Here is a 121,896-nt window from a genome sequence, read left to right on the forward strand (position 1 = left end):
GATCCCCAACTGCTAGGTCACCAGGGAACTCCAAGATGAACTTTTTTATGTCTTTGTTTAGAAGACTGAAAATCTTCACCCTTAACTTGATCAGAATGGCCTATAAACCTAGGCCGGAATCCTCCTTTTGCATACTCTGTCTTCAAAAATTATTGTTTTGGGACTGTCAAACCTGTTTGTCAAACACAAATGCTAGTGCTAATACTACATGTAATATAATTAAAGAGATATATTAGATACCTAGAACATCGAAAAAATAATGAATACATAACAAGGCACATCACTTTTAACATGCACAATACATATTTTGCAATATTTATAACAACTGCAAAATGACAGGGGTGGACAGCTAAGTTGCAGCACTAAAAATGTCTTCTTTAGAATGAAAATTTGGAATTCCCATAATGGCTCAGTGGTAACGAACCTGACTGGTATCCATGAGGACTTGTGTTCCATCCCTAGCCTCGCTCAGTGGGTTAAGGATCCGGCATTGCCCTGAGCTGTGGTGTAGGTCACAGATGCAGCTCAGAGCCAGTGTTGCTGTGGCTGTGGTGTAGGTTGGCAGCTCTCATTCAACCCTAGCCTGGGAACTTCCAAATGCCTGTGGTGTGGCCCTAAAACAAAAAAACAAGCAAACAAAAAACCTCCAGAAAGGTAGTTCCCTGGTGGCTCAGTGGGTTAAGGATCTGGCATTGTCACTGCTGTGGTTTGGGTCATTGCTGTGGTGTGCATTAGATCCCTAGCCTGAGAACTTTCAAATGCTGAGGGAATGGCCAAAAAAACCCCTCCAAACTCTAGAAAGAACAAAGTTGAGGTATGGATGGATGAAGTAAGACGAGTAGAATATTGAGAATAGTGGAACCTGAGGGATGGACACATGAAGATTCATTCTCTTTACTTTTTAAATTTATTTTATCTACTTTTGGAATTATTTTTGAAGATTAATTCTCTTTATTTCTGGTATATTTGAAATTTTCCCTAAGAAGGATTTCTTTTATATACATTTAAAAGAAGGGAGTTCCCATCATGGCACAGTGGAAACGAATCTGACTAGGAACCATGAGGTTGCAGGTTCGATCCCTGGCCTCACTCCCTGGGTTAAGGATCTAGCGTGGCCATGAGCTGTGGTGTAGGTCGCAGATGAGGCTTGGATCTGGTGTTGCTGTGGCTGTGGCATAGGCTGGCAGCTGTAGCTCCTATTGGACCTCTAGCCTGGGAACCTCCATATGCTGCCAGTGTGGCCCTAAAAAGCAAAAAAAAAAAAAAAGGATTTCTTTTATATATATATATATATGATATAGGACATATATGATCATATGTATGATTTCTTATATATATTACTATATATTTAGTATAAAAATGTAGAAAATACAGAAGTATCAAAAATATATAATTATTGGTTAATTCCACTACTCAGAGATACAATTGGTAACACTGAACCATTCTTCTAGGCTGTTGCTATTCATATTTGCAAACCCTGGCCCATCCAGCATTGCTCAAGGGTTCATTAACCATCATTACATGAACACAGCCTTCTTCTACTCTCCAGGGAACCGCACCTTAGAGTTACCTGTGGGAGAAGCAACTTGCTTGCAAATTGGCACCTGCAACTCGGAGGCTCTGGCCTTGGTACTGTGGCTTTGGGGCACATGTCTGAAACCAGTTTTTTGCCCTGACTCAGGGTTTTACTTGGGCAGGTCCCTTCTGGCCCTCACACAATACTCTCCTTGAACTTGTCTAGCTGCCTATCTCTGCACAGTCTGTCAGCCCTCACGCCCACGATGGGAACTGTGAATATGCCATAATCGATGCCACCTAAATATACAGTCCTCGGGCCATTTCGGGCAAATCCCAGGCGTCGATCCCGTACCAAGCCACAACAATCGAGCCGCCTAACCACCTCAGCGGATCGTAACCACCGCCCGCCTCATTTTTATTTTTATTTTATTTATTTAAAAAAAATTTTTTTAGGGTCACACTCACGGCATATGGAAGTTCCTGGGCTAGGGGATCCAATCAGAGCTGTAGCTGCTGGCCTTCACCACAGTCACAGCAACATGGGATCCAAGCCCTTCTGTAACCTACGCTACAGCTCATGGCAACTCCAGATCCTTAACCCACTGAGTGAAGCCAGGGAGTGAACCTGGTGCTCAGGGATGGTAGTCAGATTCATTTCCGCTGAGCCATGACGGGAACTCCCCCTCTTTTTATTTTTTGGGGTAATAAGAAGACTGAACTTTTGTTTAATTCATATAGATTCATTATGCAAACTTAAATTGGGATCATATCCTACTGTTTTTGCTTTATGTACGCTGGAAATATTTTCATGTGCATTAAATACACTTTATAATGTAATTTGTTTTTTTGGCTATGCCCATGGCATGTGGAAGTTCCTGGGCCAGGGATGGAATCAGCACCACAGCAGTGACAATACCAGACCCTCAAGGGCTAGGCTACCAGGGAACTCCCAGATTTGCTTTTCTTTGATTACTAGTAAACTAAATAGGCATTTCAATGATTGGGGGGAAATGGCAGGAGATATTAAGAGAAAAAAGAACAGAGAACTTTCTTTTTTGGAGGTTACCTTTAATGTACATTGCATCGGCTTTAGTGGTTGGGAGGAGTGAATGGCAGCGTGTTGGAGCCAGACAGATCTGGGTACCCTGGGTAGGTGTCTTACCCATTTCTTTACCTCTAAGAATAGTTATCGATGTACTTACCCCTTGTGTAATTGATGATCTTCTGAGGTAATTCACGCAAGGCTCAGCTTTTGTCTGTTGTGGAGTAAACATTTAACACATCACCGTCAGGGTTATGATGCAAACGGATATTTGGAAATATTTCAGAATGTTAACTGAGATTCTTTTTTTTTTTTTTTTTTTTGCAAGGGGTCAAATTGGAGCTGCAGCCACCAGCCTGTGCCATAGCCACAGCGATGTCAGATCCAAGCCACGTTTGTGACCTACACCACAGCTCACAGCAACACTGGATCCTTAATCCACTAGCAAGGCCAGGGATCAAACCCGTGTCCTCATGGATACCAGTCAGGTTCATTACCCCTAAACCACAGTGGGAACTCCTCAACCGAGATTCTTGTTGGATGGTAGTATTAGGTGTGATTTTTGGTTGTTCCTTTTTTTTTTCTTTCTTTCTTTCTTATCCTGTTATGTATTTTTGAAGTTTTTAAAATAATGATCATGTGTTATTGTAATGAATTCAAAACTTTTAAAATTGTTCTGCAAAAAGGCAGCACCCCCCCACCTGCCCCCCCCACTGCTGGAAGCTCTCACTCCCTGAGGTCTGCAAACACTTCAGCACTAATCTGGTCCCCTGGACAGTTGCACCCCCACCCGCGCCCCCACATCTCACTACCCCACATCTCAGGAGCTGCATGGAACAGTGTCTTGGGGCCCCCTGCTAGGTGCACAGCTGTGACCCACTGCAGCCTGAGCTGCTCTTTACGCAGTAAATTGAGGGCTTAGCTGATCAGGGAGAGGGTCCTGCTGGAGCTGAGCAGAGACGGGGAAGCTGAGAACTGATGCGGTAGCCCCAGCCCACCTGGTGCCACCATCTGTGGCTCTGGCCTGGCCATCCTCAGCACGGCCCCAATTATTTTGAGAATTGAGAGAGGACTTCTGGATTACCTAGCCTGTGGTTCAGTCTTGACAGCACCTGGGAATCAGGCAGAAAGCAACTTTCTTTTTTCCTTCCTTCCTTCCTTTCTTTCTTTCCTTTTTTCTTTCTTTCTCTTTCTTTCTTTCTTTCTTTCTTTCTTTCTTTCTTTCTTTCTTTCTTTCTTTCTTTCTTTCTTTCTTTCTTTCTTTCTTTCTTTCTTTCTTTCTTTCTTTCTTCTTCCTTCCTTCCTTCCTTCCTTCCTTCCACAACATGGTGGTACATGGAGTTTTGGGGCCGGGGGTCAGATCTGAGCCTCAGTTGCAACCTAAGCCACAGCTGCCACAATGCTGGATCCTTAACCCACTGTGCCAAGGCAGGATCGAACCTTTGACCCAGTGCTCCCAAGGCACCACCGATCCAATTGGGCCACAGTGGGAACTCCAGGAAGCATCTTAAAACAAACAGATGATGGGGTCCCACTCCCAGGCTATTAGACCAGGCTCTCTGGAGGTGGCCCCTGTCATCAGCAGGTGAGTCTGAGGGTGGTCAGACAAGGTTGAGAACCACTAGTCCAAACTACCTTTCCTCATCGGAGACGCTGAGTCACGTGGTGTCACAAGGCCCAGGGTGGAGTGGAACACACACCACAGCTGGTCATGCAGTGCGAATGGTCACTGTCCTCCCGTACACCTTCCGAGGGCTGGGTGGCTTACTGAGATTTTCCCAGCCTTCACCTCTATCAGTCCACATAACAGGGGATGAGGAAGGCAGGCAGACATTGCCTGCGCTTTGGGGCCCAGGCAATTGAGGCCCACAAGGGTGAAATGAATTTTGCAGGTCTGATCTGGAGCCAGAACTGTAATTAGACTTCATTCCCAAGACACCCAGAGGCTGGACCCCTTCCAAGGGGAGTCACTCAGGTGCGAATTCCTTAAGGGCTTGCATTCCTGAGCCCTGCTCCAGACCCACTGTATCAGCGTATCTGGGTATGGGAGAAAGTAGGTGCAATTGTTAGAAATTCCTTGGGGGATTGTGATGGACACTAAAGTTTGAGGATCATTTCAAGTGCTTCCCCTGGGGTGACCTGAGGCTAAATAACAACATATATGCCAATTTACAATTTACTTTTAGCTGTGGGACAGGAGACAGTTCTAAGTTCGGGATGGCAGAGCAGACGAGCGTCTCAAAGAAATTGTGGTGAAGCTCCTTGGAGAGATAAGATATTACAAGCATTAAAATGGAGTAGGATGGTCTTTCTTTTTAAAAGAAATGACCACAGTGAGAGACAAAAGGTGATGGAGCTACACTTAAAAAATCCTGAGTGACAAAGCTTTTTAACCCAAGAGCTCGTTCTATGCCTAGACAAACTATCAATGAAGTGTCCAGGGAACAAAGATATTTTTCAGATCTTCTAAGTAAAAAATGGAGCAACCAGCAGATAATCACACAAAACAATGCGTCCTTTCTCAGAAGGCAACTGTGTATCACACCTAGAAACCAACCAGTTCAGACTGGAGGGCAGAGGACAGAGGTCTCTGGGATGGAAGTCTCCAGAAAACAATGGATAGAGTCGACCCTATGAAAAATCATAGTGAGAGACATTGTATGGAGCTGTGGGAATGCCGGGGAAGATGTGGCCAGAGTGTTGGAGAAAGCTAAACAAAAAAGAACGAATGAGGTAAACATAGAAGGTTATATTACACGCGAAACGTAATCTTTTTTTTTGTTGTTGTTGTTGCTATTTCTTGGGCCGCTTCCGCGGCATGTGGAGGTTCCCAGGCTAGGGGTCCAATCGGAGCTGTAGCCACCGGCCTATGCCAGAGCCACAGCAACGCGGGATCCGAGCCGCGTCTGTAACCTACACCACAGCTCACGGCAACCACAGCTCACGGCAACGCCGGATCGTTAACCCACTGAGCAAGGGCAGGGATTGAACCCGCAACCTCATGGTTCCTAGTCGGATTCGTTAACCACTGCGCCATGACGGGAACTCCGCGAAACGTAATCTTAATACTCCACTTGGCTTAGTTGTGAACAGTATTTCATAAGCATAATAATGGAAACCCGATTATCGATTGCGCCAAAAACAGTGAGAAAGCTAAAGTCCCTTTCTGCCACAATGGGATGCCAGTGAATAATGAATGAATAACAAATAAGACTGATTATTAAGAGATGACAGAGCATGTATATTATTTTAAAATAGAGAGGTACATGCTAACAAAAAATGAAACTCACTGAAAGTAATTGCTTCTAGGGAATTGGGAGGTGACAAAAGGGGAGAGATGTGGGGAACCAGCAGACTTGTTATTTTATTTTATTTTAGTCTTTTTGCCTTTTCTAGGCCCACTCCTATGGCATATGGAGGTTCCCAGCCTAGGGGTCTAATCGGAACTGTAGCCACCAGCCTACACCACAGCCACAGCAACAAGGGATCTGAGCTGAGTCTGTGACCTACACCACAGCTCACAGCAATGCCAGATCCTAACCCACTGAGCGAGGCCAAGGATTGAACCCAAAACCTCTTTGTTCCTAGTTGATTCGTTAACCACTGAGCCACGACCCAAACTCCAATTTTATTTTATTTTATTTTATTTTTGGCTGTTTTTTAGGGCTGCACCGGTGGTATAAGGAGATTCCCAGGCTAGGGGTCAAATCAGAGCTGTAGCCACTGGCCTACACCAGAGCCACAGCAACTTGGGATCCAAGCTGTGTTTGCAACCTACATCACAGCTCACCGCAATGCTGGATCCTTAACCCACTGAGCAAGGCCAGAGATTGAACCTGCATTCTCATGGATGCTAGTCAGATTCTTTAACCGCTGGGCCACTATGGGAACTCACAGACTAGTTATTTTATTATAGACTTTTCACCATGGGTTGACTTTCAAAATTATGTGTGTGTATTACTTTGATTTAAAAAAAAAAAATTCTATAGCCTTCAAATGTAATTCCAAAAATATTTGACCCAATAGCATTATTGCTTGGTAGAATTTCAGAAAGGAAGACAATATTCATGGTACATATACCCATTAAAAAATCTATAGGTGAATAGATGAAGAACTTCTACAGATAAATAATATGGCAGGTGCAACCTGAATCCAAAAGAAAAATGGGCAAAACAAAACAAAACAAAAGCAGGAATTCATGAATAGCTCACAAATATATGAAACATTTCTCATTAAAGTACTGGGAGATCCAAATTAAAAGCCCAATGAGTTCCCGTCACGGCTCAGCAGAAACAAATCTGACTAGTATCCATGAGGAGGCAGGTTTGATCCCTGGCCTCGATCAGTGGGTTAAGGATCCAGCAGTGCTGTGAGCTGTGGTGTAGGCCGCAAATGCAACTCAGATCTGGCGTTGCTGTGGCTGTGGTGTAGGCTGGCAGCTGTAGCTCTGATTAGACCCCTGGACTGGGAACCTCCATATGCCCCCAGTGCAGCTCTAAAAAGCAAAAAAAAAAAAAAAAAAAAAAGCCTAAATATACCCAGGGAACTATATTTAATATCTTGTAATAAACCTATGATGGAAAATAATCTAAAGCAATACATATATATTTAACTGAATATATGTACACATAACTGAATCTCTTTGCTGTACAAACTTGATATTAACACAACATTATAAATTAATTATACTTCAATTTAAAAAAAGGACTTGATGGTTTTGAAAGTTCTCAATCTCTCTAGATGGAAAACAATGCTAAAGTTAAGAAAGGACTTTTGAGCATTCCCAGAAAAACATGATGTGGCAATGAAGGCAAGAATACGACAGTATGACCTTTTGTTAAGACTTCAGAAAAATTCTAAAAATAAGTAAAATTATTTATTTTGGGCTGTGTTCATGGCATGTGGAATTTCCTGGGCCAGGAATTGAACCCAAGTCATAGCAACAACCCAAGACCCTGGAGTGACAACACTGGATCCTTAACCCACTGTGCCACAAGAGAACTCCAAGAAGAGCTAATCTTAGAGACTCATGGGAATGATTTTGGTTGAATGGGAGTGGACTCCAATGAGATGCATAGAAGACCCAAAAAGTTCCATGTGGGTGTTCCCATAGAAGACCCACAAAGACCCACAAAGAGAACTATATAAGCAGAAATACTACTGACTTAGACTGAAAGAGACAAAGATGTACAAAGTGAACAAAGGCTGCTGGACCTCCAAAATTTTGCAGATAGGAAGCAGGCTGAGTAAGTTATTCATGTGCAAACATGCACTACCTGTCGTGATAAAGAAAGTTGGTCTCAGAGGCAAAAAGTCATGGAGCGCTATTTGCAGGCCATAAAAACGAATCAAGGAATTTGCAAGGTCTAGCCACTTGGATTTCAGAATTCCTATGGACCAACCCTTTCCTTTTCCCTTCCTTGTCTAGGAGTTTTGACTGAGAATGTCTAGAGCAGTTATCTTATATCTGTCCCACTGCTGCAGGGGACAGCAGTGTGTGAGCAAATCTCTTCAGTTTCACAAATCCACAGAGAGAGGAACCATATTCAAGAGCTGGAACTATACCCAAGGTGCTGCATCCACAGCTGGACCTGATGTAGATAATGAAATTCTGGACTTTGAACTGATGCTGTGGTGGGAGGACAGTCTGGGAGACCTTGGGAAGGAGAGAATATGTTTTGCATGTGATAGGAACCTGACTTTCTGCAGGCCGGGAGGTGAACTGTGGTTGGCAGCTTCTAAGAGGGACCTCAATATTCCCTGCCTCTGAGCATTCATGTCTCCTATAACCTACTTCCTTTTGTTTGTTTGTTTGTTGTTTTTTGACTGTGCCCATGGCATGTGGAAGTTCCCAGGCCAGGGACTGAACCCATGCTGCAGTTGCAAACTATGCCATCATCTTGTCTATGTCCATAAAAAATTCTTCTGGGATTTTTGTTGAAATTGAGTTTAATGAATTTAGGGAGAATTATTATGTTTATTATGTTAAATCTGCCTATTCATGAAGATGGTATGCTTCTCTATTTAGGTTTTCTTTGATGAATTTTTTCAGTGTGTTGTAGTTTTCAGCTTATGAACCCTGTATGTATATTGGAGTTATACCTAAGTATTTTATATTTTTAGTATTATAAATGGTATTGATTTTTATATTTGGGTTTCCACTTGTACATTGCCGGCATATAGAAATATGGGTTCTTTTTGTGTGTTCGCCTAGTATCCTGTGACTTTGCTAAATTCACTTATTAGTTCAAGGAGTTTCTTTTGTAGAGACTTTGGGGTTTTCTTTTCTTTTCTTTCTTTCTTTTCTTTTCTTTTTTTTTTTTGGTCTGTTTTCAGGGCCATACCTTCGGCATATGGAGGTTCCCAGGCTAGGGGTCTAATGGAGCTATAGCTGCTGGCCTACACCAGAGCCACAGCAGCGCCAGATCTGAGCCTCATCTGTGACCTACACCATAGCTCAGGGCCATGCTGGATCCTTAACCCACTGAGCAAGGCCAGGGATAGAATCCGCAACCTCATGGTTCCTAGTCAGATTCATTTCTGCTGCGCCATGATGAGAACTCCAACTTTGGGATTTTCTATGTAGACAATCATGTCATCTGGCAATACAGACAGTTTTATTTCTTCCTTTCCAATCTCTATGCCTTTTATTTCCTTTATGAGCTGTTTTCACTCACAACACTTCTGACACCAAGTGTGTGGGTTTTTCCATATCAGCAACCAGCTCTGACACCAACTGGGTGTCCCACATTTCAATCCAATACTGACACTAACTACCCAAAGTTAGCACAGACCCCACAGTTTAAGTGATCAGCCCCACAAGACTGTCCTCCTCCCCCTACCCCAGCCACAGATGCTAGTCGCAAGTCCCAGCTTGCCACCTGTCCTTCTGACAAACCAGCTATAAATCTGGGGTTTCCTGACCCCATTATTTATGAAAATTTTGATAGAATGGCTCACAGGACTCAGGAAAACACTTCACTTATTATTATCAATTTATTATAAAGGCTATAACTCAGGAAGAGCCAAATGGAAGAGATGCTTAGGTTGAGGAATGGCGGAAGGGTCTCAGAGATCCTTAACTGCCAGGCCACCAGGGAACTCCAACAGGTGAGAATTCTAAAGCACAGAGAGATCAAGTCTTCTTGATTAAAAAAAAAAAATTGTGTATTAAAAGGACACTATGGGAGTTCCCGTCCTGGCGCAGTGGTTAACGAATCTGACTAGGAACCATGAGGTTGCAGGTTCAGTCCCTGCCCTTGCTCAGTGGGTTAACAATCAGCGTTGCCGTGAGCTGTGGTGTAGGTTGCAGAGTGCCTAGGATCCCGCGTTGCTGTGGCTCTGGCATACGCCGGTGGCTACAGCTCCGAATGGACCCCTAGCCTGGGAATCTCCATATGCCGCGGGAGCGGCCCAAGAAATAGCAAAAAGACTAATAATAATAATAATAAAAGGACACTCTGAGGAGAGTGAAAAGACAAGCCACAGGAGAGAAAATATTTGTAATCATATAGATGATAGGGGATTAATATCCAAAAGTTAAAAAAGAACTCCTGCAGTTCAACAATAAAAAAAAAATCAACCCAGTTTAAAAATGGGCAAAGAGCTTAGCTAGACATCTCTCTAAATGTATATACAGATGGCCAATAAGCACATGAAAAGATATTCAATATTATTAATTAGGGAAATGTAAACTAAACCCACAGTGAGATATCACTTAATATTAATTAGGATGGCTGTTTTTTTTAACGGAAAATAACGAATATTGGTGAGAATGTGGAAAAACTAGAACACTGATGCCTTGTTGCTGCAAATGTAAAATGGTGCTGCTGCTGTAGAAAGCAATTAAAATGCTTATTTTATGGTATGTGTATTTAAAAATGAATAAAAATGGAACTTCATCAAAATTAAAAACCTTTGCTCTGCAAAAGACACTATTAAGAAAACAAAAAAGGGGGAGTTCCCGTCACGGCTCAGCAGTAAGGAACCTGACTAGTATCCATGAGGACCTAGGCTCTATCCCTGGCCCCACTCAGTGGGTTAAGGCTCTGGCATTGCCGTGACCTGTGGTGTAGGTCACAGACGCAGCTCGAATCCCACATTGCTGTGGCTGTGGTGTAGGGTGGCAGTTGCAGCTCCAATTCAACTCCCAGCCATGGGTGCAGCCCTAAAAAGACACACACAAAGAAGGAAGGAAGGAAGGAAGGAAGGAAGAAGAGAGAGAGAAGAGAGAGAAGAGAGAAAAGAGAGAGAGAGAGAAGAGAGAGAGAAGAGAGAGAGAGAGAAGAGAGAGAGAGAGAGAGAGAGAGAGAGAGAGAAAGAAAGATGGAGTTCCCGTTGTGGCGCAGTGGTTAACGGATCCGACTAGGAACCATGAGGTTGCGGGTTTGGTCCCTGGCCTTGCTCAGTGGGTTAAGGCTCTGGTTGCCATTGAGCTGTGGTAAGTCGCAGACGTGGCTTAGACCCGTTTCTGTGGCTGTGGTTAGGCGGCAGCTGTAGCTCCGATTAGACCCTAGCTGGAACCCATATGCACGGAGAGCCTAGAAAAAGCAAAAAAAAAAAAAAAAAGAAAGAAAGATATTGAAGTTCTCTTGTGGCGCAGCAGGTTAAGGATCCAGTGTTATCATTGCAGCAACTTGGCTCATTGCAGTGCTGCAGGTTTAGTTTCCACATGCCCCAGGTGTGGCAAAAACAAAACAAAACAAAACAAAACAAACAAAAAAATCCCAAAAAGATAAATCACAGACTGAGAGAAATTATTTGCACACCACATATGTGGTAAGGACTCATTTCCAGGATAATGAACTGAACTCAGTAAGAAGACAAACAAGCCAATTAAAAATGGGCAAAATAGACATTTTAGCAAAGGTGATATGTGAATGTCTAATAAGCATATGAAAATGCTGAATATCATTAGTCAATTTGGAAGAGTAAAATTAAAACCACATTGAGGAGTTCCCATCGTGGCTCAGCGAACAAACCCAACTAGTATCCATGAGGATGTGGGTTGCATCCCTGGCCTCATTCAGTGGGTTAAGGATCTGGCATTGCCATGAGCTGTGGTGTAGGTCACAGACCTGGCTCAGATCTGGCATTGCTGTGGCTGTGGTGTAGGCCGGCTGCTGCAGCTCCAATTTGACCCGTAGCCCGGAACCTCCACATGCTGCAGGTGCAGCCCTAGAAAGCAAGCAAACAAACAAAAAACCCCACATTGAAATACTATTATATACCCACTCAAATCACTATAATTAAAAGAACTCTATGGACTAAGCCAACTCTCAAGTATGTCTATCCCTAATGCACGTGACAGGGATTAGGGAAATGACCACGGGGTAGTACAAACCCCAGGGGACCTACTCTGAATGCCATTTACCATTTACGCCCAGCTCTACTTGCTCCTGTCCGAACAAGGGCCATGATTACTCTCTGGGTCTCAGGTTATCAGAGTCTGCTAGGAGTCTGTAGGCAAACAGCCTCCAAATGTTTAGGTATTTTCCTTTTCCCGATGCCCAGTCACCCAAGTAAATGCCATAGGTCCCATTTGGGGGAAGGCCAGAAGGAATCATTACCATGTTCAGTTGCTGTGTGTCACCGGGTCCTTCCTCCTGGAGTTCCAGCTTCTTCTTTAGTAAATAGGTTCCGGGTTCAAAAACAGCATAGAGGAGTTCCCATCGTGGTGCAGCGGAAACGAATCTGACTAGTATCCATAAGGAGGCAGGTTCAATCCCTGGCCTTGCTCAGTAGGTTAAGGATCTGGTGTTGCCGTGAGCTGTGTTGTAGGTCACAGATGTGGCTCGGATCTGGCCTGGATGTGGCTGTGGCATAGGCCAGGCCTACGGCTCTGATTTGACCCCTAGCCTGGGAATCTCAATACATCACAGGTGCAACCCCAAATAGACTAAAAAAAAAAAAAAAATGTAGAAATTAGGCAAGGGGGCATGGCCTCTTCTTCATCCTCCTTGATTTCTTTTGACAGTTCAGTTTGAGTGGTTCTCTTGCTGGCTCACCAACTGTTTTGCCTGTGGTTATGCCAAGATATTTCTATTACCATACTTGTAACCCCTTCTGCTCTGACCCATTGCTGGCTGCCACTTCAACCCCGCTGCTTGCTGTGACAATTGCAAACACCTGGCTTCAAGCAGGTAAGCGCTGCCACCTGTCCTCTATTGCGCTGGTGTCCAACCCAGCCCACTGCCGAGTGAGCCCTTGCAGAGGAGTGAAGGACTTCTAGGTAAAGGACTTCCCTGAGATCACACAGACACTAAACGATGGAGGCAGCTTCCATCCCGGGAAGTCGGGCCCCAACACCACATTTTTATGCAATTCCCACAACTGCCCAGGAGACGTGTAAAATAGAGGTTCAAATGGACCCCTTGGAGGCCTCCAAGAGGGCTCGGCAAGCAGTTGCCTTTCCTTTTTGGTGTTGATCCACTGCCCCCAGGTGGCCACATCCTGAACTTCACCTTTGTTTGTTCTGGAATGCCGGCAGGCTCTTCAGGTCCTGGCCCTACCATGAAGACCCTCCAAACTTACCCCGCTGGGAGACACCGCTCCCCTCCCCCCAGACTCAGACAACACTGTGTGACCTGGAACAGGTTACTTAACCCTTCTGGGCCTTGATTTTGTCCTTTCTAAAATTTGGTAATGATAACAAATTAAATGAAATGATGAAATAATACAACTAAATTTCTGGCTCACGCTAAAGGCCCAGTGAACATTAGCTATGGTGCCCACAAGTTCTGTTTCCTTCTTTCTAAAAAGGGAGGGAACACTCAGCCTCACCTTTGCTACAATGCATGAGCTGCCAAGTTCAACTGCAAATGTTTAGAATTCATATTCAACAGGAGGCTCTTGCAAGGCTCCTTAAAAAGTGCTCTGCTAGGTTAGCTGTGTTCTTGCTGGCTTGACTCCAACCACAGTTGAGTAAAAGGTTAGAAGATGATGGGAGACCTATGTTATTGTGTGTGCATGTATATATGTATGTGTGTGCACACACGTATTTGTGTGCATATGTGTACGCATATGTGTACATGTGCACATGTGCTGTGTATATGTGTGTGTATACTGTGTGTGTTTATGTGTGTGCACGTGCATATGTGTATGTATATGGGTGTATGTGTGTATATGTATGTGTGTATGACTATGCGTCTGTGTGTTTATGTGTGCATGTGTGAGCATGCATGTGCCTGTGTGTGTGTGTGTGTGTGTCTATGGGAGGAGTCAAAAGTGATCCATGTTTTGGCGAACAATAAAGTGGGGAAGGGGACTGGGGAATTCTGGGTGGGTGGGATCAATGTTTAACTGAACGGTCAGGGTGGGCTTCACTGACAAAGAGGAGGAGGAGGCAAAGGAACGTGACCCTTGCAAGAATAGGGACTGCCAAAGGGTCACAGACCCCAGCGGAGACCTGCTGGAGCACAGCAAAGTGGCCGGTGAGGCTTGGTGGAGCGTGCAGAGAGTAGCAGGGGACAAGGACTGAAAAGTAACAAGTATTGCACCCTGCAAGGCCCAGGGGCACAGTGAGAACTCTGGCCTTCACTCTGAGAGTGGATTTCAGGGACTAATGGGCTATGACAGCATCTTTCTTGGTTCTGACAAGATGGCCCAGCCTAAGGACCAATCCCAAGGAGACAGGGGTGGGGTTGGGAGACCATGTCTATGGTCCTGGCAGAAGACGGTGGCAGCCTGGGACCAGGCAGTGGGCGACACGGTAAGGGAGGATCAGTTCCTGGACACGTCATGGAATGAGAGCCAACAGAATTCACTGATTAAATGGATGTGAAATGTGAGGAGAGGAACAGGAAGTGATCGCAGCAGATTTTGCCCTGAGCAACTGAAAGGAGACTGGGCTAGTTACTGTGGGGGTTGGGGGTGTGTGACTCTGCTTTGTTCCCTGTGGACCCCAAGTGCCTGGAAGATGGAAAGGTGGCAGGGTCCTCAGCAGGCCCTCTGTCAGGCTTGCTTCTCTCTCTTTTATGTCTTTTTAGGGCCGAACCTGCGGCACATGGAAGACCAGGGATTGTTACAGCTAAGCCACAATGGGAACTCCAAGCACACTGTTTCATTAAGGTCAATTAACTCAATCAAGATTGCATTGCTAGCACACGGTAGATCCAGGGCTGAAACTCGCATCTGTGCTTGTAAACACTGCACTTTATCTCCTCCCTGTTCTGGCTGGAGGTTTGCTTTTCAGGAGTGTTTCTGTGGGAATCCTGAATGGAGAGGGCAATTGGACCTTTCCAACTCTGAATTTAATCCCAGAAGTCCGTTCTCTGGATTTGTCTTAAACTTCACCTTTAACTCGATTTCAAGCCCCAGCCACCACTCTTGATTCAAAAGTGTGCACCTTTTCATTCTTGCCATGAATTTCAAATTCTAACCTTTGATCATGAAGGAACATCAACTTTCCTCTTCCTCCTTTGGGGCGAGCAACATCAGTAATCCAGCGAATTCTACAAATTTCAGACTCTTAACCAATTATACCCCAGGACTTGTCATCTAGACCAGGCATGGTCTGGGTACTTTTGAGGTGATCAAATCTTCAGGTGATGAGCTGAAACCTAATTTCTAACACTGAACATTAATATCCATTCTTTTTTTTTGGCTTTGACTGTAGCATGTGAAATTTCTGAGCCAGGGACTGAACCTGCGCCATAGTAGCAACCCGAACCACAGCAGTGACACTGGATCCTTGACATGATAAGCCATCAGGGAGCTCCCATTCATATTCATTCTTATCATTCATCGTAATGTTTCCTGTGCTTCTCCTTTCCACCAATCTTAGTCCATCCTTTCTCCTATCACCATCTGTCATGGCCACTTACAGAATTTACGAACATCAAGAAGTTGAGCATTTTCCAAATACTTAATCAAATACTGCCCTAAATTCTAGTTGAAATGTCCCATAACAATGTCTATCTCATAAATATATAATAAGTTGCAAAAAGGAATGTTTGCTTCATCCTTTAAGAAATCTTAGCCAATTTTTGTCTTCCCAGAAGGCAGTTTGAAATGAGGCAGTGTGAGAAGAATGTCTGGTATCAGGACACTTGTCACTGGGCAAGCTTCTGAAAGTCTACAGGGTGGATTCTGGTTTAATCAGATGGACCTGCTGGTGATCTTGTAACCACAGAAGGGTGAACACATGGGAAAAAAACACTACAAGGAATTAAGTGATAATGAAATATACTAACGGTGTTTTCATTTTATTTTTTCTTTTTAGGGCCACACCTGTGGCATATGGAAGTTCGCAGGCTAGAGGTCAAATCGAAGCTTCAGCTGCCAGCCTATGACAGAGCAACAGCAACGCCAGATCCGAGCTGCATCCCTGACCTATACCTGGCAGCAACACCGGATCCTTAACCCAAGGAGCAAGGGCAGGGTTCAAATCCTTATCCTCATGGGTACTAGTGGTGTTCTAAACCCACAGAGCCACAACAGAACTCCACTAACACATGGCATGTGTTTTAATATGCATTCCATCTTCCTTCCTGGAGATTCCCCCCCGCCCTGCCCCATAGACTCAACTCCTAGAGCCCTAGGCTAAGGTGAAACGCTCCTGTTCAGGGTGAGGCCAAACTTTCATGGTTTTCACCAAGCATTTTTTTTTTTTTTTTTTTTTGGGGTCTTTTGTCTTTTTAGGGCTGCGCTTGTGGCACATGGAGGTTCCCAGGCTAGGGGCTGAAACGGAGCTATAGCTGCCGGCCTACGCCACAGCCACAGCAACGCCAGATTTGAGCCGCGTCTGCGACCTACACCGCAGCTCATGGCCAACGCCAGATCCTTAACCCACTGAGCGAGGCCAGGGATCGAACCTGCAACCTCATGGTTCCTAGTTGGATTCGTTTCCGCTGAGTCACGTTGGGAATTCCTCACCAAGCACTTTTAACCCACTTCTATTCATTGCAGGCATTTGGCTGTTCAAAAAGGGAAAACCTACCAACAACCCAAAAGTCATCAGGGAATCTGAAGAGGAAGAAAAAAATGGTGTTGAGCAGACCATGTGCATTCTCAGGTCCTGGGTGGGTGGGACTCGTGGTGTGCAGGTGGCGTTCTGGGGGCTCCTCCCCACTCCCTCTCTGTAGTCTCCCTGGTCCTGTGAAGCTGTAAGGAGGGTGAGTATTCCGAAATCCTGGTCTGGACAGAGCAGAGGCCTCACTGTCACGCCTCAGGCTCGGCGTGGTCTCTGTGGTTCTCCCTAGCGAAATCAGCAATGGGTCTCAGAGTAACTTGGGTGGGGTGGGTCCTGAAAATTCTGTAGGCAGATGGAGTTAAAACTTCAGGTGCTGGAGTTCCCATTATGACTCAGTGGATTAAGAACCCAACATAAGTGTCTGTGAGGATTTGGGTTTGATCCCTGGCCTCTCTGTGGGTGAAGAATCTGGTGTTGCCACAAGCTGCAGTGTGGGTCACAGATGCTGCTCAGATCCCAAGTTGCTGTGGCTGTGATTGGTGTAGGCTGGCAGCTGCAGCTCTGATCTGACCCCTAGCCTGGGAATTCCATATGCCACTGGTGCAGCCATAAAAAGAAAAAAAATAAACAAAAAATCTCAGATGTCACTGGAAGCACTAATGAAACACACACAGATGGAAGAGAATAGGAGAGGAAGCAGAGAGAGACAGAAATACAGTCACGGGGCATTGAAAGCTACAGAAAATTTCTTGTGGAACAGCTAAGATACTGGTACCACAATGTCTGTTGTTGAGCATTGCTTCTAAGATGATGCAATACAGCCACTGAAGCACCACATGAGTGAAATTGAAAGTGATATGTATAACAGTTTGCTATATGTGTACCCAATAATACATTCAAATCAGAAAACACAGGAGTTCCTGCTGGGGTGCAGTGGAAATGAATCCGACTAGGAACTGTGAGGTTGCGGGTTCGATCCCTGGCCCCAATCAGTGGGTTAAGGATCTGGCGTTGCCGTGAGCTGTGGTGTAGGTCGCAGACGCAGCTTGGATCTGGAGTTGCTGTGGCTCTGGCATAGGCCAATGGCTTCAGCTCCTTTTAGACTCCTAGCCTGGGAACCTCCATATGCTGGGGGTGCGGACCTAAAAAGACCAAAAAAAAAAAAAAAAAAAAAAAAATCAGAAAACACAGATAAACTGGGTGTCCAAGTGAAAACGTTATAAAAGATATTCCATGTGAGGATTCTAAGTCTGGGAGCCTGTTGCAATGTCTAATTCATTTAAAAAAGCTGCTGTGTAGTCAGTGGGATATTTTTCAAGGTGAGCTTTAATTCAGCGGTCAGTGAACAATGCGGCTGCCATCCAACTGGGTCACACTCCAGTGACGAGCTCTTTTGCAGCTCAACAGACTTTAACTAGCATACTCTGTATCCAGAAGAGGGTTTTTGTAGGTGAAACTAGTGTGTCATGAGAGGCTCTCATAGACAAAACTATAGGCATTCGAGACTGGTCAGAATAGCTTATGTGACTAGGGTGAAGATCCATGAAAACTTCAGCCTGTAGGGACCATGGCTGAGGCCTGCTTCCTAGTTGGTGTCATGCACTGTGTGACTTCGGGCTATTACAAAATCTTACCTTGAGAATATTGTCACTTCTACCTCAAGGGTTTAAACCTTTTATACAGGGTGTGGTCAGAACATCTAAAGGGAGAGTGGGACCTCATCCAGCTTCCAGACTAGGATGTCCTAACTGTGTTTGTGCCAGCTTTGCTATCAGATGCAGACTGACGTTTTGTGGGTAAGGCAGGATTCTAAACAGCTCAACTGAAATCTGAAAGCAAGATTTAAAAGGAACAGCTCTCACCAGATGGGACTGGAAAGGCTCTTCTTGGAATTATTTTGGAAGAATTCTCTTATGGGGAGAATGTCTGTAAGCCCTGCACGTTGTAAAGATGCTTAAACCAAAGCTCTGTACCTACTGAGAGTTTGAAAAGTCAGGATGAATGAGAGAACAGGGGTGATGGTGGTTGATGGAGACAAAGAAGCCAACAAACCACAGACTAGAAAACTCTTAGGTCCAGGCCTGAGAACAGCCCCTGAGGGTGTGTGGCCCACAGGGGTTGTGGATCACGCACACATTCATCAACATCTGTGCACAATCTCTACACCAAGCAAAGCTACCAGAGACACAAAATCGTACTGATTTTTTTTTCGGGCTGGGGTCAAATTGGAGCTGCAGCTGCTGGCCTACACCACAGCCACAGCCACATGGGATCTAAGCCACATCTGTAATGTATGCCACAGCTTGCAGCAATGCCAGATCCTTAAGCCACTGACTGAGGCCAGGGATCGAACCTGCATTCTCATGGATACTGGTCAGGTTCTTAACCGGTTGAGCCACAATGGGAACTCCTACTGTTAAATCTTTTTTCCTAGTTGCTGTAAAGTTCAACTGACTTTACAAAGCCCAGAACATGAGGGTGAGGGGAGAATCATACTTTGTAATTTGAGGAGGCTAAGGAACAACTCACTTGATAGCAACTGTCATGTGGATTTTAAGGTTCTGGACCAGCCTAGCCTCTCTCAGAGATGAAGTCTTTCCGATTTGAAACCAAGTTAGCAAGGTTTGCTGCAGGCTTCCTTAAATAAGGAACTTCCCAATATATTTAATAATATATATTTGACAGCGATGGGCTGAAAAGTAGAAGCAGCAGGAGTATTAATCAGAAACAAAGACATTGAATAAGCATGGGTTGAAGTTGATGGGCACAAAGAATTAGGTTTTCACTCTCTTCTGAAAAACAAATTCACCTGAATTTGGCTTTGGAATACTGTGATGGAATTATTCAGATTAAGGCCAAGTTTAAAGCCATACAATTTCACAACACTGTTCTAAGTGACCAGAAGGTCTGCAAACTGCTGCTCCATTTACTTTCCAACTTTAACTTCTCTCTACCTCAACCTGGATGCAGGGCTTCAGTAGCAGGGAATTATTTTGGGTTTTTAAATTATATTGGGTCCAATGGAACTTTAAAAAGCACATAGCAAAGCACGACCTTTGTGCCAGCACTAACACCAATTATAGCATATAATTCTGGGAAAACCTTTTACCTAGTGTTTTACTTATTACTGCACATGAAATCAATTTTGCATGGGCCTCCGAAACTGTGCAGACAAGTGAGAAAACACAGATCTCCCAAGGGCTTCTAGCACCCTCTCTTCTGTTGTATTTGGATGGTTTTTTTACACACTCCTGCTTCACAGGGCTGTGCTAACCACATTAGCACAGTTACAGTTAACTTACCTATTTTTTCCTGGACACGGTTAGTGGCAGGGCTCTCATTCAGAAGACCCCTTTTCTTCCACCACCTCCTTCCACTAGCTCTCCTCTTGACTACCTTTCCTGACATGGCCTTAAATATTAAACAGAGCTAAGTCTCCGTGGCTCCCAGGAGGTGAGAAGTAAAACACAGAGGGGGAGCCATCAAGAGAACTCTTTAGAACTGTTTTTTGTTTGTTGTGAACTGTGGCCCACACCAGAAAAAATACAATAGGTTTAGTGACCATTAAAACCTCTTTGCATGGAATTAAAAATTCAAATATTGAGAGGGAAAAAACTGGGAGCGGGGATGGATTTTTGTGAGCCTTTTGTGATTCTAATAATGTAACCTGCCACCCTAAACTTTGTAGGTCATAGGGAGGGGGATTTCTCTTGCATTGCCTGAGTCTAATTAGAAATGAAATAAGAATCCACTACGTAACACAAGCCTAGGCTCTAATTCTGTGCTTAAGACAAAGAAACAAAACAATCTAAATCCAAATCCAAGTATTTCACTGTAGCCAAACATAGAAATTGTATCTCAGAACCATGGCCATAAAAGCACAGGCATTTCTATTTGTTCAAAAGAGTTGAGATGTTTTAGAAAACTAAATGAGTGAAAAACAATCTAAGGAAGTCATGAGGTAGAGTCCACTATTTCAGTCAAATTTCAAAATTCCATTGTTCTCTGTGCTTAAACATCCAGGAGCGGGAAGCCCATGAATACACTACAGTTACAGTTTAGCAGGAATTACTTTGGGATTCTGAAAACACACAGCACATTCTAGTCCATCAGTTACACAGAAATAGAAACAGATACAGTTTCAAACATCCCTTGTAGCTCTTCCTCTTCACTAAGACATTTTTTTGGGGGTGGGGGGTGGTTCTCTATGAGTCATGACATTACACCACTTCCAGAACACCTTGAAGAGAAAGATTCAAATTATTTTTCAACAGAAAGTAAAGACAAGCACTGCAGAACACTTGTAAACTTACATACTCTAGACATTCAAAACTCAACAAACAAAAACCTCTCAAAACTCAGGACCTGGTCCTTGGAAATTTGAAGCTGTAGCCAGAACAATCAATGGTATATTGATTTTTCTCTCCTCTACATCACAGTCTTTGCAATTATTTTTATTCGGCAATTCCAATAATAGGATGTTACTTCAGAAACTAAAGAAAAAGGACACAAAAATTTGAAGGACTTAAATATATTTTTATATTGATAATCTGTGTCTTTCTACTCTAATACATTATTATTGATTACATACAGGATGAGGTGAGGTATTTGTAAAATATCTGATAAAAATAATTAATATACAGTATTCTACATGAGATGGAATCTTATGAAACTTTAGGTCTTCTGAAGTGTCAAGCTGATCATTTTAAACTGCCCTGACTGGACTTACAATTGTTCCCTCAAACCATGTTTAAAAAGGAAGGATCTTACATTTTCCCAGAATTTGTGCAGAAAGGGGAAAGCACATAATTGGCAATTTCTGTTTCTCACATCCAAAGTAAAGCATTCACACAAAATCAGGACCTCCAATTCTAGCATGTAAAGGAAAACAATACTCTATGAAATAGAGATCTACATTCTCTGAGTAATGGTTAGGCTAATTCACCAACAGCAAAGAAATCCAAGTGGTCAACAGTCTTGAAAATGCTTTATTGAAATGTGTGACTTATGTGCAGAAGATGTGTGTGAAAAGACCACAGCTTGAAAACTGGTTTCTGAAACGTCTCAACAACCAATTGAAAAAAGAAAAAAAAAAAAAAAAAATCCTACTGGACTGGACTTCTAGCATAACCAGAAGCCTGGTGTAAAATTTCCCTTTAAAACATTTTCCATCACAGAAACTAAAGAAAACGAAGCTAGGATATTTGGAAATTGTTGGAGACTGAAGTTTCTGAGGAGGAGAAGCAACAGTTTTTTTAGACGTGTGGGGTGACGTCGTTTTTGGTTACGTCTGGATGAGCATGGACTTCACAGTTCTTGGGGAAACACCGGAGGGTGCTTGAGTCTGTAAGCTTGTCGTGTTGAAGAAACAGAGAAACACAGACTGGGAAGGAAAGGACTGTGAGGGAAAGAGGGAGACGAGGAAAGGGCTCAGAGAAGAGAGCACTGGAACAAGACATGATTAGGTTAAGTCTAGTTATAAATTTATCAGAAGCTGTGCGCACCTTTTTTAAAAGTCCTACATTTACATTCCAAAAACTGCCCCCCAACCCCCAAACCTGCTGTCCCTGCCTTGGAGCTGTTGTGAAAGTCTATGCACAAAAACTGAAACAGAAAATAAAAAAATATCCCAGCCCCTCCAAAGCCCCAAACAAACCCCAAAAATCTGTACATTTTTTTTTTTACACATAGGATTAATAATATAGGCATATAGGTGGCATGATTCAATTAAAAGGCTTTACTTTTTATGCTGGAAAAAAACCCAATAAATAAAAGGTGCTAAATCAGCATTAAGAATTTGGTTGTAATATATTGACAAAGTCTGGGAAGGCAAATCCTCAAAGCTCCCCTGATACTGATCTGTCTCAGCAAACTATGAAGCAAATACATAAATAACGCAAAATATGATTGAGAATGTGAGATTTTCAAAAACAAAGACAACATAATTCAGGTTAACTTTGTTGAACAGTGAATAAATGAAATTCATCTACACCTGAATAAAACATATTTAACAATTGAAAAAAATTTAAACAACCACAAAAAGTAAAAACTTGAAACAAAGAGAACAGGATTTGTTTTTAGGGCACACAGACGCCTGCAGCAGATTCCCACAGTAGCTGAACTGGTGTATCTTCTATGGATGCGTTAGACAGGCTGAGCTCCACACGGTAAGATGACTAACAGGGCGACAGGACAGTCACACAGGGCGGAGCACGACACCGGCTGCGACCCCAGGTTCCACTGCAGAGCTGGCTTGTGCGTAGGAGGCACACAAAGAAAGGTGATTCAGGCAGACATTATTCAAAAGCTACTTCGTCAAGTAACTCTTTTGCTGCGTAACCATTGAATAATGTTTGGGAAAGCTTTGGGCTTTTATTTTTGTTTAAGTTTTACTCCTTGTATTTAATTTTTTAAATAACAAGGTCACTAAAACTCATGCACGCTGCAAAAAACCTCATGCAGTAGTTAAGGTAAACCATCCAAGCAGTTTTTATTCATTAATATTCATAAATACACACAGCAGCTTCATTAGAGATTTCAATTTTCCTCTTCAGTTTGAACGTGGAGTATTAGGAGAGCCTTTTGCATGTCAAGGTACAGGAAGCAGAGCTCACCCCTGCACTGCTACCTACATTTACCTGCTAGAAGTAAAAATTAGTTAAGTGGAAATGATTATCATATATATTTTCTCTCTTCCTTTTGAATGTACACAATGTAACAAGAGTGACAGACCTGAAATTACAATCACCAAACAAACCCAAGATAGTTGTTGTCCACTTTCATTGGCAAATACAGCACAGAGGACATTGTCTGCGAAGTGGGATGTCATCAAAGAGGAGGTGGTGGAGGCTCATTTCCTTTATTACTCTCTTTTAAATTTAGGTTTTCTAAAGCAACATCTAAAGGCATAATATCTACACAGCCCATAGCACCAAAATCTGCCATCTCCCCCCGTTCATCCTCGTCTGAGGACGAGCTCTCTTCTCGAACTAAAGTGGACAGAAGGAGCTCTTGGACAAACAGGCTGCGATCTGCACGCTCACTTTCCATGGACTGGCGCTCTGTTTCAGACATTTTAGGATCATTCAACCTGTGTAAATGAAAAAGAAAAGATCCTATGGGTAAAAAGTCAAGGAACAACGGCCCAGCCCATTTCCATAATGTCCTATGCTGTGCAAGCTTTATAGGCGGCAAAACTCAGAATCTGAGTCACACCACTGCCACGCCTTGCTCTCAGGTATCCCCTTAATTGTGCTGCGATGAATTCCCCACATTGGTAGCAGTAGTACTGTTATCCTGAGGTGCAGGGCTGTGCTTTAATTAGATTCAAAGAGAAAAAATACATTTAGACTTCTCATAGTTCATTTAGAGAAAACTGTGGTGAAATTTTTCTAAGGAAAACACAATTTCTAATAGATTAGATGCTTGGGGAGAGGATTCCCTAACCAGAATGTCACTAGTGGGTCGTGAAAACAGGAAAAGTAGCAACCGTGGTCACAAAAACAAAATCTAGTGACTAGAGGAGTCAACAGGAAAAAATCCTAAAAGTTCCCTTGACTTTCCTCTATTATCTCCATCTATTTCTTCCTGAAATGAAGACATGCCCAGAAGCCTGAGAGGGCGCACGTGCCCACATTCCTCCTACCAGGACCGCGTAGGCTGGGCTGACCTGGGGTTTAACGCTGGCAGCTCATGTGCCCAGGCATCTATGAGACCTGTGTCATGCTGGGAAACTTGGTTCACCTTCACGGAGACCGGAGAGATGTTAAGAACTGAATTTAACATTACTGACCTGTGAAATGATTCATGCAAAACTCTGCTTAGTTTCAGTGCTAACTGTATTTCTCTATATTTTTAATGGCAGAGAGAGAAAGGGAAACTGGCTGCAGCACTGGGTCAGGAAAAGTAACAAATGGGGAAAAGATGGTGACAGTGAAAGGAGGCCCAGCAGGCCGGTGGACAGGTGCCTCTCCCAGAGGAGCCAGGGGTGCTGGAGCCCAGCTGGTCTGCAACCGGGCCCTGTTCTCCGCTGCCCCCTCTATCCTGGAAGGCACAGGGCGTCCCAAGGTAGCAATGGAGGACTGGTACTTGGCACTCATGTGGGTCAAGCTCTGTATTAAGTGTTTTCTGCATGTATCATTTCGTTTAACTCCTATGAGTTAGGGTTCATTACTACTAGCGATTTACAGGAGGAAGAAACTGAAAAGGTAAAGTGACTTGCTCAGAATCATACAGCCACAAGTTCAAAACCACTCAATGATTAGATCTAAGGCTCAGAAAACAAATTACAAGATCTAAATTTCAGAACAGAAAGAACACAAAGGGATCTGGGAGTTAACTACATAAAAGCCATTAAATCCACATTGAAAGGAAGTGACTGACAACATAACTAAAACCAAATTAAGAATATATAAGAGAGTATTTAATGAAAGAGGAAACTGAGCAATAGGCTACATAGTCTCAGTCAAAAAATTTAAAAGCATTCAGAAATGAGGAGTTCCCGTCGTGGTGCAGTGGTTAACGAATCCGACTAGGAACCATGAGGTTGCGGGTTCGGTCCCTGCCCTTGCTCAGTGGGTTAACGATCCGGCGTTGCCGTGAGCTGTGGTGTAGGTTGCAGACGCGGCTCGGATCCTGCGTTGCTGAGGCTCTGGCGTAGGCCAGCAGCTACAGCTCCGATTCACCCCTAGCCTGGGAACCTCCATATGCCGCGGGAGCGGCCCAAGAAATAGCAAAAAAAAAAAAAAAAAAAAAAAAAAAAGAAATACATTCTAAGTCCTAAGATTTGGAGAAATCCTTAAAAAGAAAAAGTCAAACCTATTATGAACAGACAAGATGCAAAGATTATCTATACAATAAGAGAGAAAACTAGAAACCTATAGGCTGAGGCACCCAAACCTTTGGCAAGGGTGTAGTTCTAATATTACCGTGTTAACTTTTAGGAAATAACTGAGAAAAATGTTTCTTTCCTGAGGGATAAATAAAATTGGATTAGGGCTAAATTTCCTGATGGGCCAAATTTCACTAGAAGATCTAGAAGTAACTTCAGGAGTTCTCATCATGGCTCAGCAGTAATGAACCCGACCAGCATCCATGAGGACGCAGGTTCAATCCCTGGTCTTGCTCAGTGGGTTAAGGATCCAGGGTTGCTGTGAGCTATGGTGTAGGTGGCAGACTCAGCTAGGATTTGGCATTGCTGAGGCTGTGGAATAGGCTGGCAACTACAGCTCTGATTCAACACTCAGTCTGGGAACCTCCCTATGCCGCAGGTGCAGCCCTTAAAAAAAAAAGAGAGAGAAGTAACTGCAAAGCTTGAGAGGATTTTTTTTTTTTTTTCCCCTTTTTAGGGCTGCACTAGCAATGGAAGTTCCCAGGTTAGGGGTCGAATCAGAACTATAGCTGTCAGCCTATGTCACAGCAACTTGGGATCTGAGCTGCATCTGCGACCTACACCACAGCTCTTGGCAACACCAGATCCTTAATCCACTGAGCAAGGCCAAGGATCAAACCTGCATCCTCCTGGATACTGTTACTGCTGAGCCACAATGGGAACTCCCTTGAAAGGATCTTTAAATTGGGGCTAGCAAAACCAGTTGGCTCCATTACCAAAAGGCTAAATCTGACTGACACAATTGTTTTCTAAAAGGTTATCATTTTTGGATCCCAAAGAAACTGTGTCCCATCATCAGTTCCAGGACAAGAGGAATGGGAACTCACTCCCTAACACCAAACACAAGAATAAACTCCAAATGGATTAAGACCTAGATATAAGACCAGACACTATCAAACTCTTAGAGGAAAACATAGGCCAAACACTCTCTGACATAAACCACAGCAACTTCTCAGATCCACCTCTTAAGAGTATTGACAATAAAAACAAAAATAAACAAATGGGACCTAATCAAACTTCAAAGTTTCTGTACAGCAAAGGAAACTCTAAACAAAATGAGAAGACAACCCACAGAATGGGAGAAAATCTTTTCAAGTGAATCAACAGACAAGGGATTGATCTCTAAAATTTATAAACAACTTCTGCAGCTCCATACCAAAAAAAACAAACAACCCCATCAAAAAATGGGCAGAAGGTCTAAACAAACAGTTCTCCAAAGAAGACATACAGATGGCCGAGAAACACATGAAAAGATATTCAACATCACTCATTATTAGAGAAATGCAAATCAAAACCACTCTGAGGTATCACCTTACACCAGCCAGAATGGCCATCATCCAAAAGTCTACAAACAGTAAGTGCTAGAGAGGGTGTGGAGAAAAAGGAACCCTAGTACACTGTTGTGGGATTGTAAATTGGTGCAACCACTGTGGAAAGCAGTATGGAGATGCCTCAGAAAACTAAACATAGAACTACCATTTGATCTAATCATCCCACTCCTGGGCATCTACCCAGAGAAAACCAAGACTCACAAAGACACATGTACTCCGATGTTCATTGCAGCACTATTTACAATAGCCAAAACATGGAAACAACTTAAATGTCCATCGACAGAGGAGTGGATCCAGAAGATGTGGTACATATACACAATGGAATATTATTCAGCCATTAAAAAGAATGAAATACCGGCATTCTCAGCAACATGGATGGACCTAGAACCTATCATGCGAAGTGAAGTCAGCCATACAATGAGACACCAACATCAAATGTTTTCACTGACATGTGGAATCTGAAAAAAGGACAAACTGAACTTCTTTGCAGAACAGATGCTGACTCACAGACACTGAAAAACTTATGGTCTCCGGAGGAGACAGTTTGGGGGGTGGGGGATGTGCTTGGGGTATGGGATGGAAATCCTGTGAAATCAGATTGTTATGATCATTATACAACTACAGATGTGATAAATTCATTTGAGTAATTAAAAAAAAAAAAAAAAAAAAAAAAAGGAATGGGAACTGCCCTGGTCAAAGAGACCAAAGATAAAGCTTTGACATCACATGGCAGCTGTATGGCCAGGGACAAGGGTCTGCCTTTGGAAGCACTACCCTCTCTTGTGCCCTGAAGGCACAGTGTGCATTTTAACGTATCTGGACTTCTGAGAAGCCCAACAGTAAATAATAAACGATTTTTGTTACTTAGTTTTCCAAGTTTATTTGTTCAGGAAAAAACTGAACATAAGTAACTGTTTATATTCCTTAGAATATATAAAATTCCAGGGAAAATTTTAGGGGAAAACTGCCTTAGATAAACCCTATGAGTCAGGATCAAATGACACAATGAAAGATATGGGAAGTGGTCTATAAAATGCAAGGTATTACTTGACGTATGGTATGAGATGACAGAAGGGGGCCTTCAAGAAGCCCCCCCAGAACCAGAATCTAAGGAAGGCAGTCAGAGGCTACCCACACTGTGCCCTGGGTGTCTGGTGGAGAATAATTACACCAAGAAAAGTCCCACTTAAAAGCTCACTGAGTCTGGAATTCACGAAACAAAAATTAAACCAGAGTGGGGCAAAGGTGGGAGGATGTCTTTCCAAAAGGCAGTGGGGTAAGACATTCATTCGGTCCCCAGCCCAGCGAGCTCGCAGCAGAGACGCACACTGGCAGGGCTCCTTTCTGAGGCAGGTACCCAGATCTGGCAAATTACAGGCCTGCTGTTGGTCAGTCCCTACAGGTAAGGGTACAGGGCAGAAGGACAGATCCATTTGCGGTTCTGTGATTTCTTTATGTTGAAGCAGTATTTTCTGGTAATAATGAGGCACAGTTACTCCCTTTGCAGAGATAATCCAAAGATAAATCCCCCACTTGAAACTCCTCCTTAGATGCATAATAAATGATAATAAGAACCATTAATTGAGCCTTTATTATGTGCCAGATACGACTCCATTTCATCCTCAAAACAATTCTCACTCTCATGGGGCAAAATTCATGGGATATTATGATAAAACCGAGATTTGGAGAAGTGAGTAACTGGCCTAAGGTGCAAACTAGTAAGTGGCAAAGCTGGGGCTCTTGACAGGGGTCCTGTTTGCAGGGCTCTGAAAACATTTTTAAAATTCTGTGTCTGCAATATGTTATTTACAACTATACACACGTGCCACTGTACTAACAGAGATGTTTAACAGTACAAGATAAAATATACACAGAAATAATGTTTTCTTCTAACATCTAATTGTCACATACACATTTTGGAGATAACTGATATATGACACTAATTCTTTTCTCCATTTTACAATTTTTACTTTATATTCCTCTATACTTCATTAAAAGCCCAAATGAGTCCAGATTCATATCTGCTGAGCCTCAGTCTACTCATCACTGCTCTTTCTAAAATCCTTTTATTTTTAAAAGTCACAGAAAATGCCTATGAGGAGAGCTGCTAATGGGAGTTTTCAGAAGCAAATAAGAACTCTGCTCCATCCAGCAGAGTCATTTACCTTGTGTACTACATGTTTTTTACACTGCAGTAAACCATTTTTTAACACAATTACTTTTGTTGTGTGTTAAGTATTCTTTCTTTTCTTTTTTTTGGCCATACCCGCAGTGTGTGGAAGTTCCCAGGCCAGGGATCAAACCCGAGCCACAGTTGTGACCTAGGCCACAACTGCGGCAACACCAGATCCTTAATGCACTGTGCCACATAGGAATTTACTATGCTAAATATTCTTTTTTTTCTTGTCTTTTTTTTTGCCATTTCTTGGGCTACTCTTGCGGCATATGGAGGTTCCCAGGCTAGGGGTCAAATCAGAGCCATAGCCGGCAGCCTATGCCAGAGCCACAGCAACGTGGGATCTGAGCCGCGTCTGTGACCTACGCCACAGCTCACAGCAACACCGGATCCTTAACCCACAGAGCAAGGCCAGGGATTGAACCTGCAACCTCACGGTTCCTAGTTGGATTCGTTAACCACTGAGCCACGACAGGAACTCCCTATGCTAAATATTCTTATTTTCTCTCTTTTTAAATGGCCGTACCTGCGGCATAAGGAAATTCCTGGGCCGGGAGTCCAATTGGAGCTGCATCTGTGACCTAAGCTTATGGCAACACCAGATCCTTAACCCACTGAGCCAGGCAAGGGATGAACCTGTGTTCTCACAGAGACAACATCAGGTCCTTAACCCAATGAGCCACAACGGGAACTCCTAAGTAATTTTATTCTTTAATTAGAATTTAAATCCCACTTCTTTAGAAATTCTCAGGAGAGGAGCTCCAGTCATGGTGCAGTGGTTAACGAACCATGAGGTTGCAGGTTTGATCCCTGGCCTCGTTCAGTGGTTTAAGGATCCGGTGTTGCCGTGAGCTGTGGTGTAGGTCGGCGGCTACAGCTCTGATTAGACTCCTAGCCTGGGAATCTCCATATGCCGTGGGTGCGGCCCTAGAAAAAAAGACCAAAAAAAAAAAAAAAAAAAAAAAAAAAAATCTCAGGAGAAAACCATCACTATTTTATAGAATCTTCTCTTGTACCTTTGAATATTTTATGCGATTGAAATTGGCAATAAAAAGACAGTAATGTTAATTATGATACTAAATGTATCCTATGTCCATATATATAATGATACGGCAGTTATGCTTTATGGGCAATATGGGAAAAGAAATTCATATCTGATGATGATACACTTGTTAGAACAAGACCTTGAACTTTCCTACTTTACATAAAATAAATTATTGTTTTTCATATTTTTAAGGAAATACTGAATATGCATTTTTTTTTTCTTTTAGCTTTTTAGGGCCATATCTGTGGCATATGGAGGTTCCCTGGCCGAGGGTCCAACTGGAGCTGCAGCTGTCAGCCTAAGCCAGAGCCACAGCAATGCTGGTTCTGAGCCCCATCGGTGACCTACGCCACAGCTCACAGCAATGCCCTATACTTAACCCACTGAGCAAGGTCAGGGATCAAACCTGCATCCTTGTGGATGCTAGTCGGGTTCGTTAACCACTGAGCCACGACGGGAACTCCCTGGATATGCAGTTTTGATTAGAGGTCTGTGAGTTTTAAGAATCTGCTCAAAAGCAGAGGCTTTAAGACGATACATAAGCACAAAAGAGAAAGATCATCTCAGACTACGTAGTGCTAATAAAACATACTTCTCAAAGTTACATTAACAAACCAACTACCTTGTTAAAAGAAACTGGGAATTCTGGACAGTTTGCTGACTGCTTTCTGTGTTAGCTGTGTTGGTTGTTGCTGTGGATTGTGTGATTGTAGTGGTGACACTGCTTGTGTTAGTACGCCGGGTTGCGTTGCGTGCAGTCTCCAGTTGTTGCCGTGCTGCCTGGGCATGCTGCCGTTCTAGCTGCAGCTGCATCTGCAGTTGCTGTAACTGAGAAGCGGAAGGGCCAGAGGAATTAAGCTGTCCTCCTGCAGAACGTCTCACTCCTGATAACTGAGATAAAAGCTCTGCCAATGGAAATGAAGACAGTTAACGTCCACTTAAATATGAGGAAAACAAATGCTACAGATCATTCTTTTACAAGAGGAACACTAACAATGACCATCAACAGGAAAGCAACCTGTGGCAACACAGTTTCAGCTGGGAGCTCAATACCTTTTAGGATGCCTCCAGGAGGCAGGAGTTGCTGTGAATGGGGAATGCAAATACATATGAATATCAACTCACATACAATTATTTTTAAGCAAAATGCAGCAAATTGTTTTTTAAGTTGTTTGCTTACTAGGCTAATTTAGTTATGCCTTCTCGTAGCAGTTTAGCACATTAAAGTGGTTCATCTCCCGGTCCAATCATAATATAAACCCTTTCGATGTGAGCTCCATGAAAACCAGGGATTAAGTCTACTGTTTCTGATACTCCCAGATCTTAGAACAGTGCCTGACACACAGCAGGCACTCAAATATTTATTTAATGATTGAATGACTATCAGAATTACATCCAAGAGACCTGCATCATTTCTAACCATGACCTCCGCACACTTGCCTTTGGGCTTCTTTCTCTGGAACCTTCTGGTACTGTTGTTTGAGAGCCCTGGATACCACTGCAGTGAGGGCCACTGGTGACACCCAGTGAAGAAGGGTAGCTTCTGACCATACAGCCTATTTAGGGGCATGTTTTGATCCAGACTCTTGTTTGAACAATGCTCAGCTCACGTGTCCCGGCCTTCTCCTCTAAGAGAGGTGCAGTAATTGTCTTCTCCTAAGTGGAGGGTCTGCTTCGCTCACACGAATTGCCTTTTCCACATTCCCAGGCTGGCAAATGCTCTTTATCATTAAAACTCATTAACAGAGCACATTTCTGTTTTATTGCTCATTGTTGTTTTATCCCAGGGATTCTTTTTTTTTTTTAAGGGATCCCAGGGATTCTTAACACCATTTTCATATAATCCATCACTAACATAAACTACTTTTCATTGACAGGAAAAAAACTGGAGAAAATGTCTCAATTTTGAATTCTGTTCCCAGAATATAACTTTTAGAGCCTTTGGATGAAGAAGTATTTTTAAAAATCCCCCAAACTCAGTTTTTTTGGGCTTACTACATATCCAAATGCCCAAAGTACATTTGGAATTAAAATTTTACACTGTATATCTCACATTTTAAGATTTTCTGAGTTAAAACTGTTCCCACTTTCATCACAGATTTACACATATTAGCATTATAGGGACATGTTCTACCGTGGGTACAGGCTTCCACCTGTGCTTGGGGGTCTTTCAGGATCTCGGGCTACAGTGATTTCTGAAATTTTGACTCTCAAGTCTGTGCTGGCTTCCAGGTTGGCCATGCACTAGACCAGTGCCTTGGCTATGGACCACATGTTCAAATATTGGTGGTTTTTTTTTTTTTTTTTTTGGCTGCACTCACAGCATGTGGAAGTTCCCGGGCCAGGGACAGAACCCACACTGCAGTTGCGGCCTGCACCACAGCTGCAGCAATGCCAGATTCTTAACCCACTGAGGCACATGGGAACTGCCCAAATATTGTTTTTTTAAAGTCAGATTTTCTCAAGCTACTAAAACATGCGTTTTCCATAACAAAATAGTTCTCAAATCAAGGCAAGGACAAGAAAGTCCTACCTGACTTCTAGGAGAAGAGCTTAAGTCTTTAGTCTTATCAATTAGTTCTCTTAACTGTGTACCTGTGGAGGTCAAACCCTGGAACTTTGGAGGTCTTTCGACTCTGAAATCATCTAGGATTTTCTTGGGTTTCATTGGAGGCCATAAATTCCTTGTTATCTTACACCTCTAAGTACTTAAAGAAACACTGGAATAATAAGAACTACTTTATGTGGTCTACTGTAAACATACTTTATATTTTAAAAAATTTAGGGGAATTTTGTCAAGGAACCTAGGAACGTGCTGAGAGGCTAAGAATACAAATCCTACCAAGAAATTTTAAAGGTAGACCCCGATCCCCAGACATTTCCTTTATTAATGTGAAACTAACTTACCAGCTATAGGATCCATGGCTTCCCTATTGCTTGGAGAATATGAACTCTGAGAAGAAGAAAGTCCACCAGTAGAACTGCTAGTAAAGTGCATGTTTGATCTACGAGCACGAGGACCTCCTAATCCTCGGCCGGGGTGAAACATTCTACGTACATGTCGAACACCACTCGATTCATCATAACTCCAAAGTTAAGAAAAGGACCCAAGTATTTCACAGAAAGAAAAAAAAAATATCACTTGAGCCCTTGTAAAATAGACATGCAGATTTCCTAAATTATAAGCATTTAAAAATAGCACATTTCTTGCTACACAGGAGAAAGTGACAGGGCATTGTAAATCAACTATAACAGAAAAAAAATAAAAATCTTAAGGCACATCTGCTGATAAAAAAAAAAAAATGGCACATTTTATTTAGCATACAAATGTCACAACTCTATCTATGAGAGGACTATTTTTTTTTCTCTCTTTTATGGCTGCCTGGTGGCATATGGAGTTCCCAGGCCAGGGATCAGATCTGAGACAGTTGCAGCCTACAACATAGCTGTGGCAATGCCAGATCCTTTAACCCATTGTGCCTGGCCAGGGATTGAAACTTTGACCCAGTGCTCCAGAGATGCCGCTGATCTCACTGTGCCACAGCAGGAACTCCTATGAAGACCATTAATTCTAAAACTGACGTTCAAATACAAAGCAACGTGTGACTGTGTGTATACTGTGTATGTGTATTCGATGAGGAAAAAAAGTATCTCCATGTGGGAAGAAGTTTTCTTCCTAGACGACAGCTACAAGGACCAGAGTAACAGTGCCTAACACGGTGAAAGGTGAGACAGTCCCTTACCCTGACCTCAGTATTGAACTCCATATAAGTTCATACCAAAGTAACCACAAAAAATTACCATCAAGTTTTATATCTGATATATAGACTAATCAAACCTCAATGACCATCTGTAATGAGAAAGGAACAGTAAAAATAACAAATTCAGGAATGAAAGACTCCTTTTGGCTATTAGCTTTAATCTGTCCTCAAGTTTTGTTTTTTCTTCAGTGCTGCTGCTAAACAGAAAACCAGTTGAATTTCTTGTCAAGTGGACACACAGACAGTAGCAGCACATTTATCAAGAAGTCAAATTTCTAGCAGCCTCGACCACCTTATATATACCTGCGTGTGAGTTAAACTGAAGAAGGTCCTGAGGAGCAAACAGCTGCCAAAACTCATGAAGACAACACGGTGTTTCCACACAGGCAAGTGTGAGCGTGCAAGGAGGAGGGAGGGGGAGCCAGACACTGTAGCAGAAGAAACTTTCTTTAAAAGCAGCCAACAGAACAGCTATAAAATGTTAAGTTTGGTGCTGGCCTCCTAGCTCTTCAGCAGATGGGGACAGGGTGAGCAGCTCCAGGAAGCCCTCAGGCACCACCATAATGCACACTGTTTCTTGGCTGTATTCTTGACGGTGGCTTGGCTTCTACAGAAAGTGATGTTATGATCAACACATTTTGTTTTGTTTTATTTTTGTTGTTGTTTTTCTCAATTTTTGTTTTTGTTTTTAGATTAAGTGCTTTAAAATTTTTAATTTTATATTGGAATATAGTTGATCTACAACAGTTAGTTTCAGATATACAGCAAAGTGATTTTAGTTATACATATAACATATACATATTCAGATTCTTTTCCCATATAGGTTATTACAGAATATTGAGTAGAGTCTGCTATGCTATACAGTTAAGTCCTTGTTAATTAACTATTTTATATATAGTAGTGTGTATATGTTAATCCCAAACTCCTAAACATTTTGTTTTTAAAAAGTGCACTTTAGGAAGAGTTCTATCATAGTAGTTAAAAGTTTGGTTGCTTAGAAGCTAGACACTCACGTCAAACAAAATTACCACATAGCAGCAATTGAAGTACCTGAAAAATAAGTTATATGTCCAGCATAACTGCTATGCCAACATTCTACTTTCTAGAACTTCGTGGACATACTTGTTAGGAATCTAAAATGCAATATATACCCTCTCTTATTCCTATATTTTACATAATTTAATCTTCCACCAAATAACAAAAGACTCATAAAAATTTACAAAACTGGATATAGACAATATGGGATATTTGACTGAATGGATACTAATTTCACTAGAGGCCCTTGAACTTGCTGAAAAAGTGCAGGATAACAGCATGGTTTTAAATTTTTTGACTCGCTTCTCCATGAAGATGGAGTAAAGAATGGATCAAGTGTAACTCTTCAGGGTACTGTTATTGGATTCTTTCATACAACGCACAAGGACTCAAAGGCTAAAGTATTCATGGCCCGTTTGGGTTTTCATATTCTCTTGGAAAAAACAACAACAACAAAGAAAGCAAGCACCGCTTCTGTCATTTTGCTTTCAGTGTCCCCTGCATTGCGGAGAGCGTGGGTTCATTCAGTACTCACCCTAGACTGGCTCAGGCCAGGATGATATTCTAATTTCTCAGGAAGGTTCCATATCTTTATCTTTCCATTAGTTTCCACTTATCTTCCCCTGACTATAGGGCCATATTTCTCATTAGAAAATTAGGAACTGTGAGGAGGGGATGGGGGCTGTAGGACAAAAACCCCACCAGACATTTCTTCCTCAAATAAGTCTAAGTTGAATTATGATTGCCAGGAGGCAAAGAATCAGAATGAAGTCTGGCAGGGAGAAAAGTTGTGATCACTGAAACCTCTACAGGAGAACAGAACCCTCAGTTAATAGGTGACAGTTTTAGAAAAACAGTTCATAATAGTTCATAACTTGAAACCAGAAGCACTAAGTCTACAAAATTAATTACCCTGGTGGAACAGTCATCTGGTGGAGATTCTAGGGAATACTGCCAGGAACTGTCATGAGATTAGCTTGGGTGGGGAAGCAGAAGTGAAAGTGGGAAGGAATCTAGAGCTGGACCCTGCTCAGAGACTGGGCAGGAGATGGCTCTCCGTGGAGAAGTAGACTCCAGAAGGGAAGGAAGCCCCACGAGGCACACCTGCCTCCATCCTGCCCATTTAGGGAAGGGCAGCAGACACTGGGGCAGCAAGCAAACACATCCTCCGTACAGTTAATGATTGCGATCCTAATGTGGATGAGCATTTTCATTTTCCTCTCTTGTTTGAAAACACCCTCCTGAAGACTCATAACCTGGTCAAACTGTCTTTAAAAAATCTGACGGTAATGAACTAAAGATGATGAGCAAGTGAGCTTTCACTTACTGAGCACAGTTCATGTAACAGTCACAGCACAGAAAAAGAACGATAAGAAACTGCATCTCAACACTGAGTTACTTTTGGGAAACGGTCAAATCAACTAGGACAACATGGAGGTTAGTTTTTCTCTTTGGGGATACTGTCCTTAAAAATAATCAAAGTAACAAATGTTACAAACAACTTTTTCCCTTGTTGCCTCTCAAAAGGATATTAAATCTCTAGGGGCTCTGTGTTCAAGTGTAAGATGAGCTGCAAAGTCATCCGTGACATGATTAGGATCGCCTCCAGGTAATGCTGCACATATTGGACAAATCTGAAATGAAAGTAAAGAAAGCAGATTTACTTACAGATGAACATTGATCAGACATCTTTCTGGATGAATATTTTACTGTAAATGTTACCTTGACCAGGTTGTAACCAGGCAAAACCATAGCAGATCCTGAGCTAGTGAACAGCAGTGGAAGCTGAACAAGACCCGCAGGCACCGATGCTGTGACTCTCCACTAAGCAAACCATCTGGCAGTGTCATACAGACAACTAAACACACAGGTCAAACCTGAGCTCTGGCAAAGACTTCTAACATTCTGGCTGATTCATCTGCATGGTCTAGTAAATCAGTTTCCATAAAAAGAAGTTTTTAATGTGCTATTTACTGCACATTCATGTCTGACTAAGTTCAGTCTTGAATGGTAAAGGCTAAGACATAAGCTTCCCCAAAGGAAGCTAGACTTAAGGACCAATAGCCAAACAAGACAGCAAAACTCCCATTAAAAATTCAATTGCATAAGTTTAAAATATTCTCAATGTGGTACAGTAAGAAAGTCAATGATTATTAATAATAGGCAAATATGTTCTATCAATTCATGAATGGAACTTCCAAGGGGGAACCAGGGGCGGGGCGGGGCAGGGGGGGGAGGGAGACCATTTTTAAAACTTTATTTCTCAGAGGGATGGGAAGTAGGACAAAAGCATGTGATCAGAGCAAGGTCAAGGAGTAGAAGGTAACCTCCCTGTGGGCCAGGGAGAGAAGGAGGATGCAGAACTACAACGTGTCCATGGGCAGAAGAGACTTGGTAGGTTGGGAATGTGGTTTTGGAAACAGCAGTTTCACCAGAAGTGGTGAAACAGAAGGCAGGAGAGAGGGTAAAAAAGCACAGGAATTTTCAGAGGAAAGGTCTTCTAGAAATCCAGCTGGGCAGATGATGGACTAAGAGTGGTAGCCAAGCCTTGAAGTATGAAGCACTTCAACCTTAAGGAACAGAGCCAAGAAGCGAGGTCTGATGCAAAGGAGCACAACGATGGAGCCCCAGGACATGGAGTTAAAGGTTTCAGCTGTGTCCCTCCAGGGGTGGGAGAGCCGAGGTAGGATACGAGAGTTATCTGGCCAATACATGTGCCACTGCCTGGGTTCTTTCACTGGGAGTAAAGCTGGGCCTTTGGGTGACCTTACTGCCAGTTCACAGCAGAGCAGAAGAGAGTGGCAGAACGGAAGGACAACCCTGGGATATGGAGGGAGAACAAACTACTCTGATGCCTCGAGCCAAAGCGAACACAAATCCCCATTTTCTAATGACAAGAAAGCAGAAGCGATGTGATTCCAGTTCCTCTGTGTGCAGTCAGTCAGCTGTGCTGATCATCTGCCCCAGGACTCGGGGAAACAGCCTTAAGAAAACCTAAAAATTCTCATGAAAAATAACATTTAAGCAAGACAATGTGCAAAGAAAGTAAGGAGGCCAGGATGGGACAAACCTATGAGAGAAAGAAGTAGATAGACAGGCTTGTGCCTTTTTGAGAAGATGCCAGAAAGGTGGTCAGATACTTTTTTCTCTGTCAGAGAGAAAAGTAATTTGATCTGTTCACAAGTTTACAGATTATCAACTCTCTCTTTACAAGGAACTTAGAGTTTGGTACCATTTCTGTGCTGTGACACTGTGGGGCAGAGTCTGATACACTTATTTTACTTTTCACATGTGTCAGTCTTGTAAACTCTTTTTGAGAAATGCAGGACATGTGATTTCTTTCTTGTTTGGGATTTGTGACCAGATTTGCTTAAAGCAAAAAGACCAGTAAGGTTTAAAGAAGCAGAAACAACTTCCAGATCATGCATAAGATTTTTATCCAAAGAGAAAACAACCACCAAAAGGAAAAGTCATCTTCCTTCTAGGATATTTCCTTTCAGACTGGCCTTTGGATAAACTCTATGCATAACCTGAAGTGCATAAAAATGCTGCAGCGGTTGCAGTTCTCTGAAGATGTGTGTAAATGAACAAAGTCTCACTGAGAACATGCATTCCCAGAAGGACAGAACAGAGAAATATGGATACCAGACAGACAAAGAATGTCCCTATCTTTGAGAAAGAGAGGTAAAATAGGGAAAAAAAAAAAAATCAAGATCCTTCAATACTCTATGTTAATTTCAGTTCTGTAACTCAAAATCTTTTAGATTTCATTCTAGAGGTAAACAGCTGATGGCAGGATGAAGGTATTCAGACTGCCTCATTCAAGAGAAGTAACACCAAAACAAACACTTCCCTAATGACTAGGGACAAAACTACCAAGGATGAGGAATTACAGGGTGGGAGGGTCCTCTATTTTGGCAACTGGTGCAGAAAAATTAAGAGACAAGATTAGAACCAAGTGGAAGACGCTGCACCCTTGGGCCACCTGGAGCTAATCCAGATGAGGACCAGGAAGGGAAAACCAAGTGCTGATGGCACCAGAGGCCTGGTCACCTTGCAAGTTTTTACATGTTACACTTAGCGAGCTAACTCATGTTTTAGGATAAAAACTTTGGTAACTCAAGGCTGTACTTTCTGAGGGATAATGGAGGGAACAAGGGGAAGAGAGAAAAACAAGAGCAAAGTGGGCCAGGAGCAAAAGGGAAGAGGGGGGAGTGAGAGAGGGCGAGACACCACTCTGGCCCTCTGGGGTACAAATTCGGCCATGCTCTGAAGGCATCTACCTCCACAGGATGGTACTTGATACCTTTTACAGGACAGGGAAGTTCCACACAGAGGATAAACTATTAACCCTAAAATTATGAGTTTGTCAATTTTAATAGTTATCATACCTCCACTGCCACAATGGTACAGAAATACCTATCACTCAAACAGGAAAATTCCATTGATTTTAGCTAACACATTAGCTTAACTTAAACAATTTGTCAACATTAAGGCTCACTGAATTAGCTTAAGTCAAATGTTCCCTCAACTTGGCTAAGGATATAATTTATCTCGAGTATTTGTTAAAAATATAGTTTCCTAATCCCTGCCTGGAAAGCGACTCTGAAAGGTTTGTGGAATGTGGAGTTTGACAAGGGTCTCAGGTGTTTTATAATTAGAAAGTCTGATAAATCTAGCTTAAACAGACCATGGTATTGAAAAACACTTACCCCATTGTACGAAACACCAGATGGCATTATGTACTACCCCCCACAGCCTATTCACAAGTGTCCTTGCCATTCTCAGCCTTAGCCATCTTTGCCCTTGCTTCAGAGCTCCCTCCCCCCCCACCCCCGAGCTTCATCTGCCACAGGGGAGCACATCAGAGCACATCAGTCCTGCTTTCTACCTGCAGCCCTTTGGGAAGCCTAAACCAACGTGGTGAGGTGAGCCCCACGCCAAAACAACGGGGCTTCCGATTCCCCACATGGTCCCAGTGTATGATGGCCAGCGGGCAACCAGTCAGGGCAGAGTCTTAACGTAAGTGGTCACCAGCGTCTAGAACACACCTTCTCAAGTCATCGTTTCACATGTAAATACCAAGGCACTACTGAAATTGCAAAACCGTTTTTCCTGTGACAGGTTATGTCCATACAAAAATAATTTAAAATCAGCATGCTAGGCTTTTGTTTTTAAGCAAGAACGCCATACAACTATCAAGTAGTCTAAAGCAAGTTCAGATTTCCCCCAGCCTCTTTCTTGAACACCCACTACAGATCGCATCCTCTGTCTGGCTACTGCACGGTGCTTTATTTTATTAATTTTTGGGAGCTGGGTCTGCGCCATAAAGAAGTTCCAGGCCAGGGATCGAACCCATGCCACAGCAGCAACCCGAGCGGCTATAGCGACAATACTAGATCCTTAATCTAACCCACTCTGCCATGAGAGAACTCCTAGAGTGCTTTAAAAACAAGGGAGAGTTAAGTTCCCATGACATGATGAGTTCTTTTCTCCTCACTCTCCTCCCACCCCCTTTTAGGGATAGGCTTCATAATGCCTTTCTTGCCCATTTTGTTCACTGGTATTTTAAAATATGCATTTTAAAAAACTGTCTATCTGATCCAGCATAGAACCTGGTTTTAACTGAAATAGGACTGCAGCATTATTATAGAGGCTAGCCTTTCACCAAATCATCAGGCAGATGCTGCTGAGCTAGGCTGGTTCCTCACCATGAGGATTTACTTCGTTGCATCATCTTCTCAGACGACTTGAAACTGCCCTTGAACTCAGACTCTGGGACACCATGCTTCTTCTTTTTCTTATCTTTTTTTTTTTTTTTTTTTTGGCTTTTTAGGGCCCCACTCACAGCATATGGAAGTTCCCAGGCTAGGGGTCGAATCGGAGCTACAGCCACCGGCCTACACCACAGCCACAGCAATGCTGGATCTGAGCTGTGTCTGCGACCTACACCACAGCTCATGGTGTGAGCGAGGTCAGGGGTTGAACCCACATCCTCATGGATCCTAGTCAGGTTCGTTAACTGCTGAACCACAAAGGGAACTCCCACCATGCTTGTTCTTAACAGTCAACACCTTAAGTGAAATAACTGCCTTGGCAACTGGCATTTCTTGACCATGCTTCTGGATCACAAACTTGATAAATTCATTTACTTCTTTGATCTAATTTTAGATCCATGAGAAACTTTTTTTCCCCCTGCACCTAAGGCATGCAGAAGTTCCCAGGCCAAGGATTGAACCTTTACCATGGCAGCGACCCAAGCCACAGCAGTGACAATGTCAGATCCTTAACTCATTGAGCCACCAGGGAACTACAAGAAACTTTTTTTTTACATGAATATCTGTACAAAAGCTGTAGATTTCCCTATACCATTTTGATTGTTACTTTCTGTGACACTAAATGTCTGAGGCATCATTTCTCTGACAATTGTAATCTTATTACAGGCAGCAAAAGCTTCTTTGTAATTTCTATCCTTTTTTGATCCATGCTCATCCACATAGTCATTATGATAAGGTTCATCCCGTTTCAAAAGACCCACAATCACTCAAACCCTACCATCCTTCCCTTCCCAAGTGAAAGCCTCGGTGGCAAAATGATGGAGAAAATGTCAGTCCCCTGTATAGGGGTTAACTTCTCGACTGACCACCAAGCCAAGTCTAGTTTAAAGGTTCTCTATTATCTGACCTCACTTGGCTCATTCAATTTTATTTCCTACTACTTCCATAACAAATCAATCCCGTACCATCCTCTCCACCTACTATATATGTTCTTTCTCAACAATGAATTTGGGTTCATGTCTCTTCTCATTCGGTCCACTTTTCAAAATAACACCCCCTTTTCAAGGCCTACCTCAAGTCACAAAGCCCTGACTCCTTCTTACATTTTTATCCAGCTGTGTCAGAAGAGCTAGTTTGGTTTTTAGTGCGGTAGAGGCCATGTTTTAAATCTGTCATGCTCATGGCCACCATGTCTGACTCCAAGGATTTGATGACTTCAGAAAGCACTACCCCACACTTCACGTAATAAGTGTAATATTCTTAGTTAATACTCCGAGAGACATAGTGAGAAGCCATGAATGTATGAAGTCTTGAGAAAGACCAGGAAATATTTCTCTGTTCAAGCTCTTCTTAATAACTGACCCCTTAGTGGAGTTCCCTCGTGGCCTAGAGGGTTGAGGATCGAGCACTGTCACTGCTGTGGCTTAGGTCACTGCTATGATGTGGGTTTGATTCCTGGCCCAGGAACTTCCACATGCTGTGGGTGTGGAAGTTTTAATCCTTATACTAAAGTTTTAATCCTTATACTAAAAAAGAGCCGACATGCTACTGAACTAACAACTGCCAAGGCTAATTGATAAGTCCAGGTTTTTGGATCCCTTGCCAATTAACAGTAATTTATTTAATAAAATCTGCAGACATAATGAAAATAAGATAAAAGTAAAGTTTTGCCTTGAGAACAAAAAGCACAGGCCACATGGTCAATAAACTCCTTTTGGGCCTTCTTTAGAACAATCTAAGTTGGAGCTACATGTAACCTGGCCATTTTGCCAATACAGATACAGGTTCTTTTAAGATTTAAGTGAGCACATTGACAGAGCATAAAGAATGTTAGGGAGTTTTTGTTAAATACAAAAATTGCAGTTTTCCTTACATTTTTATACAAGATTTAAAAGTACTAAATAATTACAAGTTTTGGTAGTTTTTTTTTGGTTTGTTTTTTTGGTCTTTTTTTGCCTTTTTTTTTAGGGTTGCACTGGAGGCATATGGAGGTTCCCAGGCTAGGGGTCTCACTGGAGCTACAGCTGCTGGCCTATGCCACAGCCACAGCAATGCCAGATCCTTAACCCAATGAGCAAGGCCAGGGATCGAACACGCAATCTCATGGTTCCTAGTCAGATTCATTTCCACTGCGCCACAACAGGAACTCCAAGTTTTGGTTTTAAACATGCTTCCTGGACAGAAATTTAAATTACATGTGTATACTGATGTCCTGAGAATTCATAAAACTTGAAAACCATAACTTAGCTACAATGAAAAACATCTGCAAAGGGGTCAGAGCTGCCCTATTTCTTTTTTTCTTTGTCTTTTTTCCACTTCTTGGGCTGCTCCCGTGGCATATGGAGGTTCCCAGGCTAGGGGTCCAATCAGAGCTGTAGCCACCAGCCTACACCAGAGCCACAGCAACTAGGGATCAGAGCTGCGTCTGCGACCTACACCACAGCTCACGGCAACGCCGAATCATTAACTCGCTGAGCAAGGGCAGGGATCGAACCTGCAACCTCATGGTTCCTAGTCAGATTCGTTAACCACTGCGCCACGACGGGAACTCCAGAGCTGCCCCATTTCTTTATCCTGTCCACAATTCACTCTGGATATGAGCATTCATATCCATTCTTACCAAAAGAAAAACCCTGATGGAAGCTTTACTTTTTGCACCTCTCCTGGGGTGAGCTTATCTCACTTTCAAACAGAGCAAGGAAAGGAAACAGGAACCCTTTACTCTGAATGCTGTCAGTAAGCTCTGTGAGCCGCAGGGGAAGAGGTGTGGGGAGGAACGGCAAGCCAGCAAGCACCTCAGTGAAAAATGAGAAATGACTCTACCTACTTTAGTGGTTTTATGTTGTTTATAATGAGCTTAGAGTCTGGCAATGACAGAAGCTTTGGATCCTCTTCTTCTAAGAGCATAACCAGTTTGTCAAGTGAGGCTGAGTTTGGTAGAACTTCCTAGAAAAAATAACCTCAGCTACAAATACTGAGATTAGCACCTTCAAATAATTTTCTTAACCAGTTTTTCTAACCTAAGGGACACAATGGGAAAAGACGTGGTAGGAGAGGAAGAGACAAGGCTGAAAAGTATGTGAAGAACTTCTGAGCTACCTTGTAATTTGCCAAGAGCTACCAGAGAGCTCCTATCTTTATAGCACTCTTTCTACAAATCTTTCTGCTGGCCCTGCAAAACATTTCTATGCACTGACTTAAAATTAGCTGTGTGGACACTGAACTGGACAAATCGGTATTTCAAAGGACAAAGAAGAAACCACACCAGTAGCCAAAGGAAAAAAGAATTCAAAATGAATGTCTCTAACACCTGCTGCTCTCTTACCCCTCACATTAGTTCTTCCCATTCTGAAAACGGCCCATTCACCTTCCCCCACAGAAGTTTAATTCAACAGCAAAGTACAGAGCAATGAAAACTCCACCCAGAGATAACAATATACTCTGAATTACCAGGCATGAGACCTTTCCAGAAAAGTTTTATCATCTCATTTTCATTATATTTCAAGCGAGCCTCCTCCTGGTCTTCATATCACCTTAAGGAACTGATTTCTTAGAGAAATGTCTTCTAAAATATCAGGACAATCACATACATTATAGATTATCCTAGAACAATCTGGAATCTCCAAAGTATCTCCTATCATTCTTTTCCCTGCTATCAACTCAAAAATCTGCTGGGTGGAAACAAATCTGACTAGGAACCATGAGGTTGCAGGCTTGATCCCTGGCCATGCTCAGTGGGTTAAGGATCCGGCGTTGCCGTGTGCTGTGGTATAGGTCACAGACGTGGCTCAGATCTGGCGTTGCTGTGGCTGTGGCATAGGCCCGTGGCTACAGCTCTCATTAGACCCCTAGCCTGGGAACCTCCATATGCCATGGGTGCACCCCTAAAAAGACAAAAAAAAAATATCTTCTGGGATACCAAAAGCTCTAGATCACTCTTAAAATCAAAAGTATAACTATCTGATTTTAAACAAGCAAATATGTTCAAAATAATTATTATTAAAGATGTGCAAAGATAGCCAAATACCAAAGATAGAAAAAGAGATTTAAAAAATAGAAAGTGTTCTGAGTCAAAAGTAATGAAAAGCACAAATGGTGCAAGTACCAAATCCTGAACTTCTATAACCTCTCTAGCTAAATGCAGTTGAGTAGCAGCAATGTGGTTGCCTGTAGTACCTGTATTTTTCAAATCCTATGTTTTCCTCCGCTATTATTAAATACCATTGGTTAGTTCACAAAAAGGTAGATAGATCCAACTGCACTCTTTTTTTTTTTTTTTTTTCTTTTGTTTAAATGGCCACATCTGTGGAATACGGAATTTCCAGGCTAGGGGTTGAATTGGAGCTGGGGCTGCTGGCCTACGCCACAGCCTCAGAAACGTGGGATACGAACTGAGTCTGTGATCTACACCACAGCTCACAGAAACGCCGGATCCCTTACCCACTGAGTGAGGCCAGGGATCGAACCGGCATTCTCATGGATACTAGCTGGGTTTGTTTCTGCTGTGCCATAATGGGAACTTCCGGCATGGATCCGTTAACCCACCATAGTGGGAATATCCCAGCTGCATTCTTTACTGAAGAAGGATACAGACATTAAGTCAATTAAAGCCTAATTTAAAAAAATGTGTATTTGGCTTTTAAAGGCTTACCTTTTTGGATTACCTGGTTATAAGGATAAACAGATCATTATATTTAAGAAAATGTACAAAATTCAATAGAAAATTTGCAAAAAATTATAGTTCACTCCACTATTACTGCTCCTAGTAAGGAAATAAATGTGTTGGGAAGTTAGCTCTACATATCTATGAATTAAAATAGGCTTTTCAGTTCCCTGGTGGCTCCTCAGATTAAGGATCTGGCATTGGTTATTGCCATGGCTCAGATTTGACCCTTGACCCAGGAACCTCTGTATGCCACAGGCATGACCATCACCCCCCACCCCACAACAAAGTCTTTTTAAAATGAAATTCAGGAGTTTCCATCGTGGCTCAGAGGAAACGAGCCGGACTAGTATCCATGAGGACTCGGGTTTGATCCCCGGCCTCGTTCAGTGGGTTAAGGATCTGGCGTTGCCATGAGCTGTGGTGTAGGTCACAGGCACGGCTCAGATCTGGTGTTGCTGTGGCTGTGGTGTAGGCCAGCAGCTACAGCTCCGATTTGACGCCTAGCCTGGGAACCTCCATATGCTGTGGGTGCGGGTCCTAAAAAGTCTAAATAAATAAATAATAAAATAAAAAAGTAAAAACAACAAAATCCCTGAAGGCTTTCTAATTTGCTGCAGGGCAAGTCAGCTCAAATAAAATTTAAGAAAAATTTCAGGAGTTTTGCTTAATGTTTTTATGTTAGAAGAAAAGCTCTTCCCAATGATTCTCCACATTCCTAACATTTCCTTAATGTTAGGATCCTTCATGTCTGCAATCCCATCAGAGCTCTAGTGTTCACTAGTACTACCTGGTAGATGGATCTGGATAAGTATATACTGTGCTACCTCCCCACTTAATTCTTCTCACAACCAAAATCTAGTTAGTTGTCCCAAAAGACCAGATTTTATAACCATGAGGGTTTGTAAGAACTTGTACTTAACTTCAAAAATCACACTCTTTATTAGATTTAGTGTTTACAAAAACACTCCTGAGACTATACCCAACCTGCTTTTAAATTTTTTAATCAGCTTAACTATGCATTCTGTCAGACGTTGTTTCTCCTAATATCTAGTTTTAAAAGGGTCCTCTATAACCTCAAAATCAAAAGCCTCTTGAGTAATCTTAAATTAATATTAAAAATAGAAGCAAATCTTAGATTGAGGCCTTAGAGTCCACAAGTTGAAAAAGGAGACAAAAATATAGACAAGGGCTACGAAGTTGTTTTAAAAATTAACCTTCCACAGCTGTCTTCTGGCTGTGTCAGGTATCGGTAAATGCTTACTAGCAGTGACAGTAATATCAGCAGTGATATATCCTCTCGCCCTTAAATGTTCCAAAGGGATGCTGGTGAGAGGAGTGACATCCTTACATCCTAAAGGAAGGTGCAGATGACACATGCAGGAATCACAGGGTCAAAGACAAGAGAGCAAACTGAGTATTTAGAAAGAAAAATATAAACAGAGATAAAAAAGGAGATACAGTCAGTTATTATGTGAATCTTCTCTACCAAAATGACATGAGTCCCTCTTGAACTCTAGAATTAAAAAAATATTTCAATTACCATAACTTGGCAAAACACAGCAGGGAGGGTGTTGAGTGGGGACACACAGTAATACATCACCTGGACATTATGTATACCTATAACACATCACAGGTGACAACATGCTTCACATATACACTGAGAGGAATTCAAAACATTTAACAACTGTTATGGAAGAGGCATCAATCCTTCAGCATGGACACTAATCAGTGCGCCATATGTGGTGCACCTGCTAAATGCCAGCCCCAGACCTAGGACATGACCTATACGATTCAAAGAATCATGTACTTTCACATCAAAGATTCTTGTCTGCTTGCTATTTTTCACTTTCAGAGGTCTGGGTGTGTTACGGGTGGGAACAGAGGCAGATGCAGTGGTCATGCAGACTAAGAGCTGGTCAAGAGGGAGAAATCCTTAAAAATTTCCACAAACACTAATATGAAAAAACAGTATGGGGAGATCCTGTCGTAGCTCAGTGGAAATGAACCTGACTACTACCCATGAGGATGCAGGTTCTGATCCCTGGCCTCACTCAGTGGGTTAAGGATCTGACATTGCCATGAGCTGTAGCATAGGTTGCAGATGCGGCTCAAATTTAACGTTGCTGTGGCATAGGCCAGTGGCTACAGCTCCAATTCGATCCCTGGCCTGGGAACCTCCATTTGCCGTGGGTGTGGCCCTAAAAAGACAAAGAAACAAAACAAAACAAAACAACAGTATGGCTTCTGCCTTGAGCTATGTTCCAAGAGTTGGGGAACTAAATGAAGCACATAACTGAATACAACTTATGAGAGACAGACCACAAAGCCATTTGTAGATGGCATTTAATTTTTAAACTATATATGGAGTATAAATAAATTGTGAGGAGGTCCTTGGTGGTTCAGTGGGTTAAGGATCGGCACTGTCACCGTTGTGGCTTGGGTTCCATCCCCGACCTGGGAACTTCCACATGCCATGCGTGTGGCCAGGAAAAAAAAAAAAAAAAGTATAAATACATTGTATTTACTTTCTGGAAAAAAAAAAAAGCAAGGCTGCTGGTGGTTGATTCTTATTTGAAAAAAAGGAATGGCTTTTCAGTCATGGAGAACACTTAAATTTCCACTGCGTTCTCCAATTTTGGATGTGGAAACCTAAGCTGTTGTCCAATGGGGTGATGAAAGCACGTATTATACTCAGGCCTATTGACTAATATAATAATGACTTAAGAATCCCTGGTTTACAATACAAGAATGCCTGGTATTACAGCTAGGTAAATAAATACCCCAACTTAGAAATTAAATCAAAGAGAAATTATTTCCACTTTTCCACAAGAACCAGGATAGAAAGGTAATCAAATCAGTATTCTTCACACCGTTTTTTGACTGTTCCAAAATGCAACAAAATCACCTCTGCAGAATAAAAAGAACAGATTAAGAACACTTGTGAAGTGTGATGGTAGTGTTCTGAGGTTCCCCAAGTGGCAAGATGAGAGCATTTCTGAGCCGTTAAATGGTAACATTTGACTTGAGGACTACATAATGTAAATTTACCAACTATTTGAACTATAAATCTTATAACAACTTTAACATCAAACTGGCAGTGTGAGTGGGAATGAAAGTGAACCTGTATTCCTCACAACTCTAACAGCAGGGCTATAGTGGAGACAGAATGGGGCTGAGGTTAAGCAGGGATTCTACAGCCCAGAGGAACTCTGGCTGAGTTCAAACACCTGTTCTGCCCCTTTCGAGTTGTACATCCTTGGACACACTACTTTGTTCCTCTGGAGTTTCAGTTAGTTCTTTTTTTTTTTTTTTGGTCTTTTTTTTCAGGGCCACCCTCAAGGTATATAGAGGTTCCTAGGCTAGGGGTCTAATCGGAGCTGTAGCCGCTGGCCTACACCACAGCCACAGCAACACCAGATCTGAGCCGCATCTGCGGCCTACACCACAGTTCATGGCAATACCAGATTCTTAACCCACCGAGTGAGGCCAGGGATCGAACCCGCAACCTCATGGTTCCTAGTCAGATCCGTTTCCACTGCACCACAATGGGAACTCCTTAGTTTGTTTTGAGTACGTTTAGGGACTGACGAGTTGAAGCCATGTGTGACTGCCTGTGTCCACACTCTCCAGGTTCCACAGCCACAGTTCCAGCCCTCCTGGCTCACTTTATCTACTGTTACCAAATCAGGGGTGGGGGTGGGGGGGCACTCTTCAGGGTACATTCATCATTTCTCCAAGTTGGATATATGCTGGCTCAGATGTCAAGTAAAATATCCAAAAAGCTTTTAAGGCAAGACTGTTTGTATATTATTCTGAATCCCTGGCTTCTAGCCACTGGAAAATATCAGAGTAGGAGAAAACTTCTAGGGACCTCAAAACTTTGACCTTTGAAGCAAGAGATATGATCTGATGAAAATCAAGTAAGGTTAGTGATATGTTACAATGAGATGTGGCAACGAATTACTACCTCATATATGACCAAAGATTTAAATTTTCCTGGTGTAAGCTTCCTTATAGAAGAAAAATCAAGCAGGGAGCAAGAATACTATAAACAGGAGTTCCCGTCGTGGCGCAGTGGTTAACGAATCCGACTAGGAACCATGAGGTTGCGGGTTCGGTCCCTGGCCTTGCTCAGTGGGTTAATGATCCTGCGTTGCTGTGGCTCTGGCGTAGGCCGGTGGCTACAGCTCTGATTAGACCCAGCCTGGGAACCTCCATATGCCGCAGGAGCAGCCCAAGAAATAGCAAAAAGACAAAAAAAAAAAAAAAAAAAGAATACTATAAACAGAGATGTGCTGCAGGTTGAAGTGCTTTAAACCTTTTCAAAACATGTTTACAGAAGGTTCCTGAGTTTGGTCAAGATTCCACATTGTGCTTTTAGAAACAAGGGAAGAAAGGCTGGTGTGGACAAATGGGGAGCCTTATCTTGTACACATACAGTCTCTCAGGATGTGTAAAATTTGCTGCCAGAAGATCGTTTTAAGAATTATCACGCAAATAACATCAGTTCAGTGGGCAGGAGGTAGATGGCAGTGACATGGCTTTATTTAGGTTAGAAATCATGTGCTTTACCACATCGTTTAGGTACAAGGCTGCTTCACTTACCACTTCTGTTGATGTTTCCGCGTGTTCAGAAGTAACATGTTCTTGAAGAGATGTCTCCGTATAGCCCATTTTTCCACAATAGGGACAAGTAAAAGACTGTGGCTGCTCTACAGAGAAAGCTTCCCCACCATAGTACAAATCTGAAAAGTAGAGTGGGGTTGCATTGAGAAATAATTATTATTAGTTTTAAGAAATATATAAAAATGTAATCATATGGTATAGTAATGTAAAAGAAAAGTGTGCCTGAAATCTCTACCAACAACATCACTCTGTCAGGACGGGCTTAGGTACCACCTCTATTACATCGCTAACATCCTCACTCTCTTCCAAAATTTCTTCTCCACTTGCTACTGTAGCCTTATAGCAGACAGCTTTTTATCTCTTCATTTAATTCTGAAACATATCTAAGTTCACATCTGGTTCTAATTTTATTGTAATTTATTTTTTCCTTTACATTTGTCTACACTGTGACAATGTCAATGTCAACACAAAGAATCAGCAGCATGTATCATATACAGGAACATGAGTAAGCAGAGGAAAACAACAGATGACAATGATCATCATGCTAACTCCTAGACGAGCTGTCATCTACAGAACATACGGTTCATATAGCAGGAAGAACACTAAGCATTCAGTTCCTGAAATTGCTAACCTGAAGGGTATACTACCACAACATACTCTGCCCAACTTGGTTACTGAAGAACTGATCAACTGGTAAGAGTCTGTGGGAATAATTTGTTTGCCTGATTAATACATCTCAAGGAATAGGTCTAATTTTCTCCACAGAAGGAAATGCAATTTAAGTATACTTACTATGTTTTGCCACCTCATCACAAAGATCTCATTATTTAATGTGAAAGAAGCAACTAATTCAAGAGGATATGATTATTTTTGCGAGAAGAGAAAACGAAAGTGTTTACTATATGATAGATATGTTCACATTCACTTCTAGGGAAATTTAGATTATCAAAAATATTTACCCATTATGTATATATTGACCATTTATTATGTCCACAAGACTTGCCAGGTGAATTTGGGGTTGGTGGGGATAATTATATTAAAGAATAGCACTTCCTCATCTGATAAAGGGCATCTACAAGAAAACGCACAGCTAACATCGTACTTACGGGTGAAAGACTAGGTGCCTTCCCCCTAAGATCAGGAATACTGGCTGAAAGGGAACATGTGGGAACCTTTATTTTTTTATCTATTTTTTTTTTTTTGGCTGTGCCCATGGCATGCAGAAGTTCCCAGGCCAGAGACTGAACCTGAGCCACAGAAGTGACAACACTGGATCCTTAACCCACTGAGACACCAGGGAACTCTCAAAATAAAATAAAAAAAAAAAAAATTCCATTTACAATAAGAAAAGAATAAAACATTTAGGATACATTTAATAAAAGAAGTATAACATTCATCCTCTAATAATAGAAAATGTTGTTGAAAGAAATTAAAGATAACCTAAATAAAAGAAAGACCACATTCATGGGTTGGCAGGTTTAATATCATTACTTTCAAACTCATCTACAGATACAAAACAATTCCTATCAAAATCTCAGTTGGCTCCTTTGCAGAAATTCGACAAGTTGATCCTAAAATTCACCCCAAATTCAAGGGATCTAGAATACCCAAACAAACACTCTTGAAAAAGAACAAAGTTGGAAGACTCGCACTTTTTAAATTTCAAAGCTTATTACTACGCAGTTGAGACACTGTGGTACTGGCAGAGAGGCATTTAAATCAATGGAATAGATTGGGAGTCCAGAAATAAAAATTGACATTTATGGTCGATTGATTTTTAACAGCTTTATTAATATATCTTCGACATAAAAATTATATATATTCATGTTATAAAATTTGTATACATTGTGAAAAGATCACCAGTCAAGCTAATTACCATCTCTCCCTCTAGATAGTTATCACTGTGTGTATAAGTGTGGAGAGATTTCATGTAAGATCTGTCCTCCTAGAGTTCCCTAGTGGCCTAGAGATTAAGGATCCAGCATTGTCACTGCTGTGGCTCAGGTTCGGTTCCTGGCTCAGAAATTTCGGCATGCCACGGGTAAAGGAAAAAAAAAGTCTATCCTCCTGGAAAATTTCAAGTACACTACACAATACTGTTCTGTGGTCATCAACATGCTGTGCATTAGATCTCTAGAACTTATTCATCTTCATAACAAAACTTTGTATCCTTTCACCAACATCACCCCAATTTTCCTCTTCTCTCTAGTCAACTGACTTTTAATAAGAGTGCCAAGACAATTCCCTGGATAAAGAATAGTCTTTTCTGGAGTTCCCATTGTGGCTCAGTGGTTAATAAACCCAACTAGTATCCATGAGGACTCGGGTTTGATCCCCAGCCTTGCTCAGTGGGTTAAGGATCTGGGTGTTGCTGTGGCTGTGGCTGTGGCGTAGTAGGTCAGCGGCTGCAGCTCTGACCCCTAGCCTGGGAACCTCCACATGCCGTGGGTGTCGCCCTAAAAAGACAAAAGACAAAAAAACCAAAACAAAAAAAAATATATAAAAAAGAATAGTCTTTTCAACAAATGATTCTAGGACAACTGAACATCTATGTGTGAAAGAATGAAGGTGGACTTCTACCTCATTCTACACATAAAAATTAATTCAAAATGTATCAAAATCTAAATGTAAATACTAAAATTATAAAACTCTTACATGAAAACACAGTTTTAATTCTTCATGATCTTGGATTAGGTAATGGTTTCCTAGATACGACACCCCCCCCCCAAAATTAACATCAAAATTAAAACTTTTGTGCTTCAAAACATACCATCAAGAAAGGGAAAAGATAAGCCACAGAATGCGAGAAAATTTCTGCAAACCATCCATCTGTAAGGAACTTGTATACAGAATATACAAAGAACAATGAAATCTCAATAATAAAAGATATATTGCCCCATTAAAAAATGGGCCGAGGATCTGAATAGACATTTATACACATAACTAATCAGCACAGGGAAAGATGGTCAATATGACCAAGCATCAAAACTACATGAGACACCACAACTTCACACCCACTAGGATGGCTATAATCAAATCAAAGAAGACAGATAATAGGAGTTCTATTGTGGTGCAGTGGGTTAAGGATCTGGCACTGTCACTGCAGCAGCATGGGTTGATCCCTGGCCCAGAAACTTCCACATGCCACAGGTGTATCTAAATTGAAAAAAGACAGAGAGTAACAAGTGCTAAGTAAGAAATTACAGCATGGTAATATTTAAAGCTTTTCTTATTAGCTGACAGTGCATCAACAGCAGAAATAACCTGCTTCCTGATAACTAGAGCAATAATACTTGTGTACTGTTAGCAAGAACAATCAGTTTAAGCTTTATTCCTTCTTTACTGAGGCACTCTTCTATTTCATACTTTGCCAGTTGTATTTATTTCCAAATGGCTTTCATAAATAAACTATGATTAAGATAAATAATTACTTGGAATATGAAAGTAAGATTCATGTTATTTTTAGAGAATTTGGTGCCTCACATATGCTACTGGGAATGAGTTAGAATACTGTGCCTTTACTTCTTCACACATACACACAATTCTAAATGATAATTCAGAATTTTAAATAAATACGTACCAAAATCTACCCTTGTTAATATGCACTGCATTGGGTGGTCAGTTGTATGCCTTGTTGTTGTTGCACCACTTTCATAACAAGATGCACAAAGATCGTAATCGTAGCAAATTAAGCACTTATATCTGCGACCTCGAAAATTTCCTTTTAAACATGCATCACAGCTGACACCTATAAGGAAAAAGAAATAGTATTAATTAGCAGTCATAAAAGGCCATTCTCCATTTCATTTTTATAAAGCTGCACTTCTAACCCCATATTTCCTTTCCAAAATGACTAGAAACAACATAGTAAAATGATATGGGAACTTTCAACAATATAGTGGATTTATTACTGGATTTACACTCCTAATGAAAATAACTTCATGTCTGACAAAATGTAGAACAACTTTTCAAATGTCTTGATGAACTAGGAAGAGGATAAAAAACCAAGTGAAAGAGGAACAGGTAACTGGAATCACTAAAGGAGGTGGGCATCTACCTGGAAAAATCTGAGCTTAGATTTTCACAGTATTACAGGAAAAACAAAGCATAGGAAGCAAACACCAATGTCTACCATGGTGGGGTGTCTGATAGGCAATTCCTTACAAAGCTTAGACGCTAATATACCCTCAGTATACAGGTGAGCTAAAAATCCTCCTTAGGGATTACAAAACTCGCCTGTGAAATTCTCCTCCCACTAGGTACGAAACAACAACAAAAAAACGAAACAACAAAAAACAAAAAACAACAAAAGACTTATAAGAAGTCTGGGCTGGTTTGTGGTTATAAGTAAAGAGCCTAAATTCAGACTTCCAAATGGTTTCTGGTGAAGAATTTATTTTATTATTATTATTATTATTATTATTATTATTTTGGCCACGGCATACAGAAGTTCCCAGATCAGGGAAGTGAAAGCATGTTGAAGTTGTGGCCTATGCCACAGCTGTGGCAACACCAGATCTTTAACCCACTGCACCACAAGGGAACTTTCAAGAATTTAACTTAAAGTGATCCTGAACTAGAACTGCCGCCAAGCATCTGGCAGAAACAAAATTCCAAGGAATAAGAGTTCATACACGAGATACCACCACCAACAAAAAAACACCATCAGAAAGAAGTAGCAGAAACAGAGAGTGGAATCAGACTGGCAAAGGTTTGTATCAGAATTGAATACCAAATATACTTAACATTTAAAAGGAGCTTGAAAAAAAAGAGGCAACCAACAGATATGAAAATGAGCCAAAGAGTTCCCTGATGGCCTAGCAGTTAAGGACTCAAGAGTTGTCACTGCTGTGGCTCAGGTTCGATCCCTGGCCCAGGGACTTCTGAATGCCACTGGTGCAGCCCAGAATAAAAGGAAAGAAAACAAAATGAACCAAATGTCTAAATGTAAAAAGAAAAAAATTAATTACAATTTAAATCTCAATGGGCAGGTTTAATGGTAGGAAAGCCTTTTATTCATATATGACATACTTATTTGTATAGAAAACCCCAATACAGCTATTTTTTTTTTTTTTTTTTTTTTTTTTGCCTTTTAGGGCCACACTTGTGGCATATGGAAGTTCCCAGACTAGGATCCAATTGGAGCTGCAGCTGCTGGCCTAGGCCAGTCACATCAACGCCAGATCAGAGCTTCGTCTGAGACCTACACCACAGCCCATGGCAAGGCCAGATCCTCAACCCACTGAGTGAGGCCAGGGATCAAACCCGAAACTCTATGATTCCCAGTTGGATTCGTTTCCGCTGCACCACAATAGGAACTCCTGAATACAGCTAAGTGTTTAGAATAAAGCATTTTAAGCAAGGTTGCTTAAAGTAAAAAACCAATTAAATAGAATTAGTTTCTTCATTCCAAATGAGATAAAAATATTTTTTAAAACGCCCCATTTATGATTCTACTTACATGAGGTACTTAGACTAGTCAAATTCACAGAAAAAAAACAAAGCAGAAGAGTGGTTTACTAGAGGTGGGTGGAAGGGGGGTACTGTTTACTGGGTTTCAGTTTGCGATGATGAAAAATTCTGGAAATGGATAATGGTAATAGTTGTACAATGCAAAGGTACCAATGCCACCAAAATGTACATGTAAAAAGCATTAAAATGACAGATTTTAGGTCATGCATATTTTACCACAATAAAAAAAAAAAAAATGCCATTTGATGGAGTTCCCATTGTGGCACAGTGGAAACGAATCCAACTAGGAACCATGAGTTGTGGGTTCGATCCCTGGCCTCACTCAGCAGATTAAGGAGCTGGTGTTGCAGGCTGGCAGCTGTAGCTCTGACTGGACCCCTAGTCTGGGAACCTCCATGTGCTGAGGGTGCGGCCCTAAAAAGCAAAAAAAAAAAAAAAAAAAAAAAAAAAGAATAACAAGATGGAGGGATCTGCTTAACAAATCAAGAGCTACTAATACAAAGCTACAGTAATTAAGATAAAATGTCTTGGCATAGAGACAGATGAACTGACCAAAGGAACAGAATAGAAAGCCCCACATTGAAATCTGTTTCATGATAGTAAAAGGTCATTAGAGATCAGTGAGGAAAGGAGTAGACAGTAAATGGTACCAGAACAGGTGATCATCCATAGAGGGGGAAAATAAAACCGGATCTCTTCCACGGATTTCCACCCCCCCCCATCAATTCCAGACGGCTTAAAGACAAAAGTGAAAGGAAAAAAAAAAAAAAAAAAAAACTCTGAAGACAATAGAGGGTAATATTTTTATGAGCTCAGAGTAGGAAACAATTTCTTTTTTTCTGGCCATGCCCTTAACCCGCTGGATAAAGTAACTCTAGGAAACAATTTCTTAAAACACACACGCAGGGCCCAAACCATAAAGAGATATATTAAACCACATTAAAATTAAGACTTTCTTCATTTTTTAATATCCTAGAGATGGAACTGACAAGGCTCAGAAACTGGTGATAAATGCAACATACATGACAGACCAAAGTTAGGTATACAGAACACATTAAGGAACTCTTACATATCAGTAGGAAAATGATGAACATCTAATGGAAAAATGGACAAAGACATCAATGGGCAAAGAACAATAAACATATATGACCAATCAATATATGAAAAGATGCTCAATCTCCTTAGTCATCAAAGAAGTACAAATAAAACCATCAAGAGCTGTCATTTTACATCTAACAATTAGGCAGTCTGTTGATATCAAGGGTTGGTAAAGACAAGGAACAACAGAAACACTCTGCTCTGCTGGTGGCAACAGGAATCAGCACAACCACTCTAAAATTTTCTTCATATTCTAGTCACATTAAACATGTGCAATTCCCAGAATTTTGCAGTTTCGCTCTTAAATATATGCCCTGGGGAATCCTCTGGTGCCTGTGCACACCAGAAGAATGTTCACAGGTTTTGCAAACAAAAAAAAGAAAAAAGAAAAAAGGGGGGGGCTTTTAACAACCCAAAGGCACCTTACAGAATGAATTAAAAGAGAATGAATGCTAGCCTTAAATAGTGAGTGAGGATGCGTATTAAAAACAAAGCTATAAAGCAAGTTAGAAAATAAGGCTATGGAGAAAAATAAAGCAAAAAATACATGGTGTGGCCAAAGCTTCCCTGAAAAAATGATGAGCAAAACAATGTAATATGGCAAAATTTCCTTATTCAAAATAGCTTTCCAACAAAAAAACCAGAACAACAAAAGGAGTTCCTGTTGTGGCGCAGCGGAAGTGAATTCCATTAGTATCCATGAGGATGCAGGTTCAATCCCTGGCCTCGATCAGTGAGTAGATTAAGGATCTGGCGTTGCCGTGAGTTTGCAGGCCGACAGCTGTACTCTGATTTGACCCCTAGCCTGGGAACTTCCATATGCCTCAAGTGAGGCCTTAAAAAGCAAAAAAAAAAAAAAAAAAAAAAGCTTCCAGGCACTATAATAACGTTGAAAGGGGGTAAGTATCTACTTAGATTCACAAATGAAAGTTTAATGTGACATGGTACAATAACTGTTATCAAACAAAATGTAGTGTGAACTCAGCTAAAAAGGTGCCAGAGGAGTTCCCATCGTGGCGCAGTGGTTAACGAATCCAACTAGGAACCATGAGGTTGCGGTTCAGTCCCTGCCCTTGCTCAGTGGGTTAACGATCCGGCGTTGCCGTGAGCTGTGGTGTAGGTTGCAGACGCGGCTCGGATCCCAGTTGCTGTGGCTCTGGCGTAGGCCGGTGGCTATGGCTCCGATTCAACCCCTAGCCTGGGAACTTCCATATGCCGCGGGAGCGGCCCAAGAAATAGCAACAACAGCAACAGCAACAACAAAAGACAAAAAAAGACAAAAAAAAAAAAAAAAAAAAAAAAAAAAAAAAAAGGTGCCAGAAAAGGAAGCTCAGTTTTGAACACTAACTTTCTGGCATGTCCCATCTGACATTACCCTTTGGGCTCCACTTTTCTTTCTTTCTATCCTCCAACAAATGTAAATGAACAAAGCTTAAGGCGACTGTGGATGGTGACACTGCCAAACACTGCATCATTTTCAGGAGAGACATGCTAATGATTTCTGCCCGTTGCCTGTTCTACTCTTCTGATGAAATTCAAAGTATTCTAAATCTAAATGCTCTCCTAAGAGGTAAGGATAGGGAGCGGTATCAGACTTCACCTACAATCCAGCTAGAGTTCAGTAACTGTTAGCCCTTTAAGAAATTGGACTTCTGGAGTTCCCGTCATGGAGCAGTGGCTAACGAATCTGACTAGGAACCATGAGGTTGCGGGTTCAATCCTTAGCCTTGCTCAGTGGGTTAAGGATCTGGCGTTGCCATGAGCTGTAGTGTGGGTCGCAGACGTGGCTCGGATCCTGTGTTGCTGTGACTCTGGTGTAGGCTGGCAGCTACAGCTCCGATTAGACCCCTAGCCTGGGAACCTCCATATGCTGAGGGAGTGGCTCAAGTAAAGGCAAAAAGACCAAAAAAAAAAAAAAAAAAAAGAAAAGAAAAAAGAAATTGGACTTCTTTTGGAGTTCCTCCTGTGGCCCAATAGGATCAGGGGCATCTTGGGAGCACTGGGACACAGGTTTGATCCCCAGGCTGGCACAGGGTTAAGGTCAAGACTGTGGCTAGCACCTGGTCCCTGATCTGGGAACTCCATATGCTGCAGGGTGACCAAAAAAGAAAAAAAAAAAAAAAAAAGAAAAAATTGGGCTTCTTGGGAGTTCTCTTGTGGTACAGGGGGTTCAGGATCTGCCACTGTCACTGCAGCAGCTCAGGCCATAGCTGTGGCAAGGAGTTCCATCCTTGGCCCAGAAACTTCCACACGCTGTGGGTGTGGCCAAAAATAGGGAAATTGGGGCTCTTTAAAAAATTATTAACTATTTTTTTTTTGTCTTTTTTTTGTTGTTGTTGTTGCTATTTCTTGGGCCGCTCCCGCGGCATATGGAGGTTCCCAGGCTAGGGGTCCAATCGGAGCCATAGCCACCGGCCTACGCCAGAGCCACAGCAACGCGGGATCCGAGCCACGTCTGCAACCTACACCTCAGCTCACGGCAACGCCGGATCGTTAACCCACTGAGCAAGTGCAGGGACCGAACCCGCGACCTCATGGTTCCTAGTTGGATTCGTTAACCACTGCGCCACGACGGGAACTCCTATTAACTATTTTTGATGGAATCATTTCTAAAATGTATTTTTTTTTTAATTTCTTAACACTGAAAGACATTTAACAATTTTTGTGATTCAAGGTCTTTATTTCAAATACATATCTGTATCAGTGCTACCATTAAACATTATAATAGGTAAGTTCTCAGCAGGGTTTCTTATAAGTAAGAGTAACTTTATAACAATCTACGGTGGCAAGTATGTTACAGAAGATTTGTTTTGGTGCTAAGTGTACTATGAATAAGAAGTCAGGGAAGTAAAAATATATTCTCACATATAGTTTTCCTCATTGTAACAGTTTTGCCAATTTAATACTTCTAATCTGTCATCATAAGCTTAAGTCAAGATCTTATTTTGTAGATTTCAAACCACCTTTTTTGTTTTTTTTTTTGATAGTAGCTCAAAGTCTCAAAATAAAAGCACGGAAGCATGCATAGGCTGCCAGTTTCTCAAAAGCACCCCACTTCCCCCATTTCCACTTGGAATTACTAAATCTCATTTAGCTTTGCAAAGGACCCCCCGATTTCCCTTCTGGGAACTTAAAACATAATCTCTTCCAAGTATATCTGTCAGAATTCATTTTATAACCCAGACTAACAAAATCTGCTCCCTTAGTTTCCACTACAGGTGATCTACAATTCCAATGAGGGAAAACAAGCAGCTCTTCCTCCATGTGCACAGTCCCTTGGTTAACAATAGTTGTTCTACCTGGTATCAGGAAGCTCAGGAAAATCTGAAACAGAATATACATGTGGCATATGTAAAAGTATCAACTGCTTGATAGGAAGAATGGAATTGCTTCTGATGGGATGTAAGATATATTTAACAACTAAAATTTCCAGAGAAAAGTGCTATGTTGTAATAGAAATAAAAGTTCAAATTGTCAAATAAAAATACTGCCTTGAGATGCAAGGCTAAAGAACCACGAGACGTTAGCACTGAGATATCCTGGATTAAAAACATGGTTTCCTTGGAGCTCCTGTCGTGGTTCAGTATTAACAAATCTGACTAGGAACCATGAGGTTGCGGGTTCGAACCCTGGCCTCGATCAGTGGGTTAAGGATCTGGCGTTGTCGTGAGCTGTGGTGTAGGTCGCAGACTCGACTTGGATCCCATGTTGCTGTGGCTCTGGTGTAGGCCGGCGGCTACAGCCCGATTAGACCCCTAGCCTGGGCAGCTCCATATGCCGTGGGTACGGCCCTAGAAAAAAGACAAAAAGAAAAAGTTAGGTTTCCTTTACCCTACATTATATACAGCCTGCAAACACTGTGTTAACCAAATAACAAAATATGCAACTTATCCTTGTATAACCTAGGTTTTAGCCATACTGTGTCACAAATAAATTCAATCACTACTTTATAAAATGGCAAAAAGCACAAGCTACATCTTTTTAAAAATTGTATTTACTATTTTTAATTATGTATAGCTTACAATATTATGAGGGTTTCAAGTATACAACATAGTAACTTGGTATTTTTACAGATTATGCCCAAAATTATTGTAAAATATTAATTATATTCCCTGTGCTGTACATACATCTTTATAAAACTGTTTTTTATTAAAGTACAGTTGATTTACAATGTGCCAATTTCTCCTGAAGAGCAAAGTGACCCAGTCATACATATATATACATTCTCTTTCTCATATTATCTTCCATCATGCTTTTTTTTTTTTTAGAGCTGCACTTCGCAGTATATGGAAGTTCCTGGGCTAGGGGTCAAGTTGGAGCTATAGCTGCCAGCCACAGCCACAGCCACAGGAGATCTGAGCCATGTCTGTGACCTACACCATAGCATTGGATTCTTAACCCATGGAGTGAAGCCAGGGATCAAACCCGCATCCTCATGGATATTAGTAGGGTTCGTTTCCTCTTAGCCACAACGGGAACTCTTCTATCATGTTCTATCCCAAGAGACTGGATATAGCTCCCTGTACTGCACAGTAGGACCTCATTGCTTATCCATTCTAAATGTAATAGTTTGCATCTGCTAACCCCAAACTTCCAATCCATCCTGCTCCCTTCCCCATGTCCCTTGGCAAGTGGAAATCTGTTCTCTAGGTCTGTGAATCTATTTCTGTTTTGTACATAGGTTCATTTTTACCATATTTTAAATTCCACATATAGTGATATAAGATATTTGTCTTTCTCTTTCTGACTTTACTTAGTATGAGGATCTCTAGTTGCATCCATATTGCTGCAAATGGCATTATTTTTTATGGCTAAGTAATATTCCACTGTGTATAGGTACATCTTCTTAATCCATTCACCTGTCAATAAGACATTTAGGTTGTTTCCATGTCTTGGATACTGTAAATAGTGCTGCCATGAACATATGGTGCATGTATCCTTTTGAATTGTAGTTTTTTTTGGTCCAGATGTATGCCCAAGAGTAGGATTGACAGATCATATAGTAGTTCCATGTTTAGTTTTCTGAGGAACTTCCATATTGTTTTGCACGGTGGTTGTATCAATTTACATTTCCACCAACAGTGTAGGAGGGTTCCCTCTTCTCCACATCCTCTCCAGCATCTGTTATCTGTAGACTTATTAATGACGAGTGTCTAATGTCTATAGACATTCTGACGGGTGTGGGGTGGTACCTCACTGTAGCTTTGATTTGCATTTCTCTGATAATTAGTGATGTAGATGGAGCAGTCTTTCATGTGCCTGCTGGCCATCTGTATGTCTTTGGAGAAATGTCTATTTAGGTCTTCTGTCCATTTTTTCAATTGGGTTCTTTTGTTGTTGTTGTTGAGTTGTATGAGTTGTTTGTATTATCTGAGATTAAGCCCTTGTTGGTTGCATTATTTGCAACTATCTTCTCCCACTCTGTAGGCTATCTTTTCATTTCCTTAAAAAAAAAAATGGTTTTCTTGGCTGTGCAAAAGCTTATAAGTTTGATTAGCTCTCATTTATTTATTTTTGTTTTTATTTTTATTGCCCTGGGAGACTGACCTTAGAGGACATTTCTAATGATTTATGTCAGAATGTTTTGCCCATGTTCTCTTACAAGTTGTATCTTAAAAGTTATAGTGGGATATTTGTGATTCCCCATCTGATCAAGTTCATCTAACAAGATAAACAAAAATGCTAAGAAATACAGTTTAACCTCAATTTTGACACTGATACATGTGAAACTAACATAAAAAGAATGGTATATATCTGACAACACTTAACTATAAAAACTGTATCTAAACACATTCACATCCACAACACGTACTTTTGTATTTAGGAATTTTGTAAAATTAATACATAAAGGCTAAGAACTAAAATCAAAGGAAAGAATGCCCCCTAGTGGGAACAGATGTTTAAAAAGCCACTGGAGGAGTTGCCATCGTGGTGCAGCAGAAATGAATCCGACTAGGAACCATGAGGTTTCGGGTTTAATCCCTGGCCTCCCTCAGTGGGTTAAGGATCTGGCATGGTTACAGACCAGGCTCGGATCTGGCGTTGCTGTGGCTGTGGTGTAGGCCGGCAGCCACAGCTCCAATTAGACCCCTAGCTTGGGAACCTCCATATGCCGCGGGTACGGCCCTAAAAAGGACAAAAGACCAAAAAAAAGAAAGCCACTGAAATAATAAGTAAAATGTCTTTTTTTCTTTAATTTCTAAAATAAAGGTTTGTTAACCTATATACACTACTATACGTATATTATAAATACATTTATACATCATTTAAAGAAAAACCCAAGGTTGACACAGATTTTTCTTTTAATTTGAATGAATTTTTAGTAGGGAACAGAGAGGTGGCAGGAGGGAAGGTCAGTAAAGGGAAAGCTATCTGTCAAGATACACAGTGAAAAGAAAAGACTCCATCTGGAATATAAGCCCAGGAATTGTTCAGCATTAGCCAATGACGATCTATTTTAACCCCTAGATACCACGTAATCTGGAGAGAAGGTCTTCTTTTTTACTTCACGAAACTATCTCTTCAGGGCCCATACATCTCTAAATAAGTGTGACTTAAAAAAAAAAAAATGTACGTGTGTATGTATGTTATATGCTATAGAACAAAACTGAGAACTGCACACTAAAATAACTTTACAATAATAAAGACAACTCCCAAAGAGGCTCTCTGAATTGAGATAGTTGAAAAACCATTCAGCCTTTTGAAGAGGATCTCAGATGAACATGGAAGCAATTAAAGAAATGTACTGCCACTCAGTGAAAAGTGGAAGTAGCCAGAATTAAAGATGGTGAGGAGTTCCGGTTGTGGCGCTGCGGAAATGAACCCGACTAGGAACCATGAGGTTGCGGGTTCAACCCCTGGCCTCACTCAGTGGGTTAAGGATCTGGCATTGCCGTGAGCTGTGGTGCAGGCTGCAGACGTGACTCAGATCCTGAGTTGCTATGGCTGTGGTATAGGCCAACAGCTGCAGTTCCAATTCATCCCCTAGCCTGGGAACCTCCATGTGCTGCAGGTGCGGCCCTAAAAAGTCAATAAATAAATAAATAAATAAAAAGAAGATGGTGAAGGGATCTTTCTAGAAGCAAAATTGCTGGAATCTGAGATAAACTCTAATGCTTCACAAGCTGTGACTCCTAGATCAGAAATAGAAAACTTTTCCCCCTTCTCTTAAAGAAACACAGGGGGAAATACAAGCAATCATGCCTTCCAACAGTAAAGTAACTCTAGGAGTTCATCTCCTTAAAAAGAAGAAGAAGGAAAAAAAAAAAAAAGCCCTACTTAATTATCTTTAAAATTAGGATCAGAACACCCCCCCCCATGAAATACACATGTAATTCTATACTTGCTTGCCTGCTTATTTATTTGTTTATTTAGGCTGTGATGGCAGCATGCAGAGGTCCCCAGGCCAGGGATGAAAACCATGTCGTAGCAGTGACAATGAACCACAGCAGTGACAACACTGGATCCTGAACCTACTGAGCCACCAGTGAACGCCTATACATGTTTATTATCTTTTAAATCTATGCCACTTGGTAAAAAGAGAGGCTCATGAGGAGAGAAAATTGGGTACAGAAAGCCACATATACATACCATTCAGGAGAAGACCTCTACTTGAAGAGATGCCAGGGGCAGAGAAAGAGAAATGAGAACGAGGGAATACAGCTGGGAGAGCACTATTCGGGAAAGAGGACTGGGAGACAGAGAGGAACATTAGAGCAGGGGAAAGCATGGAGCTGCCTGGTAAATAGATTTTGAACTATGTGTGCTCTTCACACTTGGTAGACTTGAAAGTGCGATACACTCATCTGGCAATTTAAAACAATCCTTTCTGTACTGGGACTCAGCTTTCTAACCTTGACTTTATTACTTTCAGGTAGAATTCTACGAGTTTGGTGATATGTAATAAGACTCAGTAGTCTTTCCCTACTGAGTATCCACTATGTGCAAAGATAAGAGCAGTGAGTAAAGGTCTTTGCTATGTACAGCTAATACTCCAGTGGGTATTAGCAGCAACTCCCATCATTATTTACTGTGTCCCAGACAATTTTCAAAATTACTTTATTAATCTTCACAACAAAGTCATGAGGAAAATATAATAAATATAAAATATAAATATAATAAAACTTCTTTCATGGCTATGGATGACTCAAAGCCAGCTCATATCTGCCCAGCAAAGTGGACAGAAAGGTAGGGGTTAGACATTTTACTTAAGGAGTTCCTTATGGATCTTGTCAAAGAGGAAAGTTTAATTCACCTCTAAAAGTTTAAGGTTAGAGGAATTTGGTCTATTTTGGAACAACTGGTTGTTTTGCCTGGTTTTAAAGAACTGTTTCTGGAGTTCCCATTGTGGCTCAGAGGTTAACGAATCTGACTAGCATCCACGAGGATGCAGGTTTGATACCTGGCAGGCTCAGTGGGTTAAGGATCTGGTGTTACTGCGAGCTCTGGTGTAGGTCGCAGATGCAGCTTGGATCCCGAGTTGCTGTGGCTGTGCTGTAGGCTGGCAGCTGCAGCTCTGATCAGACCCCTGGCCTGGGAACTTCCATATGCTGCAGATGTGGCCCTAAAAAGCAAAAAAAGAACAGTTTCTCTGCTCTTGCTTTGCAGAAAATGCATCCCTGGCCTGCAAACAGATACTCACCTGAGTAACAATGGACCTGCTCGTGAGGGAGCTTAGTTAGCAATAGTCTTTCAGAATCTCTTATCTGGACATAGAGAAGCTTCTAAATTACTCAGTATACTATCATATTCAGCCATAATTAGAGCTATTTTCCAACTCACATTAAATGAAGGAAGGAGAGTTGTGTAAGGAATGCCTGGGACAAAGCAGGAATTCAGTGAGTATCTGCTGAATGAATGAAGTGGATGAAAAGAGGAAGGGACATTTTCATGGAGTAATTAGATAAGAGCTTGAAAGAGAGGAAGGAAACAGGGATTAATGTGTGTCTATAATAGACTTCCTGATGTAAGAACGAGTGAATGATGAAAGTAGCGGGGGGAAGAGACTGCACAGGTACCTGTTTCCCGTAGGAGAAAAGAAAATTAAGTCAGTAGAAATGCTGCACCAAATACTTCTAGGCATGAGCTAACGTTCAGCAACATCAGCCTAAGTGAGCTTAGTTGCCAGCTGTATAAACGATGTTTATTGTTGTTGGGAAACAGGGTTTTTTTTGTTTTGTTTTGTTTTTGCTTTCGGCCACATTTGGTGCAAGCGGAAATTCTGGGGCCAGGGATCCAGCCCATGCCACAGCTGCAGCCTGAGCAAAAGCGGCGACGATGTTGGATCCCTAACCTGTTGCACCATCAAGGGAATTTCAGTAAACAGGGGTTTTTTTAATTAGCCACAGTTTTGTGTTACCAATTTTATAGGTAAAAACCAAAAATAAAATCTTAGTATTTTAAAATATGTGTGCAATTCCATTTAGTTGCTTTAAACAATGCCAACTAAACAGAAACTACTGCTGTTTTAAAGACCTTTCTAGGGAGTTCCCTTCGAGGCTCAGTGGTTAACGCATCCGACTAGGAACCACGAGGATGGGGGTTTGATCCCCGGCCTCACTCAGTGGGTTAAGGATCTGGCATTGCTGTGAGTTGTGGTGTAGGTGGCAGACACGGCTCGGATCCCGCGTGACTGTGGCTGTGGTGCAGGCCAGCAGCTATGGCTCTGATTCGACCCCTAGCTGTGGCTGTGGCATAGGCTGTCGGCTACAGTTCTGATTAGACCCCTAGCCTGAGAACAACCATATGCCACAGGTATGGTGCTAAAAAGCAAAATAAAGAAAAGAAAGACAGACCTTTCTAGGCAGGTCTACAGGCCAAGCAGAGAGCTCCAGTCCTCCCAAAAGGCCAGTGTCCCTTGGAGTAGGTTTTGCTTTTTTGTTTTTTGTTTTTTTTTGGCCACACCCGCCAATACTGGGAAGATCCCAGGCCAAGGATTGAATCTGTGCCACAGCAGTGACCTGAGCCACAGCGGTGACAAAACCAGATCCTTAACTGCTAGGCCACCAGGAAACTCCAGAAAAGGTGATCATTTTTATGAAAATATCGAGTGATTCCATGAACATTTTGCAGAGACTTTTAAAGGAGAATACTAGTACATTCCAATACTAGCACACTTCAAAACTACAGGAGCTGGTCTGAAAAATTAAAACACTTTAAATAGGTATGAAAAAACAGAGGAGACTCTCCCTCAGATCATCTACATAGCAATGTTCTCTCAATAACCAATTAATTAGTGTTTAATTGATCTTGATGCTCCAGGTACCTGCTAAGGGTTGGTCATCGAACTGATGAATAAATTGAGGCACAGGAGCACAAGCAACATGCTCCAAAGGCACACAGCCATTAAGTGACAAATAGTGATTAAGATGAACCTATTGATGCAGATCATCTGAGAACAGGAAGTCTGCTTTTGTTTATTTTAGAAGGGGATGTCTTTAGAATGTTTTATATACTATGGCATGGAGATATACATTTAATATCATGTTTATTGCTCTTCCCTTAATTCTTTATTTTCTAAGGGACAAAACTCCTCTAAAATGAAACCCTGAGGTTGAAGAATTACTTTCAAGGTGGATGTTAATATACATTTATTTATTTCCCGAGGTTGATGATCAGTCAAACACAGCTCTACCTAAAGGCACTATTTTGTAAGTTCTTACTCCAGAGCCGTGTTTTCTTAACTTTTTGAAAATCCATTTATCCATATATTGGTAAATGTTTAGAAACATCACCACCTCCTCTACTGATAATTTTAGTTATATGTCACATCTCACTCTTTCAAATCACAGTAGAATATCAGTATGACCCTCAAATATATAATTTTTCATTTTTGGTCTTCGCAAACATAAGGAAATCTGGCACACATACATCCTCGAACATGGGAATCAATAACCTATTACACATGACATAATCCCCTAATGAAATTCTAGAACATTATGAGCTCCAATAAACTGCTATTATCACATCTAAGTCTCCACAAAAACAAGTTGTAAAAGAATACATATCACATGGAATCATTTATGTTAATTTAAAAATATGCAACACAAGAGTTCCCTGGTGGATCAGGCTCAGTGGGTTAAGGATCTGGTGTTGTCGCTACTGTGGTGCAGGTTCGAGCTCCGGCCCAGGAAATTTCATATGCTGTGGGTAGGGCAAAAAAGAAAAAAAAATTTAAAAATACACTATGCAGGAGTTCCCGTTGTGGCTCAGTGGTTAATGAATCTGACCAGCATCCATGAGGACACGCGTTCAATCCCTGGCCTCGCTCAATGGGTTAAGGATCTGGCGTTGCCATGAGCTGTGGTGTAGTTCAGCGGCTACAGCTCCGATTCGACCCCTAGCCTGGGAACCTCCATATGCCACTAGTGCGGCCCTAAAAGACGAAATAAATAAATAAAGAATAAAAATACACAATGCAATACTCTATAATTATAGTTTATCGATATATACATACATTTATAGAAAGCATATTGAAATGTGGACAGGAAGGATACACACCAACTCCCAAGAAGTGATGGCCTCTGGGATGTACAGAGATAAGGAAGGAAACAGAAAGGAAAGGAGAAAGGGTATAAAGTAGAATTCATCTATATCTGCAAAGTCTTATTTCTTTCTATACATTTAAAATATTTCACTTAAAACTAATATTTTTTAGCCCCAAAGATAGATTCTACATCCCTATTTGTTACGTCTTTCTAAGGTATAAACTAGTCACTGAGTTTCGAGGTAAGCATTCACTGTAGATCCCGTTGTGGTGCAGCAGAAACGAATCCAACTAGTAACCATGAGGTTGCAGGTTTGATCCCTGGCCTCGCTCAGTGGGTTAAGGATCCCACATTGCTGTGGCTGTGGTGTAGGCCGGCAGCTACAGCTCCCCCTAGGATTCGACCCCTACCCTGGGAACCAACAATATGCCGCTGGTGCTAACCTAAAAAGCAACGAAGGAAAAAAGAAAAGAAAAAAGGTAAGCATTAACAGAATGACTACCCCCAAACACAGTCACAATCTGGGCACACTAGACGATGCTCAGAAGATGTGAAGAGCGACTAATGGACACTGACAAGAGGCTCAATTTGCTGTTTAGATGCCTTCCCATCATGTACTTGGTGTGTACAGTTCAGAGGGCAGTAGGGGACTTTTGGCCTGGAAAAACACTTACATATATTTGTCAGAAGAATGTCATTTTAAACAAGGGTGAAACATACCTCATGGGGTCTGCCCCCCTTGGAACTTTCTGCCTACGGTTTGACCACTTTTAAACTGACTTTCTGCCACTATCTGAGGGAAAGGGGAAGAAACAACAAGATGAATAGGGAACAAGCAGAAAGCATACTATTTGATGCTTATTTGAGCCAGAAATGCCTGCACATTTATTTGTGATAAATTCCCAGTTTGCACATGACAGCCCTTTCTATTACAGTGTAAAGGATTTGTCTGCATTGATATTAGGAAATAATTTCTCATTAACCTACCTTAAAAACATTACCTCAATGACAATTTTTCAGCACCTACAATGCCCACTTAGTGTTTAAAGTTTAATAGGGAATAAAGATAAGTAAACAAGCAATTAAAATACAATAGACGAGTGAGTGGCAGAGACTGGTGGGAACACGCCCGCAAGCAAAAGCAGTATGAGATGACTCATTCTAGTTGGGAAGGTACAACAGAGTCCCACAGTTAGTCTTACCCGGACACAACTCTTCATACCAAGCAGTCCCTGAGGCACCTTTCTCTTCAAAACACTGAAATTCAACTTCAGGCCCTTCTGTTCCATGTTTCCTCCACATAGAGCTGTTACTCTAAATCCACCCTCAGAAACGCAACCACACAGCTTAAAGCGAGAATCAAGTCGCTTCCTCCTCTTTTCTAGGCAAACCAATTTAAAAATCTAACAGGTCTTCAACTGTAACATTATTTTTATGTCTACTCCAGTGCCTTCACTGGTTTTAAACTAAAGGGACCCACACTGATAGAAAACTCTGGAGAAGACAAGGAATAATGAACTCAAAGTGCAGAGCATATGCTAGGAAGCACGCTACCTACTCTACCTTTAGTTGTTGGGTCTGGGGTGATTATGAGACATGCTAGTTGAACAGTATGCTGTCAGGCTGATCTTTGGGAGACTTCTTCTGAGGGAGGACAGGTCTTTCCATCACATGGAGAGTCATACACAACAGTATGGGACAGAAAGACATAAAGGACTAAACATACAGGCAAAATGAGAAAAATAGGCAACGCTTGTAGAGTTTGAAGCAAATCACTAGGAAATCAAACTAACTAGTTCTCAAGTATAAGTATCCAAAGCTAAAAAACAAAACAAAACATTGGCTTTAATACAAATATTATTCACGTTTCTTCTTCCCCCCATGTGTGAACATTTTCCGCCATGATTCTGAGCAGTGAGTCTCTGGTAGGGCACCAGCCAGCAAATGCATCTAGGATAACGATGTAGCCATAAGGACTTGAAAACGTAACACTCAAAAGAACAGTGCCCCTACTTAAAAAAGGAGTATGGGAATAAACTAAAAGAACAAACTTCAAGAGCAGCATATAAACAATAACTTTATCATCAAGGATCTGAATTCTATCTGACTGCAAAGAAATTACTTAATTAGTTTTTGCTTTCCTCACCAACTAACTAATTTAAATTTAAAAAGGGGGGGGGGAGTTCCCATTGTGGCTCAGTGGTAATGAACCCGACTAGAATCCCTGAGGATGCGGGTTCTATCCCTGGCCTCACTCAGTGGGTTAAGTATCTGGTGTTGCTGTGAGCTGTGGTGTAGACTGGCAGCTACAGCTCCAATTAGACCCCCAGCCTGGGAATGTCCATATGCTGCATGTGTGGCCCCAGAAGGAAAAAAAAAAAAAAGAAAAAAGAATATGCTAATCTCTATACTGCAGGGCTGTAACAAGCATGTGAATGTTAATTTCTCCTCCCTTCATTCCCATTTCAAGGCTATGTGAAGTAAAGCTGGTTCTGGTTATTACCACTGTTTCTCAGCTCCAAGCTTATTCTTTTCCACAATGCTGGCCTAGGACGTTGTCCTCAATCAGGGGCCATTTTGTCCCCCACTCCCACCAAGGGTCCGTGCAGCCATGTATGGAAACATTCGGGAGGGGGTTGGGTACACAAATCAAGCGGGTAGAGGCCAGGGATGTTACTAAATATCCTACAAAGCACAGGGCAGGCACCTGGCCCAAAATATCAACGGTGCTGAGGTTGAGAAACCACAGTGTAGGGTCTACAAATTCAATTATTTATACTCCCTTGGCAGCTGGCTTCTAGCTCAAGTTCTGCCGATGCGAGGTCATGGAGGGAGAGAGAAAGCATCCCTCTGGTAGTAGAGGAATTCCAGCATCAACTTCTGGCCTCTCATCACTAACCAGCTGTATCCCACTTGAAGGCCAAGTACCAACTGTGTACAAAAAGGCCTAGGGGAGTTCCCGCCGTGGCGCAGTAGTTAACGAATCCGACTAGGAACCATGAGGTTGCGGGTTCAATCCCTGGCCTTGCTCAGTGGGTGAAGGATCTGGCATTGCCGTGAGCTGTGGTGTAGGTTGCAGACACAGCTTGGATCCCGCATTGCTGTGGTTCTGGTGTAGGCCAGCGGCTACAGCTCCGATTTGACCCCTAGCCTGAGAATCTCCATATGCCGCGAGAGTGGCCCAAGAAATGTCAAAAAGACAAAAAAAAAAAAAAAAAAAAAGAGGCCTAGGGAAGTAGGGGACTGTGAACTCTTAAATTCTAGCAACCCCATCTTTTCTCTTTTTGCAATGATAGAAATATATTTATTTATACTGTCCAGTCTTTAAAATCCCTTGTTAGCCAACAGTGCCTAGAAGCAGCACTGTTCCAGAAGCAGTCAGATCTTGGTTTCCAAACAGCATCCTCCACTAAGAAGAACTAAAGCTCTTTAGAGAAATGGATGATTTCAGAAGTAGGGCAGGGTGTGTTCATGAGGAGCCTGCAATATCTAGTTCTAAAATCAATACTGCAGAAAGAACGACGGATACTGAAGAAAGCTTGATGGGGTTTCCATTCTTCAAACCTGGGACAATTTGAGCATCTAAATCAATAATAAAAACCAATAAGGTCCTAGAAATACAGGGAACTCTACTCAGCCTTCTCTAATAACCTATATGGGAAGAGAATCTGAAAAGAATGGATATATGTATATGCATAACTGAATACAGCATTAAAGAAAGCCGAATCACTTTCCTGTATACCTGACACTAATACAACTCGAGGTAAATCAACCATACACCAATAAATTTTTTTTTAAATAAAATCCGTAATAAAAAAAATAATGCCCATGGAGTTTCCTTGTGGCACAGTGGGTTAAGGATCTAGCATTGTCACTGCAGTGGTATGTGTTCGATCCCTGACCGAGGAATTTCCACATGCCGCAGGCACAGCCACAAATAAATAAATAAATCCCATTGAATAATACAGAAATCCACACGTCCATAATGATGTAAATGAATAGGTAAATAAATCAAGAAGAAGGAAACAGGAAAAAAATTTCCACATAGTAGATTCCTTGACTAGAACTTACATTTCCACTCCTATTTCACCAGCACTGGACCTGCACTGTCCAGTAGGGTAGCCACTTAGCCACATGTGATTATTTAAATGTAATTTATTAAAATAAAACTAAAAATTCCATTCCATACCAGCTGTATTTCAAGGGCTCACATGGCTAGTGACTACTGCATTGGACAACAGTGCACTGGACAACGTCATCCGACACTGAACCTGATTTCTGTGATAATAAGGTCTAGAACAGATAATAAGGTAAGATCTCATTTTATTCTTTGAAAATCTTAAAATTTAGTTCTAATATTTTTAAAAAGACAATTCCACAAAGATAAGCAGAGCAACACAATTTTGGAGGTGGGAAAGCAGAAGGATGGGTGGTAGCTGAGCCAGAAGGTTGAAGAAAGCCAAATCCTAGAATGGGTAAAGGGGAAGGCAAAGAAACCACCCAATTTACAAAGCAGATTCAACACAATGTCTAGGACTGGTGGCATCGGGTATCACTGGAACTTAGGTTAGGGTGGAGAACTACCTAAAGATGAAAGATGTAAAAGCTCTTTGAGAAGCTATTAAATTTGTAAGTTGCCTCTTTGATATTATAGTCCAAGTGGAAAGGGGAAGCTTATTCATTAAAGAGGGTAAAATATGGAGTTCCTGTTATAGCTCAGAAGAAATGAGCCCGACTAGTATCCATGAGGATGCAGGTTCAATCTCTGGCCTCACTCACTGGGTTAAGGATCCTGCACTGCCGTGGCTTGGATCCTGAGTTGCTGTGGCTGTGGCGTAGGCTGGCAGCTGCAGCTCCAATTTGACCCCTACCCAGGAAACTTCCATGTGCAGTGGGTGTGGCCCTAAAAAGCCAAAAAAAAAAGCGGGGGGGGGGTAAAATAGAGGGCTTCTGACCTAGGGAACTCAAGGAACTATTGACAACCACAGTAATGTGCACATTTTACTGAAAAAAGGAGTTGGAGTTAAGTCTTAACTAAATTATTTCTAGACAAAGAAGGTGGAGAAGGGAAAGAGAACAGAGCATTAATGAGAAACGCAAATCTACAAGTTTCAATATCCTGAAAATCACCTTACACTTAGAGGAACTAGAAAAAGAGGAACAAACAAAACCCACAGTTAGTAAGAAAAGATGTCATAAAGATCAGGACAGAAATAAATGAAATAGGGACTTAATAATTAAAAAGATCAATAAAACTAATGGCCTTTTTTTTTTGAAAGATAAACAAAATTGATAAAACTTTAGTCAGGCTCATCAAGGAAAGAAGAGAGGGCCTAAATCGATAAAATTGGAAATGAAAAAGGAGAGATTACAACTGACACCACAGAAATACAAAGAATCATAAGAGATTACCACAAAAATTATGCCCTAAGAAAATGGACAACCTAGAATAAATGGACAAATTCCTAGAAATGCATAATCTGCAAAGACTGAATCAGGAAGAAATAAAAAATATGAACAGACCAATTACCAGTAATGAAACTAAATCAATCATAAAACTCTCAACAGCAAAAATCTAGGACCAGACAGCTTTGCAGGAGAATTTATCAAACATTAATATCTATCTTTCTCAAACTTCAAAAAAACTACAGAGGAAGAAACACTTTTGAACTCACTCTACAAGACCAGCATCATCCTAATACCAAAACCAAACAAAGACATCACACACAAAACAGAAAATTACAGGCCAGTATCACTGGTGAACATGGATGCAAAATTCAACAAAATATTTGCAAACCAAATTCAACAATACATTAAAAAGATCATACATTAGGTTTAAGTGGGATTTATCCCAAGGAGGGTTTTTTTGTTTGTTTGTTTGTTTGTTTTTTGCTTTTTAGGGCCACACTTGCAGCACATGGAGGTACCCAGGCTAGGGGTCTAATCGGAACTACAGCTGCCAGCCTACACCACAGCCACAGCAACGCCAGATCTGAGCCACATCTACAACCCACACCACAGCTCACAGCAACACCAGATCCCCAACCCACTGAGCAACGCCAGGGATTGAACCCACAACCTCATGATTCCTAGTTGGATTCATTTCCTCTGCGCCATGACAGGAACTCCAAGGATGGTTCAATATCACAAATCAATCAATGTGTTACACATTAAGAAAATGAAGAATAAAAATCATATGATCGAAGTCAGTTGCATTTCTGTATACCAGCAATGAAACATTAGAAAAGGAATACAAAAATAAGATACCTTTTAAAATTGTACCACACAAAATCAAATACCTCGGAATACACCTGACCAAAGAGGTAAAGGACCTATATGCCGAGAACTATAAAACCTTAATCAAAGAAATCAAAGAAGATGTAAAGAAATGGAAAGACATTCCACGTTCCTGGATTGGGAAAATCAATATTGTGAAAATGCCATACTACCCAAAGCAATCTACAGATTCAATGCAATCCCTATCAAATTACATGACATTTTTCACAGAACTAGAACAAACAATCCAAACATTTATATGGAACAACAAAAGACCCAGAATCGCCAAAGCAATCCTGAGAAACAAAAACCAAGCAAGAGGCATAACTCTCCCAGACTTCAAGAAATACTACAAAGCCACAGTCATCAAAACAGTGTGGTACTGGTATCAAAACAGACAGACAGACCAATGGAACAGAATAGAGAATCCAGAAATAAACCCAGACACCTATGGTCAATTAATCTTTGACAAGGGAGGCAAGAACATAAAATGGGAAAAGAAAGTCTATTCAGCAAGCATTGCTGGGAAACCTGGACAGCTGCATGCAAAGCAATGAAACTAGAACACACCCTCACACCATGCACAAAAATAAACTCCAAATGGCTGAAAGACTTAAATATACGACAGGACACCATCAAACTCCTAGAAGAAAACATAGGCAAAACACTCTCTGACATCAACCTCATGAATATTTTCTCAGGTCAGTCTCCCAAAGCAATAGAAACTAGAGCAAAAATAAACCCATGGGACCTCATCAAACTGAAAAAGTTTTGCACAGGAAAGGAAACCAAAAAGAAAACAAAAAGACAACTTACAGAATGGGAGAAAATAGTTTCAAATGATGCAACGGACAAGGGCTTAATCTCTAGAATATATAAGCAACTTATACAACTCAACAGCAAAAAAACCAATCAATCAATGGAAAAATGGGCAAAAGACCTGAATAGACATTTCTCCAAAGAAGATACACAGATGGCCAACAAACACATGAAAAAATGCTCAACATCGCTGATTATAAGAAAATGCAAATCAAAACTACCATGAGATACCACCTCACACCAGTCAGAATGGCCATCATTAATAAATCCACAAATAACAAGTGCTGGAGGGGCTGTGGAGAAAAGGGAACCCTCCTGCACTGCTGGTGGGAATGTAAACTGGTACAGCCACTATGGAGAACAGTTTGGAGATACCTTAGAAATCTATACATAGAACTTCCATATGACCCTGCAATCCCACTCTTGGGCATCTATCTGGACAAAGCTCTACTTAAAAGAGACACATGCACCCGCATGTTCACTGCAGCACTATTCACAATAGCCAGGACATGGAAACAATCCAAATGTCCATCGACAGATGATTGGATTCGGAAGATGTGGTATATATACACAATGGAATACTACTCAGCCATAAAAAGGATGACATAATGCCATTTGCAGCAACATGGATGGAACTAGAGACTCTCATACTGAGTGAAATGAGCCAGAAGGACAAAGGCAAATACCATATGATATCACTTATAACTGGAATCTAATATCCAGCACAAATGAACATCTCCTCAGAAGAGAAAATCATGGACTTGGAGAAGAGACTTGTGGTTGCCTGATGGGAGGGGGAGGGAGTGGGAGGGATCGGGAGCTTGGGCTTATCAGACACAACCTAGAATAGATTTACAAGGAGATCCCGCTGAATAGCATTGAGAACTATGTCTAGATACTCATGTTGCAACAGAAGAAATGGTGGGGGAAAAACTGTAATTGTAATGTATACATGTAAGGATAACCTGACCCCCTTGCTGTACAGTGGGAAAAAAAAAAAAATCATATGATCATTATCAATAGATACAGAAGAGGCTTTTGATAAAACCCAGCAGTCATCTGTGATAAAAACTCAATAAAGGATGGACCTAGAGATTCTCATATTAAGTGAAGTAAGTCAAAGACAACTATCATATGATATCACTTACATGTGGAATCTAATTAAAAATGACCCAAAAGAACTTATTGATAAAACAGAAACAAACTCACAGATTTCAAAACAAGACTTAGGGTTTCCAAAAGGGAAACTGTGATGGTGTGTGGGTGGGATAAATTGGGAGGATGGGATTAACACATACACAGTACTCTATATAAAAGATAACTAACAAGGACCTACTGTATGGTACAGGGAGGTCTACTCATGTTCTGTAATAACTTATAAGAACAAAATAGATATATTTATATGTATAACTGATTTACTTTGCTGTAAACTTAACACAACATTTAAAATCAACTATAGCAGGAGTTCCTGTCGTAGCACAGTGGAAATGAATCCGACTGGGAACCATGAGGTTTCGGGTTCAATCCCTGGCCTCGCTCAGTGGGTTAAGGATCTGGCATTGCCGTGGGCTGTGGTGTAGGTCACAGACGAGGTTTGGATCCCATGTTGCTGTGGCTCTGGCATAGGCCGGCAGCTACAATTGGACCCCTAGACTGGGAACCTCCATATGTCGAGGGGTGGCCCTAAAAAGACAAAAATAAATAAATAAAATCAACTATACCCCAATAAAACTAAAAATAGTAATAATAAAAAACTCAAGAAAGTGATAAAGAGGGAACAGACATCAACACAATAAAGGCCACATGTGACAAGCCCACGGCTAACATTATAGTCAGTGGTGAAAGCTGAAAGCATTTCTTTTAAGATTAGGAAAAAGACAAAGATGCCCACTCTCACCACTTTTATTCAACATAGCATTGGAAGTCTAACCACAGCAATCAGACAAGAAATAAAAGATTTCTAAATTGGAAAGAAAGAAGTAAAACTGTCATTCTTGCAGATGACATGATACTATGCATAGAAAGCCCTAAAAACACTATGAGAAAACTATTAGAACTCATCAATGAATTCAGTGAAGCTGCAGGAGACAAAATTAACATACAGAAATCAATCGTGTTTCTACACACTAACAACTATCATAAAGAGAAATTTAAAAAGCAATCCCACTTAACAGCCATATCAAAAAGAATAAAACCTCTTGGATAGTCTAACAAAGAAGGTAAAAGACCTGTACTCAGAAAGCTATAAGACACTAATGGAGGAAATTTAGGACACCACAAACAGATGGAAAGATATGCTGTGTTCATGGACTGGAAGAGTTAATATTGTTAAAATGACCATATTAACCAAGGCTATCTACAGATTCGATATAATCTTTATCAAAAATACATTTGGGGAAGTTCTTGTGTGGCACAGTAGAAACTAATCTGACTAATATCCATGAGGATTCGGGTTTGATCCCCGGCCTCAGTCAGTGGGTTAAGGATCCAGCATTGCCATGAGCTATGGTGTAGGTCAGATACAGCTCAGATCCCACACTGCTGTGGCTGTTGCGTAGTCCGGCAGCTACAGCTCTGATTTGACCCCTTTCCTGGGAACTTCCACATGCCGCCTATGTGGCCCTAAAAAGCAAAACAACAACAACAACAAAAACCAACAAAAAACAACCTTTGTTATTTTTCACGGAACTAGAGCAAACTATTTTAAAATTTGTATGGAAACACAAATGACCATGAATAGCCAAAACAATTTTGAGAAAGAAGAACAAAACTGGAGGACTCATGCGCCCTGACTTCAGACTATACTACAAAGCCCAATAATCAAAATAGTATGGCACTGGGACAAAAACAGACACATAGATCAATGGAGCAGAAGAGAGTCCAGAAATGAACCCACACTTATGTGGGCAGTTAATCTATCACAAAGGAGGCAAGAATATACAATGGGGAAAAGATGGTCTCTTCAGTAAAGGTGTTAGGAAAACTAAACAGTTACATTCAAAAGAATTAAACTGACTATTCTCTCAAAACATACACAAAAATAAACTTAATGAAGTTCCCTGGTGGTCTATCAGTTAAAGGATCCAGCGTTGTCACTGTCATGGCTCAAGGCACTGCTATGGCATAGGCTGGATCCCTGACCTGGGAACTTGCATAGGCAGTGGGCATGGCAAAAAAAAAAAAAAAAATCAAATGGATTAGAGAATTAAATGTTAAGACCTGAAACCATGAACCATCTACATGAAAACATAAATAGTAAGCTCTTTGATACTGTCTTAACAGTGTTTCTTTGTCTCTTCAGGCAGGTGAAACAAACACACACAAAAAAACAAACGGGACAACAGCAAATTAAAAAGCTTCTGCGCAATGAAACAAAAAAGTTGCCTATTGAATAAGAGAAGATATTTGCAAAATATATATTTCATAAAGCGTTAATATCCAAAATACTAAAAAAAAAACCTTATATAACTCAATAGCAAAAAAAAAAAAAAAAAAAACTGATTAAAACCTGAATAGACAATTTCCCAAAGACATACAGATAGCCACCAGCACTAATAATCAGGGAAATGGAAATCAAAACCACAAGGAAATAACACTCCATATCTGTCACTACAGCTATTATCAAAAAGACAACAAATAAGTGCTGGCGAGGATACAGAGAAAAGGAAATCCCCATGCACTGTGGGTGGGAATGTAAACTGGTAGAGCCCCTGTGGAAAAGTATGGAATTCCTCAAAAAATTAAAACCTACACTACTGCCATACGATTCAGCAATTCCACTCGTGGGTATTTATCCGAAGAAAATGAAAACAAGTAGGAAAGATACAGGCACCCCTATGTTCACTACAGCATTATTTATAATAGCCTGGATATGGAAGCAACCCAAGTGATTATCAAGAACGGATAAAAGGAGTTCCTGTTGTGGCTCAGCGGTAATGAACCCGACTAGTATCCATGAGGTTGTGGGTTCAATCCCTGGCCTCACTCAGTTGGTCGAGGATCTGGTGTTGCCGTGAGCTGTGGTGTAGGTCACAGAAGCAGCTGGGATCCCACACTGTGATGGTTATGGCATACACAGGCCAGCAGCTGTAGCTCTGATTTGACCCCTGACCTGGGAACTTCCATATGCCACAGGTGCAGCCCTTTAAAAAAAAAAAGAATGGGGAGTTCCCGTCGTGGCCAGTAATTAACGAATCTGACTAGGAACCATGAGGTTTCGGGTTCGGTCCCTGCCCTTGCTCAGTGGGTTAAGGATCCGCGTTGCCGTGAGCTGTGGTGTAGGTTGCAGACGCGGTCGGATCCTGCGTTGCTGTGGCTCTGGCGTAGGCCAGTAGCTACAGCTCCGATGAGACCCCTAGCCTGGGAACCTCCATGTGCCGAGGGAGCGGCCCAAGAAATGGCAAAACAAACAAACAAACAAAAAGAATAAAGAAATGGAACCCCCCCCCAAAAAAAAGAATGGATTAAGAAAAGATGTGAGGGGACATGTGTGCAAACTTGCACGCGCACACACGCGCGCGCACGCACACACACACACACACACACACACACAGGAATATTACTCAGCCACTAAAAACAATGAAATATTGCCATTTGTGACAAATAGATGGACTTAGTATTATGCTAAATGAAATAAGTCAGAGAAAGACAAATGCTGTTTTGTTTCATTTATATCTGAAATCTAAATAGAAACAGTTATAGGAGTTCCCGTCGTGGCGCAGTGGTTAACGAATCCGACTAGGAACCATGAGGTTGCGGGTTCGGTCCATGGCCTTGCTCAGTGGGTTAACCATCCGGCGTTGCCGTGAGCTGTGGTGTAGGTTGCAGACGCGGCTCGGATCCTGCGTTGCTGTGGCTCTGGCGTAGGCCGGCGGCTACAGCTCCGATTAGACCCCTAGCCTGGGAACCTCCATATGCCGCGGGAGCGGCCCAAGAAATAGCAACAACAATAACAACAACAACAACAAAAAAAAAAATAGAAACAGTTATAGATACAGAGAACAAATAGGTGGTTGCCAGAGGGGAAGTGGTGGGGGGAGTAAAGAAATAGGTGAGGGAGATTAAGAGGTACAACTTTCCAGTTGCCAAAAAAAAAAAAAGTCACAGGTATGAAACATACAGTGTAGGGAATACAGTGGATAGCTATGTAATACTTTTATACGGTGACAGTAACTAGACTTACTGTGGTGATCATTTTGAAACGTAGAGAAATACTGGGTCACTGTGTTGTATAAAAGGAACACTGTGTAACCCACAGTGTTGTAGGTTAATTATACTTCAAAAACAAACAAATAAACTCAAGAAAAAAGAGATCAGATGTGTAGTCACCAGAGATGGGGGTGGGGGAGGGGAATGGATGAAGGCAGTCAAAAGGTCCAAACTCCCAGTTACAGTAAGTACTAGGGGTGAAATGCATTAACATGAGAAACAGAATTAACACTGCTGTTTTTGATATATGTTATATATCAAAGTGGAGAGAATAAATCCTGAGCATTCTTAAAATAAAAAATCCTGAAAGGAAGAAAATGGAGGGGAGAAAATAATCAAAAGAACAATTTAAGAAAACCTCCCAGAAAAGAGGTTATGAACTTCAGACTGAAAAAACCCACAATGTAACCAATGGATAAAAGGAGAGCAACCAACCACATTTCAAAAGAGCAGGCTTAATGAGATTCTACTACCCTCCAGGAGAGGAAGTAAGGGGAAGGAGGGAAGAGAGAGAGGTCCATACAAAGGTCAAGAATCAGTTGTTTTCAACAAGAACACTGGACTCTAAAAGATAATGCACTAATGTCATCACAATTTTGAAGGAAAGAATTTCCAAATTAAAATTATATACTTTGAGGAGTTCCCGTCGTGGCTCAGCGGAAACAAATCTGACTATGAACAATGAGGCTGTGGGTTTGATCCCTGGTCTCACTCAGCGGGTTAAGGGTCCTGCGTTGCCGTGAGCTGTGGTGTAGGTCGCAGACAGGGCTCGGATCCTGCGTTGCTGTAGCTGTGGTATAGGCCAGTGGCTACAGCTGATTGGACCCCTAGCCTGGGAACCTCCATATGCTGCAGGTGTGGCCCTAAAAAAAAAAAAAAAAAAAAAAAAAAAAGACAAAAAAATACTTTGGAAATTTATCATTTAAGTATCAGGGCAGTATTAATACTTTCAGATGTATTAAGTTCTTAAAAATTAATCCTAGTGCACCCTTTCTTCAAAAATTAGAGACAAGTGAGATGAGGAAATAACAAGGAGATGGAATCTAGGAAACAGGAGATCCAATATAAGAGATGCAACTAAATTCACTAGGAAGATATGAGGTGGGAACCCCTGGAATGACAGCTGTGGAGTAGCTGAGGACTGGTCCACACTGGAGCAGTGACACTCAAGAGCCATACGCACTGAATGGTCATCACCCAGATCCTGAGGCCATGGTATTAATTGTTTTGCACTGTTTACCGAAGTGTCGCACCATTTTAAAAAGCACACAAGGAGATCTCTGTGGGAATTTCTGCATGCTGCAGGTGTGGAAGAGAGGGAGGGAGAAAGAAAGAGAGGAAGGAAGAAAGGAAGAAAGAAAGAAAAGCACACAAATCATAAACACAGATTGGTTATTACAGAGTGAACACATCCTGTGTAACCAACACCCAGACCAAGTAATGGAACATTACCAGAACTTTTTCTGGTAACTACCCCAAGTTACTATCCTGACTCTAATGTCCTGGATTAATTTTCCCTGTTTTGCTTGTGTATACAGACATAAACACACACTCATACAGAAATGCTTGTGGTACTTTCACAGTCACTCATATACGAGTCGCCAATGTGCACACTCCTAGCTGAGCTCAAAAGAGTGGCCTCTCTGCCTTCCTGTTTCAGTTCATCCTGTAAACAAGTGTACTTTTCATGGTCATGTTTTTCAACTTTTTGTACTATTTGTAGGTGACCCCACTGTTTAAAACAGCCCCTAGTGCAGGGCTGAAATGCTGCCTAGTGTTTCTAAGCACCACAAGGCTGTGTCTTACAGAGAAAATGTGTCTTAGATAAACTGTGTTCAGGCATGAGTCATAGTGCAATTAGCTATGAGTTCTATGTTTAGGAATCAACTGTATATTTAAAAAGATGTCTTTCAATAGAAACACACAGAAAAGAAGGTCATGCATTGATGTGTAGATGAAAGTGTGACCCAAGACTCACGGGAACCTAGCCCTATATTTCCACTAGGAACACTGGTTCAGTATTTGCTAATTCAGTGTTCAGGGCAACTTTATAGAACACAACTACCAAGAATAAATCCCCCCAACACACATAATCATATCTTTTTCTTTTTCTTTTTCTTTTTGTCTTTGTTGTTGTTGTTGTTGTTGTTGTTGTTGCTATTTCTTGGGCTGCTCCCGCGGCATATGGAGGTTCCCAGGCTAGGGGTCTAATCGGAGCTGTAGCCACCGGCCTACGCCAGAGCCACAGCAACGCGGGATCCGAACCGCGTCTGCAACCTACACCACAGCTCACGGCAACGCCGGATCGTTAACCCACTGAGCAAGGGCAGGGACCGAACCCGAAACCTCATGGTTCCTAGTCAGATTCGTTAACCACTGTGCCACGACGGGAACTCCCACTTTTTCTTTTTGACCTGAGGACCGAACAATGACCAGGGAGTCTGGCCAGGCTCAGCTGCTTGCCTGGCCTTGGCTCATGAAGTTCACACTCTCCCCTCAGGAGGCGGGCTCAGCTGAGGACCCTCATTTCACGCCACCAGTGCTCTGCTCTGACCTGTTCCTGGGGGCTGGGGTGGGCCACGGTGAGCAGCACACACATCTCTGCTGGAGATCCACCTGCGTCCACATGATGACGGTCCAGCCCAGGCCCCCCTCTGTGGTGGCCCTGATTCTTTGCAAGGTTCACTCATAACCTCACCCAGTGACTTCTACAGAAGGGCTCTGGGAAACTCTGAGGGAGTTGAAGGCAGGCTTTGTTCAGTCCCTCCACTCCTAGGAAGTTACTACTCCATGCTTCACAACTATATGTTGCTTAGAGAGAATGACAGGGGGTAAAACTATAAAGAAAGGCAAGAGGGTGAACCAGGCAAAGGTTCAGAAAGTGGTTACGGACATGTCTATGAGATGGTCTATTTTTAATATAGATGGATACAAGGTCTTTTATTTTATTATCTTTTTACTGAATACAGACAACTCTCACACTTATGAATCTATGACACAGGTCTCACACATACATAAAAATTCCATTCTCAAAGAAAAATACTGAGTGACATATATCTTAAAATTGGCAAATATGTTTAGGGCTTTTTTTAAGCTGTAAACTTAAAAGAAACTATAAGAGGCTATTTTTATTACCTCTTTGTGTATGAGAACTTTCTAAAAAATATAAGGAACTCAAAACCAAAAAGAGGGCAAGGAAGCACAATGTAAATTTGATAATAGGTAAGTATAAAACTTTAATATTGGCAAAACAGCCACAAGAAAAAGTCAAATGACAATAGATAGAGAGATATATACTTGCAACAAATATAACAAACAATATCCAGGCTCTTAAGATTAAGGAAAAAAAACCTAGGGAGTTCCCATTGTGGCACAGCAGTAACGAATCCGACTAGGAACCATGAGGTTGTGGGTTCAATCCCTGGCCTCCTGGCTCAGTGGGTTAGGGATCTGGCATTGTCATGAGCTGTGGTATAGGTTGCAGATGCGGCTTGGATCTGGCGTTGCTGTGGCTCTGGCGTAGGCTGGCATCTGGGGATCTCCATATGCCTCGGGTGTGGCTCTAAACACACACACACACACACACACACACAAAAGAGAGAGAAAGAAAAAGAAAAGAAAGAAAAAAAACCAACAGGAAAAACAAAAAAAGGAAAATGGGAAACAATACATGAACAGTCACTACTGAAAAGGAAATATCATTAAAAAAAAAATCCTTGATCACTATCATAAAAACCATAATGGAAAAAAATAAGAAAAAGAATGTATACGTATGTGGATATACACATGTGTGTATACAGTTTTGCTGTATAGCAGAAATTACAAACATTGTAAATCAACTAAACTTCAATAAAGTAAACTAAAACAAAGACACACAAATACAACTCTGGTAATAAAAAGCAGTGTGTCTAAAGCCCTCCAAAATTTTCAATGCCATTCATAAAAAGGCCTAATTCAAATAAGGCTCATAAAAGTAGAAGGTTCAGGCATGATCAGTTAGATGAAAGATAAACTAACAATCTTATGAATCACAGCTGGCTCTGTTCTTAGGCAAGAATGACCCCTCACCTACCAGTCCTCCTCCAGAAAAATTCATCTGTTCTCATTCTGCGAGAGTTCTAGCTAACACAGAAGTAAGACCGAATTGGACCTTCATCCCATGCTAACAACACTTTTAAGCTTCCTTATATAGCTACATACTTGCTACAGCTTCTTTTCACTTGCCATCTTGTGCCAGGGTAAGCAAGGTCCTGTACTTGACCCTATTCTATTCCATGTTTTTATTAGCATCTTAGAAAATGACACAATACATACTTATAAGCTTTGCATAAAAGAAACAGTTAACACATTGGATGATAAAATAGAAATTCAAAGAGGCAAATGGGTGTGCCAAAATAAACATGATGAATTTTTAAAAAGAGTCACAAAAAATCTCTCCTTTGAATTAAAGACCAATTCATGTGATAAAAACAAACTCTGGGTGAGTTAACTAAGCAGAGCTTCAGCTTCAGTATTAGCCCAATATGGGATGCAGTTGCTACACAAGCCAGCAAATAAACAAGTTTAGGCTACATTAACTGTCATGTGAGATATTTTCACAACATTTTGCTCTCATCAGACCATATGTGAAGAACTGCACTCAGTTCTGGGTGTTTTGTTTTAAAACAAGACAAAAAAAAAAAAAAAACTAAACAGCATACTGAAAGGATCTAGAAACTAAGTCAAGAGAAATTACTAAAAGACAAATGGGCAGAAGGGCAGAGAGGGGGTGCTGTGGAGAGGTTGTGGCTCTATCCAGAGCCAGTAGAGAAGGAGGCACCTGCTCTCTGTGCAGCAAGCCAGGTCAAAACCAGGAGGCACTAAATGCAACATGGTATCCTGGACTGGATCTGCAACAGGAAAGGGATATAAGTGGGAAAAACTGGTAAAATCTGAGTAAATCTATATAGTTTGGTGAGTAATAACATATACCAATGTTGGTTTCTTAGGTATGACAAATGTGTCAAGGTAACATGTTAATATTTGGGAAAACTGGGCGAAGGGTATATGGGAAATCTCTAGACCATCTTTGCAAATTTTCTATAAAGCTAAAATTACTATAGAGTAAAAGGTCTATTAAAAAAAAAAAGAAAAGAAAAAGAAAAGAAAAAAACAAGGAGGCAGATGGTTCAATGAATGACACTCAAATAATGTGAGTGCTCTGTCAATGCATGGACAGTGTTTGGAGATTAGACAAACTATGTGCCTTTGAAAGGATTTCTGCATTATTTCACAGGATACTGTGACCAACTAAATTGCAGGTCAAACGAATTTATAGGGCCATCAACACCTATCTTGCAGTCTGAAAGCCAGAATGAAAACTGAAGTGAGGTGTAGAAAGAAAAATAAAATGAAGAAAGAAAAACAAGCAAAACTAACTGAAGTGATCCATCAGCATTAGGGAAATAATAGTCTTATATTTGCAATAATGTTGCAAGTGACTATTCTTCTAGTTTTGAGGAGGATCCCAAAGGACTCCGTGTTTTTCAAACTATAGCTCATGACCCACTAAAATCAGTTTAATCACAGTATCTCTCACCTGAGAGATACCATTCTCAGAGGGGATTTATGGGGGTTATTTTTTGGTCAACAAAGTGATGCGGGTCCTACCGGCATTTATTGGAGAAAGATGCCAAAGATGCTAGGTGTCCGGAAATACAAAAAGAACTGCCCAGCATCCCAACGAGACTTTTCCAAATCTCCCACCAGATATTCATGCAGGAAATTTTTAAAAAATAAAAAACCATGAAAATTATCTCAGCATACTACCAAACTCCATTTTTTCCCCGACACAAAATATTTCTTGCTCCTATAGTAAACACTTTTCAAGTATGCTACTATCCCATAAACTAAGAAAAGATTATTTTGCTTCATTTAGAACTAAGACTTTTAGCATTTCAGAAAATTTGATGACAAAGCTGTTTGTAGTAGCTGAGTTTTCCGTACAGCATACCTGTATCAGACTGCTTTTACAGCTGTAACTTTCAATAATATGTAATAGATTTCTCTGAATAGATTTATTTCCAAACATTATTGTTATTAAGGGCTTATGAAACACAGAGTTCTAAATTTTACTAACACCATGGGGTTCCCTTGTGGCACAGCAGATTAAGGATCCAGCACTGTCACTGCAGCAGCCTGTGTTGCTGCTGCGACATGGGTTCCAGCCCTGGCCTGGGAACTTCTGCATGTTGTGGGGGTGGCTGAAAAAAAATTTTTTTCTAATTTAAAAATTAAAAAATTTCACATCAAGGTCTCCCTATATGTTATCCTATATTAGAAATCAATGTTGTGAAGATTAAATATTAAACTTACTAATTTGGGAGCTGTTATTCTTTTTCTTTTTTACTCTAAGAATGTCTCTCCAAGTTTACCACATGGCTGTTACTGTTTCTTTTTCTAATCTATCCCCTACTCCCCATTACCTATAGAAGGCATATCAAATATCAAAAGCACATCAAAAGGTATGCTCTCCAGGGTGTTAAGTACTAGAGTCTGAAAGCAAGTTGCTAATGATGGAGTCTCAGGTTTTCTATGAGATTTCTCTTCCTCATTTCAGACCAGGTCATTTCACAGGAAATTATTTTGACACCACACTTATAAACAAGGTCAAACTCACTAGTGAGTATGCAATACTACCTTTATTTTTTCATGATAATGGTCTAATTCCTTATGTTATCTTTACATCAAGTAAAATCTCTCTTATTTTCTGTCTTTTAAAAATTTTCCTTGGAGGAGTTCCTGTTGTGGCCCAGAGGAAATGACTCCAACTAGGAACCACCAGGTTGCAGGTTCAATCACTGGGTTAAGGATCCTGCCTTTCCATGAGTTGTGGTGTAGGTCACAGATGTGGCTCGGATCTTACGTGTCTGTGGCTATGGCGTAGGCTGGCAGCTGTAGCTCCAATTTGACCCCTAGGTTGGGAACTTTCATATGCCACAGGTGTGGCCCTAAAAAGCAAGGGAAAAAAAAAAGGAAAGTAAAAAGAAAAAAAGAATTTCTTGAAAAGAAGATAGAATTGAACATTATCAGAGTACATTACAAATAGAGTACTGCTTCATAAAACTTGTTTCCATTGTGTGTGTGTGTTTTCTGGGTGCTGTAAAAAATACATTTCTTTCTTCTTCTTCTTCTTTTTTTTTTTTTTTTTAAGGGTCGTATCTGCATTATATCGAAGTTCCCAGGCTAGGTGTCTATTCAGAGCTTCAGCTGCCAGCCTATACCACAGCCATGGCAACACCTGATTCCTAACACACTGAGCAAGGCCGGAGATCAATCCTGCAACCTCATGAATACTAGTCAGGCTTGTTACTGCTGAGCCATGATGAGAACTCCATATTTCTTGCTATAAATCATGGTCAAATGAGTGTGCAGCCCACTGTTAAGTGGTCCCCCAGTAACTGAACACATCAGAGACCAACAACTCTCCTACCAGGTCCCTCATGCTAGCTGCTTGCCTCTCCTGGGCTCTCAGACTTACTCTGAGATCTACTTCCCACCTGAGTCCTCCTCCTCTCTCTAAAGCAGATGCTTTCACCTTCCCTACTCCCCACAGATATGCCTTCAAGTCATTCTCTCAATTTCTTTTTTACCTTCTCTGTCTTAAAAGCAAAAACAAAAAACAAAACTCTGAGCATGTCAAAAGGCAAAAAGTAGCCTTTTTAGGCATGATGAAACCGATAAACAAAGAAAAGGCAGAGATTCGTCTACAATAAAAGTGAGGAGTTCCCGTTGTGGCTCAGTGGTTAACAAATCTGACTAGGAACCATGAGGTTGAGGGTTTGATCCCTGGCCTTGCTTAGTGGGTTAAGGATCCAGTGTTGCCGTGAGCTGTGGTGTAGGCTGCAGACGTGGCTTGGATCCCCGCATTGCTGTGGCTCCGGCGAAGGCCGGTGGCTGCAGCTCCGATTCGACCCCTAGCCTGGGAGCCTCCATATGCCACGGGAGCGGCCCAAGAAATGGCAAAAAGACAAAAAAAAAAAAAAAAAAAAGTGAAAATCTTTTTTCATAGTGGTTATTTAACTTCCTGTCTTAATAAAATTTTCACCTGACTAGCAGTTTTTAAAGAGTGTGATATTATTTCAGAGAGGGATTTTGAAATTTGGGTGTCATCTTGGCATCTGGGAGGTCAATGCCAGGGATTCTAGAAACCTGCAAAGTGATGGACAATACTAAGCAATGAAGAACTGTTCTACCTTTCACCTACCTCAACAAAGGTTGCAACAGAAAAACATCTTTATAATTAACTTAGAAGCTAACTCAATTTTACATATAAATACTAAGTATCTTTTGTAAGATTTTAACATACACTGAAATCACTAGTAATACAATTGTTTGGGTAAACTGTTTAAAACTTGACACCAAGCCTGTTCAAAAGAAACATCACTGATGGTAACATTGTTTAAGGTGAACTGCCAACAACAGGTCCAGGATGGATCTACATTTGAAGCTATCATATTTCACAGTGAGTCTTACATAAATACAAGCACCTAACCTCTTCATTATTTCCTCTAATGCTTCAGCATTTACATCCTGCAAGATACTTTATTATACATGATTTCATTTTATTTAATGCTCCTTTATTAGAGCATTATAGTGATTTCTTTAAAGTATATGAACCAGAGTCCTCTATAGAAAAATTCCACGCGCTGCTGTGGCTCTGGTGTAGGCCAGTGGCTACAGCTCGATTCGACCCCTAGCCTGGGAACCTCCATATGCCGCAGGAGCGGCCCAAAGAAATAGCAAAAAGACAAAAAAAAAAAAAAAAAAAAGAAAAGAAAAATTCCAATAAACAGGAAAAATAAAAATGGAAAAATCAGCATCTTGCAACCACTATGAAACAACGGATCCAGGCAGTTTACATCAGTAACTGCCAAAAGAGGAACAGCTGACATTTGAACCCACTGAGGCACCAGTCATTATGGGCCTCAATGTGATACAGTAAGAAGTATTATGAAATATACATCACCTATGAAATATTCCATGAAATAAACATCTGAACCTACCCTCTAGAACTGATTACCACTTAAACATGAAAAATGAAGAATATGCTAAAATGGCATCATAAAAATACAAACCAGGTAGTTGCCACTGTGGTACAGTAGGTTAAAGAACCAGCAGTTATCTCTTTGGAGGCACAGACTCAATCCCCAGGCAAGAGCAGTTGGTTAAGAATTCAGAGTTGCTGCAGCTGTGGCGTAGATAACGGCTGTGGCTTGGATTCGATCCCTGACCCAGGAATTTCCATATGCTGTGGGTGTGCCAAAAAAAAAAAAAAAAACCCGCAAACCAGAATTTAAGAAATACTATCAAAGAAATGACTCAGCTTCTTCAACAAATAAATAGCATTTTTAAAGGGGGGAGAGCTGTTACAAATTAAAAGAGATTTTAAACGACGTAACCAAATGTACTTATGTGGACCTTGTTTGGACCATGATTTTACCGAACTTAAATTTATTTATTTATTTATTTATTTATTTATTTATTTATCTGCTTTTTAGGGCCACATCCACAGCATATGGAGGTTTCCAGGCTAGGGGCTGAATCAGAGCTGCAGCTGCCATCCTATGTCACAGTTCACAGCAACACCATATCCTCAACCCACTGAGTAAGACCAGGGATCAAACCCATATCTTCATGGACACTAGTTGGATTCGTTTCTGCTGCACCACAACTTGAATTCCTAAAAATACATTTTTGAGACAAGTGGGAAAGCTAAACATGAACCAGGTATCAGATAATACTAAAGAATTACTATTAACTTTGTGAGGTGTGATGATATGGCACGGATGTGCACAGATGCGTGTGCGTGCATGCGTGTGTGTGTGTCTTACCAAAGTGTTCATCTCCATCTTTAAAAAAAATCTTAGAACAGGGAGTTCCTGTCATGGCGCAGTGGTTAACGAACCCAACTAGGAACCATGAGGTTGCGAGTTTGATCCCTGGCCTTGCTCAGTGGGTTAAGGATCCGGTGTTGCCGTGAGCTGTGGCGTAGGTTGCAGACGCGGCTCGGATCCCGCCTTGCTGTGGCTGTGGTGTAGGCTGGCGGCTACAGCTCCGATTAGACCCCTAGCCTGGGAACCTCCATATGCCACAAGAGCGGCCCCAGAAATGGCAAAAAGACAAAAAAAAAAAAAATTAGAACAGAAAAAAAGAGATACAGAGTCAGCTCCTTAGTTGTCTCTTTAGGTTGCCACTAACCTATGAATCAACACTCTGACAGCTACTCGATCAGCAATGAATTTCTCTGACATCATCATCTAATACATCTATCCTGTCCATAAGGACAATGACAGTCTCATACATCCCAATGAAGGAAAGCTACTATCTAGGGTGACACTGTGATATTCCAATTTAGAAGCCCAATCAAAAAGAGGTAAGTTTGGTTTTGGTATACCCTTCATGGGCCTTTTCCCTAGCAAAACTGTTCATTTCACTGTTCACAAATTCTCCCTTGTGTTTCCCTGCCCTGGCCTTCTTATTACAAACTCATCTCTGCCTATCCTATTAGTCTAGAATGTCTCTCTGCTTCCAGGCAAGTCCTTTATCCACGAAACTTGCTCAAACCCTTCTCCTTATTCCCTGTGCCTTCATCTGAATACTCAGATTCACGGAATGTCCGAAAAGGGATTATTCACAGCTCTCACTATCCTATAATTTTAAATAGGTAAGCGTTTTAGTATCTCCTATATTTTTCTACTTCTTTCTCCATTATAATGAAAATTCCTTGAGGGCAGGAACTATATCTTACCTTATATACCTTATCTTGCCTTACAATATCTTCTCCTATATACTTTGTATAATGTTAACACTCATAAATTATAGGCACAGAATTTAGAAGTATGGTAGACAACTGTTTTGTACATCCAACATGAAAATGATAAAGATGGCTCAAACAGTAAGTGCTCACTATAAGTCAGCCACTACTTTTTTCTTCCTTCCTTCCTTCCTTCTTTCTTTCTTTTTTTTTTTTTTTTGCTGCACCCATGGCATACAGAAATTCCTGGGCCAGGGACTGAATCCTCATCATAGCAACAACCCCAGCCACTGAAGTGACAATGCCAGATCCTCAACCTGGTGCACCACCGGGGCATGCCAAGCCAGGGAATGTCAATTCTTTTTTTTTTTTTTTTTTTTTTTGTCTTTTTGCCATTTCTTGGGCTGCTCCCACGGTATATGGAGGTTCCCAGGCTAGGGGTCAATTGGAGCTGTAGCCACTGGCCTACACCAGAGCCACAGCAACACAGGATCCGAGCCACGTCTGCAACCTACACCACAGCTCACGGCAACACCGGATCGTTAACCCACTGAGCAAGGGCAGGGATCGAACCAGCAACCTCATGGTTCCTAGTCGGATTCGTTAACCACTGCGCCACAACGGGAACTCCGAGAATGCAATTCTAAACATTTTATATATAATAACCATCAAATACAACCACCTTGAGCATTATGTCTACTTCATGAAATGATATACACAGAGATAAACAACTTAGCGAAGGTCAGAGTAAAGAAAGTGACCAAGCTGAGGTCTGAACCCTGGCAATCTGGCCCCAAAATCCCAATGACAAATTTATTACTCAGCATATCAGAAAAAAACTCAAGTAAACAGAAAATTTTATCCACTGAAGTCTAGCCTCGGAGTATCTATAAATAAATAATCTCACTCTGAGCATACAGTTTGGGGTAACTTCATCCCAGTAACATATACAGTACAAAAGGAGCCCTGAATAAAAGTCATGTGATGTGAAAGCTGGTCCTGACTGTGATCTCAAGTAGTATGACACAGCCTTTCTGGACTGCAATTTCATTGGGGGGGGGGAAGAAGGTTGATTTTCTTCTGGACCCAAAAGTCTATTATTCTATCTTCTCTTGATTTTATTGGAGAGAAGAAGACTAAAATAAACTAATTCATTATCCAGCTGCCAAACTGGCCTAATTCCCACAATAAGCCCTCCTGGTCTGGACCTGCATCACTGCAACACTGGAGCAGGAGACACATTGGGTTTTCTACCTCTGTGCTCCTTTTCTCCTGCTACTTTGCAAGGAAAATAACATGGTTCCCAAGTCCCCAGATAAACATTTACCTAGAAAAGGTTTGGGGAATGAAACCACAATAAACTGGAAAGAAGGGCCTCACCTCATTCAGTCTGGACCCAGTCTATCCCACCTCAACTACTCTACTCCTAGTCAGCTCCAGCTACCCTGTTCCCCACATAACCTACGCTATTCTAACCCCAGGGCTTTTACACCTCAGGTCTCTGCTTGAGAGGAGTCACCTCCTCTCAAAGGCTTTCTTGACCACTCTTTTAAAAATAAACACAAAGAGTTCCCTGGTGGCCTAGCAATTAAAGGATCCAGTGTTGTTACTGCTGTGGCACGGCTCAGTTCCCGGACCAGCAACTTCTGCATGCCATGAGTGCAGCCAAAAACTAAAAAATAAAAACTAAGACACACAGACCACACATTCACCTCCCATCATATTCAACCCTTAAACCCATACCCTGCTATATTTTCTTCAGAATGCTCATCATAACCAAAATTAAATTATATTTTTCTGTACCCTCTCCGCATTAAAAAAACGTAAGCTCTACAGCGAGAATCTCCTCTTTCATTACTCTATCCTCAGTTTCAACACCAGTAGTTGGCACAGTGTTTGGTGAATGAGTAGCTTTTTCCAGTTTTTAGTATCTACCTTTTAGCTACAGACATCTCTCTCTTCCTTCACAGCTGAATCTTTAGGTAGTGTTCCCAGTTCTTCCTATTCATTCAGGGCTGAACACACTGCAATCTGGGCTCTAGCCTATGCCTCGGAAAGGGCTCATTAAGTTCCATAACCTTCCTCACTCCAACAGTCCCAGCCAAAGAACACTTCATTCCTTTCCGACCTCTCTGCAGCAATACTGGACATATCCTCCTTCCAGAAAATCACCTTCCTAAGTTTCAGCAACAATGCTCTCTCTCCTGATTCTCAAACTCTCCAGGCTCTTCCCTTCAGTCTCCTACTCCTTAAACATTAAGTGTTCCCAAAGACTTAATGAGCAGTGTCCTCATCTTCTTAATCTCTATGTTCTCACTGTCACTGAGCAATCAACTCCACCACTATGGATGTATCCCAGCTCAGTTCTCTTCCTCTTGCACTCCAGACCCACATGTTCGATTGCCCCTGGACCTCTTCACTTGGCTATCCCAGCAGGTACCTCAAACCCAACATGCTACAAATGGAAGTCACTTCTCTTTTCCTTGCTTCCCACCCTTCACCCTCAAAGCATGCTTCTCTGTCCTAAATATGCATCTTGATGAACATCACTGCCCAACTGATCAAGCCAAAAACCAGAGTTTTCCTAGACTTTTCATTATTCCAAAATCACCATGCCTAACCAATCACCAAATAGGTCTCCTATTTGTACTTGGTATGGCAATTATTTTATCCTGTGGTAACTAATTTGTCCACACCCCCCAGCCCCTCCATGCGGTAAATCCATCCTTCAGAGCATTTCCTTCTAGAATATGAAAATCATACCGGTTTAAAATTTCCCACAAACTCACTCTCCATTACTCTACTGACAAGGTTCATCTCCTGGCATTAGCTCCTCCCCTCCTGCTCAAATAATGTTAAATTTGTTTTTATTATTATTCCTCCCCTCAAAGTAAAACTCTTTCTGCTCATGTCTCTTTCCATGGGATACTCTCCCCAACATCACACACAGCTCAAATATATGACTCTTTTCAAGATGACTTCACAGATTCATTCATGAAACTGAGAAGCCTGTCATATCTGTTCCTTCACTATACCTTCTAAGTATAAATGCATTAGAGTTCATCCTACACTGTATTACATCTAACTACTGGTCTCATCTCAGAAGGCTGGAACTCCCTTTGTTTTTCTTTCCCAGTTCCCAACACAATGTTTCCATATAGAGAAGGTATTCAATACATATTTATTGAATGAATGGATTAATGCAGGAGTCAGCAAACCATGGCTCACAGGCCAAATCTGGCTCACCACCTGTTTTTGTGGAGCCTGCAAGCAAAGAATAGTTTTTATGTTTTAAAAAAGTTTAGAAAAGAAAAATTTAAAAAGAATAATATTCAGGGATGCCTGAAAATTATATGAAATTCAAATTTCAGTGTCCACAAATAAAGATTTATTGGATCACCCATGCTCATCTGTTTATGTTTAGTCTTACAGCTGCTTTCATACCATGACAGCAGAATGGAGTAGCTGCAGTAGAGACCATATGGCCTGCAAAGTCATACTTGCCATCTAGCCCTGTACAGAAAGTTTACTAACCTCTGAATGAAATATTTGGTTCCTGAGAGAACTGAGTTACTGCCTGCATGACCCAGGACAAATAAGCTAACCTCTCTGAAATTCTTAATTTGTAAAACAGAATAACATCTTGCTGGGTTGTTAGGAAATTTTACTAAGCCTTTTAATTGAGGTCTTTGCTGTAGGAACCAGTTTGTAAAGTGCCTGGTACAAAGAAAGCATAGCTTAATGTTAAGAACCCCAAGGACTTAATAATCAGTCCCAGGCTGATCTGAATTCCAGCTCCATCACAGACTACGTGACCTTGGGCGAGGTACTCAATTTGTCAGTATGTCAATTTCCTTATCCATAAAACTGGGATAATAATATACACCTCACGGGACTGTTAATGAGAAATAAATGACTTGGTACATGTGAAATGCTGAGCACAGTGCCTCACAGATAGTAAGCACTCAATAAATACTACTATTACTATAGCAGATGCTTGGTTAGAATTAGTTTCTCCCCCTTCCCACCTCTTCATCACTCCTATTCAAAGACGCCTACATCTAAAGGAGTCAGTACTTGCATGACAAGAATGGCAAGAACGGGCCTCTGTGGCTTCCAAGTCACATCACAATCCTGGTTCTTTCTGAGCCCTCTGATCCTCCCTTCTCTAGATGCTTTCTTCCTTAGAAATCTAGCCAACCTCCAGGCTTCAGTGTAGGGGCTATAAAATTCTGTTTTCTAGCCAGCATCTCTCTCCTGAGCTTCATTGTGGTATTTCTCAACTCCTGATTTATACCCAGTGGCCTACCATCACCTTAACTTCAAAATGTCAAAACTGAAAATTATTCTTTTCCCCATCTTTTCCTTGCCGCTCCCTTCCCATTTTCTCCACTTACTAGAAGAACCTGTGATCCTTCCAGCACCCTGGCTGGTTTTCCTGAAATGATATTTTAGTCCTTGCTCTCTTGTAATGAGATTTTACCTCAAGTCATCCTTTTCCTTTTTGTTCCTAATGTCATTGACTGATTCAGGTCCTTTTTAACTTCAAGCTCATTTTGCCAAAGAGCCTCTAACTGGTCCCTGCCACAGACACCAACCTACCCCCCCCCGCGACACACACACACACACACACACACACACACACACACACACACTAATCTTCCTAAAACACGCAACTCTTTTTCGTGCCCTTTCTCTGCTTAAAACTTCTGATGTGCTACCCACTCTTCCATCCCATAATCTATATGGAATATGGAATAAGGAAAAGACCATCCTTAGTGTGGCATTCAAAATCCTCTCCTGTCCACCTTGCTCCAGTCTTCCTTTCTAATCTTATCTATCCCCCATAATAAAAATACCATCACCCTACATCTGTGTAGTGCTTTATCTAACTTAGAAAACATTCTTGTATGTGCTGGCTTTTTGTCTCCACAACCACCCTTGGAAAGAGGCCAAAGAGGCATTAATTAGCATCCTTCTTTTACAGAAAACAGACTTCTCACACCGAATGGGAAGTCAAACCTTACATATGGAGGTCTTCTACTCTGGAAACCCTGGCCTCCTTGGGGCTGTCCCACCTACTCCTCTCCAACACTCTCAGGTTTTCTTAGCTCTGCACTCTACATCCTACCGTTCTCTCACCCAGTGGACACCCCTAGAGTGATGACTGTAGGGGAAAGGTGGTAAAGAAATGTTTCTTGGAAATGCTGGAATGTGCTATATTAGGTATTTAGTTTCCAGTCTCTGTCGTAGACAGCCCAAAAGACCTCTCTACAGAAGGGCTTCCACAACAAATTTCTCAGAGCACTCACGGTTCAACAGTCCTCACCTCAGCCCACAACACAAGGTATGCAGGAGTTGGCCCCGGCTACACAGACTTCACTTCCCACTCCTTCCTCCCAGTCACTCTCCTTCAGCCACTGTGGCCTTACCACTGTGCCCAGAACACTCCAGGAACTCTGTACCTGCTGTTCCCTCCTTTATGTGTCCTTCATTTAATTCAAGTTTTTTGTTTTGTTTTGTTTTGTTTTTAAAGTTCCATCTTCAGAAAGGCTCTCCCTGAGCACAGTATCTAAAACAGGCTCCACCCTCTATTCCCTTACCTGCCCTATGGGTTCTCACAACACTTGTCACCTCCTAACAATCTATTACCTATTTATTCTTTTATAGTCTTTCCCAGGGATCCACAAACTTTTTCTGCAAAAAGGCCGCATAGTAAATATGTTCAGCTTTCTCTGTCACAACTACTCAACTCTGCTACTGTAGCACAAAGCAGCTTAGACAATTGGGAGATGAGGACATGTGTTGTGTTCCAACAAAACTTTATTTACCAAAACAGGTTGTGGGCCAGGTTTGCCTCCAAGGCCATACACCCCTGCGATGGTTCATCTAAATAGAGTGTGAGTGTCAGAGGGATGGGAAGCCTCTCTGTTTTGTTCATATGGTTTTCCTGTGGCCAGAATAGTGCCCAACCCCAGGCACACAGTCAATAAATATGTGTTGAGTAATTAAACAAATAGAATTAGTCTGGAGTAGGGAGCTATGCTTCCTCTACACCTTCTCAGGTGACAAGAGCATGATATTCAAGAATAAGGCCAAGGTCATCAGTTTTATTTCCATTTAGTTAGCATCATACCATGAAAAACAGTCCCACAACCACTGTGTGCCTATCTCCAGGAATAACCACCTCACACACAAAAACATGCTTTTGGTTATACATGGGTTCAGGTAGGAGCCTGTTAAAACACCCTGGGCCCCACTCCTAGAAGTTCTGATTCAGTAGGACTAAGGTAGAATCCAAGAATCTGCATTTCCAGTAAGTTCCCAGGTGATGCTGATACCACTGGTCCTGAACCATACATTAAGAACCACAGATAAGAGCACCCCAAAACAACAGTACCAGCATTTTTTTTTTTACTATCTTTAAAAAAAAAAAAAGAAGAAGAGCAACAAATTCCCGATGTTCCAGTGATCTGCCTAGAGAAGGATTTAAGGGGGTGGGGGGGAGAGCCATAAAACTGACTGCTCAGTAGAACTGCTGCTCCAGTAAAATGAAGACAGAAAAACATTAGGTCTTTAATTTTTAACAGACTGTCTTTCAAACACTCTAACTTTACTTGCCTATCTAGTTTTAACTGGCTCAAACAATAAGCCAAACAGGTAAAAGAGAGAAGTCACCAATGGGTGGCTTACCTTGATGTTGGGCTGAGTATTAGCTCCATTATCAGTTTCCTTAAAAATACTTTAAAGAAGAATCATAACCACCTGTCTTTGTATTGTTAGATGCCAGGAGGCTTTTGAAGATGGATGCTAGAGATCTAATCTCATTACAATGAAATACATCTACAATAAATTACCAAGCCTAGGGGTCACTTTCTACAAATGAAGGATTCACCATAACAGAACCTGCAATGGACTAGTAACAGTTTTTACAAATTCTACACTTGTCAACACAGGGGACTTTAAAATAACCCCCCAAAGTCACATTACAATCACCCCCAAGCCATTACTTACACCTCATCAACCTGAACAGCCCACAAAGGGATTAGAGTTTATATACATTTGTAGCTGTTTTTAAAGTGGGTTTCTATTGTGATGGTAATATGCAGCTAAAGTAGGTTAAAAATAATTTTAGGGTGAAAAAGTAAGGTAAAATCTGGCTCAGGAGAGAAATTCAGAAAGCACAAATCCAGAATGTTAATGAATAGTCTGGTAAGTAGATGATGGCAATACTCCATCGACAAGTACTTACAAAAAGAGACGTATATGATCAAAAGATGAATTAGCAGACACCCCAGGTATGAACCTAAAGTGCTTCTCAACTAAGACCAGGTATTTTTAATGAACATTTAGCATTCAATGTGTTATGGGTGAAATATACACTAGATTTTTACAGCTTTGAAAGCAAGAAAGAGTGTAAAAGTACCTCATTAATTTGTATATTGATTATATGCTGAAATGTTATTTTGTCCATTGGGTTAAAACATTAAATTACTAAAATTAATTTGACCTCCTTAATTTTGTTACTGTACCTACCAGAGAATTTAAAATTACATTTCACTTGTATTAGATTTCTATCAAGACAGTGTGATAGTGTACCCCAACTCTGGCAAGTAGATCAGCTTATCTCCTCTTCCTTTGGGTGATTTCTAAAATGCTTGCAGAAAATGACATGGAACAATGAATGGCATGAAGATATGCAGTATGTCTGACAGGAGTAAATATCCTTGGATCTTGGCCTAATACAGGATCACCATAGGGCAGCTGCCCATCCACTGTAACCTCAAGGTTCTAATCACCATTCTTCCTAGGGAAAGTAAGACTGGTCCCATCTCTGTGACTACTAATGTATATCCATATCTACAGCTATACAAACATATCAACAGTTTACATTCATTTCCAATTGCAGTTAACTGTGTCAGTATTCCCAGCAGTGTTAACAGGGATGAACATAAGCTCTCTGATGATGAAAACTACCTGGTTCCCAACACCCAACCACCCCCTAGCTCCCAGCATATAAGTCTTTCATCTTGCAGAGAAGGGACGCATCCGTAACACTCCTTTATATAATCTCTGCCCATTTGACTTCAATGCCCTAACTCCTGATTTGGAAAGCTTCTCATTTGCTTGTGCTGCCAAACCTCTACAATCACAGAGAACACCGAAGGAGAATGCTGGCTGAGGAAGAATAACTGAATAAAGTTGAGTCTAGATACTCCAATACTTGCTATACAACCATTAGGACTTTGCAAAAAATTATACTGAAGACAAAAAGTAAATGTTTAATCCTTTGAGCTCTTTTCTAAGGATTAAAAAGATATTTACCTATGCAGATGTGTGTTTCAGTCTAAGGATAATAGTGTTAAAGAAAGAAATGTACTGCTGGACAGAATTAGAAGTGATTGTGAAACCTGAATGAAAATAAGCTTAAAAAGGGGGGAGGGTGCAAACATTGCCAAAACATTGAAACATTTGCATGATTTAGTTACCCTGTCATAAAATATAAACTTCAAGGACTAATTTGAGCACACTGGAAAAGAGCCACAACCTATCCAACAGGAAAGCATTTAATTCCCAAATGTGTGTCTAACCCACTGAATATTGGCATCCTACAGCAAGGGTCAACAACCTGCGGCAAGCTCTGGAGTGACTCTGAGTGGAACCTGAGTAGGTAGGCCATACATACTCGCTGAATGAATGACTGATGAGCCAGAAAACTCACACACAATTACTACGCAGAACCCATAACCAGCTAATCTGAAACCAGCGCCAGAAGAACAAAACAGTACCTGGAGTCTAAATCCCAGGCCATTCCCCCCAGAGTCGGCTACCCTACTTTCATTCTATGTACATAGTTTATTCATCCCCTCTTACTTCTATGAAAGTTCCCAGTTGTCTTTCCTACAATCTCTCTCCCTCTTAACCAGTTCCCCCAGATAAAAACAGAAGAGCGTCTTCCAGTCTCACAATTTTTAAGACAAGTATTAATAACATCTCTAACAATCACCCACAGATGTTCCCTGGGCCTCCCAAAGGCCAGACACTTGGCTAGGTGGGAGGGTACAAATAAGTGTGACACAACACCTACCCCTCAGGTAGTTTGTGGGGCAGACAGACAAGTAAACAATTACAGCATAAAAAAATGCCTGGAGAATGAGGCAGGACTGCTACTGAAGGGACTTAACTTTGCTGAGTGGGCAGGGAGGGCGGCAGAGTCTTAAGGAACAAAAGAAACAAAAGTCAAAGCCAAAACTAAATTACAGTCGAATATACCTCGTGACTGTTCTAATAGTCAATTCACCAAGTTAGCATCTAAAGTGGCTCTCTGAATGAAGATCCTCTGACCATGGAAAATTCTTTTTTTTTTTTTTTTTTTTTGTCTTTTGTCTTTTTTTTGTTGTTGTTGTTGTTGCTATTTCTTGGGCCGCTCCCGCGGCATATGGAGGTTCCCAGGCTAGGGGCTGAATCGGAGCTGTAGCCACCACCGGCCTACGCCAGAGCCACAGCAACGCGGGATCCGAGCTGCGTCTGCAACCTACACCACAGCTCACGGCAACACCGGATCGTTAACCCACTGAGCAAGGGCAGGGACCGAACCTGCAACCTCATGGTTCCTAGTCGGATTCGTTAACCACTGCGCCACGACGGGAACTCCCTGACCATGGAAAATTCTAATGTTCATGACACTGGCACTGAGACTAGCAAGAGAAGGAAAATACACATACACATACACAATGTACAAACCTAATTAGTCATGACGTCAAGAGGCTTCACCCACTTACTGTGGGTCCCTCCAAGCTCAAGGTGACTTGACTGACCCATTCTTGTAATTTCAGTTGGTTCTTTTTTTTTTTTTTTAAATGATTTTTACCTTTTCCATTATAGGTGACTTACAGTGTTCTGTCAATCTCTTCTGGACAGCAAAGCGATGCAATCATACATACATATATTCTTTCTCTCACATTATCTTCCACCATGTTCCATCACAAGTGACTAGATACAGTTCTCTGTGCTATACAGCGGGATCTCACTGCTTACTCTATTGGTTCTTTCTCACAGCAGTGATACATCTGCAAAGATCCACCCATACTCTCTCCCTGATACCCCTTGTGGCTTCTGGCAAAGTCTGCTGGACTGCTGGTTGATATTGCAGCCATGAAGAGAGAAAAGGACCACATACATGAGCTAGACGGACTCACACTCTGCTTTGTCACTAGCTAAAAACAACGATTAACAAATACCATGGGAGGGCGGTGAGAAAGGCAGCAGGGCACCCTGGAAAGTGCCTAACAAGGCAATTCATCTCTTGCTAGTTTCCAAGGACACTGAGTTTTCACCTCCTGGTACCCAAGTCCTAAGACATTTCATCAGCATGAGTGTTGGTTTTTTGTTTCTGACTCCCTGTGGCTACAGATCATTTCCAAGCTTCATGTCTACTCCTGCCTCACTTTCTTCTGCCATCACCCTCCTGGTCTTGAGCTTACCATCCCCCAAACACCCTCTCTTTTCTTGACCACTCACTTCCTTCCCATGGAATCTAGGTAATGTGTTCCCTCAGGAAACTTCTGCCTTATCCATTATCACCAACATCAATCAGGACACAGATAATATATAAAAATTACCACATTTAAAAAGTGCTCTGATCTGGATATCTTTTAGGGGCTCTTTGCTCAGTTTTAATAAATAACTCCAGGAGTTCCCGTCATGGCTCAGTGGTTAACAAATCTGACTGGGAACCATGAGGTTGGGGGTTTGATCCATGGCCTTGCTCAGTGGGTTAAGGATCTGGCATTGCTCTGACTGTGGTGTAGGCCTGCAGCTACAGCTCTGATTAGACCCCCTAGCCTGGGAACCTCCATATGCCATGGGAGTGGCCCTAGAAAAGGGAAAAAGACAATAAATAAATAGATAAATAACTTCAGTGACTGAAAAAAAGAGTAGCTTATCGTTTTAAGGAAATGAAACATCATGGCTCCTAGCACAACACTAAAGTTAACATGAGGAGTTTCCATTGTGGTGCAGCGGAAACGAATCCGACTAGTATCCATGAGGACATGGGTTCTATCCTTACCCTGCTCAGTGGGTTAAGGATCTGGTATTGCTGTGGCTGTGATGTAGGCCAGCAGCTGCATCTCCGATTCAACCCCTAGCCTGAGAACTTCCATATGCAGCGTGGGTGCGCCCTAAAAAGCAACAAAAAATAAAATAAAATTAACATGAAATTAAACTTTTATTAACAAAGGTATTAATTACAGATACCATTACTTTTAGAATTTATGAGTATGAAAGGTAGGAAATGTTTCCATATTCATGAATGTAGCCCCACAGCAATATTTATAATGAAATAAAAAACACTATTTTTAGGATAACCCAATGATCCTTTAATCATCACAAAAACTTTTGGAACCCCCAGTCTAAAAAAAAAATCCAAACTGAAGCAAATGTATATGATAGATGTTATAAATGTTTTTGAAAATGAAGTTATGACTCAGAAGGGCATGGATTTCTCCTCTGAAATGTTGCAAGCCTAATGCGAATGATTTGTTTGGTCACTTCACATCAGAAATTTCCTAATTTTCCACTGTGAAAAAGTTTTCAATCTTTAAACAAGACTACTGCTAATACATCTTAAAATTCCAAGACTAAAAGGAATTTCTTCCAAATTAAATTTCTAGTTTAAAAAGAGAAGCAAGCTGTAGTCTCGCTTTATACGTTTCCATGTATAATGTCAATATACGTGGAAAATGGGATTTAAAATCAACACCATACAAAATCATGAAATCCGAGACCCCAGAAATGAAAATATTTACATTCTTATCTATCCTTTATTGAAATTGACAAAGTTTTAAGTAAGAATGTCATAATCTTTTAACAGATCATAAAACTGACATGATGGCAAAAATCTTTTCAGTGGGAGTCAATTTACTCTGCCACAGGAAGGCAAAAATCACCACATTAAAATCACATGCTAATTGCCAATCCTGGCTTTGCAGTCCCCAAATCTTGAAAACGAAATTATTGCAGTTCACTCTGGGACTGTCTACATGTACATTTTTAGCATCAAATAACATTTTTTAGAGAAGACAAAATTTCAATTTTACTAACAAAAGAGTGGTACAATTTCAAAAGATTGTACAACTTTCAAAAAGTAGAGTAATGACCTGCCTACTCTTGTATTTACATTTTGAAAGTAAACAGTATCAGATGCTTCAGGGAATAACATCCTATATGATCACTTGTCCATTTATTTTTACATAGGAAATCTTCAAAAAGCAGGTAGAGATAAGAACTCGACTTGAAATCTCAAACCATTTAATCCAAAATTTCAAATCATTTAATCTAAAATTAAGAGTAGCCACAAAAAACCTAGGAGAGCATTCAAGAAGCAAAGTTAGAAATCACCCTCTCTGAAACTGGGCAACGTTAGTAAGAAAAAAGTTGGTAATTATTTTGTCATCAATTTGTTGATCCCTTCCTTATGGCCTGTCTCAGGGGGTTAAGGATCTGGCATTGCTGTGACACCAACCATACTGGAGAATCTGTGTACCCATGTGTTTTCCCCACCAGATTTAAGGTGAGGAGCTGTGTCTCATTCATTCATGCCCACGTTCTTCACACCAAGTCCAGTGCATTATACACAGTAGAGAAAGAAAAAAGGTTGAATAATTTAAGGTAATACATGTATTCCTAACTGGAGATAATCAGTTATGCTCCAATTCATGTAAGGACATTCATAATTTCATTTTAGCTAATAAGCAGTGAGTAATTTGATGGGTTTTTTTTAATCCACAAAGCTATGAAATGGATTTTAAGCTCTAAATAACATAGTTATATTTTAAACATATTTAAAAGAAATACATAGTGAAACATTTAAAAAACACTCTCACAAATAAAGTTGAAGGGAGTTCCCATCATGGCTCAGCGGAAACAAATCTGACTAGCATCCATGAGGACGCAGTTTCCATCCCTGGGCCTGCTCAGTGGGTTAAGGATCTGGCGTTGCCATGAGCCTTGGTTGTAGGTCGCAGATTCAGCTCGGTTCTTGCTTTGCTGTGGCTGTGGTGTAGGCCAGCAGCTATAGCTCTGATTCAACCCCTAGCCTGGAAACCTCCATAAGCTACAGGTGCAGCCCTAAATAGACAAAAAATAAAAATAATAATAAAGTAGAAAATGATTGACTTCACTGTGTATAAAATGGAACCAGACGGTGTTGGTATGGTGAATGTAAAGTGACCAGGCACAGATGTTGTAAAATGACATGACAGGAACCTTATAGAGTGAATTAAAAGAGACCCTGGAATTCTGATTGGAAAAGTCTGGCTGGCAAATAGGAGGCTTAATTAATGTAAAGTACTGCCATCTCCATTCAGACAGGGTTTGAGAAGGTGGGGAGTTTCCCATCCCTCGGGAACAATGACTTCTACCCCAATCTACATGATACGGCTGGAAACAGGTACAGAACTGATTCAGCCCAGCGACTCACCCTCCACTGCCCAAAGGAAATAACGTGATACCAAGGAGAGAGGGCCCTCTCTGGACCCCCAACAATCTCAGTTCCATCATCTCTAAAGCTCTAGTCCATAGCAAAAGTAGGCAAATTAGGAGTTCCCATTGTGGCTCAGTGGTTAACAAACCCAACGAGTATCCATGAGGACGACAGTTCGATCCCTGGTGGGTTAAGGATCTTGCATTGCCACGAGCTGTGGTGTAGGTAACAGACGTAGCTCAGATCCCACCTTGCTGCTGCTGTGACTGTGGCTGTGGTGTAGGCCAGCAGCTACAGCTCCGATTTGACCCCTAGCCTGGGAACCTCCATATGCCTCGGGTATGGCCCTAAAAAGACAAAAGACCAAAAAAAAAGTAGGCAAATTACAGGCTATAGGCCAAAATGGGCCAGATCTGACCCCCTCCTGTGTTTGTACAACCTGCAAGCTAGGAATGGGTTTTTACTTTTTAAATGTTAAGACGAAGAATCACATTTCATAACACATGAAAATTTTATGAAATTCAAATGTCCATTCCATAAAGTTTTCATTGGAATACAGTTGTGCTCATTCATTACATGTTGTCTGCAGCTGCTTTTTCACTACAACGGCAGAGCAGACAGAGACCTTATAGCTTGCCAAGCCTAAGATAGTTACTACCTGGCCCTTAACAGTAAAAAGCATGGTGACCTCTGGCTAGAAGATTTCTCCGTGCTCCCACCTGCATCTGATTTCTGAGTTAGTCCACTGCTTCATAAGGTACAGACTCTAAGCTTGAGAGATGTCCATCTTGGGGCTGTTCTGTCCAAAGTTACATCAATGTATATAACACAGTGCAACTCATTAGGATAGGGCCAAAGACAAAGTAACAAATTGCATGCACAAAGAAGGCACTGAAAAGGAAGCACAATGCAAGCACAACATTACAGGCAGAACAGTTCTGGGTGACACTACTGAGAAAAATGAGAACTACAGAGAATTTGGAGATGGACAGATGATTAAAAGAGCTCACAAATCATACCACTAAAGAAATAGGATTAGCTGGCCCAAAGAAAAAAGGATGAGAAAAGAACTACAGTACCGAGGGAGTCCAACTCTACATTTGTTGATAGGCTAAATTCCTACTGATGAAAATAATTGGCAACAAACTAAATTTGCACAAAATATTTATCTAATGAATTAAATGTGATTCTTAATAAGATTGCTGTTCCTGCTCAGGCCATAAACTAAACCCTTAAAAAGTAATCCCTTGTTAAATACTGTGCTATAAGACTTAAACTGATATATTATAGGGACATTCCTTTTCCAGAAACATTTGTCACTTTGTAAGTTATCAGAAAAGGTGTGCTATGCATGTGCTGAGGCTCCCTAATATACAAGTAACTAAAAGTAAGTTTCATGACCACATGGCTTTCCATATGACCAAATAAGGGGAAAGGGGCTTAAATTACAGAATTTGTGTTACATTCAAGAATGGGATTTTAATTACTCTAGAAGATTACTGAGTGTAAAAAAAATCTTCCTGGGACATCATTCAATTAAAATACTTAGTTTGGGTGTACCTGGATACTTTCTTAAACAGGAGAATGAGTCTGAAACACTCTTCTTCCATTACTATGATTCTATAATTTTTAACTCTCCCAGTTCTTATGAGTAAGAGAGCCTGCAGCCATTGCTCACTTTCATTTTGTCTGGAAGGCAGTCAATGTACACACAACTACAGTCTAAGATAAACTTTGATATCCCAAATTAAATTCTGATTATAACTTTAACTACAACTTATTTTAAATTACAAGATAGGAAATGTATTTCCATTAAATAGGAAAAAAATGGGAAAACAGGCATGGCTTCTAAATATTTCTATGAGCCTATGTACCTTATTAAAAAGGTCCAACACTTGGACACAGTAAGTGAAGAAAATACAGCATGTCTCCTATTAGTTTCATGACTTTAAAATACAGAATCCTTGGACACAATATACTGAGTCAATCTAAACATTACAATTAGTAATCCAAATCTTGATATTTGCTCTAAATATAATTTTGATCAGTCTGAGTTTTTTCAATCTAGAAATTCTAAGGGCTGTATTTCCCTAAGAATTCCCTTCCAACGGTGTGATGCACACACGAATCTGACTCACTAAACTTTCTCCACTCCTACATCACCTATACAGGATTTTAACATCAAGAGTACACAATATCTTCAAGCAACTTCTACGATCTTGCATTAACCTTACCAGGATAAACTTTTCTCCAAGTCTCCTAGTACTTTTTATTTAAAGACCTGTGGTAGTGAAACAAAGAAAACACCCCCCCCCTTAAACCATATGGCAGCAAATTGAAGTTAACTTATTTTTTCCCAGCTCAACGCCTATACACTGGCCCTAAACATTTTTTCTCTTTGTGTCCTAGGACCAGGCTAGAGCCGTCCGCTTATTTGCGACTGTACCCCCATCATGTTTTTAAATCGCAAAACAAAGTCCAAAACGACCCCTGACCACCAATACACCTCACCGTGGTCATGTACCAAAACCTGGCTTAGGTAGATCGCGCACGCCGGGCGAGAGGCCCTTAGCGGGCCGTGAGCGCGTCTCCCTCCGACCTGGTGACCGAGTAGGGAGTTTGCTCGCCCGGCCGGGCCGGATCCGCCCCGGGAACTTGGTTACCCGAGCCCAGGGACGCACCGAGGCCTACCCGCGAGGCCGGGGCGGGCTCCAGGCAGCGGGGGCTTCCCGTTCCCCGGCCACAGAACCTTCCCGCCCGGCCCGCGGTCGCCAGCAGGCAGGGGCACTCGCCGTTGTCTCCCGGCGACGGGACGCGCCCGCCGGGTCCCGGGCCGGCTCCTCTGTCTCCTGCCGCCGTCCGCGGCCCCGCTCGGCGGCCGCGCCGAGCCCTTCCGGGACGGAGGGAGCACTAGGCCGCGCCGGGGCCCCGAGGCTCCGGGGCCAGCCGGGCGGGCCGCGGCGTCCGGTATCAGTCCCGAGGGCCGGGCTCCCGCCGGTAACGGGCCCCGCCGCCTCCCCTCCCCCTCCCCCGCCCCATGACAGTGCAAACCCTCCGGCCAGCCCGGCCGCCCCGCCTCCGGCACCAGGCCCAGCTCAGGGCCGCGGCCGTGGCGGCGGCAGCGGCCGTGGCGGCGGCGGCGGCGCCGCGGTTCTCCGCCCTCGCTCGCTCGCTCGCACACGGGCCCGGCGCCCCTCGGGCCCGGCTCGGGCTCGGCCGAAGTCTCCGCCGCTTCCCGGCCGCCCTCTGCGGCGCCCGGCCCGGGCGGGGTAGGCCGAGGCCCGGGCGGTGGGGTGGGGGCGGGGGCTCCTCTCACCTTCATGTCGGGACATCCTAGTTCAGACGGTGGCGGCGCGGCCCCTCCCGGGCTCCGGCTGCAGTGTCCCCCGCGGGGTCCCGGCGCTGACCGCGCCGGCCGGCCGACTCCCACTCGACTCCCAGGCTCGGCCGCGGGGGCGGGGTGGGCAGGGGAGCGCTCCCGCGGCGGCGGCGGCGGCGGCGGCGGCGGCGGGGAGGCGGCGCGGGGCGGGAATGGGGCCGGGCCTGGCCGGGGCTGAGCTCCTCCAGGAGGCGGGTCCGACGCCGCGGCTCCGCCGGCGCCCGCCGTGACTCGGTCACTCTCGGGCCCGCAGGCTCCCGGCTGCGGCGCCGCGCTCCGCAAATCCCGCTCCTCCCCTCCCCCGGCCCACCCCCCGCCCCTCTCCCCCGGCTCCCGGCCGCCGCCTCCTCCTCCTCCTCTTCCTCCTCCTCCGCCTCCTTCCGCCGCCCGCACGCCGGCCCCGCCTCTCGCTGCCCGCGCCGGGCCCAGCCGCCCGGAGTCCCGCGGTCGGAGGGCGTGGAGGCGGCGCGGCGGCGGCGGCGGCGGCTCGGGGTGCAGCGTTTGCCCGCGCTCGCCGGCAGGCCGCGGTCGGGCGCCCGAGCCGGGCCTCCGCCTGGCAGCCGCCGCGCCGCCGCGCAGCGCGTAGGGAGGAAGAGGAAATGCCCGGCTGCCTGCGTCCGTGGCTTGCCGGTACGGCCGGCCCGCGTGGTCCGAGGGCCGCCGGACCGCCCCCAGCCCAGCCTGGGGCTTAACCGGGCCCGGGCCGTGGCCGCCCCGCTGTTGGGCCGGGCTGACCACGGCGGCGAATGCTTCTCGGCGGCGAGCTGCGACCCCGAGGGGCTCCCGCCTTCGGGCGCTTGGCTGCCGTGTCGACAGCGGGCAGGGCCCTGCAGTCCCCGACGCCGAGGAGAGACTGCGGTCCGGTTGGGGCCATGTGTGTGTGTTTCTTTTTAAGGCAGGAGTCTTGAAGGAAAAAGCGGCTGGCCTCCGGGCGTTGTCCGGTCTTGCTCGGCCTGGCGACTCGCGGTCGAGAGGGTATGGGCGCGGGAGGCCAGCCTCGAGGAGGCCGGGCTTGGCTGCTGTGCCTCAAGGCCAGCTCCTCGGGTACCCTCTCTTTCGAAGACTTCTCTCCCGCCAGCCCGGCTGTCGGGCAGGACCCACGCAAAGTTTGTTCCAGCAGCTTGGCTCACCCTCAGTGCACTGTTCTGAAAACTGTTGGGGGTGTGTGTGTGTGTGTGTTTAATGTGTGTGATAGCTTTTTTCCTGTCTGTAAACTACTTAACCGTTTTTACCTCTTTTACACTTTTCTTTTACATTATTACCCTCTTCCTTGTCAACTTTGTTTCAGGCATTATTTATCAAATACTTATACTGCCCCTTACCACGTGGCAGTTGGTAGTGTGGTTTGGTGGAAAGATTCATTTTGGAGTCACGACAGATTTGCCGTGGATTTTGGTTTTCATATCCTCTGTGTAACCTTGGACAAGCTTTTTTAATCTTTCCAAGTCTCCTTTTCTTTGTCTTTTGTTTGGTTTGGGGCTGATTTTTATTAAAGTGTGTAGTTGATTTACAGTGTTGTGTCAGTTTCTGCTGTACAGCATAGTGACCCAACTGTTCATATATATACTTTTTCTCATCCTGTCTTCCATCATGTAATATCCCAAGAGAGTGGATATAGTTCGCTGTGCTGTACAGTAGGACTTGGGCTGTTGTTTTAATTTACCCTTCATTTGAAAATACGTATATGTGTATTATTATTATTATTGCATAAACTAGAACTGTGCCCCTAGGCTAAGTCTACTGAAATTGCATTCTAAAGTACTGCTTCTTTGATATCACTCTATTCCTGTCCACCATTACTAGCTGTGTGACCTGGAGCAAATGGTTTAGCCTCTTTGTGCCTTGACTTACCCATTTTAAAATGAGCACGATTACAGATGATAAATTAATAATAAAATAACAGGTATTTGCAGGGTTAAGTGCTAAAATGTGTATAAAATATCTAGCACAGTAAAAACAGTTTGTTACCATATTTCATTAAATCTGATTTTAAGAAGCTCCTTGATTTCAGAGATATTAGAAGCTCTTAAAGACAAGGAAAGAGGTATGAGGTCGCTCAGCTCTACAGAAGGGCTGTATTTGGTAGTAACTAATGATAAACAAGGTATCAGCCAAACTAAGGTTTAAACAAACTGGGATTTGAGCGAGGACTGTCACAAGAAATATTTCCAATGCAGATATGGAGCTTTTGCCTGAATTCAAGCCAGCACAGTTGTTGATGTTCGTCCAGGCCACGATTGGGGTCTGGTGGAATAGGGCTTCAAACAAGGCTAGCTGACTTCTACTCCATGCTTGTCCAGCATCTTTCTAAGCATTTTATGGTATTGTGTGTGTGTGTGTGTATGATCCAGGGACCATTAATTTCTTGGCCTGTAAAAGTGAAGAAGACAACCTTTCATAGTCTTGTGATGAGTACATGATGTCTGTCAATCTATTAACTTACAGAGATTAAGGCATTATCATTAATGCAGTCAGACAAAATGCTGGGGCAGGTAGGAGAGCTGACTGCTCAACTCCTGGAAGGAACAAGAGTAAGTACAGAGTTTAGTTGTGAAGTTCCCCTTGTGGCGCAGCAGAAACGAATCTGACCTGAGGTTTCAGGTTCAATCCCTGGCCTTTCTCAGTCGATTAAGGATCTGGCATTGCTGTGAGCTGTGGTGTAGTTCACAGATGCGGCTTGGATCTGGCATGGCTGTGGCTGGCTGAGCTGTAGCTCTGATTGCACTCCTAGCTAGCCTGGGAACCTCCATATGCTGCCGGTGCCCTAAAAAGCAAAGAAGTTCAGTTTGTTCAGGTTTGGGGAATTGTTAGCTAAACCTGTGAAGAGCATACAGGTGACTGTCTAAAGCTGAAGGAAATCTCAGAACTTTGACAGTTTTGTTTTCAGTCAGGCAAAAGTAAGAAAATGAAGACACTGACTAGAAAATAAATTTTTTTTCTTTGTTTTTCTTTTTTTTTGGCCAAACCCGCAACATTTGCAAGTTCTCAGGCCAGAGGTTCAACCCTTGCCACAGCAGTGACAATGCCAGATCCATAACTAGCTGAGCTGAACTCCATAATATTTTCTCCTGTTATAACAAGAGTAAGCCGTATTGTATTTTGGGGTTTTTTTGTCTTTTCCAGGGCCTCACCCTCAGCATATGGAGGTTCCCAGGCTAGGGGTCTAAATGGAGCTGTTGCTACCAGCCTAGGCCAGAGCCACAGCAACGCCAGATCCGAGCCGCATCTGTGACCTACAGCACAGCTCACGGCAATGCTGGTCCCTAACCCACTGAGCAAGGTCAGGGATCGAACCCGCAACCTCATGGTTCCTAGTCAGATTTGTTAACCACTGAGCCATGACGGGAACTCCTGTTTTAGGGTTTTTCATGACTGGAGGAAACATTTACTCAGTTCATCTAGAGGTCAGGCCCTGCAATTAAAACTGCCTTCTGGGAGTTCCTGTCGTGGCGAAGTGGTTAACGAATCCGACGAGGAACCATGAGGTTGCGGGTTCGGTCCCTGCCCTTGCTCAGTGGGTTAACCATCCGGCGTTGCCGTGAGCTGTGGTGTAGGTTGCAGACGCGGCTCGGATCCCGCATTGCTGTGGCTCTGGTGTAGGCCGGTGGCTACAGCTCCGATTGGACCCCTAGCCTGGGAATCTCCATATGCTGTGGGAGCGGCCCAAGAAATAGCAAAAAGACCAAAAAAAAAAAAAAAAAAAATGCCTTCTGCTTGCCATCCTGCCATATAGGAGATTGCATTTCCAAAAAAAGGATTACTCATACCAAATTGTCCATCAAATGATTTCTCTTCTCCAGAAATGCTTCCTCGTGTCCTTTCCCTGCACTTCCTTGAGTCCTCCTCCTTCTATGCCCTTGCCTTGCCAACCCCAATTCCATACTATGGCGTAGTTATGTTCCTTAAAACAAGCTAATGTATGTAAACCTAGGTGAAATCAGAATAAAGTCTAGTCCAGTTAATTGCACTGTTGTCAGTTTCCTGGCTTTGGTATTTTTCTATAGTTCCGTAAGATGTTACCTGTGGAAGGAAGTGGACATGGACCCTCTTTGCAACTTCTTGTGAGTGTATAATTATAAAGTAAAATCTGCAGTTTCCATCTTGGCTCAGCGGAAACGAAGCCAACTAGGAACCATGAGATTTTGGATTGAGCTGTGGTGTAGGTTGCAGATGCAGCTTGGATCTGGCATGGCTGTGGCTGTAAAGTAGGCTGGCGGCTGTAGCTCTGATTGGACCCCTAGCCTGGGAACCTACACATGCCAAGGGTGTGGCCCTAAAAAGACACACAAACACACACACAAAAGCAAGCTTATACTGGGGACAGAAATCAGCTCAGTAGTTACCTACATCTGAGAGGGTGGGAGATGGGAATGGACTACAGAGAACTTTTTGAGAATATTCTGTCTTGATGGTGTTAGTGTCTACTGTACACTTCTGTCACAAGTTAAAGACCTGTAAACCTAAAAGATTATATTTCACTTCTGTGTAAATTATACCTCAGTGAACCTGACTTAAAAGAAAAGCAAGCTCCTGTCTGTAACCCCAGCCTCCTGTGATTTAGAGGGTGACATTTAACTTCTCGTATAAAGCCCAGCAGTCTTTTCCAGCATAAGGACTTTTGACTTCCTCTGCCAGTTTACTCTGTGCTTTCTTGTAGTCTTGATTCCTGCCTCTGGGCCTTTGCACTAGCTCTTCCTTGTGCTCTGTTAAGCCTTCCTGCCCCTCAGGCACACTGGTAAACTCCTCTGTGCTCACATGCGGTGCTTTTTTTTTTTTTTTTTTTTTAATGGCCAAATCTTTGTCATATGGAAGTTTCCAGGCCAGGGATTGAGTCTGAGCCACAGCTGTGGCAACACAGAATCCTTTAACCCGTGTTGCTGTGGCTCTGGGTGTTGCTGTGGCTCTGGCGTAGGCTGGTGGCTACAGCTCCAATTGCACCCCTAGCCCGGGAACCTCCATATGCCACAAGAGCGACCCAAGAAATGGCAAAAAGCCAAAAAAAAAAAGCCCAACAGTAACATATAACCACATTTCTTGAAAAGTTCTTTGGCGTCTCCGATGGTTTTTAAGAGCACAAAGGGATTCTGAGGCCCAAAATTCAAGAATCTTTGCCTTAAGAGACAGCCCCTTTGTTCCAATAAAAAACGGTAATGATGTTGACACGTAAGTAGTGATGAGCCTTGTGATGAGCACCTTACTTGTGGGTGTGTGTATCTCTTCACTGTACTGGTAAAGGCAAGTGAGGCACACACAAGTTAGTTGACTTGGCCACATACCTCATTGGTAGAGCAGGATTTGGGCCCCCATGGGTTTCAGAGGCCCTTTTGCAAACCAAAATTAAGTTTTCTGCCACCTTCCTAGAGGCCTGGAAAGGGTCAGAAAGGCTTATGCTGTCTGGTGCTTCACAGTCACTAGGCCAGGGTCACTAAGGCCTCCAACTTTCCAATTCTGCCACCCTGAGTATTTTCAAGAACAGCCTTGCATGCCTTGATTTCTAAAAGCCTAACCACCCGCACCTGCACTTCAGCCACCCAGTCCCCTCTCCTGACCACACCCAGAGCTCTTAATTCACGACTTCCTGTTTTATTGTAACTGCCAACTTCTCCAGTTTGCTTACTCTGCCATTAACCTAATCTTTTACTTCTTCAGGACCTCAATCCTTGATCCTTCCATTTGACCTTTTTCTTCTTTCTTTTTTCTTTTTTTTTGGGGGTCTGCACCCTTGGCATATAGAGTTTCCCAGGCTAGCGGTCAAATCAGAGCTACAGCTGCCGGCCACAGCCACAGTAACTTGGGACCTGAGCCTCCTTGGCCACCTACACCACAGCTCACGGCAACGCCAGATCCTTAACCCACTGAGCGAGCCAGGGATGGAACCCACATTCTCATGGATACTAGTCAGATTCATTTCTGCTGTGCCAGAACAGGAACTCCTTTTTTTAATTTTAACCCCATTCTCTTCCTGGCCCAATGGTCAACTAAAATTATTCTCATTCATGACCTTCAACTCTCTAGACCCCTTCATTCTCAAGCTGCACCACCTCTGCAAACCCCCACTCCTGAACCAATTGCATGACAATCTCCCTCCACCTATATCTACTTGGGGTGCAGGACACAATGTAAAAAAATAATGGAGCTGGCATTTCTATTGTAGCGCAGTGGTCAACGAATCCGACTAGGAGCCATGAGGTTGTGGGTTCGTTCCCTGGCCTTGCTTAGTGGGTTGGGGATCCGGCGTTGCTGTGAATTGTGTAGGTTGCAGACACGGCTCGGATCCGGCATTGCTGTGGCTCGTGTAGGCCAGTGGCTCCAGCTTCGATTCAACCCCTAGCCTGGGAATCTCCATATGCCGAGGGAGCGGCCCTAGAAAAAGGCAAAAAGACAAAAAATAAATAAATAAAAATAATGGAGGGAGTTCCCTATGTGGTACAGTGAAAATGAATCCAACTAGGAACCGTGAGTTTTCGGGTTTGATCCCTGGCCTGGCTCGGTGGGTTAAGGATCCGGCATTGCTGCAAGCTGTGGTGTAGGTTGCAGACATGGCTCAGATCTGTTGTTGCTGTGGCTGTGGCATAGGCTGGCAGCTGTAGCTCCGGTTGGGCCCCTAGTCTGAGAACCTCCGTATGCTGCAGCTGTGGCCCTAAAAAGCAAAAAAAAAAAAAAAAAAAAAGATGGAACATGGAAATATAGATTCAGTGGGGGCTGGGGGGCGCTGTTGCAAAATCTGGTGGATCCAACTGCGTTTGGAGCTCAGTACCATCAAGCAATTTTTGTCCCACTAGCAGCCTCTACCATTCTCAGAATTTTATAGACCTTCACCACTTAGCTCCTTGTGCCTGTCCACAACCCCAGTAGATAATCTCACCTTCTATTTCACAGAGGGAATAAAGTTCAAAAAGGAAGAACTTCTTCCCCTTCCCACTCTGAATCTCCAGGGCATCTGTCCACGTGTATCCCACTACCTCGTGCCCTCGCCCTCATCCTCAGCCCAGAAGAACCGGGATGTCCTTTTGCCAGTTCAGGCCCACCTCTGCTTAGGATCCCACTTTATTTCACCTCGTATCTTGCATTATGCTCTTTCAGCCACCTTAACATCTACACTTCCAACCACTCAGCCTCTATGCATTCCTTTCCCTTGGCTGAGAAACACCCCAACCTGCACTCCCTCTGGTTACTGCCCTATTATTTCATATTCTTCATAGTCGAGCTTCTTACAATAACTGTCATTCCTTTCCTTCAGCTTTATAATATGATTCATCTGATTGCCGGGCTTTCGATGCTGTAGGCCATCCTCATTTGCTATGAAAGCACTCTCTCTTCCCTCCATGGTTGTGCTCTTCCTGTAATCCCTGTTGGGTTGAGCAGAGTTACCATCGACCTAGTCAATTACCCACGATGAAACCTAGCAGTTACCTAGACTTCTCTCCTATTTATCTCCCATGGCCAGTCACCACTGGATTTCACCCATTAAACAGTGGTCAAGTTCACCCTGTCTCTCCATCCCCATGGCAACCAAACCATTCTAGGCTGCTCCCCTCCTTGAGACTTAGGGTGACAACTCCTGACTCTTCCCCACCAGTATATCCCTTTCTGTTCTCTTGTTTTTTTTGTTTTTTTTTTTTTTTACCACTTCTACTTAGCTTTTTTCCTTTTTTGGCTAAATTTCTAAAACTTAAAAGTGATACATACTTATTGGAGATGTTTTGGAAAGTATAGAAAAGTGTAAAAAAATAAAATAAAAATCATTTAAAAACTTATCACCCAGGAGTCCCCATAGTGGCTCATCAGAAATGAATCTGACCAGCATCCATGAGGACCTAGGTTCCATCCCTGGCCTTGCTCAGTGGGTTAAGGATCCGAAGTTGCCCGAGCTGTGGTGTAGGTCACAGATGCGGCTTGGTTCCTGCATTGCTATGGCTGTGGCGTAGGCTAGCAGATGCAGCTCTGATTTGACCCCTAGCCTGGGAACTGCCATATGCTGTGGGTGTGGCCCTGGAAAGATGGGGGCGGTGCGGGGGGGGGGGGGACCCAACTTACCACCAGAAGTAAACATTGTTATATTCTAATGTGTTTCTTTCCTGGAGCTATTGTTCAGAGTTACAAATGGATCATATATTCCACTGCTTAGAGCTTTCTAAGTTCACCTTCAATGCTTCTTGTCACTCAAGGTCCTATCAAATCCTGGCAGGGTCTGCCTCTACTTTTTCTGCCCCCACTGTGTAGTGCATGTGATGGGCTGCCCAGGCTGCAGAGGGGTTTCCTTTCTTTTCTGTCTCTGGAATGTCTGTACCTGATTCTTCCTTTAACAGCCTTAACCTAAAATCATCCATCTCCTCAGAGATTTTCCTGACCACGTTTTCTAGGGCCCTCCCCCACCACTGGTTTGATTGTTTGTTTTGGCTGTGTGCACAGCATGTGGATGTTCCCAGGCCAGGGCTCGAACCCAAGCCACAGCTGTAACCAGAGCCACAGCAATGACAACACGCTGAGCCACATGGGAACTCCCTGATTTTTTTTTTTTTTTTTGGTCTTTTTTTGCCTTTTCTAGGGTCGCTCCCATGGCATATGGAGGTTCCCAGGCTAGGGATCTAATCGGAGCTGCAGCTGCTAGCCTATGCCACAGCCACAGCAATGCCAGATCTGAGCTGCTTCTGCGACCTACACCACAGCTTATGGCAACACTGGATCCTTAACCCACTGAGCAAGGCCAGGGATTGAACCTGTGACCTCATGGTTCCTAGTCGGATTCGTTAACCACTGAACCGCAATGGGAACTCCAAGAACTCCCTGATTTTTTTTTAATCTGTTTATGTTATTAATAACAATTCACATGAATTGTCACAACTATTCCCAAACAAGATTTCGAAGGCCCATAGAATTTTGCCTAGTCTCTGACACAGCCATCTCATCTCACTTGCTCTATTTAAATACATGCAAAGATTTTAGATACAAGGACATTTATCACAATGTTCTTTTTAATATTTAAGTTTGAAGACAACCTAAATAAATTATGGTTTATCCAAACCCAAAGCAGCTAGAAATACACTTGTGGTATGTTTTCAATATGAACATTGGTTTCAGGAGGCCCCAAGATGGCTCAGTGAAAACGAATCTGATTAGTATCCATGATGACACAGGTTTGATCCCTGGCCTTGCTCAGTGGGTTAAGGATCTGGTGTTGCTGTGAACCATGGTGTTGGTTGCAGATGCGGCTCAGATCCCTCGCTGCTGTGTCTGTGGTGTGGGTCAGCAGCTGCAGCTCCAATTGGACCCCTGGCCTGGGAACCTCCATATGCTGTGGGTGGTGTGGCCCAAAAAGACAAAAAAAAAAAAAAAAAAAAAAAGAAAATCAGACTTCAGTCGTATATTGGTCCTTTTCTAAATGATGTATCTACAGTATGATGCCATTTTTGTTTTCTAATAAAGCAAATACATAAAGACTGAATGGATTTCAGACTCTTCAATGTATAATATGAATGATTTACGTTATTTGTTCAACTTATACATATTTATCGGGAGTCCTCTGTGTTCACCAAGGATACAAAGATGAAAAAGAAAATCATGTCCTCATCCTCAAGGCATTTACATTCTGGTGACAAAATTAATTGAATTGCTATTCTGATAACTGTTATGAGTGTCTAGAGAGCTTATGATGCGGACATGAAGGGCCATTTCCCCCTTTTGAAATTTTCTATAATGAACATGTATTAGTTTCAAAACCTTTTTGTTTCTTTTCTTTTTTTTCATGATTAAGGAAGATGCTCATTGAAATAAATGGGAACTAGGAGTTTGTGTTGTGGCTTAGTGGGTTAAGAATCTGACTAGTATCCAGGAGGATGCGGTTCGATCCCTGGCCTCTCTCAGTGAGTTGAGGATCTGGCATTGCCACAAGCTGTGATATAGGTGGCAGATATGGCTCGGATCTGGTGTTGCTATGGCTGTGGCATAGGCTGGAGGCTGTAGCTCTGATTCAAACCCTAGCCTAGAAATTGCCATATGCCTCGGGTGTGGCCCTAAAAAGAAAAAAGGGCATTCCCGTCGTGGCTCAGTGGTTAATGAATCCGAGTAGGAACCACGAGGTTGCGGGTTTGATCCCTGGCCTTGCTCAGTGAGTTAAGGATCTGGCGTTGCTGTGAGCTGTGGTGTAGGTTGCAGATGCGGCTCGGGTCCCGTGTTGCTGTGGCTCTGGTGTAGGCTGGCAGCTACAGCTCTGATTAGACCCCTAGCCTGGGAACCTCCATATGGTGGGAGTGCAACCCTATAAAGCAAAAAAAAAAAAAAAAAAAAGAATAAGAAGAAAAGAAATAAATGGGAACTAGAAGGTGGTAAGTGGAGGGACCCAGGGTGAAGGGGATGGTTCTGATGGTTTGGGGAATTGGGAAGACTCCAGTGCTGTCAGAGGCCTAGAGGAAGGGGTGTGTCTGTGTCTGTCTGGGTGGGGCAGGGAGGAGGGTGGAGGAGAGAGAGGGAATCCAGGTGAAGTAAGCTTTCTCCAGGAGGTAGGACATCTCATCAGCAGAGATCATGTTGTCACTTTGGGTAGAGCTTTGGCAGTTGTGCCCCTTGGCCTTCATTTTCTCAAATCGTAAGGTGAGATCATGCCTCTGTGCCTAGTAAATTTCTATTCCTTTCTCCTTTAAAAACCAACAGTAGGGAGTTCCCTGGTAGCCTAAAGGTTATGATTTGGTGCTTTCACCGTTCTGGCCTGGGTTCAATCCCTGATCCGGGACCTGAGGTTCCACAACTAGCCCAGACAGCAGCCCCCCAAAAAACAAAAACCGTAGACCCCAGCCTTTGTGAACCATTTTCCCATCCCTTCCTTCAAGCTAGCTGGGGACATTTCCAGAAGCATCACCTTTGTGGGGGGTTGATGGGGAGTCCTGGCCTGTGAAAATCTTCCTAGCCCAAGGATCTGCATTTGAAAGAACACCCAAGCAGATCCTGGCCATGCAAAGTTGGAGAATCACCGCACTAAATACTTCCAATTCATTTTACAATTTGCCATCATCACTATTAAAGGCTTCCCCCTTCTGCTAGGTGCTGCCCTTGGGAAGGAGCATCTCTTCATTTACAAACAGCCCTGAACTTGGCTGCTATGGAGGGCTTCGTGTGCTTTGCTAATTTGTGAAATGAACGATTTGTTCAAAATGAGCCCAGGGGTCCTGACCCTCCCAACTCCGAAATTTTCCCCTCACACCATGTTTCATCTCCACCAGCCCCTGAATTCTTCATGGAAGCATTTCCTACTTCAACTCGGCCCCAAAACCATATGCTAACTAAAAACCTCGCAAACCCACATAGGAAAGTCCTGGTAAGAATGGGACTTGAGGAAGACTGGTGGGTTGCTCTACAGAAGATCAGAAAATGAGGCCCCTTGAAAGTGAAGTAAATGGAATCCAGCCACTGCAGGTGTTGTGGACTCTGTCACCCACCTTCCTCACACATCAAGGAGTTAAAAGATGCTCTGGAAAAGAGCCCAGGAATGTCAGGGTTAATAAGGTGGGTGCTGAGTCATAACAAAAGGCTTGTGCTCGGCTTGCTTGGAATCCGGAAAAGGGGAGGCCACAAGGTTAGAAATTACATTGTGTTTCCCACACTGACCAAGGACAGAGCTGCTCTGTTACTATTGGCCAGAGCTGTTCATTTAGAGAGAACTGTCCAAACGACGGCTGATTCCTCTTAGGAGAAATGGGTATTTCTTCCAGGAACAGCTAATCCCCTTTCTTTAACTTGAGTCTTTTTTTTTAATTATAATTTTTATTTTTTGTCTTTTTGCCTTTTCTAGGGCTGCACTTGTGGCATATGGAGGTTCCCAGGCTAGGGGTCCAATCAGAGCTGTAGCCCTGGGCTACACCACAGCTACAGCAACTCAGGATCCGAGCCGCATCTGCAACCTACACCACAGCTCATGGCAACGCTGGATCTTTAACCCACTGAGCAAGGCCAGGGATCGAACCCGCAACCTCATGGCTCCTAGTTGGATTCGTTAGCCACTGAGCCACAACAGGAACTCCGAGTCTTTTTTTAAAAAAATATTTTTTTTGGAGTTCCTGTTGTGACTCAGTGGTAACAAGCCCGACTATTATCCATGAGGACGAAGTTTCTATCCCTGGCTTCGCTCAGTGGATTAAGGATACAGAGTTGCTGTGAACTGTGGTGTGGGTTGAAGATGCGGCTCAGATCTGGTATTGTTGTGGCTGTGGCTTAGGTTGGCAGCTGCAGCTCCAAATCCACCCCTAGCCTGGAAACTTTCATATACTGCAGGTGCAGCCCTAAAAAAGAAAAACAATAAAAATTTAAAAATAAATTTTTTTAGTTTATTTTTTTGTCTTTTTAGGACCTAAAGATAAAATGTTTTATTTTATTGCTTTTTGTCTTTTTTAGAACCACACCAGTGGCATATAGAAGTTCCAGGGTTAGGGTTGGGGTTGAATCGGAACTGCAGCTGCCCTTCTACACCACAGCCACAGCAACGCCAGATCCAAGCCTCATCTGAGACCTTACCACAGCTCACGGCATTGCCAGATCCTAAGCCACTGAGCGAGGCCAGGGATTGAATCCTTGTCCTTATGGATAATAGTCGAGTTCGTTACCACTGAGCCACAAGAGGATTTTTTTAAAAATAAAAAAATAAAAATTTTTTTTTGGCTGCACCTGAGGCATGTGGAAGTTCCTGGTCCAGGAATTGAATCCTCGATACAGAGGTACCCTAGCTGCTGCAGTGACAATGTCAGGTCCTTAGCCTACTGAGCCACCAGGGAACTCCAATCTGAGTCTTTACTGAGCATCTCCCATGGGTCAGGGGCTGTACCAGCTGCGGAAGATGCATCAGTGGGCCACTCAGGCATAGGACCTGCCCTTCACAGATCTCAGCATCATTCTTGGTCACCCCAATTCCCAGCCTGTAATTTGGGGCGATGTGTGGATTTGCCTGGCAAAGCCTAGGACTCTGAGCAAATGGCCAGAGCCAATTATTTCACCAATTAGACCTCTAGTTTCGAGTCACTTGTGACTGGGGTGAGTGTAAATCAGCCAGTTCCAAAGAGTTTGATTTCCTGTGCCTGACGAGCCTGCTGATGAGCTCCACAGACACCCTGGCCCAGGAGGCCCTGCGATGGTCCTCAGCCTGCCTTCAGCGGCTCTCACTCAGTTCCTCCAAGGCCTTGGGTCCACCCCCAGAGCCACTGGGATTGCCCTGTCCTTTCTTGCCCTAATGGCCCACTAAGAGGTTGTTCAGAGGTTGTTGGGAGGATTTTCGAATTCCTGGGTGTCTTAAATTCCAAGGAGTTGAGTCAGCAGAAACCACTGGGCCCAGGGCTGATTTTAAAGGAAAATGGAGTGGGACCAGCCGATGTTAAGTGGACAGAATGGGAACAACTTGGAACCTGCAGCCCCCTGGGTTCCTAGGTTCCCTGAGAGAAACCCTCAGAGCCCAAACCAGGATCCTTAGCCCATGATAATTCCTAAAAACTGCATTTCACAGTCTTAGCTTTGGAAAACCTTCACTCGAGGGCAGATCCAGATCTGGGAGCCTGAGGTCTACATATTTCTGAGGCGTGACGCTTAAGAAAAATACAGAATTAGACACAGGGCCTTAGAAGCTCTCCTTTAAGGACGCACGGGACCCTGAAGCTTAAGCTTCACTAGTTTCTTTTTTTTTTTTTTTTTGTCTCTCTTGGGCCCCTCCCGCAGCATATGCAGGTTCCCAGGCTAGGGGTCCAATCGGAGCTGTAGCCGCTGGCCTATGCCAGAGCCACAGCAACGCGGGATCCGAGCCGATTCTGCAACCTACACCACAGCTCACGGCAACGCTGGATCCTTAACCCACTGAGCAAGGGCAGGGACCGAACCCGCAACCTCTTGGTTCCTAGTCGGATTCGTTAACCACTGCGCCACGACGGGAACTCCAGCTTCGCTAGTTTCATAGCAAACCACCTACCTATCCAAGTTGATGCTGGAAGTTAAAAATATCAGTTTTCCTCCCTCCCTCCTTTCTTTCTTTCTCTTTCTTTCTCTTTCTTTCTCTCTCTCTTTCTCTCTTTCTTTCTTTCTTCCTTCCTTCCTTCCTTCCTTCCTTCCTTCCTTTCTTTCTTTCTTT

At 42.3% G+C, this 121,896-nt stretch overlaps 1 protein-coding gene across 1 annotated transcript; it reads right to left on the reverse strand.

The window, feature by feature from the left end:
• On the reverse strand, nt 21,443-107,879 carry KCMF1 (potassium channel modulatory factor 1). The gene is made up of 7 exons (XM_021087303.1): nt 107,736-107,879; nt 53,360-53,527; nt 49,759-49,898; nt 36,243-36,344; nt 32,822-32,996; nt 30,537-30,819; nt 21,443-23,562 (listed from the first exon to the last, which is right to left on the reverse strand). Exons 1-7 carry the CDS (start codon nt 107,749-107,751, stop codon nt 23,301-23,303), a joined length of 1,146 nt encoding a protein of 381 aa, XP_020942962.1. The 5' UTR covers nt 107,752-107,879; the 3' UTR covers nt 21,443-23,300.

Source organism: Sus scrofa, chromosome 3 (genome assembly GCF_000003025.6).
Source record: "Sus scrofa isolate TJ Tabasco breed Duroc chromosome 3, Sscrofa11.1, whole genome shotgun sequence".
Taxonomy (NCBI): domain Eukaryota; kingdom Metazoa; phylum Chordata; class Mammalia; order Artiodactyla; family Suidae; genus Sus; species Sus scrofa.

Bases quoted from the DNA above. Each gene is read 5' to 3' on its own strand.
- KCMF1 (XM_021087303.1), bottom strand. The intron at 32,997-36,242 runs ATATCCTTTTGA...CTTTGGAGTTAT, and splicing joins ACAGAGCCCCTAGAGATTTA to GATGAATCGAGTGGTGTTCG. The intron at 23,563-30,536 runs GTAGTTGGTTTG...TCATTTACACAG, and splicing joins TCCCAGTTTCTTTTAACAAG to GTTGAATGATCCTAAAATGT.